A 144,179-nucleotide genomic window follows, 5' to 3' on the forward strand; every position below is an offset into this window, starting at 1 on the left:
TTCCAAGTCGTCTTCCACCATGCCGACTTAATTACAAAGGGAAGTAACTTATAATTTAAAGCAAATAAATATAAATTACGCATGTTACGCAAAATTTGATTGGTTGACTAACTCGTGGGAACGAGATGGCAATGTCGTGGTAACGACTTTCTATGTCGTGGAAACGAGATAGTTAGTCGTTCCAACGACATAGCTAAATCGTTCCCACGAGTTACTAAGCCGATCCCTCGACATAGCTAGCATGCACTACCCTTTTGTATTGCACTACTCTTTGTTTTATTACACTACTCTTTTTTTATTGCGCTACTCCTTTATTTTCAATGCAATACTTAGTACTTTGTTTTTAAAATTACACTTCTCTTTTTTTATGTCGTTCCCACGACTTAGTAACGTGTTACAACGACATACTAAGTCGTTCCCTCGAGTTAGTATCTCGTGGGAACGACATAGAAAAAGAGAAGTACTATTTAAAAAAAAAAGAGTAGTGCATGTCAACTCTGTGCCACCGCATAATTTTGTTATAAGTGATCGGATTCATATACAAGATACATCAATAGATAATAGAAAGATCTTTATATAACATCTAAAATAAAATCATATACATGTATGCAAAACTATGTTGTGTTCTATAATATAAGAGTGACTGGCCTTAGTTTGCCACTGTACAGCTGTGTTAATCACATGTATGTACACGGCTTTATTAAGGCGGTACTGTAGTGTCATATTTTGTAAATTTCGTTTACAAAATTAAAATACATGCACTGAAATTCGGTTATGCTTTATCTAAGATAAAATTCAGAATGCTTAGATGCTAACTTCCTGCACTACCACTAAACTGATATCACTTCACTTATTAAACCAGTTCCATGTTGATCAACAATAAACTGAATCAGAGTCAAACTTACAACACGTGTTATTCATTTTAATAATTCGGGTTAATGTAAAAAATAATTTAAGATTTGATTTTATGTGAATCATAACTTAAGAGTTTATTAATCTTAATAAAACACGTCAAGCGTGTGAACACAAATTACGCCAGAGATCAATTAATTAGATATTTTATCTGATACGTTAATCTGTCATTGTGAATGTACCGGCTATTATAACCAGGTGGTAATTTATATTTTAAAAGCTTTTTGAATTATTGGACATTTGCCGTGTATTCGATTGTACCCGGTTACATATCATAGACAGATATATCTGTTTATGATATGATTTTATAGATTAAATACTGACCTTTCTATTCATTAATCTTGCACATGATTGGATTATAAGACCCTTGCCTGTTACGACTGATGTGAATCCAGTCTCTAGAAAGAGCTTGGGCACCAAGAAAAGACGCCGACAAAGCAAGCACTCGTCTGAATATGACTTACCGCTTCCTAGAAAAAGAAGAAAGGTTGAAGGTGTTAAACGATCTACACAAACTAGTAGGTATTTCTGTTATATTAAATCACGATTTTAGGATGTAGAAATTTGCAAACTGGTGTAATGTTTTCTTTCTTAATTACAGTAATTATTTTACATTTCTTTGTCGATATATAATGAAAATGTTTGGTTTTATACTCTGATTGTATCCGATGTCAGGGTTATTCCAGGTAGAAACACTCTGGACTAAAATATTGTTTGACATGACAATTTGTTAGAGGACAGAACGTTTGAACAAACTCCTCTGCTCCGCATGATTCGTGTTCGGAAGTTGGCAAGTTCTTGTATATTAAACATGAAATTTGAGTAAGCCAACTGACTGTCGTTAAGTATGTTGAGGAATGACATTTTGATTGATTTACCATATTAAGCAAACATGCAACTATAACGTATTAATTCGGTAAAACTGCGTAATCGAGAAAGATAGATCATATTTTATTATTCTATCCAGCAAAACAAAGACAAGGAGAAGAACAAGACGAAACCAAACGCCAAATGCTTCTTACAACAGTTTATATTCAGCTGGAAAAACGCTGGAAGGTTGAAAAAAATTGTATCATCTCTAAGTCTTAAAACCCATGCTCATGTTAGCAAAACCCTTAAGTATCGAAGTACTTTTATTCTATGGACTTTACAAAAAGTAGATAAACTGACACACACATTTTATTAAGCACACAGCATGAGAGAGGTAAAGTTGCAACTCTAACCGTGGCCGAATGTTTAAGTTTGTTGACTTCAAACCACTTGTCCCTCACCGATGTTGGCTTAAACCTCGCTCCGGGCGTTGTAATCCTCATGTCAGGAAGCCATCCAGCTGGTAAGGGACGGAAAGTGATTCTACCGAGGTTCCTGTCCGTTAGGTAATAGTCTACGAAGGGGACCTGGATCTTTCGCCACCATCTAAAACAGGGAAGTCGCCATATGATAATTTCTATGCCGATGTGACGTTTAATCTAATTGTAACCACTTGGTTAATAAATTAATGCTCTGAAAGCCAGTTAGATCTAACACAGCAGTATAAACATACACTCATTAAAGTTCTTCTGGGAAAACATGAACGTGAAATAACGACGAAGTCAAAATTTAAGAAATAGTTGTTCAAGCGTTACAACGTTAGGCCAAAGTTATTTACTGATCTGTCAGTTTTTGATCTCTCATTGCATTCCAGACGTGTGTAATAATGAACTGACAACTAACAAGTGTAAAATAGAAGACGGAGACTTTTAACAACAAGACAAATACTGACTAAAAAGCTCAAACTTTCTTAAAAGAAGACATCTTCCTTTTTGTTTCGAAGACGACGGATTACCTAGGCTATGGGTTTGAAATGATCAAGTTCAGGCAAAGAATGTACCATGCAGACGATGAACTTACTGCAAGATTTAGCCAACAGCCAGACACCCGTGGGAAAGGAGAAGGGACAACAATGTACTTTGAAAATGACGCAGATTATTTGTTATTAGTAAAGCAGTTAATGTGTACCGACTATCCACAGGTTTTTATTTACATACTATTATACTAAATTAATCAATCATCGTCTTAACAAGGTTTCAACGTCTTGACGCATTGGAATCTTGTGACCAATATGTTCAGATGTAAGTTTGTAAATATAACACCAAATAGTTCGGTTCTGCATTTCACTGTACACGGTACAGCTTTAAATAATCGTTCACTTTTATTTTGCAAGAAATCGATGATCCGATATCATTCTTTCTCTAAAAATCATTTGTGATGAAAACATTCACATGTGTCTGACTATCTTTAAGCGTGCATATTACTTGTAAATGTGTTTACAGCATCAATAAGCCTTTGTATCAACGTAAAAATTAGATTCATCGTTTTGTAATGCTTTTTCAATCCGCTATGTTTAGTTCTGCATATGTATAAAGAGGTAAATTGTGAATATATGTAACTTATGTTAGTGCTGTAAATATGTTTAGCATTTGTACCTTTATCAAGAATGAAATATATAACCACTGATTCCGTTTTCAAAACGAGAACTTTGAATTTACAATTCAATATTGTTTACATGCATTTATTTCATATCTCCTTTTCGCTAAATTGCTCAAATAAATCCCGTCGCAGAGCAAAAAGAATACGGCAAAACTGTAGAAAGCAATGATACCCTATGATACCATGGGTTTTAGTTTTCTCGGATAGTGAAACTGTCAACATATTTTAGGAATTGTATATCTTTAAATTCTGCATTTCTTGAAGGAAAATTATGATTGAATATTATGCATTTGTGTCAAACGGTAAACACATTAACATAAATAGACATATAAAAACAACACTGACTGTGACTAAGTTACCGATCTTACCGAAACGAAACGTAAAAAGGGGTTACTTATACTGAACAGGAAAAGAAACTATCCAGATGTATAACCGATTTATTTTAGTAAAACACTTAAATTTGTAAATTTGACTTGTTTTTTCCATACCACATGCTAACACTTAAGAACATCATGTGTTAAACTAAAAAAAAATCGATCAACCGTGAAGGCAGCCGTTTTGTACGAAATTCTGGCTATATCTACTGCGCGTCAGTTCCATTGTAACATCCCAATTGAGCGCTCGCGCTGAATTTGATTCAGTCGTGCCATGCAACCAACAATATGGTTCAAATGACCTATATCGTTTCCAATTTGAATGTCCAATATCATTCTGGTTATAAATGTCCAATGTCTTTCTGGGCTTGAATGTCCAATGTCGTTTTGGATTCTAATGTCCAATGTCGTTTAGGATTCTACTGTCCTATATCGTTCTGGTTTTGAGTGTCCAATGTCATTCTCTTTTGGAATGTCCAATGTCGTTCTGGATTCGAGTGTACAGTGTTGTTTATGTTTCGAATGTTCAATGTCGTCCTGGGTTTGAATATCAAACGTCGTTCTTGTTTCGAATGTCCAAAGACGTTCTGGATTAGAATGTTCAATTCCGTTCCCTGTTCGAATATATTCGAATATGCCGTTCTGGATTCGAATGTCGAATTTTGTTCTGGGATTGAATGTCCCATGCTATTTTCAATTCAAATCACAATTTCATTCCTGTCTCGAATGTCCAATGTCGTTCTCGATTTGAATGTCCAATGTTGTTCTGGGTTTGAATGTCCAATGTCGTTATTGTTTAGAATGTCCATTAACGTTCCTTTTTCGAATATCCTGTTCCGTTCTGGATTCGAATGTCCAATGTCGTTATGGTTTTGAATGCCCAATGTTGTTCTGGGTTTGAATGTCCAATGTCATTCTGGATTCAAATATCTAGTATTATTCCGGTTTCAAATGTCTAATGTCGTCCGCTTTTGGTATGTCCGAAGTCGTTCTATATTCAAATGTTCAATGTTGTTCTGGGTTTGAATTCTAATGTCGTTCTTGTTTCAAATATCGAATGTATGTCCAACGTCGTTCTGTCTTTGAATGTCGGATGTCGTTCTGGGATTGAATGTCCGATGTCGTTCTTGGTTTGAATGTTTAATGTTGTTCTGGATTCGAATATACAAAGCCGTTCTTTTTATCGAGTATCCAATGTCGTTCAGGTTTCGGGTGTTCAATGTCGTTTCCTTCTGAAATGTACATTGACGTTCTGGATTCGAATGTCCAATGTCGTTCTGGTTTCGAGAGTCCAATGTCGTTCTCTTTTGGAATGTCCGATGTCGTTCTGGATTTAAATGTCAAATGTCGTTCTGGTTTCGAATGTCCAATGTCGTTCTCGGTTTGAATTCTAATGTCGTTATGGTTTCAAATTTCGAATCTCGTTCTTTTTTCGAATATCAAATGCCGTTCTGTATTCAGCTGTCCTGTTTTATTGCCCAATGTCCTTTTTGGTTTCAATGTTTAATCTCGCTCTGGAATCTTATGTAAAATGCCGTTCTTTGTTCGAATATCCAATGCCTTTCTGGATTTGAATGTCCATTGTCGTTCTGTGTTTGAATGTCTTATGTCGTTCTGGATTCGAATGTCAAATGTCGTTTTTGTCCGAGAGTCCGATGTCGTTCTCTTTTGGAATGTCTAATATCGTTTTTGATTCGAATGGGCAATACCGTTCTGGATTCGAATGTCCAAAGTCGTTTTTGGTTTGAATGTCCAATACCGTTCTAGGTTTGAATGTCCAATTTCATTCCATGTCATTTTCAATTATGTCATTTTCAATTCAAATGTCCAAATTCATTCTAGTTTCGAATGTTCAATTTCATTCTGGGTTCGAATGTCAAATGTCGTTCAGGGTTTGAATGTCACAAGTCGTTCTTAATTTGAATGTCCAATGTCGTTCTAGTTTCAAATGTCCAATGTCGTTCTGGGTTTGAATGTCCAATGTCGCTTGTGTTTCGAATGTCCAGTTTCGAACGTCTAACTTCTCGCCAACTTCGCGCTTTGAAAGTCCAATGTCGTTCTCTATATCAATGTCCAGAGTCGAATGTCAAACTTCACGTCAACTTCACACATTTAAAAAGAATTGTTCAAAAGGAAATGACGACAATAAAAAATAACAACAGTAGAAACATCCCCGCGCTTTACATGAAACTTTAATGACGTTAAGGACAAGTGCATTCATTTAATAGTATTTTGCATATTATGCCAGAATAACGTTAACGCATGTTCATTCCGTCTCATGACATCTTCAAACCCCTTTGGGGTACGTTGTTTATCTCGCCCTGCCGGGCTCTGCTGCCGGGCTCTGGCACCAACCACTCCCTCGGGATTCTGCAGATATTTAACACGGAAAAAACATTCGTTATCTCTAGATTCCATTTTATTTGCTCTATATGGCCCATAACTGGTTGATAAAATATATCCTGTTCTGTTCTATTCCTCGATATATTTATTATAATAACGGGTATAAATGTAATCTCGAAATGTGTGCTGAAATAGGAACGAAAAGCAACATCAGGGAAGTCTTGTTATCATGTCGTATATCGCAATATATTTCGCAGAGTGAACATCATATGCAATATTTTCACGAGTGGTGCAGTCACGAGTGGAAATGTAAATTATAATGTTCGCGAGTAAATATATTTCTACTTCACACGTGAAACAAACAAATTTTCATTTATTTTATTAGCTTCAATGCTTTTGACCAAATTATACCAAATCCACTCGCGCAACGTTTTGCGTAATGACGTCATATTTTCATGACGCCTCCATATCTCAGTTTAAAAACTGCAAAATAATTCAGCAATCTAGAAACTACCAGAATTCTTCTACATTTTATTAGGGTGGAGCTTACATTTTCACGTTCGTAGCGGTATTTATATACATCTTAGTCCTATTGATGTACATTTTGTTAAGAATGTCTGATTTGCAATCATTCATATTCTTTCGAATTTGGGTGTAGTTCCGTACCAGTGTAAAATAAAATTGATACTTTTATTACTTTGAAACAGTGGAACATCAAGTTTATTTCACTAGTATATTCCATTATTTCACTGAAAAGCATAAAATAAATGTCGTTTAAAAACATAGTAAAGAAACATGTTCTAGGACAATTTTCTACTAAGAGTTGAAAATCTCTTTTTTTGTGTTTTATAGCTAGGCCAACGTAAGTTTTCAATACAACACAGAATTGTATCATAAATTCTAGTATTCCAGTATTGGTCAATTGTTATTACCGATTATTGATGTTAAACAGCTTTTTCATACTTAGTCTTATGATCATTTATTTAAGAAATAGTAAGTTCCCAATCATGGTTTATCGTAGAACAACCCGTGTTTTTAGTTCTTATGCGTAAGAATATATCACGAAGGCCGTAGACGAAAATCTCGGGTTATTCTACGATAAATCACACTTCAAGTCTCGGGGACTTGTTATTTCGATTCTAACACGACATTTAAGAATTGAATGGTATTTTTCTGCGGTTCATCGATGTATGAACTATCAGGAAGTGTACACCTAATTTTTACATAAACACCTTCAAAAACTATCAAACCTTCACTATCAAAAACATATTCAACCTTTTTGACACGTGACCAAGCGAAAGCGACTGTCAGGTCATGTGACCGCGCTGATATTTTGAATGTCATATGAGGGCAAATAACTGCTTCAATCTTTTTAGCCAAATCATAAAATGATTACCTCCGTTGTACAAATATCAAATGACGTTACTATTCGGCGATTCAGATGACAGAAAAACAAAAGAATTAAAAGCATTTTTAACATTTTATGTACTTAATTTTGTTCCGTATAATAAAATAAATATCATACGACAGCGAGTGTGACATTGATATTGTCAACCCTCGAAGCAAAATGTCACCACTCGGCTTTCGCCTCGGTTGACATTCTGCCCTCGAGTTCACAATATCAATGTCACACACGCTGCCATATGATATTTATATAATCTGCTACCTTGCCATATATGTTATATTTATTACTTTGTATGTATATTGAAGATATGCTGATGGATGTTTGATTTATTGGATAATAAAGATTCTTCTTGTTCTCCTCCTTCTTATAACATCTATGTAATAAAGTGAACAGCATCCTTTCTTAGATATTTAGATGATGAAACTACACTGTATCACAACCAAAACCTGTATAGCAAACGTCTATTATCCACTTTATGTATATGGTTTCGACTTGAAGGTTTAAAAAATGTCAGGAAAAAATGCAACAAACACTTGTATTTTATTCATAATTGTAAAAGGAAAAGAGGGCATTAGTTATGTTGTTATAGAAATGTTTTTCATTCATTTCTAAAATACGAAAGAAACTGTATTAAAATGTACTGTTTTTTGTTTAGTTTAAAGTCACATATATAAGTCATATGGCGACGTATAGAAGAAGACTCCAGGTGCCTCTCCGTGCTCTATTTCATCACGGGCGGGCACCTGTGCAGAACCACCGACCTTCCTCACATGAAAAATTCTATGCCCCAAGGATGAACCCACATCGGTTAAGGGAAAATGATTTAAGTCTGCGACCTTAACCACTCGGCTACGCCGTCTCCCCCGTCCCCTCCCCACAAAAAGTTTTTATTGCTATACATCATACATATCATACCCTGTTTATAAAGTACCCGTTTCGTGACAAACACGTTCAAACTTACTTTACTTTTGTATTCTGAACACGTCCAAAGGTTCATTATATATATTCATGTACGTACTTATGCACGTACGTACGTACGTACCTGCGTGCATACATTTGCGCAGCTCTCACAGGCGAGAGATAATGTGCAGATAAATAGCGATGTCATCAGAGAAACTGGGTGAGACAAATTCCCCAGAAAGGATACAAAAATAATTTTAGATATATAGACATATCTGGGTATCTTAGCCTAGCACTTTGACAATATACAGTCTGGTTCTTTCATGTGCCTGGTGTAAAGTAAAGAGACATGCAGAGCCCTCATTGTTTGGGCGGACCAATGTTGGCCTCTTAATTAAGCAGATGATACACAAGGTCATCTTGAAATTTCCAATGCCTGGCTGGAATTCGAACCCCAGACCTCTTGATTGACAGTCAAACCTGTAAGTCCTAAATCACAGGACCTTTGTTGTTGTTGTTGTTAAAAGTTTTGATTGTCATCAATGTCATTTTTCAACAAAACGGTCTTTTTTATAATTATGTGTATTTGTATGAATTCATCTAAATGCATTATAAAAGAATTATATAAAAAAAGTGAATTATCCTGATGACCTTCAATTTTTGTATATAGCAATTTATCTCAACGTTTCGACGTTGATGAAATAAATTGCTATAATACACAAAAAGTTTAATGCATGTTGTTGTTGATATACCTACAGCATGAAACAAGATTTGAACATACTCTGTAAATTAATTGATTAGGTTAACAATATTCAAAAAAATATATTTACATAACTGCATGTGTTATGTAATACGGAGTCGTAAATGATAACGCATTTGCCCAGTCATTGGGAGGTCAAAAGTTCGAGCTCAAGAAGAGGCGTGTCTAGATATTGTCTAGAGACCGTTAGGTGAGCCAACAGCTAGTCCAATAATGAGTATCGATTCCTTCCTGCACGCAATCTGTCAGTCCGTGTTTATTTGTGAAATACAATTTTTTGTTTTACAGAATATTTGTTGGTGTCATAAATGATAGAGAAAGTAATTAGCGGTTAAATGATATGCGTCAGGAAAGCTTATGTCTATATGCTTTGAAATTGAGATCAGTATAAATGATCTGATTGCTGTTCTAACAAAACAGATAGCGGCAGTTTCATTACATTAATGACATTTATAACAATTATTGATCAACGAGACCTGCGAATTAGAATGACCACGACTATATGATATGCATGATTTATTTCATTTCTATATAGACATTAGAATAAATGTGGAATCTATATATACTCCATGCTTTCAGGGAAAATTGATGCTTCTGAGAAAAAAAGTGAAAATGTTTCTGAAAATACGTTGCTTTAAAATGAAGGTTTTGGAGAGCGTTATATTTCTGGTTATATTGCATTTAGTATTTTGCTATGGTCTTGGTAAGTGCTTTAATACATATGTACCAATTCATGTTAACTATGTTTGAAAATAATTGAAAATTGTTTGATTTGGTGCTAATTTTCGTTGTTTAAACCCTTATACACCTTTGTTTTGGCTCGCGTACAGACGCTTATTAGACGCCAAACAATTTTTAAGAATCGTTTGAATTGAACGTACATGTGCTTTATGTTTAGTTAAAAACAATCAGAAGCAATTTTTTTATATGAATTTTTGTTACATTTTATTGTGATAAAAATGCAAGTTATAACATGTAGTTGTTAAATTAATATAATTCTAGTTGTAGAATATGACTATTTTAACAGAAACACAAAACGTTTGACAGATGCTACGAAATTTGGTCGGTCTTGCATACACATGAAATATGGCCAGTTTTTCAGATGAAGTCTCTCTTATAGTTGAATAATCGCTTTACCTATTACTTGTTCATTATTACTTACTAAATACTATCTCACTTAAGGGCCACCCTGCGCGGGTTTGGCGTGTGAGAATGGAGGGACAGTTATATCTACTCCCGGCGGTGATAACTGCTATTGTCAGTGTCCGCCGGAAGTTACTGGTCTACTCTGTGAAAACGGTGAGTACTATATATATATAACAGTTTAAACATTTTTAATTTAATTAATAACATTTAAATAAAAAAGTGTAAATACTAGTATTTGACTGTGTCAAAATCTCATCCAAGTGGCACAGTAACTAGTTCGATCCCTGAAGTTTTGAACAACGATAATGACGGGATAAAGTAGATCTATTACTATTTTGATATTTCAATATCTACAAAATCCCGAGAGATTGGTTGGTGCCTGAGCCCAGTACGGCGAGTAACTCGAATGTATTCTGATGGATTCTGAGGATGTTATAATGGGCAAATAAGACGTCAACAATACTCTAGCAAGCTAAATTTGCTTTTATGCTGACTGAAAATCTTTTATTAATTCAAGATAAAGACGAAACGGGATAATATCATGGTTATGCTAGGTTAAAAACTTCTTTATTATCACCTTTGGAGTTCTTTAGAGTGATGTATTTATTTACATAAATGGTATCGTCTAATGTTCAAATACAAAAAAAAAAAAACAAGAGAAAACGTAACCTTTGGTTGGATCAAACGTACAGGACTACCTTAAAACGTAAGGCCAATGTTATTTACTGATCTGTCAATTTTTGCTCCCATCTCTCATTCCATTTTATACGAGTATAATAATGAACTGACAACTAACAGGTGTAAAATAGAAAGACGGAGACTTTTAACAACAACAAAAATACTGACTGATAACTCAAACTTTCTTAAAGGAAGACATCTTTTATTTGTTTCGAAGACGATGGATTACCTAGGCTATGGGTTTGAAATGATGAAGTTCAAGCAAAGAATGTACCATGCAGACGATGAACTTACTGCAAGATTTAGCCAACAGCAAGAAACCCGTAGGAAAGGAGAAGGGACAACGATGTACTTTGAAAATGACGGAGATTATTTGCTTGTAATAAAGCAGTTAATTAATATGTACCGAGTATTTACAGGTTTAAATTAACATATTATCATACTAAATTAATCAATCATCGTCATAACAAGGTTTCAACGTCTTGACGCATTGGAATCTTGTGACCAATATGTTCAGATGTAAGTTTGTAAATATAGTACCAAATAGTTCGGTTCTGCATTTCACTGTACACCGTACACCTTTAAATAACCGTTCACTTTTATTTTGCAAGAAATCGATGATCCGGTATCATTCTTTCTCTGAAAATCATTTGTGATGAAAACTTTCACATATGTATGACTATCTTTAAACGTGCATATTACTTGTAAATTTGTTTACATCATCAATAAGCCTTTTATCAACTTGAGATATACATGAAATTAGATTCATCGTTTTATAATGTTTTTTCAATCCGCTATGTTTTTGACTGCATATGTATAAACAGGTAAATTGTGAATATATGTAACTTACGTTAGTGCTGTGAATATGTTTAGCATTTTGGCACAAGTGAAGGGTGTCCAGAAGGTTAGTTCCAGTGATTTATACGATATGTAACAGAAAATTATACTCGTACTAATACCAATATATGGAAATGGAGTAAAGTTAAGGTAGAGACTGCGGACATTTGAATACATCTCAAGCGTGGTTTTCGGCTGTATCTTATCCGAGTCAAAAGCACTTTGCTTGTTTTATACATGAATGCCCTGTTGGCATCTATATTTTATAATACACAGAAGGCAAAGTATGAGGTATTTTTAGGAATATTTTTTATTGTAAGGAATCCAGTGTAACTAAATCAAGCAAGGGCGTATCAATTTACAAATGAGTAAAAATCAGTACGGATTAATTTTGTACCCGAAAACAGTTTACAAATACGACAGGATAATAAACAGGATATTAGGTTAATGTCTTTCTTAACTTTAGTTTATCCGCCTTGTCTCTGAACCGTTTCGGCAAGCCTCGGGGTGAATAAACTTTTCTCCAACTTGAAGGATATACTTAAGTTAAGAAAGACAGTAACCTAATATTCTCTATTTATTACCTTTTTGCATTTTTGTCTGCTGGTCTCAAAAACAATCAATTTTAGACAGGTCTCAACAAATGTTATTTACATTTTGCGTTTTTATTTACCATGGAGATAGTAAAACAGTTGTATGAGATCATTGGATGTTCAGTTTATTACCTCTTATGAACAGACTCAATCAAACCGAGTCTGCTATTATTTTGCTTGGCTGCATTCTGTGCTTCCAACGGATCTTTTTACAAATTTTGTTATTCTTTATGTTATTGTAACCAGTGGAATTATGACATGTATAATATACTTTACAGAGAACTTCCGATTATATCATTGATGAAACGAGCATATTTCTTTGCAACATTGCAATACACAAACCTGCTGTAGCCTCATTGCATAAAACGGAAATATACGTTTGTGAGAAGGTGCATTGCTCATAAGTCCCATTACATGAATATGGATCAATCACCAGTGTAACAAATCTTCCAAGCCGAGGTCTTTCAAAACGAAAAAAAAAAAGATTAATGAGTTTTGAAATTTATACGTCAATCAAACAGTTATCATTAATAGATAGAGGTTGGTATGAACCAAGTGTAGCCTCAGTACTAAATGTATTGAGCGAGTTGTTTAAAACTATCGGTGAGAAAATATATTTATTTTATTCAACGATTTAATTTGATTATTTTATTTGAAAGAAATAACTGGCACGGTGAGTAAAATCGAATACTTTTGGTTATTTTCTTTTTACATTAACAACTTTTAAGAAATCGGGGAATGCAGCGGGAATAGTTGTATCTTGCCGACACATCGATGCCCAGTTTGTGAAGAAATATGTAATATTGTTTTTATTGCGAGTGCTTTACATCGGGCACAGTAACGTGAACATTCTAAAAAGCATCGAATATTTCGAGTCATTTTACCTCCTGCTAAAAAAGGAATTAGTTGGATTAGTTTCTTTCTTCATTAGATAATAATAGTATACCTAACTGGCTTACTTGATACAAAAGTCAAACGCCATTCTATAGTTGATTACTCGTTTGTGTCTAAGCTCCGTCGTGTATAAAACCCCATCGTTGATTTGCAACATAGATATGCGAAAACTCAGCTGAAATATTGACATGAAAAATGCACGTTCAGTTCATGCGTATTTTACATGTCCACCATATATACGTCATACATTGTAATAGTGGCACTGCATCATTTTAAGGCCTCTGTACGGTTGTGTTATACATCAATAGCCTTCTACCGAAATGATAAATTATTTATATTACTTGGCAAAGCCTATGAGAGTTTAGTTACTCCGAAAATGTGGCTATTACATAATACGATATCACACACCTCTCAATACGTTTTAACTTAATGTCGAGTATTAGTTTTAAACTTCAAAATTTATTACCAAATTTTTCCAGATATTGTCCATTCGACATGCAAATCATCTTCACCATTGAAACAAGAAATGTTCTTCTTGCGTCAATCATAGGCCATGTCGGAATCATTTCACATGCAAAAGCTTGTGGTCCTGAAAAGTAAATAAAATAAATAATGAAAAAAACAAAGATATTTTTATGACTTCTTTGGTATGATCAAGAAGGCATTATCCTCTCTCACTGCATATATATTAGAACAAGAATTAATTTGAAGACAAATATCTGTCTAAGTTCAAATTCTGTAGGATTATGAACATATATTGACTTAAGAAATAAATATCACATTATTTTAGAAATCAAATCAGATTTTTGACTCCACATGCCGAAGATTTTTGACTTTAGCCCAGCAAACCTGTGTTGAAATTGTCACCATTCAATTGCAAAAACTATGGTCCGCCAATAATTAAAAGGAGTAACAATTTTGACCATTGACCAGTTATACATTCATGGCAGTCATGAGAAATAAACATCAAAGTTTATTTAGAAGTTCTGACATCGGCCAAACAGACCATCTTTTGCACTACGGATCGACGATTAACCAAATGAGTTTTGTATTAATTACTCATATTACACGACAAGAGGTTTATGATGACCATGTGTCGCTCACCTACCTTGACTATTTGACCTTGGATATATGACATGACAAACTGCACCATGGAAGGTAACAATTAAATCTACAGGTACAAGAAAAGTTTTATGAAAGTCCATTCAAAATACGATTTTTAACTTTTAGTGTTTCAGTCCTTAGTATTATTTGACATTGACCTAGGTTTAACGCCAAGGTGACCCAGTTTTGCGACTGCCATTGACTTAATAAGAAAAACATTCCGACCATATTTCATATAAATCCTGCAGACAATATGGCTTCTAGCATGATAAAATCTTTATCTGTGATATTCTTTCTTATGATCCTCTATGATCTGATCTTTTAACCTATTTTTGATCCCCAAAATGGCCCATTCAAAACTTAAACTAGATTTCATTTAGATAATCATTATGACAAAATTTAGAATAGATCGCATACAAAATATGGCCTCTTGAGTGTTAACAACGTTGTTCTATGACTTGACCAGATTACCTTCATCATTTATCCCAAATGACTCAGCTGAAATTTGACCTACATTAATTAGGTCTGTGATTTCATCTAGTAGCCTCAGTTTTATACCTAAGATGACCCAATTTCGAACGTGTCAAACATTTTATACAGACAAACGTTCTGCAATCATATAGATTAAATAGTAAAAAATTATTATAGCTTCTAGAGTGAAACCACGCTTTTTTCTATTTTTTGACTTAGCGACCTAGTTGTTGAACCATAGACAAAGTTTTGTTCCGAAATAAGTTTCAGACACATGACATAGATTTCATAAAGATCAACTCTTTCTGACCAGGTTTCATATAAATCCAGATAAAATGTCACTTATAGAGTGTAAACAAGGATTTTTTTTATGCTTTAAAATAATGACTTAGCTTTAAACCACAGATGATCCAGTATCGAACTCTCTGAGATTTTATTTAGGCAAATAGTCTGACAAAGTTTCATTTAGCGCCGGCACAGATTGTGACATTTATACCATTAACAGGACTGACATGCCGAGAGCGATAAATATGAATTAGTGTAGACCTTAAAAATCAATCTGAAATGAAAGTATGTTTTCACAGCAAGATTTAGTCTATTGACGATGGATAACGACGGACACAGGGATATCATAATAGCTTATTTTTCTCACATTTGGCTTAGTTGAGCTAAATGATCGACAATAAAATGTAAAAATCATGTAACAACCAAATATGTCAAAGTGAGTCGTTTTTGAAATTTTCATGCACTTACTGCTCGATAATATGTTTTACTGGTATTTTATAATTCTTACATATATTATATAACTGTGACAAATATTATTCATAATGTTTGTGTACCGACAGGGGGCTATTCATATATGTCACGGTGAGCATTTTTTCATATCACCCTGTCTTTAAATCAATATCTATTTAATACAATTTCAGAAAGCCGCATATGTCTGGTTAAGGGAATGAAAAAGTAAACGTTTTCAGCAAAGATGTTTAAATTCAATTTACTAAAAGTGATTTGGATCACGTTCTTTACATAAATTGAGGACGGAAGATATAGACACATGTATAGGAAGCAACGTTTGTGTACATAATGTTATATGCACCAAGTAGAGTCTAGATATCACTTTTTGTTACACTATTATACAGATCTTCGAAGAGAACTGTTACCTCAGTTTTGTTGTGTATGAAAAACATTAACCAAATTTAAAATAAATTCTACTAAATTCAACTCAGAAAAAAAATGGTACGCTTAGCAAAATTTATGTCACAATGAAGCTACACTAACGAGAAACGAGACAAATTGATAAGTATTGGAAACTTGCCTGTATATTTTGTCTGAAAGAATATTTTCGACTATGTAAGAATTGTATGTATATACCTTATAAAATTACTATCATGTTTTTATGTGTACTGAACCGCAACATTGTGTATATGTTGAAACCATTATATATGTTTATGCAAATAAACTATTTGACTTTGACTTGACCTTGGCTTTGTTTTTTCTATTTGGCGGTTCCAAAAAGCTGTTCTTTACTTATTTTGTTTGTTAATAAATAGCAGAATTACATTAGTTGCAAACATTTGCAACCTGATTCCTCACATTATTAAAAGATATATTAGAGTTTTCTTTTTCTTAAGAATCTACACATTTCTACTCATTAGTATTTCCGCTGCTTTACAATTTACGTAATAATCGCAGGATTCACCAGTAACTTGAATCCCTCAAATTGTCTTACACAGATCCGTGGTCCATATACGTTTCTGTAAAAAAATGTGAAGAGATAAATAAGCCTTCATGTTTTAAGTCACTGATGTGAAAAAAATGAGGACCACGAATAACATACACATTGGATTGCAGTCTGTGATGACGTTACAAAATACTCAAATATAGCATTTTAACGCTATAATGTCCACGGTGGCCAACACCTCTATTTTGTAACATGCTTGTACGTTGTTTCTTGTGCAGTTCAGATCAAGTGTCAGATACTTCAGACCCCATCTGCAACTCACTCCTACTCAGTGGAGTATTTTTCTGCTTTTTGTCATATCAGAGTGGCTAAATACAGACAGTATATTTATTCCTAAGCTACCCACTCAAGGTGGATGAATTATGAAATGCCAATGAAAAGATGAAAAGACTCAGTTAATAAAAATACTCGCAATAGTTTCCATAGATAAATCGCAAGATTCAGTCCATTTATTAGCACGACACAAATCTCTGAACTTAAAACCCGATTAAGTTTAAATAGCACAGATGTAAAATGATCCGACCTTTAATTGTTTTGATATATCAATATGAGTAATTTTATTTTTATATGTTCCATATTCATGGATTTTTTTTTTCAATTTCAAGTGCAACGAAAATGTACCTTCAATGCGATGTCAACTAATAAACATTTTGCTAATAAATGGAATTAGACTGTCTAAAGAGTAGTAAGTAACAAAACAAGGTCATCGTATCATGTTTACAAATTATGCTTAGCCTAATATAAAATGCTGCCGTTTCATGATTTAATGTCGCGCTAAATAAACACATATTTCTGGCATTAATGCCATTTTAAATTATATACTATATGTTAGACCCACAGTTATTATAAACACGAGGAACTGTTAGTTCTGAAAATGTATATCGATAATCTATGAGAAGTCGACCCTTGTCACGTAACGTTATATGTTATCGAGCGCAAAAAAGGTGTATTTAAATGTAAAACAATATGTTTATACCCGTATATTCCAAAGATAGTTTGCACGATAAAATACATTATACATGTTGTTAACATGGGGTAATAAATAAGGTAGATATCATATAATATGTCAGTTCAGTTTATAGGTTCACGCATATCAAGTAACAGTGTTTACAATGAATAGATAATTTGACATATCGTACTAATAGATTAGGTGGTAAAGCAAACAGTATTGCCGACAGAAATAACCTCATTTGTATCATACTGATATCTTTCTCCACTTGCACGATGTTTGAAGGAATATTTAAAACAAAAATTGCCGAAAGACGTTGTTGCAAAACATGAAACCATTTATTAAAAAGTTTTGTTAAAAATCTGAAATGGTATAAATTAATGCGGATGGTCAGAGTATTCTGACTTGATCTATATATATTTGAACATGTCCGGTTCAGACGTAAAAGCGACGGAGTCTTTGGCGCATAAATTCAAAATTCTAAACATTAAGGGACTAGGGCATTATCGGTGTTACACAAAGGTATGTATGACTTTACATATTATAATTTCCTCAGAAATTTGAAAACAATCGGCAGCACCTTATATTAACTACATTATACGTCTTTATACAGCCTTACTCGTCACACGAGTGCTGAAGTTTCGAGCCTCGATTGGCTCCTGAAATATTCATGTTTGAAAGTCATCCAGCTATCTTACGAAAAGCTGATGGCTCTGCTCGATGGCAGCCTCTGATATAATTTTGTCGGAGGGACACCTAGGGTCTTCGTCCACCATCAAAAGCTGAAAGGTCGCTTCATGGCCTAAAACCGTTTAACTCAACAAATAAAAAGCAATTGCAGTTAATCAGTTGCTGAGCTGTGACACTTCCTACTTTTTAGTAACAGACTCAATGTCAGAGTCGCGATATGTAGTGTTAACCTGTTCCACGAGACTGTTGGAGACAAAAAGAGGACTTGTTATATTTTCTGGTCCTTTGGGATCATGGAGTCCATTCAACATATTATGTAATAGAGTTCCGCTTAAGCAAGTACTAGGGGCGTGAGAGGTGTTGCACATTTGATAACCTCTTATGATTGCATTCTTTGGCTCCAAAGGATCTTTATACAGATTTTATTAAAATAATCATTCAGAACTAATATTGACTTCACGGAGACTAAGATGAGGTACCCCTTCCTAGGTAATACGCTCTGAAATTGGTAGACGTTGATTAAGCGAACGACATAGAGACATTAGTTTCATTGTATTACCACAGACATTTGATTATCAGTATTTCAAATGAAATGCGCTAGTTCATTTGACAGTTATTCATATATGTTTGCCATATAAAAGCTGCCACTGATAGTAAGCGTACAACCAAAATAAAAAAAAAATATATCATTAGTCTGTCCAACATTGTGCCAGTCTAGTCATAAAAAATGTTTTCCATATCAATACCTTGTTTTCCTTTATCAGGTATAATTATGTAAGACCAGTAATAGAAATGACTCGCTGAACATTTGGTACTCCTATTTCATCAAATATCAAATCAGTCAGTAGTACCCGAAAGATATTTGATAACATAGGACATACTAATGACTTCAAGGACTAAAACACTTAAGAAATAAAATAATATCAATGTATTTTTTTACATATTTATCATGATAATTACTTTATTGCAGTTTAAAAGACTGATATAATAATTGATTGTTTTGAAATACTCAAAGTTTAATCCTCATCATTTTATAAATAGAGTTAATCTGATATTACTGTTTTATGATCTAGGTATTGCATCAATACCTGAGTGGAAAGCCTGTAAATATTCAACCAGCTGAGCTCGCATACAGATCTGTTAATCACAGGATCTTCACTCGTCAGTCAAGCCAGCGTACAACTAAATGCTTCTCCGCCTTTCATAAATTGTCCGAAAATGAGCATTTCAATAAACATTCTTTGTGTCGAACTCAAAATGTGAAAAAGAGCAAGGAAGTCTCTGCTCAGAATATATTGGAATACAGGTAAATCGTTTTTGCAGTTAAGTCATATGGAATACATAACCGCGATATTCGTAACATTTGAGTACCGTTTCAATGATATGTTAAACTTGCCAAAACTATGGTATCTTGACAAATAATTATATAAGTCGTATGTCTTTGAAATCTGTTTAAAGGATGGTGATTTTGTCTAAACCTAATCCGTCTAACAAAAACAGTATAGATGGTTCCGGACTTCATCAGAATGTACGCCTAGCCTGATCAAGGAATTTAAATTAAAAAAAAAAAAAAGAATTATTTACTCCATGGCAGTGTCAGTTACTGTAGTAAACTTATTTTTTCTTTTATTTCAAGCTACATGTAAGATTTATCGGGCAGTACACTCTGAAATAAGTGACAGGTAATCAGTCATTTAAATCATCCGTTGTTGAAAACTCGAATGTCACACGTATACCTGTATACACATTTTGTAAAATGATCAATTAATCTTAAACCTTCCTGTTACAGAAAAAAATCAAGAAACTGAACAGTAGCGCTTTTGAAAGATTTTCAATTGATTCCTTGGGTAAATGGGATAATTAAATATCACTTGTTGTTTTGTTACATAATCTCGTGCTTTTCAAATGTGCTGGTATTTTACATTCTACAGAAGTTATTGTCCCACAGCACATTTAGTCTACTATTTAACCATAAATGTCATAAATAGTGACTTATTTTTATTGTTCGGATACAAGCAAATACTTTACGTACATTCATGTCAATACAAAGAGCGGTACTGTAATTGTGTATACAGTGATGATATGACGTCAAGAAATAAACTTTCTCCGACAAGCTTGCATTGGATAAAGATATAAATTGACCCAAAATATTAACTAGAGCTCGCATACTGATTTACAGTCACTTTTTAACTATCCCCACATCAACGGCAGGTTTTGACAACATAAAACTTCTATGTTGTAAACTTCTTTAGCCATGTTGGGGTCGTTGTAACAGCGGTCAGTGGTACAATCACTGCATACTCGGAACAATACAGTTTCTGAAGTTAAAATGAATCGCAGGATATGCATTCTATTTATATATAGTATGTCAAAATTTGAAATTCACTGTTGGCAGCGCTGTCGATTAGATGCGATCGATGACTTCGATTCACTAGTCTCTCACCACTGTGCTTACGAAGAGTCTGCGCTTATATTTACCCGCACATGCCGATAAAAAGAAAAAAAGGTGAGCTTGTCAAAATCTCACTGTCCTTGAGTCCGTCCGTGTAAGCTCTTATTCAGGCTGTAACTCTGCCATCCAAAAAGGTATTTTGAAATAACTTGGCATAAATGTACACCATAATAAAACAACGTGTGATGCGCAAGACCCAGACCCCTAGCTCCAAGGTCAAGGTCACACTTAGGGGTCAAATGTTAACAGGGTCTGTTCTGAGTCCGGTCCAACAACAAACTCTGCCATCCATGAAGGTATTTTGAAATACCTTGGCCTAAATATTTTCCATAATGAGGCAACTTGTCATGCGCAAGACCCAGACCCCTAGCTCTAAGGTAAAGGTCACACTTAGAAGTCAAAACATTACAAGAGTCTGGTTCATAACTCTGCCATCCATAAAGAAATTTTGAGATAACTTAGCAAAAATGTTTCCCATAATAAGACAACGTGTCCTGCGCAAGATCAAGGTCCATAGCTAAAATGTCAACGTCACATTTAGAGGTTAAAGGTCTGTTTTTGTTCGGTCCGTAACTCTGCCATCAATGAATTAAAATTGTTTGGCATAAATGTTTAGTATATAAAAAGATGGTCATGCGCAAGGCACAGACCAGTAGCTCCAATGTCAATGACACACTTAGAAGTCAAAGGTTAGCATGGACTTTTTCTTGTCTGGTCAATAACTGTGCCATATATCAAAGCATTTTAAAATAATTTAACGTACATGTTAACCATATTGAGAGGGTCTGTCATGCTTATCATCCGAGTATCTTAGGTCAAGGTCATGAAATAATTCATACCTGAACTATTCTGGCATATTTTATGCAGACAAATGCAGCATTCTTGGGCACGTTTCGTGGGCATTTTTCAACAATAGTGACAGCTCTTGTTTTCACAATTTAAAGCTAGAATGTTGCCATGTTACACATAATTATTTGGGTGGCATTATTGAAATCTATAAAAAGATCCCTTGTACGCATAGAATGCAACACAGAAAAATAATAGCACACTCGGTTTGCCCATGTCTTTGAATAAGAATAAATGAGATGACGTCAACCCAGCTACCCCTAGCATCGGTTTATTACAATATATGGAATTCTATTTACCTAGTAAAACTAAAAAAATGTTTACTACGCTTCTTTTCATAGAAAAGTATTAACAATGAAATATTGTACATTATGCCTTGCAGAATGTGCAAGAACCATGCTGTCTAAATGTGATACATTGTGGCTGTCATGGAATCACATAGCTTAATGAAAGAATATTTTAGTCATGATGATGTTCGTTATGCCGTATCATGACGTTTCAAGAGTAATTAAAGGGTCATGTCATTATCATATTTGGATTCATTTTGATATATAGGAACTAGAGTGTATGTAAATCAAATGGTGAACAAAGCTAAATCTTTTTAAAAAAATTATCCACATTTAATTATTTCATATTACCTGTCTGTATAGTGTGAACAAGGGTATGAGAAGACACTAAATTAGATTAATTCTTTCAAGTTCTTCATCGAAAGGATGATGAAAATAATTTAGGCAGAAAAGGAAATTGACCCATTTTACTTTTGAAACTCCTAAACCAACAAATTTAAAATTCTATTCTGAGGAATAAATCTAGTAAGCTAAGCCAAACATTTATCCTAAAATCAGAAAATATAATAAAATGTCTAATCATAGCAAAGTCAAATGATAATCAGTTTAAAATTTTTTGTTGTTTCGAAAGAGTTAAATTATTTCAAGACAAATGCTAAGTGACATATTTTATACAATTAATAGGAAATTGCATCTTTTATCATTTAGTTACAGCGGTGCAAATCGAAGCTGCCGCGAGTGTGGGCTCCAGGTATTTGAGCTGGACTTTGCATTCATCTGCAGTGACTGTGGACATTTAATTCATAAAGGATGCACGGACGTATGTAGACGCAGGCAAGAGATATTGAAATCTATCTTAATATTCAGTGCTTCTTTTAGCATGTTTAGGTCTAACGAACTTATGGGGGAAATTCGCACGCAGTTTTGTTCACAACTTAATATAGCTTAGTTTTGTACTTGTACTTAAATGACTAAGTAAATTCGAATAAAAATCCCTTACCTTCACTAAAGAAGATTTTAGGTGATCCAAACAGAATTATTTATTTCCGAAAATGCAGCTTACTTGCTTTTCTATTGAAGACATAAAATAATGTCATGTGTTTTGAATTTGTTCCAATTAATGATTTTTATTTATACATAAATTAAAATTAAACAAATTATGTACTTTACAATATTCATGAAATTAATATGATATTTGTAGCAAAGAGAAAGGAATATACCCATTTTGCCATATCAACGACTTGTCCGATCTAATCAACGGTTTTCAACCGCGCAAAGTGAGATATAAAGGTAGGTACCAATTTTCCAGTTTATATTTCCAAAACATTGCGAGGAAAGTTGAATTATTAAGTATGTAAGAAACAGATGTATTTGTTGAAGGTGCAATAACATGAAGTAAATTATTTCTTACATTCAGTCACATGTATTTCCGTAATTACAATATCAAACAGTCTTTTAGCATAATTTTCAGCGAAGACACATATTTCAAATACATGTATTCATTCAATCTTAAATATTTTTTGAATTCTTAAACGACAAAGGGCCTACCAAGGCGCATGCAGAGAAATGTTTGCCAATGATCAGACCCTTGCATGCCTTTGTCACGGTTGTGGTAAATTCTGGTTCTGAAAAAGTATTCGTAGACAAGAAAAGACGCCAACAGATGTCGTCTGGAAAAGACTTACCACAGCCAAGTAAAAGAAGAAAGGTTACACGTGTTAAAGCAACTACAAAAGGGTAACTCTATAGTTTGTTTCTATCTTACGATGTAAAAAGCAGCAAACTAATGTTGTGTTTTGTCTGTCTTATTTACAATAACGGTAAAACAATATATTCACATCAATTTGTAACCTGTCCGATATAATAATATATGAGCATAACGGTTCTCCAAATCCTGCAGTCAATGGGTAGGTTAATGTTCTCAATGGCGATTCGATAAGAAGACAAAGTTTAGTCGTACTTATCTAGCCCGTTGACAGTTACTTCATGAAAACATGCTTATTGTAAGGATATATATTAGATATGTCTACTGATAATCGTTACCAAACTGCTATAAAAGTCTTAAGTAATATAATATCAACCAAACAGGCAAAGGATATCATAGACTAGCTCCTAGACTATGATATATCTTTTTTACATTTTTTATGATTGAATGTAGTGAACTAAGCCAGTCTATATCCTATGTCCAATATCAATTTCAACATCAGTCCTGTATGAAAATCTCTAAAATAGACTGGCTTTTGTCTCTATGAAATTGAATTTATCAAAAAAGGGAAAATATAGAAATATAGTTATTATCAGTCTAGTGGCTAGTCTAAGGATATCATAAAACATTGTGTATTGGTAGAATTATGCTGGCGATGTATTTTAATGTGAATCTTTCTAGAAAGTAAATAGAACAACAAACATGAGCAATTGTCATGTATGGTTTATATATTTCTCTAGAAATACACAAATACGGCGAAGTACGAGACGAAACAAGATATGCAACACACTAAACGGTATGATTACTATTTAATTTGCGTTATTTAGTAAAGTGTTAAACTATATTGTCGTCTTTGAGTAATTCGCCGACTAACCATTCGCTCGTTTGGTCATTTACGCATTTGACTAAAGTAAATAAAATGCTTGAAGAAGAGTAAATATCTACTTAAAAATAATATGAAACCTTATCGAATGTTAGTAAAGATAATGAATTTTAACTGTGTTGTGTTTACTTATTATATTTCATCATAAATCACAAAATAACCCCATTGTACAAGAGTAAAAAGTTTAAGTAGCAATATATGGCGCATACAAACAAAAGTTATGATTTATCTCGAAAATAATGTAAAACAAATAATCATCAAAATATAACATTTCTCAAATTAATTTCATCCTCTGTCATTGATCAATAGAGATATCCTACTACAAACATCCATGTACTTTTCATAGTAAGTACAAAAGTCGTTGTAATTTTAACACTGTTTACTGAACATAACTGTTTGCTCTATAATTACCAATAAGTGTCGACAAAAGCGTATTTGTGATGCATGAAATAAAGATCATTTAATAAAATTATCCGGACCTTCTGAAAAGTCAAATACAGTGCCATATTTTATTGACTACTTTAAAAAAACAATGAAATGTTTTGTGCTCGCACTTCAATCCCAGTTTCATCTATGATTACAAATAAAGTACAAAGATGCATGTTTATCTTCATTGAAATCTGTAGGGTTCAGCCATGACATGTTTCTTTGATAGTATATTGAGATTGAACTGATGTAGTCTGATAAATTATAGTAATTTTTTGAAGAGAATGATACTTGAAATGAATAATCCATCACGCAAGATAAATTAATTTTGTGTCAACTGCTTTGTCTTTCTACATCTCCATGCTTTGGTCTTTCCCTGCTAGCTGCAAGTGGATTTGCCTTCGCGATCAGTGCTGACCAAGATAAGATTGTTAGCTATTCAGTCAGTAAATTTTCAGTAAAACCTCATCTTTCAATAATAAGTGACAATGTCAAAACTGAATGATTGACCAATCGATTTTAGAAATTAAGCTGGGTAAACGTTAATGCATTGTACATAAATATGAAACGCATCTGAAAGTCTGGACTAGTTTATTATGATGGTTTATTAGGTGAATGAGAGAAACAATAATCTAGTAACTTGTACCAAAATTAAAAACTCTTAATTTGTTTCTTATCCCATGTGTCTAAATTTAGGCAGTACTAAGCAAAAGGACTCGCTGAATCTAGGAAGTACCAAGTGAGAAGGACTTGGTAATCATTAATTTTTAAAAATGAATGGTGTAACCCTTGCTCTGCTAAATTTCTATAAAGAACTTGTCCATCTTTCAATCTGGATAGTATATGTACCATTAATTGTTAAAAGATGTGCTTGCCAAATAGAACAGTGCAGACCATGAATAGACTGTTCGAATGTGCAGGCTGATCATGACCTACACTGGTAACTAAGGCAAAATCAATCCTTTTCCGGCATGAAAAGTGTAATCAGATTGCAATAAAATGTCAGTGTGACAACATCAGACTGTCTAACAGATACTGTAGGACCTGCTTTATGAATCAGGTATTACATAGGTACAGATGGAATAAGTCCTTAGGATGGCTTCAAAGAGCTATAATACTTCAAATATTGACTTCTTATAAGTACTTAGGAGATATTTTGATTTCTCTTCAGATGCATCTCATAAACGACTAATAACTAAAAGATGCAAAACAGACAGATCGGGAAATTACAGCAAAGAAGAAACTAAACCATCTAACCGCACGGCAATAAAAGAAGGCATCTCTTTATTTGTGTCAAAGACATTGAATTTCTTAGGCTATAATTATGAAATGATCAAGTACAGACAAAGAATGTATCATGTAAATGATGAACTTACTGCACAGTTTGGCCACCAAACAGACGCTCGTGTTACCACAGGTGGAAAAGGAGAAGGCACGACAATGTATTTTGAAAGTGATATTGATTACCTTTTTGTATTACAGCAGTTAATTTGTACGGACCATCCAGAGCTTTTTGCTTCCATAAAGAACATAACTGTGCTCGAAACAAAGAGAAATATGACATCTCCAGGTTATACAAGATTAGAATTAGTAAGATTTTCAGGTCGATATCGTAGGTATGAGATCAGCGCATCTTTGATTGAATCCCAATCAGGCTCTTCGTACCTATCAAGTGACAGATTTATTGAATCACTGCATATATCTCAAGACAAAATATGTAATCGTAGCGGGCTTGACATGGGAGATAGAAGTGGTCCATCAACACCAGTCTTTGATAAATACACAAGCTATGACGATGTTATAGGGCTGCCATGTTACTGTCCAGATCTTCTTGGGAAATGGCTTGCACGTCCACGATATCACAATTGGCCCCCGCAGGAAGTGCTGTATAGCATATCTTTGCTTGACGCACATGCTGTTCCAACAGGATTCAAGGGTTCCCCTGATCAGTACCTAGAGTGGAGAATATGTTTCTCCCTCGCTGAGTTGCACCTGATGCAATCTTTAAATGAATGTCAGATACAGACATATATATTGCTTAAGAAGATAGCCAAAACATGCTTACAGCCAATAAGTAAAGACATCACTTCATATGTTGTAAAAAATACCATTTTATGGATCTGTGAGAAGACACCAATTTCGTTTTTCCAAACAAAACACATTCTGGATAGATTTCTTGATTCCATCGAATTTTTGAGGCAATGTATTAGGAAAAATTACTTACCTAGCTATATGATCTCAGAGAGAAATTTGTTTCCTGGTAGATTGGGCCGTGCTCAAAAACATCAATTGGAACGTATTCTTTTTGATTTAAGAAGAGAAGAGGGAGAACTGTTTCTCAGAATAGGAATGTTGCGAGAAGCCATGCTAATAATGTACAAAATACCAAATAGATTTAGAGAGTATGGGGAAAAAAGGGATATTTTGGAAAGGATTGTTTTGATGCGGAACTGGATACGCGAGTCGGTTTGGAAACCAGAAATGACAAAAACAGAAAAATATCAGTTGGCAGCTAAAAATAGAGCATATAACATATTAGAAAAAGAAATCGATGACATACTTCATGTTGATATGGAAAAGCTACTATTAAAAGGTTGGTTGGTACCAGAAATATTTAATTTGTGGCTGGAGATGATGCACCAGCTTTTGTCATAAACTTCGGGGAAGTCAGATGTATGTCTCAGGATATTCTACACTACAAAAATATACTTTTCCAATATGTATGTGTCTTATGAGGAGAGGTTATAAGATATATGTCTTATTAACTGTATAAAAATTAAAGAATACAAATAATTGAATATCTTCTTTATTGATGCTTTTACATATCCTTTCTATCACCAGCTTCTTTCATAAATGTTTGGTATATTTGTATATCGGGCAAGTCAGATATGCCTCAGGATATGTCTAAACTACAAAAATATCCAATTTTAGCCTTTATGTTTCTTAGGAGGAGGAAGTGATAAGAAATATTTAATTCAATGTATAAATCTTAAAGAAGAATACAAATAATTAAATATCTCCTTTTTGTAGCTTTTACATAATATCCTTTCCGTAGCCGTAGTATAATAAAATTAAAAAGCGTACTCTAACTGAAAAAGAGAACGGTTTCAGACAGTTCAACATTTCCGTAAGTGTTATATATGTAGTTGGGACCTAAGACATGCTATCTGTAATAGAAATAGTAGTGGTTCACGAGAATAACCTCAATATTACATTGCCCCCTACGCTTTCTGTTTTGTATCATGGCCCGCCAATATAAACAACGCATTCGGCTACTAATTTTGATTGACAAGTCAACATTCCATTTTAACCGTTGGTGATAAGCGTACTCTAACTGAAATAGAGAACGGTTTCAAAAGTTCAACATTTCCCTACAGTATTTTATATATATGCGGGACGAAAGACATGTTCTCTAACTTAGTTATAGTACGGCTTATAGCTACGCCTCGTCCTCAGTTGATGAGTATTACAGATTGAAATTACTAGTTATAATGACACTGCAGGGAAGCAAATCTATTTTATTTTAATTTGAATTAAAATTGGTTCACTGAATATTATATTTCTGCCTTTTCTGTATAATAAAAGTCTGCGCCTACTTCCCCCGATTTACATTCGGAACATTTTCACGCGTTTCAGGCTTTATCATATGCTTAACGCGAGACTCCTGAACCGTCCAAATACGGGAAAAAATGCAGTTTTTTTTTTTGTACGCACGTGCGTCATATACGGTAATATATTGTACAGTCATGTTGTTGTAAATACACGTTAACGACTGGATAAATAAAATAGATATAGAATAAATTGTACTTAATGAAGTGAAATGACTACTATAACGATTATGTCATGACACGAAATATTACAGAATGTAACATATACTCGTTATAAGCAGACCAAAAAGAGCAACGGAAAAGGAAAGAAGACCCTGTGCGATTCCAGTTGGATCTTCTTACATTTTTATACTTCTCCTCGGCTCTAAAATGTTGAACCGTATTTGGACACACTGTTGTTATATTTTCCGGTCCTTAAGATCACTGAATACATAGAGGATATTATATGAGTGCCGCTTCATATTGAATTTATGAAACGAGTTGAATTAAACAATAAAATGCTAGGCTCTGCCGAGCATTTTATTAATTCCATTCATGGCTTTTAATCAATTAAATGTGGAAAGTCACAAATATAATATTTTTTTTTATCACATGTTAATCTTTCTTGTCGAAACATCAAAAATTCTACATCCTTTTACTGTATAAACAAGTCAATTTAACCAACGTCTCCTACACTATAAACGACGTCGACATCAAAGCTCTATTACACTAGTGTATTATTCATTTTTACAGGTACATAATGGCTTCATTACACTCCTGCGACGTCAAACGTGTGATAAATAGAGGACATTCGTTTGTTTGCAGTGAGATATCGAAATATATCATCACCGATAAGGGTGACACTTGAATATTTTCACGAAGGTGGAGCCTGAGTGAAATATCAGAATTGTCTCTCTTATTGGTGATGATATATTTCGATATTTCTGCAAACAAACAAATTTTCTTTTAATTTTATGCTAACTTCAGAAGATCAACAAATGTTCTGTTAGAAAAATATTTCATGACGAAATTCGGATTCATTTAGGCTACCGTGTTATATATTATACGTCTGCTAAATAACCATGAACACTTAGGCACATTGATATCCAATATTTGTGATTAGGTTCATTGAATCAACACGACGCCATTCTGTTTTTGAAAACAAAATCTGCATTTAAATATTTTGTGTAAAAAGTACACAGTCCGCGGTTAACAGAGACAGAGACAATGCTGGTAGTTAAGTAGAAGCATATTTAAAACTTTTCGGGTCAATGCCGTCAGTTCGTTGAATATCTAGAAGCTTGCTTTGTTTACAAACGCACACGCTGAATGTCAAATTAAAAAACAACACTAAAATCTAAACAACTGAGGAATATCCGTAAGTCCTTGGAAAATCAAGCTGCAGAACTAAATATCATCATGGATTCAATTGCAGTAGCTATGAAATATTGTTCTAGGAGCTGCTTAGCATAACAAAATGGATGGAAGTTGGAACAAAACCGGCTGGGCTGGGAAAGTATACTTCGACAAAAATGCTGGCATATTACGTTAGGTTGAATTGATGTCTTGTGATAATTAACTAACACAACAACCAACTTAATGTAGTAAATTCTACCACACAATAGTGAGCCAGTGAAAAGTAGAGGAAACACACTAATACCTATAGCTGCATGAATGGCAAGGCCAAGCAACCAAGGTAACATTTTTTGAGCATTACTATCATTTCTTTTGCAAACTTAATTATAGCTAGCATGTTCCATATAGGATTTTCTAGCTGTACATGAGTCGTGTATGGCTCGAGTAGTATGATCCAGTAATTTTAAAGGCTGCAAAGGGAGGTAATTGAATAATATATTTCAAGGGACATAATTATCTGAAAAAAAAAGAAGTTTGGCACTGTGAGCGACTAAAAGAGACATCTCACTGATATTTTTCAGTATTTCACCAGTTAGTATAAAATAAATTCATTTTAACTGTAATAATATCCCGATGTAAAGCTTGTGCTAGATGCATGAAGGGTGTTTCCCATCTCATTGCCTCTCATGAACAATCTCGATCAAACTGAGTCTGCTATTATTTTGCTTGGTTGCTTCCTGTGCTTCCATAGGATCTTATATAGATTTTATTATAAATATTCATGTTCACAAAGTTTGCAGGTACGTGGAACTCCTATGTCTTACTTGTTTTGAATTTAGGCATAAGAATTTGAATAAGAAATACGATGAACCCCATACCTATGCTACTTTTGACGACGAATATAGCTGTTGGACCATTAAACTAGTGTGATTATGTCATTTGGAATCGGAGACGTCCCGTTAGAGCTCTTCATAACAAATGCGTTGAATAGCAAGAGTAAATTTTAAGTTATGTTTTTTAGCACGCAATACAATGACAATACGCACAGTTGCCTTGGGTGTATAGAAAAATTAAATTTGTTTGTTCTAACTTTTCTCTGGACACTGGACTATACCCTTTCCACACCCTGAAATGCAATTTGATCACCTTGGCTAACAACATTTTGCGGAGGGTATGGATATACTGAGTCTGATGTGTCACGATAGTTATAAAAACATATTTGGATTATATAATAGAACGACAAAATAATGGAGGTGGATTGAATTGTGTTTAACGTAGAGGTGGTTGTACATGACTGCATGTATAATTTCCGTTTAAGAAGTATGAATAATTGTCGCGGTACGTCACACTTATGGTACTAGGGAATACCAACACTATCATTCGTCAAGAGATAAGGACCGCCTGAATGCGTTAACTCCAGTCCTGTGTATAAATACTGAGACATAGAAAAGGTGGAAACTCCACAGGCTCGGTTTGATTGAGCCTGTTCATGGGCGGTAGATGAAATACATGCTACCGTCCACGCACTCTAGCCCCAGGTTGAGGAAAACTCAACATTTATACATGCTAAAAGTATAACAAAAACAATTTAGAGACATCCACAGTTGTGTTAATACGGCGGTTCCCATGGAACCTTCAGTGATACACTGGCGTGTAATTCCACGAAAATCCGCATATGGTCCCCAGATAAAAGAATGGGTTTGCCCTAAACGAGAAAACAATGGGCAGAACTAAACAAACTGGAAATTAGGCAGGGGATCCGAGGTTACGGAGCCTGCATTTCGCAGGAACTACCAAAGGACATAAATCAAAAAGCAGGCACCATATCCAAGGTGTGATTAAACAATACCCAAAGTTATGAAAGTGGGACTATTGGAACCACCCAGGCCAAAAAGGTCAAGAAGCTAAAAAGTACCAATAACACGACACAAAAGTCGTACTGAACCATCTAAGAAGATGGAAATATAAAAGCGCTAATTGAATGTACGGGGAGACCTTTTACGGCCACCAATCGGCACAAACAACGCTGCCAGTGATAATACATAGAAAAAGTGAAAACTCCACAAGTCGCTCAACACGACAAAAACAAAAATGTTGCAGGCTCGGTTGGATAGAGCCTGTTCATGGGAGGTAGATGAAATACATGCTACCGTCCACGCACTCTAGTCCCGGGTTAAGCAGAACTGAACATCTATACATGCTAAAAGTACAAAAACAATTTAAAGAATTCCGCAGATGTGTTAATACGGCGGTGCACATGGAATCTTCAATGATACACTGGCGTTTAATTCCATGAAAAGCGGTGTATGGCTCCCAGATAGAAGAATGGGTTTGTCCTAAATGAGAAAATAATGGGCAGAACTAAACACACTCGAAGTAGAACGGGGATCCGAGGTTACGGTGCATATCACAGGAACTACCAAAAGACAAAATTTAAAAGCAGGCACCATATCCGAGGGGTGTTTAACAATACCCAAATCTATGAAAGCGGGGGTATTGGAAGCACCAAACTTCTGTTAAATTTTGACAGGCTCGAAAAGGATATTTTCGATATCTAATACTTGTACAATAATCTTTAAAAGGATTTAAACAAGTGTACGAAAATTCTATTTTTCACCCCTTCAGAACATCAAACATGTTTAACATTTATCAAGTTTGCCTAGATGCTATAAAACAACACTGTTTAGCAAAGTTTTACAAACAGAAGTTACAAACAAATAACTTTTCAATATTTTTATGCAAAAAGTTTATTAAGGGGAGATAACATCACTTGCAACGAAACATTATCTTGGCTATCTTTAAAGTTTAAAACGTTGCACCAGCCGCCTCAAGATTCCTTTAGACTGATATATAAATTTCACTTAGGTCTTGCAAAAAGATGTCGAAATTCATGAAAATCCCATTTTTGGAGGATACAGTAATCATCTTATATTAGTAAAGAGAAGACTTTGTTCTCTGAACAGACATCAGAGGGCCTATTACGTTATATTTGGTAACTCTGTCATTGCCTCTAATTCATGGTAATCGGTGTGATCACAAGAGTCAGCGAGGTCCTGTCATCTAGTTGAACAAAATAGCTGAATATTAAGCAAAAAGCAAAAATAAATAAAAAAAAAAAAAAGAAAAAAAAATATGGATTACAAGATAACAGATGACAAAATCTTACAAAGTTCTTATCAGATTAATTGTGGTATTTGTCGTTATAAAACTAAAGACATTTATTCCAAACTGATCTATATATACAAGTCTACATGTCAAATAATTATTACTTTCACTGAAATTTGGTATGGAAAAAAAAAATGTTGTAAATCCTTGCTTGGAACACTAACCGATATATCCGCTCCGTATCGCACATGCAACAGTCCGTTAAAGCCAGGGACGGAAATCGATTTCATTCCTTTTTGCGATGTATTAAACCGTCCGCATATAAATAGCGATCGATATCTTTCTGAATATGGTCATAGCATTGTTAGTAGAACAGTTTTTGATATTATATACACAATATGCGATTAAAATTTTCTCGGGTGATATGTTAGGTAAGCAATATTCTTAGAGTTTTATTGTCGAAGAGAAAGATGAAATATACAACAATATTTCATTGTTTTTTAAAATTATGCAAATATTATTCTCATTAACATTTGAGACGCACCATGAGAAAACCAACATAGTGCGCAGACTGATCAGGATCCATATTGTTCGCTTTCAAAGCCTATTGAAATTGGAGAAACCGTTAGCGAACACCATGGATCCTGACCAGACTGCGATGATGCACATGCTGGTATGAATCCATGCTGGTCGCAAATGCACTATGTTGGTTTTCTCATGGTGCGGCTCGTTAATTAACATTTAAATAACATGCTATGAGTAACATTCTTGTATTGATTTCGGCTTATACAAAATAACCTTAGAAAAAAAATCCTTTGCTTAAGCTCAATTCAAGTCTGAATTTAAAATTCGCAAGGAATATTTAAAGTAAAATTTTGAAGATGTGCTACGCAGGTTCTGAATTGGCTTATTCAAGTTTTTATCATTATTCCGGGATTGATGTGGTTTCAATATTGTAGAGATAGTACCTAAGTTTTTCAAATCATAGGTATGAAGTGAAAAAGCTTTGAAATGAAGACAAATGTACATATATTTCTCCAAAAAAGATATATTAACAATATTTTAACCAGAAGAGTAGAGTTATGAGCATTTAATATTTTCATGTAAAAGAAAATTTTGTGATCAAGGAAATGTAACTCTTCTTGGACCTTGAGAGCAGAAACATCAAAGGGACATAATATAGCGAATATTTTCTACTTGGGTGCATTTGATTTAACATTCAACTGTGATCTGGATTTCTAAATAATGATCCATGATACTGTGTGCTAAAAATATAGAACAACTGGAACAGTCCTTTAACAGCAAAAGATGCTGTAGCAGAATGAAAATTGTTAAGCTCTAACTGGGACTCGAACCCAGGACCTCTCACACCTAAGGCAGACACTCTACCACTTCTCTATAACAGCAGTAGCTATAGCTAGGCAGTTTAAGTGCACCGATTACATTACGTGAACTGGAACAGTTTTGTGACAATAACACATAATCGGCCGACTCCGGATTATCGGCGTATTCGCTTGGTTACCTAACGGCAATTTTCGTGTAAAGAAAAAATATAATGTAATGCTGCAAACGTTTTAATCGGTCAAAACTGCCCAAATTTCTCTGACGTGTTTTTTAGAGTATGAAGTTACTAACTGGTAGTACCAGTGAAATATAACTTACACTGAATCTATATATTTGCCTTTTTAGCAGCTGGCGAATGGCAAAGACAGTGGGCTTTGTCCTAATATAAGCAATTATTTTACCAGTTTCGACAGGATATCAATTGATAGGAAATTACAGTTACAAATTAAATACCTTTTTCTGCAACACATTGAGTCATTAGCATTCACTGTCAATCAGTATTATGACTAAGATCGACGATCATTCATTCGTTCATTCAAATAATTTATAGAGTCGGTTGTTTACATTTTCATTCGTAACCGGTGCTCTTGTAAAAACCACTTTTTTTGAAAAATTGAAGAATACGAAGAGCTATGGTACGATCTCTAAATATTGTATTTCCGTTATTTAATTGAACAAAATATTTATTATCTGCCCCTATCACCATGGCTGTAGATAGTATAGGAACCAGTTGGCTGTAGATAGTATACTGGGAACCAGACAAAGCTTTGAAATTGAAATCGATTAAGAAATCTTCTCGATTATTGATTTAGGCACATATACAATAGACTTGTATAAAATATTGTATGGTTTACGCAGGTAAGTATCATATTTCGCGTTGATTTGGTTTAAAGATTGCTTTTTATAAATGAAACATCACACAAATTATTTTGTGTAAGGGAGTTATATATTCAACGGTAACAAATTTTAACTCATTTTGCTTAGTTGTAACATTATCATTTTTATTGCATGTTTTGGTTTAAAGTCACATCGTGACACAAATACATGTCATAAGGCGACTTTGCAGCTATTTATGGTGAATTATTTCAAGCCCGGGCTGGCATCTGTGTAGAAGTCACTAAACGTAATAAATACTGTTAAAAACATTATGATTTTACTTCAATTAATGGATCAAGTGATGTCCAAGCAGTGTTTATGAAAAGATGATAATGTGCTCAACAAAATATTCAACACTTTATCTGTCAAACTTTGGCAGATTGTTTTATCTATCAGCTGAATGCTAGTCAACATGTCTATATGCGAAAGCACGGAGTTACTGCCTAAGGTAAGACATATGTTGCTGCATATGACGTCGCTGACAGAGAAACTATAATTGAGCCGTGCCATGAGAAAACCAACATAGTGGGTATGCGACCAGCAAGGATCCAGACCAGCCTGCGTATCCGCGCAGTCTGGTCAGGATCCATGCTGTTCGCTTTCAAAGCCTATTACAATTAGAGAAACCGTTAGCGAACAGCATGGATCCTGACCAGACTGCGCGGATGCGCAGGCTGGTCTGGATCCTTGCTGGTCGCATACCCACTATGTTGGTTTTCTCATGGCGCGGCTCATATGTATGATAATTATATTGGTAGAAGTGTGTTCCTGTGAAACACATTTATGTAAAGAATATACGATTCAAAATATGTTTTGTTTTCTAAATCTATTTAATTGTCATTTTTCGCTTTCTCTAAGTAGAAAAAACATGTTATTTCCTAAGATGGTACACATTTAACCGATAGTGTTAGACAAAACCAACAGGCAAACGTTACAGTAGCTATAAATTTTGATTTGATTCGGTATTTACAACGTACCAACATAAAACAGGTTATATATCGAAAAACAGGGCGTAAAATTAACATTCAGCTTTTATATAAAAAAAAAAAACAAATAAAAATAAAATAAAAAAAAACAGAGACATGTTTTATGAAATCAAAACAAACATAGTGGTCCCAATTCTCGTCATACACAGATCGTTAAAGAACCACAATGGGCTTTAACTCTCGTCAAGATATTGAGGCGAAAAAAATAAATAAAAGTATTGCTTTAAACGTTTAAGTAAAAAAGCACTTCATGAGCTGTAAATTCAGTTTCTGTTTAAAGTGAGTTAGCTGTATCAAGTTTATAAGAAGATCTATCCTACAAAGCAGGTCTTCTCATAATAGTTGAGCTTTTAATAAACCCGTATCTCATAAAGGCGCGCTTTCCATCCAGGCAAAAGATCTGAAACTTATAAAAGGCGGTATGATTCCATTATTGGCGAGTTTTCACTTAATGCCCTAGTTTCACTTTCGTATCGGCAAGCGATGATAAATATCAGACAAACATTTGGCATCATAATACGTCCAATGTCATATAGTTTTGGAATAAAATCCTACATTGTAATGAAACCGATTTTATACTGCCTAAATCGTTTCTTGCTCAAATAATGCAAGTGTTGAAGCAATGGTTTTGCTGTGAATGGAAACTTCACATCAATTTGGTTGTCGGTGAGACATTTGGCACTGAATTTGTGGTGCTGTGACATTCCTGTTTTCATTAGGAGATTATATCATTCGTGTAAAGTTTGTATCAAAATATTACGATTATTTCGTGCTCTTAATTTGAATTAATGCAAAAAATAGGAAGCAGTGACATGAACTTTAAATGAGGACCTATCATTCTACAAATTTACGTGAACACAACTAATATATTGTCATAGCAAAATTGAATGCTAATTAATTTATATGAAAAACAAAAATGTGTTGTCCCTTTTAATGTCGCCTCTCAATAATCTAGTATTTGTAAATGCTTTATATAACTTCTAGTATTCACTCTCTACAACTTGAATCAAACATGAGGTTCAGTTAAATCAAGTATATCTTTTGTAAACAGGGTGGGTTAAATTTTACTTATGTCAATTGTGAATATTGTTTTATTCCTGTTAAAGTACTTCTTTCTTGTTCCCTTTTTTATTTTTTATTGCAAAAACTACTATTTACTTTTAACTTTGATGTTTCTACTGTAGAAAACTCGCCCGGGACACATGATATGGTGATAATGATGTCACATGGAAGAATATACTTTCCTTTACTGGCAATAAGCTTGTGCTACTATTTATCAGGTATATTACCTTTTTATATTGGTCAATAAACATTTCATTGGTGCTGACAATTTGATCGGTTTGTATGCTGATTTTTTTCATTTTCTTTATTTTTTTAAAACCAGGTTATCAACGAAAACCTGAGTTATTAGATTTGGGTATGTCGTTGGTCGGGCGGGCGGATGGGCGGCGGCGTCAAACTGGTGTTTCCGGTAAATAACTTTTGTTTCGGTAAAGATATTTGAATAAAACTTAGTATGTATGTAGCTTATATCAAGACAAAGGCTGGGATTGATTTTGGGGTTTCTGGGGTCAAGGTCAAGGTCATTGTTACTTAAAATAGAAAAATGGTTTCCGGTCAATACCTTAACTTAGGAATGAGCTATCATGATGAAACTTGGTGTATATAAAACTTAAATAAAGTTGTAGCTTGGAATTGATTTTGGGGTTTCTGGGATCAAGGTCAAGGTCACTGTTACTAAAAATAGGGTTAGGGTTAGGGTTTAGGGTTAGGGTTAGGGTTAGGGTTGTGCTTTAAAGTGGTGCACTGTGATTCAGTATACTTTTTTATGCCCCCAAAGGGAGGCATATTAGTTTTCAACTGTCCGTCCGTTAGTTTGTTCGTTCGTTCGTTCGTTAGTCACAACGTTAACTTTTTGCATGAAAGCACTTATCTCGCGAACCACTGCACCCAGAACCTTCAAACTTCACATGCTGATATTGCTTATTGAGTACTACATCTCCACTGGCTTTGGGGTCACCAGGTCAAAGGTCAGGGTCACAGGGGCCAACGTTAACTTTTTGCATGAAGGCACTTTACTCGCGAACCACAGCAATCAGGACCTTCAAACTTCACGTGCTGATAGTACTTATTGAGTACACCACCCGTACTGACTTTGGGGTCACCAGGTCAAAGGTCAAGGTCACAGGGTCCAATGTTAACTTTTTGCATGAAGGCACTTTACTCGCGAACCACTGCATTCAGGACCTTCAGACTTCACAGGCTGTTAGAACTTATTGAGTACACCACCCCTACTGACTTTGGGGTCACCAGGTCAAAAGTCAAGGTCACAGGGGTCAACGTTAGCTTTTTGCATGAAGGCACTTTACTCGCGAACCACTGCACCCAGGACCTTCAAACTTCACATGCTGATAGCACTTATTGAGTACACTACCCCTACTAACCTTGGGGTCACCAGGGCAAAGGTCAAGGTCATAGGGGCCAACGTTAATTTTTTTGCATGAAGGCACTTTTCTTGCGGACCACTTCATCCAGGACCTTCAATCTTTACATGCTGATAGTACTTTATAAGTACACCAACCCTACTGACTTTGGGGTCACCAGATCAAAGGTCAAGGTCACAGGGGCCAACGTTACGTTTTTGCATGAAGGCACTTTACATGCAAACCACTTCATTCAGGACCTTCAAACTTCACATGCTGTTAGTACTTATTGAGTACATAACCCCTACTGACTTTAATTTGGGGTCACCAGGTCAAAGGTCAAGATGCTGCGGGGGCATTTGTCACCATTAGTGACAGCTCTTGTTATTCTTATGAAAAGTGTTGAAAACCTGGTTTCGTGGCATTGCCGCGTTTCTTGTTTTTATTTTTGAAATTTTAAAAGTTTGACCTCACAATAACACAGTTAAAGCTGTGCTGAATCATTTCCTCAAAAAGCATTAAATCATATTAAAGATGAAACTTATTTAAACATGATTACGTGTTTACAATGACATATATAAGTTAGTGAACAAGTTAGCACTAGATTAACAGACTTTAAATTTGTTGTTTGTGTTGAATCATTTCGGAAAAAAAGAAATTAAATACAGTTTTTAAAATACATTTTTTACAGATGCGAGAATCGAACTCCGGACGAAAAAGTATCAGACGGATACCAATACCACTCGGCCATCAAGGATTTACTATTTGCAGCGCAAACGAGGTGTATTGACTTAAACTTATGCTGTTGTTTTGTTTGTTTACATTTCAAAGCGCCTTATTACTGTGCGATAACAATTACGGTTTACAATTGCTTTGAATAAATCTGAATCTTAGAAAATGCATATTGTATAACTTGCTACTTTTCATATAATGTAAAGTTAGCCATTGGAGACACAAAAAATATGAAAAAAATGTGTCAGAATTACATCATAAAAGTTAATACGTCATTTTAATTGTTTTACTCAGGGTATAAAAGTTTCAACGTGAACATTATATGAAATCTGAATTAATTAGTACTTAAAATATCTCACCGTTTCCTTACTAATATGAGGGACGTTCAATATGTAATGTTACTCCGTATGTTCTTCCGTAACCGCTTATTATTTTTAGATGCGGTTTTCAGCACATTATAGAGCAATTTATTGGTAACACAATGCAATATAAATTATAAAAATCGGTAGATTCAAAGTAAAAATATAATCATTTGAGTGAGGTGTACTCGAGTATACTGGACAATTTTATGTCCGAAATATTGAGATTGTAACATGCAATTCATTGATTCTTCTATTGAACAACTAGAACTACATGTATAGTTCAATTTTCAAGTTAAACAGATAAAACAAATCATGATCTTCACAAAAACATATGAAAACTAAAATAAAAAAGTTTATAACAGTTTTAAATTGAATGTGTATATTTTTACTCGGAAAATGATAAGGTGAGTGCAATAAGCCTCTGCAATTTTGTCAGGCGCGATAATCATCGTTTAAAAAATTCTTGTATTTTGAGTTGATACTAGTATCTTAATTCTCGATTGCGAAACTAGTTCTTACAACTTCGATTAATCGCTCTCAACACCCATTCCAGATGGAATCAACCTCGAGTTCAGATATTTTTAGTTGTGTTGTAAAATTAAAAATGCAATAAGTAGTTCAAAACAAACGAAAACTCACCACAAATTGCTGTACCTCGTAGAAGATTGATAGAATTTTGTGATTTTAAAAGTTATTCTATTTTTCTGGATGCCTAGGACAAACCTAAATTATAATTATGGTCCAGTATACCTGAGAACACCTCACTAAAATGATTATATTTTTACTTTGAACCTGCCAATTTTTATAATTTATATAGCATTCCCATAGTGTTCCCAATACATTGCACTATAATGGGCCGAAAACCGCTTCTAAAAATAACCAGCGGTTACGGAACTACCTACGGAGTAACATTAGATATTGAACGCCCCTCGTACAGTGCGCTATGTGAAACTTTTGAACATATTTAAACAAACTCGTATAAGATAGGACTACCATGTGGTTTTATTGAAATTAAGATTGCACGCTCTGTAAAAACCTCTCTACTCGCATCTTGCGCTTAAAACAAAAACAAAAAAGAAATAAACAAACAAAAAAAGTATAGATAAACAACACGAACAATAACGATTTCTCAAACATAAAAATAGATTTGCGGCAAAATTGTTAAATAGAAGTACCCAATGTCTAAAATAATAAAATGTAATCATAAGCTCCTTCAAGCTATCTTTCTTTCTTTTTTTTTTAAAAAAATGACTGAAGTAACTTATGTTGAAACTTTGACTTCATGGTCGAGTTTCGCTTCGTATCGTTTTTCTCGATATTGTAAAAAGGAAATAGTTCACTATAAGAATTATGAAGGTGATAGAGTGTCCAAAGGCTAAGAAGAAATTTCGCTTGTAACAAAGAAGCCATTGCAGAATAAGTCAACCAAACAGTAATGTTGTCATAAATTAGTTTTAAAGATCATCCTAAAGCATTTTCCTTCTCATAATAATTTTCTTACAGAATCTAATGAACATGACGATATCCCGCCCTATATTGCCGAGAAAGTAAGACAATCATTTCGTGACGGCGGTGTTCCTGACGTAAAGAAAAAGATATTTGATAATATCGATAACTGGAAAGATATAGAAATAAATATTGGTGTAACTGGAAATTCTGGCAAATCATCTTTTATAAACGCTTTACGGGGACTTTCAAGTGACGACGAAGGAGCAGCAGAGGTTGGTGTAATCGAAACAACGAAGACCGCTACACCTTATCCACATCCACAAAATGAAAAACTAATTCTCTGGGATCTACCTGGTCTCGGTACACCAATTTTCCCTCGAGGCACATACCTTTCAGATGTTGGTGCTGATAGGGTTGACTATTTTATCATAATATCTGCGGATAGGTTTACGGAAAATGATTTGTGGTTGGCGGACAATATGAAGCAAAAGAAGAAAATGTTTTGTTTTTTTTTGTTCGTAGTAAAATCGATATAGCTATAATTATGAACAACAAACGAAGTCATAAAACACACAGTGAAACGGACGTGCTTCACAGAATACGAGCGGACTGCAAGAAAAAATTGGAGGACGTAATGGGAAGTGATAAACTAGTACCACTCTTTCTTGTTGACAACTATGACACCAACAAATATGATTTTAGTTTATTGTCTGTCCGCCTTATTAATGATGTTCCTGAAATGAAAAGAGAAGCTCTGACCCTTTCTCTTACTCAACTTTCAGAGGATTTGATTTTCAATGAAAAGTTTTGTCTGAAAGAATCGTGTCAATATCACTACTTTCTGGAGTTGCTGGGATGGTTCCCTTACCCGGTCTCGATATTGTTGTGGATATTGCTGCACTTCTTGAAGAAGCAAAATTTTACAGAAAGCAATTTGGTCTTGACGAAGAGTCGTTGCTGAGATATGCCAAAATATTTGGAATGTCAGTCGATAAAATGACGCGCACATTAGCTTCAGACACCAGTAATTCAGTTTGCTACGAAAGGACTACTTGCATACTTCGCAAGAATAAGTATTGCTTAGACAGCAGCAGCTCAAACAGCTTCAATATTGAAATACATCTTACCAGGAATTGGACACTTTGCAAGTGCTGCCACTTCCTATACCTCTGCTAAGTACTGCTTGGAACATTCACTTAATTTGATGGTTGAAGACGCTTTAAAGATCAACAAACTGGAAGTGGCTTAGTAGATAAAAGACTCTGATAAATTGATATACTGACTGACCTGTGTTTTACGGCCTACCAGCACTGTGCAAGTAAAATGGTGACTAAAAATTGCGCTTACATCGAAATAAAGAATACATAAGGTATTGAATCAAAACTTGATATATGTTGGAATCACAAACATACATCAAAACCAAGTGATAAGACCCTATCAGTTTCAATGGCCGATGACACTGTTTCTAATTATTTTCAAAAAACACACGGGACTAAAGACTCAGCAGTAGAAGTTTTTGTTTTAATATATGATTAAGAAATATACGTTTTTAAGGGAAGAAATATTTGTTTGCTCTTTTTTTCTTCTTTTATTTTTTTGGAGGGGGGGGGGGAGGGTTAATGCCATTTCTCAATAGAATTTCAGTTATATAACGGCGGGCTGTTAACCTAACAAGTGTTCCTGGATTCTGTCCCAGTACAAGCCTGTTCTTCTCAAGTAACCGCCAACTTCCCAACATGAATCAGAGATGGAGGACGAATGATTTCAGACACAATGCCTTTATCAAATCGTCACGGAGAACATACGGCCCACTTGGGAATCGAACTCACGACCCAACAATCCGTAGATCTACCCTCTCCCTAAGGACAATTAGTCAATGAAAATAGAAGTTTTTCGATGGCAAAAAAAAACATGCTTTGCCGATGCTGAAACTGTATACAGTAAGACACGCGATGTGACGCCGTTGTTTGAAAAGTCAATGTTTTTGAAGATTTAACACGCGCCTTCGTTTTCATTTATATTTCTAATTGCTGAGGCATTTTTAAAATGCATCACGAGTAGAAACTATGTTTCTTTCATTGTCTTATTAGATGAGACACATAAGATGACCCAGAAATGCTACAGTTGAAAAAAGTTTACTTTTGCCTTAAAATGACATAAAAACAGAAATTGTCTAATGAAGTATTTTCCAAGTCTTCGTCTATCCAGAGGTATTGTTTAATCACACTGCATGAACTATTTTTACAATTAATTCATTACTGAAAATATCTGAAATAGATGAAAACACTTCTACGGTAACGGAAAACCTCTGTTTTTAACTGAATATTTAAACAAATCTTAAATAATCAGTACTGGAACTGCTGTCGAACACAACCTAATGTTGACCATTCAGAGTTGCCAAATATAACTAGGGCTTGTAATGTTGTATGTGGTTTAAATTTGTCCGGTAAATATTTCAATTTTTGTCCATTTTAGAACATTATGGACCAAGAACTGATCCATTTTCAAATATATATAACTAATCGGCATGGAACGCTACCTTAAGATAGTCTTCATATGTATTTATTCATGGCAAATAAATGTACCAGGTTAAAATCTGGTATCCCGTTCTTTAATACATCTGTAATAATGGCTGATCACTACCAAATAGAAAGTAAGCTTACGCAGGTCTAGTCACAAGTAGTCCAAATATAAATAGTACTAATCTTTTTTCCTTTCCTAGTGCCTTTTCTCAACAGCAACGTGTTTACTTTTACCCTACCGCGTTTCAGTATGTATCACTTTGCATTCTATCGAAATCGGCATGTTCCTATCGCATTCTATGAATTATACTAAAAATGGCGGCGTAAGAATCTAATGTTTTGAAAAGAGAAATTGAAAGAAGCGAAAAAGGAGTAAATTTAGCGGGTTGTATTTAGCGAACTGTAGTTTTCTTATATAAAAGTTAACACCCCATTTTCTTTCTGTTTTTCTAAAATAGCGATATAGTTCGTTATGGGAATATAAGTCTCTGAAAATCTGATATGCTAGAAAATGTCGAAAACCCGTTTTAAAGTGAGTGAATTTTATATAAAATAAAGAACAGCCGGATTTAGTTGTGTTCAGCCTTTAGTAAGCGCGCAGCTGGTCCGTCCTGATATCATCCTTTCCAGACGTTATTCATAGTTATCATTTTCCCTGATTTCTTATTGATATTCTTATAATCTTCTATTTATATATACCAGTACTTTGTTATAAAACTGACACTTTTTTAACTAGAAGAGGTCCAACGTTGGATCTAAATTGAGTCTGGGTCTTCGGCTTGCCATGCAGACTACCTAGGTTGGATTTTTGTATGGATGGTGTCATAATCATAAGATTGTCTCTAACCTAGATACAATGCACTTGCGTATATTTATAATAATAAGCGCACAGTACGTCTGTCGCAGTTTTTATGCATATAAGAGTAGAGCAGCAGTGTACTTAGATCTTTTTCGGATAAATTTATCTTCATGTTATATAATATAGCTTGTGTGGAACATTGTTAAAAGTATTCCAACATGCAAACATTTTAATTTACTATAATTTCCTTTTTGTGATATATGTACATGTATACGTATCAGGGGAGCACATACTCTCGTTTCGGGAGGGCCTTTATCGTCGGGCTGCCATTCTGCCTAGCAAGCCCATGTACACGTGTTATATCATAAGAATGAACATATTCCCAGATACAACTCGGTATCAATCACTAGCATATATCTGTAATAATAAGCTTGCAGTTTAGCCGTCCTTATATATACGTCTCTTCGCAGTAGTAATGCATATTTGCGCAGATGTCATGTTGATGTAGTTATTATCATCTCTGATATACTCTGATATTTTGTTTTAGAAAAAAGACAGCATTTGAATTTAGAAGAGGTCTCGGGCACTGAGATAAAGGAGACAAAACCAACGTGTTAAAGTTTCTGGATCTCAAATGAAATATCCAGTTGCTTACTCGCTTACTATTGTTTAAGGTTTCGATGGAAACATGAAAACATAGTTTTCAGCAATTGTTTATCTTTTTTTTCTTTACAAATGGCATTCATTTTCAAAGGGAGACAACTTTTTCTCAAAGATTACTTAAAATAATCGGAAAAAGTTGTTTCCCTTTGAAAATGAATGCCATTTGTACTTAAAATAATCGGGAACAGTTGTCTCCCTTTGAAAATGAATGCCATATGTAAAGAAATAAAGATAAACAATTGCTGAAAACTGTGTTCCACCTTGTTATGCGAAATTTCACCACTCGCACGCTATTGCAAATGCATCAAAACGAACATGTGTAACTGTTCTTTGAAAATGGTGAGTTTTTAAAGGCGTTTAACTGTCCGGAAGTGGAGCCCCTTTAGGCAGCCCTTTTCCGGAATTCAATGTTTATATCAGTATACTGAAACTTGTTTCGTAAAGTAATATACATGCTTTACATGCTGTTCAATTTTCATGTCAAACAACTCTTTCTTTCTATGATTTAGTGTTGTTTGATTTCTGTTTCTCAAGGCCTCCATCGAAACCTTAAACATTTCTAATTCTAATAAAGCGGTCCTAATCCATGCTGTTTGCTAACGGTTTCTCTAACTGCAATAGGCTTTGAAAGCGAACACCATGGATCCTGACCAGACTGCAAGGATGCGCAGGTCAATAATAAGTCATTTATAAATATGGAGATGTCAATTAAATACACCGACCGCTACCCCACGATCCACCCCCCCCCCACCCACCCCGCACACACACACACAAACACAAACACACACGCACACGCACACGCACACGCACACACACACACACACACACACACACACACACATCCGCGCCCCCTGAATTTAGCTTTTCCTGAAAAAAATGTTTCTTTCTTATTTCTTTTCCAATACTTTTACATTTCACTAAAATGTTATAATGAGACGTAATAAAATTTTAGTTCTCCATATATCCCATAAAATAAAAACACAGTTAAGTAAAGTTTTATATGAATAAAAAGGACGGATCAAGAAAGACAGTATATGTACATGGCCTTTTCGAAAAACAAATCACGGGGGAAAAGCAAGAAAAACCATAGATACTTCTATGTATAGGAAATAGGAAGCTCAACTGTTTCCTGACAGCCAGATATTTCCATCCGCATCTTCAACCAGTGATAGATTCTGTTTTCTTGTACGCGGTATCTTTCAGTTAATAGAATTAAAAACAAGTAAAACAGAAGCTTTGCTTTTAAGCACTATTTTGTTATAGTAGCGTATGAATTTACGCATTCATTCATAAATTACAGCACGTGAGTTAATACAAGTTTTTCGAGTGCACGGGAAAATCCTGTCCGGCGTGCATTGGTTCGGCTAAGCGAAATACACATCGAGTAAATCTGATACTGACCACGGAATGCACGGGCAATGCATTACCTAAAAAGCGACATCCCGTGCGTAATCAGTGTAAAGACTGTGCAGTCAATATATTCTTGAGCTGTGGAAGATATTCAAAACATACAGGTATTTATCAGATTGCACAGTCATATATTTTACCATCACGTGTTTAATGAGACTACGTATTATTTTTTCTGCGAAACATGTAGATTTGTTTTCGACTGTGAAATTACAGATGATATGATTATGTGAATGTTGAGACATATACTGTTATATCATTTTAGATCAGTCACGCTAGTAGTTGTAAAATGTTGGTGTTTGTATAAGTTATAGTTATTTTCGAAAATAACAACCCGTGTGTTTTGGTATTAGAAGACACCTTTTTTCCTTGGTTGCAAAATTGTTCTTTTTAACGTGAACAAGCAAATAATGTTTACTGGTATTGAAAGGAATCATGATTACAGTCCATAAACAAACGTGTTTGTAAACATGGACGGATCCAAACGGAAGGGGAAGAAGCATTTTATGAAATATTTCGATGGCAAGAAACAATACATAACCTTAGCCCTGAAGAACCTATAAACCGGGCCAGTCTATTGTATAAGTGCAAGAACACTGTTGACGAGTTGTACTTGTTTTTGAATTAATATTATACAATATGTGTTTGTGTATCTGTATGAAATGCGTATACGAAATGATAACTTTCTGCTTTGAACGTCCTCATATTTTCAAGTAAATCGTTAAAATTAAAGAATATTGACGATCATCACGTTTATTCAGATCACACTTTAATATAAACTTTTTAGAGAAACGTTAGAAAACTACAGTAGATGTGTTTATAATGGCATTTGAAATAAATCACTGGGAATATTAATAAAAATTTGCGTAGACAAATTACATATGGAGTAAGCAATAAATGAGAAGCTACTTTATAAACATTTCATAGAAATACAGCGGTAAGGTAATTTCCCCGCAATGTAACTACTTACAAAGTAATCCATAATTTTACGGTATATGTTAAGGTTGTTCTAATCCGTGTGTGATTACCTCCCCTGACGGTCCATGTGAGTTGGACTAAGATTAAGTGTACACCGTTATAGAAAACATTGTTGGTCTTTTGATCTGGTAAAACATTGGTTCCCATTTTTTTTGAGAGGATGAATAAATACGGCTGTAATCCGTGAGCATGACGTGTAATTCCTATTCTGATGTTAGTGTTCTGACATGAGAAGTTCAAATCGAACACATGTCAACATGTAGAGCTAGGCTAAAAACAAATTTTGGCCCGGGTACGCTGACCCCTAAAATTAATAGTTTTAACTGGTTGTATTTTAAAAGAGGATTTTATATCGAGATTCCTCTTTTTCAGCCAAAACCTTAAAAAAAAGCGTGCTTTTTTTCCAAATTCTGTTTGTCTTTCTTCGTAAATTTTTTAGCGAAGAAAAAATCAACACGCTTTTCTTCACACATTTAACCTCATCACCTAAAACTTTACGTGCTTTTTTCCCAATTTACAACATACTTTCTTCGTAAATTTTTCAACGGAAGTAAAAATCAACACATAAAATGACATGTCATGATACATTTATTTCATATATATATAATACATATAATACATAATAAAAATGTTATTTGGAAATTTTCAAATATAATAAAGTTCGTAAATTTACGAACAACCGTTTAATGGCATTTCATAAGAAACAAAAACATACTTAAGTTTTAGCGCTAAGATATTATTAATTAAGACAAGTTCGTAAATTTACGAATGGAATAAGTCGTAAAAATTTCATAATACATAAATTGGATTTTAAAAGTCTTCAAAAGAAGTAGTTCGTAAATTTACGAAGTTTGCCAAAAGCGATGTTATTTGGAAATTTTCAAATATAATAAAGTTCGTAAATTTACAAACAACCATTAAATGGCATTTCATAAGAAATAAAAACATACTTAAGTTTTAGCACTAAGATATTATTAATTAAGACATGTTCGTAAATTTACGAATGGAATAAGTCGTAAAAATTTCATATAAACTAATACATTAATTGGATTTTAAAAGTCTTCAAAAGAAGTAGTTCGTAAATTTACGAAGTTTGCCAAGGCTTGGCATGAAATAAGGTAACAAATAAAAATGGAACAATCAGCTTTGCATATGTATAAAAAAGAAATGTGCATTGAAAAAAAAAAAAATACAAATGCGAAGAAATGTAAATCTGACATAATTTGTTAATTTATGTACAAGTATCAGCTTCGTAAATTTAGGAAGTAGCTTAAAGTAATACTAATTTCTTTTTTTGCAAAAACCTGAGACACTTCCACTTCGTAAATTTACGAACAAGATGAAAACTGTGAAAAATTTACAAATGCGAAGAAATGTAAATCTGACATAATTCATTATTTTATGTACAAGTAACAGCTTCGTAAATTTACGAAGTAGCTGGAAGTTACTAAAATTTCTATTTCGCCAATATCTGAGAAACTTCAAAAGTTCCACTTCGTAAATTTACGAACAAGAGGAAAATTGTGAAAAAATTATAAAAGTGAAAAAATGTAAATCTGACATAATTTCTTAATTTATGTACAAGTAACAGCTTCGTAAATTTACGTAGTTGCTTGAAGTGATTAAAATTTCTATTTTGCAAATACTGAGAAACTTAAAAGTTCCACTTTGAAAATTTACGAGAGAGATGAAAACTGTGAAAATTTACAAATGCGAAGAATTGTAAATCTGACATAATTCGTAATTTACGAAGTAGCTGAAAGTGATTTACTTGTTTATCATTCTTAAAAATTTGAGAAACTTAATAAATTTACAAACAAGATGAAAAGGTGAAAAATTAACAAATTGTAAGAAATGTAAATCTAACAAAGCAAAAAAGTTGTTACTTGTCTGTAAATTCATATACAAGATGAAAACTGTGAAAAATTAACAAATGGGAAGAAATGTATTTGGCACAGTTCGTAAATTTACGAACAAGTAATAACTTGGTTATTAAATTTATGACGTAGCTTAAACTGATCATTAAAATTAGCCATTATTGCATAACTCTAAAGAACTTAAATGTCAACTTCTAACTTTCAAATTTTAAGAAATGTAAATTTACAAACAATTTAAGTAACAACATAAATTTACAAAGTAGCTTAAACTGATTACAATTAAAATGAAAAAATAGGCTTTGTGTATTTGTTTATGAATTTTCTAAATTTACGAACTGTTACAATGTACAACACTTAATATTTCAATTATAAAAATATACCCTGATATCAGAAATTAAGTTTTAAACCAATCACATTGGTAGACAAAATACAAGTATATCTACTTATACATGTTCTTCCACTGACAAAGAGATTCATTATTGACAACCTTATTAATGTACAAAAAAGTAATGGTATGAAACAAGAAATTTAATGAAGGTATACTACAACCATTTGTATGTTAGTGAAAACTGAATCAAACTTAAGAACAAAAAGTTTGAAATACTGAGACATGTACATACTGACCAAGCAATTTAGCTCCATCAATAATCAGTTACACAATCTTGATGCGAAACGAAATATCAAGAATGTTACATGAAATTACTCAGGTGCTGAATAGATCAATATGTCAGTCTAATAAGAAGTAAAATTATCTTTAGAAAAATTAATTAATGAATAGAATTCATACATTCGTATGTATGTGTATATATAACCAGGGCCTCCGCTGTCGATCGCCAATGTCGCCATTTGCGATAATTTTAAGAATTTGGCGCTAAATTTTGCGAACTGGCGAAAATAAGTGGCGCATAGTTTTTTTCCTCGGCATTTGTTTTTTTCCGTAGTGATATAAGCGGCCCAAGAATTGGTTCCCGATATACGTGTTTACCTAGATGCTGGTACTGAATAAAATCGATAACCAGTCTAGGCGGTGTATTTGACAATTCGACTGTTGAAGTTGTTGACACTTTGAGAAGATAATTGCGTAATAATGTGTGAATTGATGATTAATCAGTAATCAAAACATCTGCCAGCTTGTAAGTTTGACCTCTGCCGAGAATTCACCAAAATTAACGCCGATTAAGGTGTACTTTATGTGTTGTGATTTAAAAAAAAAAAAAAAAAAAAAGATCGATATGTTTTGTGTTTGTGGCATGCAGCTGTATGACTGACAAATTTTAAATAAGTACGAAAGATACATTTAATTTGTTACTTTTTGCAAGATAATTTTGTAATTCCTCAGTTTTCATAAAACATTTTAACGATGGATCCGAAAATTAAAACACATCGGCCTCAATTTGTATCCTTGACCTGGTTAATTTCTTTGAAATTTTCAGAAACCGGAAGATATCACTTGCTACCATGGCTTCTTAAAAATCATTAGAAGAGTGTTCAACTCGACCTTTTAGAATAGAAAAATTGAATTTATTATTAAACTAATACACCTTCAAAAGTTGTTATTATTCCTAATGAAATTATTTACAATATTTTATTCCTCTATGCAAACTATGACAGCCAACTAGGTTACATTCTACCAATTCAATTCCTTATTTATTTCATATTAATAACAAAACAATCAGACCTCATTTTCAGCACTTTAGAGCATTTCAATGACATGAAAACCATATATGGTCATTTAGTATAACATGTCTTCTTATCAAAAATAGAAAAATATTGACATGTTATGTTGTATATAAGAAAAATAATCAGTTCTGAGAAACATCACCCTCTAAAAATGCCCCCATGAAAACAGTCGTTTAGCAATTACGCGTAGGTAGACATTTTTCGCAAAGAATAAAACTTATTCCAAGAAATTTACAATGAAAATGGTTTAGATCTATTCTCAATACAATAAGCAATAAACATAAGCCAAATATTTAACTGTCACCTCCTCAAGTCACTCATTATACCAGATTTCATCCATAGCATGGAACTACATTTTGGACTACTTCACATGTAACACTGAGTAGTCACTTCCGGTTTGGTGTAATCCATCCACTAAGAGAAATAAAAGTGGCTCAGAACTTTGGCTCCAAAATGGCTCTAAAGTGGCTCCAACTTTTTCAAATTGGCGAAAAGGTTGGCGACAAGTATGAAAAACCCAGAGGAGGCCCTGATAACATATATTTCTAATTCAAATACAAACAAGGAATCAGTTAAACTGAATGATACTCTCTGCAGCAAGTGCTTGACACTGCACTTCCACTCAATTGCTTTAATCATTCTGTGAAGTTTCAATTAGGTACCTTTAACATTTTTCATAGTATGCTCTGAAGAAGAATTATAAAGGGAGATTATTATAAATTTAGGTAAGGTAGAGTTTAGTTCTTGGACATTTCACTTCCACCCTTAAATTATTTATCATTATGTCAAGTTTCAATCAAATGCCATTAATACATTTCAAGTTATACTCCAGACAAGCATTATTTTGTGTAATAAAGGGAGATAATAAATTAGATGCCCACAGGCAACATGTCTAGCCCGCCAGCTGTCAAAAGGACTAGAGTTGCACATGACACCATGTCTATTTGAGGCAAACATGTATGCCAAATAAAAATCATTGCAAGTTACAAAATAAGTTACTTATGGTGACAACATAGGGAAGTAAATTTTTTTAAAAAATTCTAAGTCCACACAAAATCCTTAGCAGTAGAGATAGGTTTGAAATACACCTCAAAACTGGATGTGTCATGCATATTGTACCTCAGAAAAGTGGTCTTGATTTTTCCCTACAACCAGTTATAAAATACAATATAAGCTATTTATAGTAACAACAAAGGAAAGTAATCCTTGTTTCTTCCCACATGACACTCTGTTGTATGATGGTGAACAATTGTGCCAATTACATCAAAATCCCTCCATGTATGAAAAAGAAATGCTACGACAAAGTCATTCTTGTATCTGTCCTCTGACCTCCAATGTGACCTTGACCTTAGATCTAGGATCCTTATTCTTCCGCATGACACTATATCACATGGTTGTGAACAGTTGTGCCAAGTTTCATCAAAATCCCTCTATGCACGAAGACAAAATGCTCAAGGCAGTCATTATTGAATTTAACCTTTGACTTCCAAGAGTGACCTTGACCTTTGAGATAGGAACCTGCGGTTGGGCATGAAAACTCTGTCTAACTGAGGTTAACATTCATGGCAATCCAAATATAAATGTGATTGCTCCATGCAAGTCAAAGTTATGGTCCGGACAAACCAACTTGGACGGTACCGAACAGCCATTTGGACAACTATGTCTTCGATTCCTTGAGCGGGCTTGACAAAAATATGGTTGAAATTGGTTATTCCTGACTGCACTTCTGCTCAATAACTTTTTATCATTATATTATGTTTCAGTCAAATGCTGTTTGTACTTTGACAAGCATTATTTTGTATAAGGGGTGATTGAAAAACTAGGCAAGAAGAGTTATTGTTCTTTGACACTGCACCTACTTTCAATGGCCTCTCACTAAATTAATATTCAATCAAATTCTCTAATTCTTTTCCAGTTATACACCAGACAAGCAACATATGATAAAGGGAGATTACTCGAAAATTAGGCAAGTCAGAGTTTAGTTCTTTGGCATATCAATTCCTATCAAAGAACCTGACTGTTGAAGCCCAACAGGAAGACAAAGCAAAGAAATAACTAAAAAAAATCTAAGTCAACAGAAAAATAAGTGTACAAAATTCAGATATGTCAAAATTACCTAAAATTGAATGTATCATTAATGTTGTACCGCAGAAAATTTATACTTGGCTTTTACCCAAGGCAAATAACATAATTACAAATAAACTATTTTTAGCAACATTAAGGGAATAATTCTATGAAAATTATAGTAAGCGAACAAATATGGTATCTGCCAAATAAAAACAAAAGCACCGCAATGCAGAGCAATATATATATGAAACAAAGACATATGGCGTTTGACCCCTGTGTGACACTGAAGGGAGCCATTCGAAACATGCACGCTGCACATCATCTTAATGTGGTGAACATTTGTGCCAAGTGTCGTTGAAATCCTTCAAGGCTTCAAGAGTTAAACAGCAGACACGAAAAATCTATCGGATGTACGGACATCAGCATTTTGTACAAAACATCAATAATAAGTATTGAAAGAAATAAAAACTTACTAGTAAAAAATGAAAAAAAAATGGTCCAGTAGGGCTTGAACCTACACCCCCCTAAAAATTGCTGTAAAAGTAGGTTGATGGTACTAGGAATTTTCTTAAAAAAAGGGAGGTTCTCTATTAGTGATCCAATACCATAACACTTAAAAATTTCTAGAGTGTTCACAAGGTTTATCTGTAATTTGATCTAGTGAACTACTTTTTAAACCTACATGATCCACTGTCGAACTTGGTCGAGATTTTATGAAGACAAACAGTCTGACCAAGCCTTATATAACTAAATGTGAACAGACGTACAGATTGACAACGGACAAAAAGGAGATCACAATGATACCTTTGAGTGCTTTGTCTTCCAGTGATATTTAAAATGTGCTGATCTGTTTATTGCGTAATACTAAGTGAATGCCTGGAAGGATACGAAACCAATAAACTGCACGGAAATGACTTTTTAACATTACAAAACACAAAACAAAAGTGTTCCAAGTATGTGTTTACTGTAAGAACACACAGAAATTGACCCAAGTGTGCTAACAAAATAGCTTTCCAAACTCTGTCCATCATAACAAAAAGTTCTTTGATACATCTGGTCATTATTAAAACATAGATAATGTACAGTAGTAAATGTCCCAGAAGTTCGAAGATGATTATCAACCCTATGTGTCTTTTCTTCTCATCATCGGTGAGTATGGTGATCCATCTTGAGCTATTCCATCTCATGATTCGCCTTCCTGAAGACAAATAACAGTTACCATGTTATAATTAAAAGAAAAATTAAGTAACAACCCCTGAATGTCTCAACTTTGTGGCTACTGGTGGCAAAGGTTTATGCCTTTGCCACCAGAGCAGATCAAGATCAGCCTGCACATCTGTGCAGTCTTATCACAATCTGCACTGTTCACTTTTATGTAAGTATTTTTTCTATTAACTCCTCTACAAACTTATACATGGTACTGTCTGAAAGATGGAGCAGTACAGTTTTGAATTTTAACAGAACAGGGAGGCAGATTAAATCAGGAAGAGTTAATTATCATTATGAATAAACAATTAAACTAATGTTACAGGTCCAGTATTTTGGAAGACATTTGAGCCATGCCATGAGAAAACCAACATAGTGGGTTTTCAAACAGCATGAATCCAGACCAGCCTGCGCATCCGCAGTCTGGTCAGGATTCATGCTGTTCGCTTTTAAAGCCTATTGGAATTAGAGAAACTGTTAGCGAACAGCATGGATCCTGACCTGACTGTACGGATGCGCAGGCTGGTCTAAATCCATGCTGGTTGCAAACCCACTATGTTGGTTTTCTCATGGCGCGGCTCATTTATATTAATATACATGTGTGCCAAGTTATAGAGACATTCTTCTAGTAAGTTATTGATCACTGAATGTTATGGCTAACTCTGAATAATGTTTGCTTTTTGGTCAGTTTTGATGTTATTAAATGGTCGCAATTAAAGGCTCACACTTTTGGTTCACCCAATTAATCATTTAAACAGAAACAAATTAATACCTTTATTATTCTAAAAACATTGATATAAAATGCACACTGTTTTTCCTTTACCTGTTTGTCTGTTTCTCTTTGGCACTGCTGGTGTTGTTGATTTAGTTTTTTTTCTATTGACCTGTACTACAGTGCTTTGACGGTTAACACCACTTCTTCCTGAAATACACAATACAGGAACATAAACAAAACGAAGCAACAAATATATTTATATTTTTTTTAAGATTCAATTGAAACGAAAGGAAATTTTTTTAAATTGGCACTATGCTCTAAAATGCTTGAAACAACACAACCACAGTACATTATATCCTTGTAAACTTGGTGTTATTTTTCAGAACCAAATATTTTTTCAGATTTTTTTCATGATATAGATCTGTGTTATTGCCTTTTCTATGGCAGTAGCCATTTTCTCATCATGAAAGTCAGCTTTAATTCTTTATCTGCACTAAATTAAGGCTAAAACAGTTTGGCTGAAGAAACACTCACATTTTAACACCTTCTACAAACATGACAAACTAATTTTTAGGTTGTTGCCAGTCCATCATTGTTAAAAGATTCTTTTGAGTTACTCCAAACCCAAGGTGTACTAGTATATTATTTCTAGTACTTATAATATACAATGATTCTTTGCATGAAAAAGTAGGCAGTTGCTTACAGACTATGGGGTGCCATGGAAGGATGGTTAGGTGAACTGTTCGATATAACTACGGTATATAACTGAATTATTTTTGAAAATAAATGTAAAGCCGAACAAATACCTCCGTGGATACGCTCTGTTTTTTTCGACTTCTGCTTCCCACGGCTAGTTTTTAAATTTCGTCTTTTTTCACAGGATAACTGTAAATGTGTTCAGAGAAATTAAAATTAATGTTTGGAAAATATCATTTCTCATGTTAATAAAATCTTCTGATATGATGTCTTAATCTTAAATTTTAACAGTAGCTATTTCATACATGACTGGACCTTTGATCTTCAAATGTGACCTTGACCTTCCATGTATATGTCCAAACCATTCAATATGCTCTAAACAAGGTGAAATTATTTGGTAAAATTGGCTCTTACATTGGTCAGTCAGATGCATAAAAATATATATGAGCCGTGCCATGGGAAAACCAACATAGTGGGTGTGCGACCAGCATGGATCCAGACCAGCCTGCGCATCTGCGCAGTCTGGTCAGGATCCTTGCTGTTCGCTAACAGTTTCTCCAACTCCAATAGGCTTTAAAAGCGAACAGCATGGAGCCTGACCAGACTGCGCGGATGCGCAGGCTGGTCTGGATCCATGCTGGTCGCACACCCACTATGTTGGTTTTCCCATGGCACGGCTCATATTATATTTCACTCGTAACTCACCAATTAACACATTACAAATACATAATAAATTATAAATAATACATAGTATTTATATAATTACCACAGGTCTACTTTTAGTGTTTCCTTTTCCAACATCTTTCTAAGTATTGGATCCAGGTTGTCTTTAATGTTTCTTTGTTGTTTTTTTTGCTGTTTTGGTAGTTGGGTAATCCATATAATGTCCTCTTTTGTTCTCATTGGCATCACTGTATTTTTTTTCTCCAAAAATGCTTTCCACTAAAGATGATTTTCACTGCTTTCAAACATGTAACTAATTGCACTGATTTGTTTTTTAACTGTCTCAATTTTTTCTAGAATGTTTTTATAGTTTGGTTTTAACTGTTTTATTTTTGAAGTTGGTAGATTTCTGAGAAAAGTACCTCTGCCATCTAACACAGTCCATAACTGATGCTGTTGCCCTTTATAAACAACCTTTATTTTTCCAGATGTTTTCGTAATTTTAAAATGTAACGGTTCACTGACGCCTTTTACTTTTGTTAGTGAAGATTCTAGCCATGACTTAACATCCCAGTGTTTCAGTGTACTTAAATCTTCAATGTTTCTTACTAGATTCAGTAATTGGGGAACTGTTTCTGCATCTGTCGTTCTAAGTTTTTCTGAGATCTTACTGAATGAGGCATCAATGTCTTCGTGCGTATGTCCTACATATAGAAACGACATGTGGACCTGAAAAAGAATTTCAGTTTCTACTTTAAAAAGCTATTTATTTCTATATTTGATGTTATTTTTGGAACGAATGCTATTTAGACAGGTTGTTACCAATATCCTAATAGAATACCCACCTACTTAATGTACTATGTACGTAAAGTATGTATTTAGTATGATTTAGCTTGTCACTGGACTTGTCTGAGATGACATGCCCATAAATATTTTATTAAGTTTGGTGACAACTGGATGAAAAGTGTTTGAAAGACCTGACAAGAAATGAATGGTGGGAAGTGATGGATGGATAAATGAAAAATAAGACGCCTTCATTCCAGATCATAAAAATAATGAATGAAGACTTCAGATCACAAGCATTTCTATATAATCATTTAGAGGAAAAGAAAACATAGGGCCATAATCCAGAGTTTCCAGTCAGGAGACCCCAGTACAGAGACTCCTGTCAGAAGACCACAGTCTGAAGACTCCTGTTTGAGACCCCAGTCTGAAGGCACCTGTCAGAAGACCCCAGTATGAAGGCTCCAGTCTGGAGACCCCAATCCAGAGACCCAAGCTCCAATGACTTTGCTCCGTGGACTCCATCCCCAATGACTTCTGTCTGGATACTCCAGTCTGCCTACTCAATCTTGACCTGCACTAATGAATACATACCTGTGTATCAAAAAATAAATTCAATCTAATTATCTATCCATTTTATAAGAATGGGTGGCCAAGTTTCTAATTGATAACTGACCAGCAATTGCTATTACCTTACTACAGTGGGCATTTAAAAATTTAAAGTACATTTCATACCATATCTGAATCAGTGAAAGAACTTTCAACAGGGTCTGTTGTAACAACTTCTGCAGAAAGAAAACAGCTCAACAGGGTATCACCATTTGGATGCTGAAATAAGTAAATAGAAGTATTAGCCTAATATGTGTTTTGGGGGGAGAGGGGCATCTGTCTCCAAATAAGACAAGACTTTTAGTACTTGTTGCACTTCCAGAAGTTTGCCAAAATAATTAAATCCTAAAATTGGAGTCATCTATATTATAAATGCTCAATAAGGCGTAAAGAAAAATTGTTTGTTTCTGGTATCCCGGCCTACCCTAAATTTTTGGCCCGACCCTAAATGTTTTTATGGCCTAGGATAATATTTTTTTTCAACTTTTTAACAAAAAGATGCAAATCTATACTTTTTATGCTTTAAACATGCCCAGTGTTGTTAGAAATCAACTTACTGTTATGCTCTAAAGGCATAATCCCCTTATTTGTAATCATTTTTTGACAAAAAAAAAAAATTTCCAAAAAGTCTCCCTTAAAAAAAATCAAAAAAAAAAAAAAAAAAAAAAAAATTCCGACCTACCCACCCTAATTCTTTTTAGTATATTACCGGAAACAAAGATTTTTTTTAGGCCTAATGATATGTTTAGGTATTCAACATCTTTGAGAACATTTCAAACATTAAATTTAGAATTATGTTATTCTGAAATGGGGAGGGAATTTGTCAGAAATTGTTTAAGGTATTCAGTTAAATTAAATTAAAAATTTGTACAATGATATTTGTTAGGGCAATTACAACGGCAAGAGTTTCCCAAATAGTACAGTGTATTCTTTCAGTTGTTACATATAAATTCACAGCATAACCCTTACCCTGCTGTATTTCTATAATGGACTGGTCCATCTTTCAATTTGGACCATACCATTTATTATTCAAAGGGGTTTGCACTGAAAATTTACTGACTGAATAGCAAACAGTGCAGACCATGATCAGACTGCACGGACGTGCAGGCTGATCTTGGTCTGCACTGGTCGCAAAGGCAGAATCATCTGCCGCCAGCAGGCTAAGGGTTAAATTAAGTTACTGAAATCGAAAAAAATTAAAACACAGTTTTTTCCCCCAGTTTTTATCAATAAATGACAATTTTCAGCTGTATGTGATTTTTCTCTGCAAATCATGAGAAAATATACAACATCTCTTAATTTTCCATCCCATGAAAGTAAACACTATATTTCAATAGAAAACATGGAAAACTAGAAATGTGTCCATGGGACACAGATGCCCCCACTACATGACATTAGTCAGGGGGCCCGAACTCCTACAATACTGAATGAATCCGGATGCGAAACCCAGGTGCACAACTACACATGCTGACCAACATTCCTGTAAACTTTGGTGATTCTAGGTCAAATACTTATGGGGCTATGCGCGACCCCAACATTAAAATGACCAATTTTTTACTAAGTCAGGGGCCATAACCCTACATGACTGGATGAATCCGGACGCGAAACCCCAGGTGCACAACTACACATGCTGACCAACATGCCTGTAAATTTTGTGACTCTAGGTCATATACTTTTGGAGCTAGGCACGACACAACATTAAAATGACCAATTTTTACAAAGTCAGGGGGCCCTAACTTCTACCTGACTGCATGAATCCGGACGTGAAACCCCAGGTGCACAACTACACATGCTGACCAACCATTCCTGTAAACTTTGGTGATTCTAGTCAAATACTTTGGAGCTATGCGCGACACAACATTAAAATAACCAATTTTTTACTAAGTCAGGGGCCATAACTCCTACATGTCTGGATGAATCCGGACGCGAAACCCCAGGTGCACAACTACACATGCTGACCAACATGCCTGTAAAGTTTTGTGACTCTAGGTCATATACATTTGGAGCTAGGCACGACACAACATTAAAATGACCAATTTTTACAAAGTCAGGGGCCATAACTTCTACATGACTGAATAAATCGGGACGCGAAACCCCAGGTGCACAACTACACATGCTGACCAACATTCCTGCAAAGTTTTGTGACTCTACGTCAAATACTTTCAGAGCTACGCGCGACACAACATTTTCGGAAGGACGGACAGACGGACGGACGGACGAACAAGAGCAAATCTATATGCCCCCCCCCCCCACCCCCACCCCGAAAGTGGGGGCATAAAAATGATACTTATCATGCAAACCATTATTCTGCAGACAAACCGAATTTTAAGTATGAATTAAATAGTAGCTTTCAAGTTGCTAAAATGCCCTCAGGTCAAAGATATTTCCTGAGAAAGTTACTTATAATACCAATTCCTGTGAGGGGTATATACTTATTAAAACTGACATGTTGCAAATTAGACGTAAAAGTTAGTTTACTTCTGATAATTTAATTCTTTTTTAGCAAGAGATGACTTTAAACAGCTTGTTTTGTGAAAATCTGAAATCTTATGTATACAAGTACAGCCTCCATAATCCAAAAATATAATGAACCAGGACATGTACCGAATAGTAATTATATGATTACATGAAATAACAGAAACAAATTTCTACCTGAAAATTATTAGAAAAAAGACAAGTATTGCATAAGAGCAAAAACACTCTGGTACTCTTTTTTTCTACTAGGTAATCAAGTATTTGAAGTAGGCTGCCAACATGCATCATATGCATTTAAGAATCTATAATTCATATCTATTTTGAATAATTGAATGTAGTTCTGTAATGAAACAGTTATACTCTAGGTAATATTGGTATGATGAAAAATGAATATTTTTGAATAAAATTACAATTATTGATTGTAGATCTATAGAACTTTTAAACACACCCTGGTACCGGCGCTCCCAAGTACAGGTGGCACTCACACATACAGCGCTCGATAAGCGATTTTGGAGGAGCGGTGGTTTAAGTATTTTTTAATTGTATCTCCGGAAATTCAAAACTTTTCTTAAAATGAAAGATATCTGCGCCCTGATGAATAATTGGTGACTATGTTTTGTGAGTGTCACAACATTCCATCTTGAAATAAACAAAATACGGCGAGGTAAACGTGAACGTTTGACTCAAAAATGTCAAATGTCAAAAAAAGCACGTAAAATACTCAGTAAATACTCCAAATGTATTCATTTTTGATACAGTATCGTATAGTCATGTCTTCCTACAATAACCAGTTCAAATTTCAAGACTTAATTTGTTATATTTAAAGAATGACTCGTGTTTAAAGATGGTATGGGGTTTCAAAACGGCACTCACATGGCACAGGTGTTAATTTTTTTGGCGCTCAACAAGTACAGCTAGAGAAAAGTCTTCAGAAATGTAGGCCTTGTTGTTGTGTCTGTATATATGATCATAAATCTTTATACCGTTAAAAAACTGACTCTAGAAGTCGACCTTTTTATGTTAAAACTTACGGCGACAATATTTTAACATTATTTTTTATGAAAAAGCTTGTTGAAAACTGATAAATGCTGAAATTTTATATGTCCTAGGATTTCGTTGAAAAATGAAAAACGTGCTTCAAAACATTCTCAGTGGGATCAGTGGACGGTAAGGTTTGCAAGAAGATATGTGTGTGCTTGCGTGCGTTTGTGCGTGCGTATGCGTTTGGTTAAACGCCGTTACTAAACAATATTTCAGGTCAATCTCAACGTTTCTGAGTACCAGTATAATGCTATGAGCATCCGTATGAAATATATATATAGAGAGAGAGAGCCAGATCGATACTTTTTGTTGGGGTGTGGAATAAATGTTTGATTACAGAGTTAGTAAAACTCATCTATAACGGACTGACAAGTTTTCTATTCTTTTCTTTATTTTAATTTTAACAACTTACCATACGCCTACATTGAATGTATAATAAATGTTGAACTTCTTACGAACAATATTTTACTTGTATTATTAGATTTAAGATTCAGTAAACACTCATAACAGAGAAATGGAAGATTTGTACGGTACCGTGGCTGATTTATACCATTTCATCAATTCGCCACGCGACTCCGTCGAGCGAAAACACGAGAATTAAAAAAAATTTAAACGCGGAGTGTTTAGCGAGCAAAAATTCGATAACATGTGCGGAGCGAAAACATGATTATGGGGATGGAGGGAGGTGGGGGGGGGGGGGGCGAGGGTGCTGGCGTTGAGTGAGATTCAAGATGTAAAGCGGCTGGGTGCCCGGGTGCCCACCAATGTTATGCCTTTCAAACCTCAACTCCTTGCTCGGAGCCCACTGATGTGCCAGTTTTAGCTCGACTCCCCCCAACGATTTACATATTAAATCTAAACTTTTGGTCTGCGATTCTCCATAGAGAAAATACTAGGAATAAGACAGGGCGGGAGCGTGGATTGAAAACATGATAATTAGTGGGGGCGCTGAGCGAAAAGTCGATATTTACGTTATAAATCGGCGCCCAAAATTAGCGGAAAGACGGAATGGCATATATCAGCCACTAAAGAATTTTGTTAAAATGTCTGTTAGGTTTAAAAGACGCTCATAATTTAATATCTTATTAATTCAAGGAATTTATCAATTAACGAGTTCTTGTTTGGCTTTCTCATGAATTGATGTGAGTCATTCCGATTTAATAGCAGACATGAGACGTGATGACTAGTTCCATTAACTACTGTTTAATCCAACATCAGACTGTTCTTGGTGGTGTTATCTCTACCACACATAACCAACCAGTCCGATTCATCTCTTTTCCGTTGTAGTTGCCTTAGAGCTGACGATTTCTCCACATTTCTGAAGACCTTTCTCTAGCTGTACTTGGTGAGCGCCAAAAAAATACACACCTGTGCCATGTGAGTGCCGTTTTGAAACCCCTTACCATCTTTAAACACGAGTAATTCTTTAAATATAACAAATTAAGTCTTGGAATTGGAACTGGTTATTGTAGGAAGATATGACTGTACGATACTGTATCAAAAATGAATACATTTGGTGTATTTACTGAGTATTTTACGTGTTTTTTTGACATTTGACATTTTTGAGTCAAACGTTCACGTTTAACTCGCCGTAGTTTGTTTATTTCAAGATGAAATGTTGTGACACTCACAGAGCATAGTCATCAATTATTCACCAGGGCGCAGATATCTTTCATTTTACAAAAAAATTTGAATTACCGGAGATACAATAAAAAATACTTACACCACCGCTCCTCCAAAATCGCTTATCGAGCGCTGTATGTGTGAGTGCCACCTGTACTTGGGAGCGCCGGTACCAGGGTGTGTTAAAGTAGCCGTAAATATATTTATTTACTTACCTCTTCCTGTGGAAAATAAGCAAGACAGAAGGTCGAACAAATCAGCAAAACAAGCACACGTCTGATCTCCATGATGATTTCTAAGTTAAATGATAATAATTCATTAGCGGCGCCTAATTGCCAATAATTGGTCCTTCGATATACTATTCGTCACCCGTGTCGGTGGACAATATCAAGGTCACCTTTGATGTTTCAGCGATACTTCCTGTCATCAAGCGCGTGCCGATAAGCAGCGCGTGCCACCCGCTGTGACGTGCAAATTCAGCATCATGGACGGTTTCATTCCATTTTAAAAATAGGTAAATCAAGTTTAAATACTTATTTTATTTACTAACGTTTTTATACAAAAAAGTTTATGATATTTATTATGAAATTATTAAAATGATGTAAAACTAATTATGCAGTTACCATTAACATTGATTATAGATCTATTAAAATAAAAATTAAATCAAACAAATATTAACAGATTTGCAGTATGCCGTGTTACCATATATTCGTGCCCCTAAGTGGGTAATTACATGCTACTTGTGTAAAAAATGGACGTAAACTTAACATATTTCTATTTTCTGCAACAACTGAACTTCTATTTTTGTCTAAACAACAAAAAACAGAACGATTTTTAACCGTTTCTAAAAATAAACATACCTGTAATAGCCAACCTTGACAGTCTGGATCGCTGAAACGCTTATCATCAAATTCGTGCCCTTTGGTTCCCAGCTTTCTACAACAGTTTATATGATCAGGGAAACCAGTTCTATACTACACAACAAAAGTTTCTTCATATCACTGTGGATTAATGTCACTTTCATGAATTTTTGAAAGGCATTGTGGTAATTAATGCAAATAATTAAAGTACACTACCCAAGTATTTACAACATTTTAAAGGTAAAGTTTTAAAAAAGAACTGTAAACATTAACATTTTTTTGTTTTTTTCATACTTTTTGGTAAACATATTTACTACTTTGAAACTTTGATGTAGTATGACATTATTGCTGGTCACAGTGTGGGCATAAGAACACACTATGCCTTCTAACAACTGTAACTTTAGTGCAAAAGGCCAGATGTACCCAGTGGCTGCACTTTTCACACATTGCCCAATTTACAATTTTAGATATGGAAGCTTATGTAAGTTGGGTGGTGATAATTTATGGCACACACAGCACAGATCAGCTTCAGAAACATCCTCTTCCATATCTTCAGTGTCTGTCAGGCTCTGAGGGGTTGGAGATTTGGTCTTGGCATCCGAGTTTTAAGCCACTTGTGGAGGGTTTGGGGCTGTAATGCATTTCCAGGTTAATTTTGCATTTTTTGTTTTGCCTTTTCTTTTAGTTGATGGGTTCTGTGTTTCTTTTTCTGCTCTTTCTACTTCATAATCGTTTAGTTGTTTGTTGAAGCTATCCTCAGTTATAGCAACACCACCTGGTTTTGGCTTCTTTAATTTCTTGGCTTTACATGCACTGCATACTATGACATTTGAATCACAGTCTGAGTTATTTTTCTTTTCAAGTTCTTTCCTTTCAGTTTTCAGTTTAAGGAATTCTTCTACTGCTACCTTGCCAGACTTAATGGCTTTTACCTTTCTAAAGGGCTCTCTTCTCTGAAGCCTTCTGCTGGGAAAAGCTTCTCTTTAGGGACAGCATCTGCACAGAAAGGGTATATCCCTGTTTTCTTAAAACCAGCCTGTATATTGACTGGAGTGAAGGCCTTCAAATATGCTTTACATGCAATATTACAAATGTCAAAACTTTGTTATAACTGTTCCCATGTTCTGCTCATGAACAAAGCACATTCAGAATAATAAAAAGACTTGAATGGCCCAAATATAGAAACATCAAGTGGCTGCAAGAGATGGGAAGTATGGGCTGGCAAGACAAATAATATAATGTTGTGCTCCTTGGCCCATTTTATCAAACTGGATGATATGTGAGATGCATGCCCATCAAACGTAAGTAGTACTGGCTGACTGCTGCCTTCACCATTTGATACATAAGGTAAGAAATGTTCCTCAAGATACTGCCGGAATATATGTGAATTAGACCAGCCGGACTCTGACATGGCTGCACTTGCTCCAGCACAGGCTCCCTTCAGCAAATCCGGGTTGAAACGTTACCCTTAAAAACAAAAAAAGGTGGAAGAGAGTTTCCAATTGCATTTACACAACTAATAAGAGTGTTGTTGTGGATCTGGGTGACGTAACTGCCTGGGTTTGGTGTTAACACTTGCCAGTATACTTGGTGGTCTATGTTCTGGTTGGAGACCTGTTTCATCTATGTTATAAATCAAATGTGGTTTATCCTGAAGATTATACTTAGTTATGATATCTTGCAAGTTTTTATAATATGAAGATACAGTTTCAGGGTTGATGACTTGGCCCTCTGACTGTCAAGTTTCCTTGGATTACTCTGGTTAGTCTATGCTCCCAGCGTTTTAAAAATCCACAAATCCAGTTATAACTGAGAGGCTTATTCTTTGACCTTTTCCCCATATCATGTGCCAGTTCTCCAGCCAACTGCTGCAGCTGAACGTTTGAAAATCCATAACCTAGTTCAGCCATTGCCTCCACATGATCAACAAGGGTCTCCTCCTCTTCCCTACTTAATATAGTCTCACCACCAGACTGAAAGTTATTAGGGTCTATACGCCCTTTTACCCTATCCCTTAATGTCTGCACAGGTACTGCAAACTGTTTTGCAGCTCTTTTGACTGGAGTCCCTCTCATTACTGCTTCGTAAGCTTGCAGCATAGATTCAGGCGTGTACTTTCTGTATTTGTCCTTTATTTTCTTTGGCTTATCCTACAAAAAAATTTTTTTTTCATACTTGTTTTGGTTAATTTAGAACAATGAAAGAATTATCAATAATTAAATTTATCATATTGGCAATCAATAAGCAAAGATATAAAACATATAGATCTGTAGTCAAGCCTGGCCTTTATTTATCATCATATGGGGTTAGAACAATCTTTTTTTTTTATAATCTGAGGGCATGCAACTTTCCCTCATAATTTAATGAAAGAAAATCTCAGAGCAGGTAAGAATTTTCATTGAAGAGACTTCAATCCATAATTGGATTTTAATTGGCTTTTTGTATCATAAAATGCGTAGCGCAACTTTTCGACGTAAGTGTAACTAAATGATAAATATCACGTGACTTGAGTGTGTCAAGCGTCTCCGTGTTGTCAAAATGCAGAAGAATGTAAATTTTATGCAAAATTAAGATTTATGGGCTGTTATTAGACAGAATTAAACAGATTAAAGGGTTCAGGTACTAGGATATTGTTGTAATAGTAGTATTTTACCTGTTTCTTGCGCATTTTGATGGTTGAAGTGACGAGCAAAAAAACTTGTTGCGAAACTTGATAAGTACTCGGACACGCGCAGCGGTCTCGCGAGGCACCATTCCTTCCGTTTGTTTGGGCACGAATTTGATGTTAAGGCACGAATCAATGGTAACTGGCCATAATTTAAAACGGACTCGCCTTAAGTGTAAATAAGGCAGCCATTGAACATTCGAGATCCATCTGTTTCAGCAGTGCGAATTGTCTATATCTAAGATATTTCAAACTTACGTTATAAATTATTTTCAACAACATTAAATATTAATTATTTAATATCGAGAAGGATGGCTTGGTGCTTCAGTGAAGAAGATTCTTTCCTGCGAGTATTTGATCTCGGGTCCAAGGAGAAATCCATGATAGTAACAGGTTTAAAGAAGGGACCGGCCAAACATTTGCTTACGGTAAGACATGTTTTCACTTGTTCAGATCTTTAAATGTTAGAATTTATATATTTATATCGATCTCGGGTACTGCAGATTGTAATAAGTGTAGATCTATTTATCTTGCAGGTAGATCTAGGCCTTCTGCCTTTTTTAAACAAAGTTCAAACTGTCAAAAACATATAATATAGATCTTTGTATATATATTAGGGGATTCTGTATTTTAACTTTCACAAATTGATATTTTATTTTATAACTTTGAAAGTACATAGATCCTCGGGTAAGAAATGAGGTATAGATCTTAAAAATATTCCCATTAGTTTTTGAGATACATGCTTCTGAAAACTGGAGATGTGATGCAATTTGGTGAAAATATCATCAAGTAAAAATGGCAACAAAATGGTTAAAATCACAAGGGTTCAAATTTAAACAAGCATTCAAGCTAATGCTAGTGGATTTTCAGGGTTTTTTTTCCAGCCATTTATATAGCTGTTATTCGGCTATATTCCCAGTGCCAAAAAGTATGTATTTTTCCAAAATTTAATGCAAAAATTTCCAATCTAGATCTAGTTTCTGAAAAAAAATTCATCAAAATTGCATAAAAAATGACCAAGTTATGGAAGTATGTTAAAGACTATGGGACTAAATATTTCTCAATTTGGAACATTTACATGGGTGGTTTTCAAAATAATGAAGCTTTTTCTTCTCTCTCACCTTACTTTAATTCAGTTTAGTTTTAGAATGTGTTTTGGAGCAAATTATATCCAAATCAATGTAGTCAATAAATGTGTGCAATTTTATCTTGATGGCTCAAGCAGTTTAAAAGTTATATTAAATTATATAGCTAATTTTGTCCCCTGTGCACCCAAAAAAGTGTGACATTTTACATGAAGTATAGTTTTCAACTGTGGCTTACTTTTTAAAACCATGCTTTATTGTTACAGCTTCGGCCTTTTTATGTAACTTAAACTCTGCACATTTAAATAAAATACTTCTTTTCATTTACCTACATCTTACTGTTACCAATATTTCATATCTTGTGAAGGAACCCCCTTCACAAAAATAGTGAAAAAAATACTAAATTTAAATGTTGAACACTACAATTTCATAACCCTATTACTTTTCTAAAGTCTTAATGTTTTTCTAAGATCTTTATCCTTTCAGCTGTGAAGACCCAGTATGATTTTTTTTCTTTAATAAATCAACTTTCTCAGAAACTTGATGGGTGTCTATACACCTAAAATTGTCCCCTGTGCACCTTTTCAGTTGTTAAGTGTCAGATTTCTTTTATTCTTTAAATAAAATGGGATTTTACTTTATTTTCCTTGGAAGGGAGTTTCAACAGATACAAACGCAGTGTTCAACTTCACATATTACTGACTGTTAAACATTCACAGAGCCAAAAGTGATGTCCCCTGTGCACCCTTTTTTGACATATATCAATTATCATAGCATTACTGTAATTTGTGGTGGCAGTTCTATATTCTTAGCAGTGTGAATGCAAAATTTAGACATTACTTGATAATTTAGCATTATATAAGAAACCCTGGACAATTTAAAATTCTTTGTTTGCATTTTTTTCTGAAGTTGCCAATTTTCAAGTTTAAAAGTGGAAACATCAATTTTATTGCTTCTTAAGCTCTTAAGTTTACCTAAATATGTAGTGTTCACTAGTAAATATTGTGTAGTTCAAAGAATTTTACTTACCATGAACATATTCTATGAATAAATATTTTGATACAATTTGTCCCCTGTGCACCATTTTTAGTAACATTATAAAGTATGTATAAATTTTACTATTCCATTTTATCATGAATGACATTTTGTCATTTTTCTACTATGAATAAGCATTGCATGTAAACTAAATGATTTCAATGTGTTAGTTATGTATAAAGTCACTTTTTTTTCATTTAAAGCATTACATTCTGTTGAATTTTCATGTTTTTGTAGTGAAAATTTTGAATTTTGTAGTTATTTTGTGGAATAAACTAATTTTTTAATAGTATTTGTCTAAAGTTGATTACCATTAGTCTTTTTATGAATAGAAAACTAATAATGGAGGAATATTACACTGATCTTCAGTATGTGTCCCCTGTGCATCTGTAAAATAACTCAATTTTGAGTTGGCAATTCTACAAATTAGAATTACTGGACATTCTTGAAATTTGGCATGTGGTTTATAAACATGCAAAGTGTGAGAAAAAAATAGGTTTTATAATTATATGTTAGTTATTTTGCATTCAGCAATAACTTTTCTAGGTAAAGTTTTATTTTAATGTCAGATTTGTGCAGAAATGGTGATTTTAAAAACCAATGTCCACAGACATATGATTAAATAAGTTTCAAACCATAAACATACACCCATTACTTATCATTTATGTTGAAAAAATTACTGTTATACATATTTCCTTGTCATAAAACCATGCAACATTTATCACCCATCTTACTGGAAATTCACTGAACTTTCGAATTAAAGGCTGAAATATTTTTTGATTGGGATTTCTCAACACTTTCCTAAAGTTATTTCCTTCAAATATGAAGTATTTGCTATCATAAAAAATAGGTGACCACCAGAAGAAATAAGTTTGAATTTTCCACCCCTATGTCACACTTTTGCTTCATTATTTTGAAAACCACCCACATGTCAATATTCCCAATTCTGGGGGTATAGGCTATGTTCCCAAATTAGCTAGAAAAAACCCTGATTTTTTAAAATAGCTAGTGGGTTTGGAATGTACTAGCTAATCTCAGCTATTCATTAATATTATATAACAAGCAAATGTCTTCAGAGTTTAATTGTTTTGAAGGTACACATTTTTCTTCATGAAAGGAATGTAATATCATTATTTTATGTGTATGATATTTTATTGTTAAATAGTATGCAGTGAAATGCAAGTAAACTGAAGTCAGCTGCCTGGGTACCCTCATATATACTTACAGGACTTATTTGAAATTTCATTATTGTTATTAGTTGGACTGAGACAATCCGGGTCACAGATAACTATGGACTGATTTTATGTCAAATTACCTCCCTTTATTTCAAATTAAAATGGGTATATCTCCATAACTAATGAAGATACTGATCTGAAATTTCATTTATGTCAACAGATTTATTTGGCAGATCCTTTTGTCCATTTACAATATTTTTTTTTTTTAATTACTTCCCTTTTACGTTACTATATATATAGCTTATTTTTAGTAACTTTTTTATTATTGGCCGTAGGGAAAACACGAGACTAGTTTTCTGTGGTTGGTATGGATGGTACCTCCAATTTTTTTTTCTTTTTGGTTAAATTTTTTCCCTTTGTTGTTCCTGTCCTTAGATATTTTTTCTGAGGACTTTCTTGTCCCCAAGTGCAATGATAACAGGTGAGCGATATAGGGCCATCATGGCCCTCTTGTTTTTAGTTTCCTTTTGGAGCACACTACTTGTACAGGTTGTGCTGCATTTTTTTTCAAACCACTGAAGTGTTCGTCATAATTAGGCACAGGGCATGCTTTAAAATTTTGTCAGTCGGACGGCCAACAGGAAAATAGCTGTCTTGCTTTCATTTAGTCTGTTCACAAACAGCAGTGTACACCCAAACAGTATACACCCTAACAAAACCATAGGCACTTCTTATTTACATAGAGGATATTGCATATGTGTCTTTTCATATTGAATTTATCAAACAAGTTGAATATAATAATAAAATGCGAGGCTCTGCCGAAAATAGCTGTATTGCTTTCATTTAGTCTTTTTACAAACAGCAGTGTACACCCAAACAGTATACACCCTAACAAAACCATAGGCACTTCTTATTTACATAGAGGATATTGCATATGTGTCTTTTCATATTGAATTTATCAAACAAGTTGAATATAATAATAAAATGCGAGGCTCTGCCGAGCATTTTATCAATTTTATTCATCAGGTTTAATAAATTCAATGTGAAAAGTCACAAATGTAATATTCTTTTTAGCTCACCTGTCACGTAGTGATCTCGGTTTTTCCCTAAGGCCAATAATAATAAAGTTACTTAATAATATAAGGTAGGGTTTTATGATTTACTTAATAATTTGTAAAAAGGGTGTTTGTTTTATGTATATTCCCCTGTATCCTTTGGATTGGTGGCATATTTTATGTCAGTCTGTCCATCCTTATGTACGTACATACGTACACAAAAACTGGTACTTCAGTGTGAGCAATGTAAGGTCAAACATCATATTTTGGACATAATTGCTTTAAATATATGGATTTTTTTAAGCTCACAAACATTACTCATTGACACAGTACCTTCACATTGATAATAGATATATGACTTTACCTTCAAGGTGACCTCCAAGGTCAAAAACTTTTCCTCTTTAGCTCATCTGAGCACTTTTTTATAAGGGTTAGCTATTGTGATCGGTCAATGTCTGTTATATGTGGATGCATTTGTCAGTACATCCGTGTGTGTATTTGTCAACCATCTCTGGACATTTCCTCCTAAACCACGGATTGATTTTGATAAAACTTCACAGGAATAATCCTTCGGGAGTCCTCTTTCAAAGGTGTTTGAATGGTTCAGGTCCATTGCACAACTAGGTCACGGGAGCTAAAAATAGATGTTTTAGCTGAGAAATTCAAAAATATTTTGGCTGAAACCACAAGCACTAGGCTTTTGATATTTGGTGTTTAGAATTGCCTATTGGTCCTGTACCAAGATTTTTCAAATTATACTCCTGGGGTGAAAGTTTAACAAATGCCTGCTGCACAGTAAATGGGCCAATTTTTTCAAAAAACATGTAACTGCATTTTATTTATAGAGGAACATCTGTTTCAAGTTTTGTTAAAACTGTTTTCAATGTGTCTTATTAGTATTCAATGCTGCAGTAAAAAAAAAATCACATAATCAACCAAAAAAAAATTTGAAAGCCATTTTATGGCTGAAAATAGGCCGTTTTTTCATGTAATGCGTTAGCATTGGATTTTTACACTTTTCAAAAAATGCTACAGTATTTTCAAATAACAAAATATAAGTTTGATTTGAATACCTTTAAACAGATAATTTTATTAGCTTTAAAATGATGTATAACATTGATGATCACTGAAGTCTTCACATTTTTATGAATATGATAATAAAGAGTGACTCGTGTAACACCACTGTTTTTAACAAAAATGCTAAATTTTGAATTGAACACAAAATGTCTTAATTTTACATATTCAAAATAATTTTCTTGCTCACTGTCTTACTGTGTATTTGTAGAATATGAAAAAAATGCTTGCAGCACTTATCAATGGACATTTTAGTAAAAAAAAAATCCTTTTAAGCACCCAAAAAACCATTTTTCGTGAAAAAAAGTGTAACGTCCGTCCCCCACTATTATTTTATAATTGAATATGAATATATTATTATTAATTACTTTCATATATGCTTAATGACATACCTATCATGAAGAAATGAAAAATAAATAGATCTGCAGCCTTGCTGGGAAAAAAATGACGAAATATCAAAAGTTATGTGTAACGTCCGTACCTGTAACGTCCGTCCCCCTATATATGCTTTTCTTAATCATGTACAAAATGTAGTGTTTTCATGTTTTGATGGTAATATCTGATACTATTATTTCACAAGAGTATGTAAAAAGTATGAAATTATCAAAAACAATGTTGAAAAAAAATTTTTTTCATACTTTTGAGGATTTTAAATTGAAAACTAGAAAAAAAACTGAAAATTAGAGCAAAAATCTTTGTTTTTTATGCTATGTGAGGAAATTTAAATGAAATTAACTTCTGTTTGATAGGACATGCATCAATAAGTAATAAATATATAAAAAGATTAATTTAGATTTATATGATGTTGTATCATCTTCATCTGAAACATAGGGGGACGGACGTTACAGAAAAGGGACGGATGTTACAAAAATTGTGATAATTGAATACTTCATATGTTCTGATTTTGTTATCCATCAATAACTTTTTGAAGGTTACATTTTGATAAATAAAGATGCTGTGTGTTAAATCATTCCCAATGAAGCATTTATTTACAAATATGAGGCCATTATTCAAAAGAATAATATGTCACATGTAACGAGACCCCTGCTGGAACAACAGTTGGCTATAAAAACAACATGAGAAAAATATACAAAACTGATAAAATGGACCCACTTAACTGGGCCTAGTTTATACATGTATATATCTCTGGATCCTTGTAAGATTCTAAAAACAACACTTACCCTCTTAACAGTCTTGTATAAACACATACTTTGGGAAAACTTAAGCCTTATACAAGGTGCCATAAAACTGGACCCTGTATATACATTTCTGGATCCATACCTTGTCCTTGTAAAAACACTGACTCGTTAATAACCTTGTATATACCGAGTGATTTCTTTTGAAAAACTGAGAAAGGGGAGGAGCTTGCTGTCATATGCAGATTAGGAGTGGGACTAAATGTGTGAAATTCTTTTAAGTTGAACTAATTTTATGATCCAGGCTCATGCCAGTGATGATGGCCATATGGTTGTGTAGACCTTTAAATTGAATAAAAATTTTTTTCTAAATTATGATCATTTCATAAACAAAATCTGATGTGTCATGGCAATGAACCACAGATATTTTAAGTAAATGTACCAACTGTTGTACAGGGTCCAGGGTATTTTTTTTTCAAACTCAAATTAAGGACCCAAATAGTATTTGTCATTACAACATATTTTCCCCTCCTAATGGATCCTTCCTTCAATCCCCAAAACTGGGGAATAGAAAATACTGTCTATCTAAATGTATTTTCAGCATTACTTTCAGATTACATACTTAAGGGATTTTTCTTAATCTATGTATATCAGTATGATTTATAGTGGTATCTGTGAAATTCAAAGTGAAACAAAATGATCCTCCTCACCTCGGTTAAAAAAGTGTTTGATGTCAGAGCTCTTATCCCATTCTTGTGCTGAGATGATGATTGCTGTCACTTTCTTAAAAGTGTATGACAGTATATGTTTCATATCATTTACATGTTCATGAAAAGAAATACATTGATTTTGTATTTTAATACGTTTTCTCATTTTGTTCTGTTTCGTTTTGTTTTATTCTTCAACATAGTTTTTGCACACAAAAAATGTTAGAAATTATGGTGAATTTGTAACGTCCATCCTAATTTACTTAACTATAGCAGTAAGATGTACCATTACCACACACATATGTTTTATTGAATGACATTAGCATAATAATGAAAATTTAGAAACACTTCTCATTAAGTCAGTGAATACATAAGACGAACACTATCAATTTCCTGATTAAAAAATATTACTATTTGCTTTTTCCCTCCATATTTTAAGACTCTAATTCAGCATATTTCTTTTTATTTTGTTACTTTGTATCATTTTTCATTCATCTAGATAGGTTTAACATTAACAGAATCTGTTTTATTCAGTAGAGCCACATTAAAGCTTGAAAAACAAATGTATATAATTAGTGTAACATCCGTCCCCTCATAATGTAACGTCCGTCCCCCTTTGCCATCAGTTTCTCTTTACTAGTTTTGAAGCCTAAATAAAAAAGAAATATACAAAAAACTTAAATGTTTAATAACTTATGTTCTTGTGTTTTCATTTAAAAGGTTGTTATCCAATTAAGTATAATATTATAAATGGTAACAGGAAAAATATGAGTATGGCTGTTTTTTTCCTTCTCTGCTTCGACAGGTAAAATAACAAAAAAAAAATTTTTTTCCAATTTTTGGCAATTTTATTATAAGTTTCTTGTAAAGATGTACTGGTTTATTGATTTGGTGAATTTTCTCATCTTAATGACGGTAAACAGCTTCAGAAACAAGCTTTTTACATTCCCATGTAACGTCCGTCCCCTTGCCCAACCACTGATAGAAAATGATGTATAAAAACAAAATTTAGCAAAAAGTTATCTATTATTTTACTTTTTCATAAAGTTAAAACATATAACTTCATGAAAAAGGCTTAACAGGTAAGAAATCTTTAACTTTAATTTTTGACTTTGATGCTAACACATTTGGCCCATTTACTGTGCAGCAGGCACAAAGACTTACAATAAAAAATCTTTTTTCCGTCTGAAACCACAAAGAATAGGCCTTTGATATTTGGTATGTTGCATTGCCTAGTGGTCCTCTATTAAGATAGTTGAAATTATGTCAAAGGTCAAGGTCGCTGTGACCTTTAGCACTAGAGAAGCTAATAACTCCACAGTGCTTAGGAATATGTCATGTCTGAATTTCTTTTAATATTCAGCTGTGCTTTAAAACTGTTTTTAAATTTCTTTTAATTGTTTAATATCAATTTTCTGATTCACATGTCAGATTTGTAGTTGAATTGAGAGTTAATTAGTCCCTTTGACTTTTATCCAATTCTCAATACATATATGTCCGTGTTCCCGAGTAAACCTTCTATATTTAAAAAAATCATGAGAAAATTGTTATCGCAAGAATCAGTTTTTCCTATTTCATTGAAATGATCAAAGATTTTTCCACACACTGTAAGGCAAACTATATATCAAATTTTCAAAAATACATCATCTAAAAATGCATCATTTTTTAGGACTGAATAAATCAATTTACATGTTAAACCTTGAAATGAAAAGTTGGGTCTCAACATATCTATTTAACTTTTTTTTTTATACATGTGTTTATATATGTATATTTTTGTGTTATATTTACTTCCAGAATGGAGGTTTTTAGTGTTTAGAATGCTAATTAATATTTCAGTCAAATGCTGAGGCAAGAGCTAAACTAAGGACTATGGCTGCCGTGGCTGACCTCGATGAGGTAATGTGGGCATGAATAGAGGCACTTGCCAGCCAGTGGACAGACGTGAAGCCGATGAAGCAGACTGCCTTCACACACTTCGTTACCTTGGATGACAACAATAAGGGGAGGTTGCTGACGGTATGGGAGGAATTAGGAGTCAAAAGTTATCAGAAAGAGCTGTAAGTTATGGTTTGTTCTTTAGAAATGTTTTGAATGATTGTTTGGTTAGGAACTCTTTTAAACTAAACGAAGCTCAAAGTAGTTTTGACGGAAGATTATGACACTTTAAATCCAGCATGATTTAGATTGGGAATTTATCAGTTAACCTTATAACATGGGTTATTGCTGGTTGAAATCCACCATGACATTGTATCAGTTATTAATTCCCTATCCCGATGGTGTCTGGTCCAAGGTTATCATATGGAGGATGCTAATGGAAAAAGGTGCCTTACAGGTTTCATTTCCAGCCCTACCTGGAGACACAACAACCCATGATGTGTCTCTGTTTTAAAATTCAACTTCATGAGTCTACCATTTAAAATTAAGAAATCGGCATATTCCTCACTTGTTTTGGTTTGATATAAAACTCAACAAAACAGTGAATCAGAGCCAAGTTCTTGAAAACAATCTAATTTTGTACAATTATATTACAATTACAATTTTACGCCACACCGATATAGTAACAGAGAATATTGTAAGTTTCTAGCTTTAACTGTAGAGGCAGGCCCCAGATGATCCTCCTTGCATTACTTCAGAAATGGATGGCCGCCTGGTAGAACCATTGACCTTCTGCAAACCAACTAGATGGCTCATCTGCCGACCTAGGCAGGGCTCGAACCTACAGCTCAATGTGTATGGTTATGTTATTTTATACCTACAATCACAGTGGTACCTTGTTAAGTGTACTACATGACCAGTTAAATTGCCAGACAAAAACATCACTGAAAAATAGTTTGACGATTGAACTTTTATATTCTTTAGCAATGTAATATTATATTATTTTATACAGTCCCTGGCTCGCGGATTTTTCAAAGTCCGCGCTTCCCCGCGATTGAACCCTAGCGCGGACAACTTCTTGAGCCGCGGGGATGCGCGTTTTTTCATGCATCTCCGCAATACATTTAACAGCGTCCGCCGCGACCAAATGCAATAAAATCGATTGCGGTGTCCCGCGATGATGGTCGCGGCGCATCGCGGTGAAGTGCCGGTGGCTCGCGGTGAATTGCGATGAATCGCTGCGATTTACAGGTAAATGCAGAGGCTTGTTGTTATGTATACAGTTAATTTAAAATTTCAATACTATGATGGGATAAGAAAATTTAATGAAGAAATTAAACAATGTTTTATATTTTTGAATCATTTATTTCTTCTTACTTTTCTATTTCAGGTGTTATTTCCATTAACTCATATAATTTAATAAATGCAAGGATTATATTTTTAAAACATCAGGGTTATGAAATTTAATATCATTATGTCTTTGAACCTGTATAATACATGTATATATGCATGTACTAGTGTATAATTTGTTAATTCATGAATTTAATTATAGTTGATTACTTACTTGACTGTTTCATGCCATGTTCTAAATTTTCCACTGATCAGTTCGTCAACCAATAAAAATGTTACTAGTCAAGCATTAAGTACACGTGAAAATTAAAGACTTGAAAATAGTCATTGTTCAACATAAATGTGATATTGTGTTCAACTTAGAAGTTATAAAATTACGCTGGAATTAAAAAGTAACCTATAATGGCACTTCGTCAACGGACGAATTAAATTTCGCATTTTCTTGTAAAATACTTGTGTGACGACAAGAAATGATTAGGAATTAAAGGACCTATTAGAACTGACGATGAGGTAATTGAAGATTTCACTTACGTTATCTTATAGTAGGTTATGAAAGCGAACAGCTTGGATCATGTCTAGACTGCGCGGCCACAAAGCCACTATGTTGATTTTCTCATGGCGCGGCTCAATTATATAGTGAATTTATTTATTTTTTTCAGATATTATCAGATTATGAGTTTAAAAACCATATATTTACAGCTTTCTGTAATATTTAAGTGATCAAGTCTGCTACATGTAAATAAGGCGTTGAAGGTGTTAAATAGTGAAATTTAAAAAAAATGTCGAAAATTATTTTATAATGTATATGAAGTATCTGCATTTAAAACGGAAAATTGATTTTCCACCCGATAATGTTCATGAAACATTTGCAATAATAATGATTGATTTAATAAAAACTAGAAATATATATCATGATAACAGATAAATTTTCCATGGATGCAAAAAAAATATCATAAAAATATTTTTAAGTCAGTGCTTTAAACTCCAACAGAAATACGTATGTTTTCATTTATTTATATAAACTAACTTTTTATGAAATTAGAAAAAAGCGATCCATCTATCCATTTTATTGGCCCCGAATTGCCACTAAATAAGATATACAACACTGATAAGCTAAAGATGCGCTTTGAATATAATTATAATGCCATTTTACTTTTTTGCATCATTGTTTCGTTATATTTATTTTGGAAACAGTTTGGTGAAATTTGTTACGTTACGCAAGAAAATGACTGCCACTGCTCATGAACTTAAGTCTATGCACTACTACTTTATTTACTAACTTTAAAACATTTGAAATATATTATAACTTTAAAACACATTTATAACAACAATGCATTTACGTCCGATACCTTCCATTCACAGGTTTATTTTTAGATTACACGCCACGCCTACTAATAAACTTTGATAATGTGGCAGTTGAGTCCAATAAGCCCAGGGGTGTTCAAAGATAATTCGTCATAGATCTATTGTAAAGCAAATATTGGATTTACCTGTATTGGAAAATAAACAGTGTCGATTGTATTGAGGTCAACTGCCACATTATCATAGTTTATTAATATGTCATATCGATAAATATGTTACTCCATGTACTTTACTATTCGCATTATGGTTAACAATTTCGCTTTACTGTATGTTTTTAAATTGACGGCATTTTTTTATTATTAAAGATTTTTTAATTCTGTTTTTTGCCTTTTCTAGTCGAAAGTCCAAATTTATTATCCGCATTGATTTCAGTTTATTTACTTTTTAGACATAATAGCTATTTACGACCGCGCTGTATGAAATTTTACCGGTAATTTTACTGAAAATCGACCGTTTTTATGTAATTTTGTTTAGTTTAATGTTTATATCTTGATGAAAATGCCCTTACAATCTAGCTGTATCTATCTTTAAACGATGTGGAAAGTTTGAAGCAAATCTATTGGATAATAAAAGCTCTACACGCATTTTCTGTGTACGGGACACCTAAATTTCGTGGTATAATTCTTAGCTAAAAATTACCTGTTTACCTGTTGCCTGCTTTCGGTTGCCTGTCGTCGTCTGCTTGTTTACTGTACTTCCTCACTACTGGATTTTCCTATGGTGACTTCTTTCTTATACCTATTTCCCCCTGCTCTGTATGTTGTTTATGCCACCATAGGTCCCTAACATCTATCAACAAATGCTGGCCTAACTTTACTTTAAATAATATTTACTGCCTGTGATTCCTACTGAATTTCTTCAAGTTATTTCTTATTAAAGTTTTATTACCTTTGTTTCTATTCTATGTAAAACATGTAAAAATTGTGTAAAATTTGGTCTAAACTATTAAAACTAGCTATAATTGGATAAAATAAAAGTCGGCTTTTGCCGAAAACGAAAACACAAAGACTCTTATTTCTGATTTTTATTGTAGCTAAAGATTTAATAAAATTTAAAACTAATTTGGTAAAAACAGGTGACCATCCTTGCCGAAATGTAAAGTGGTTTACTTAGAAAGTACTTAAACAACGATTTCTTTATATATTTTATATAATATTCTATAAAAAAATGCCTGATATAATGTCTGTTGATAATACATATCACATTGTGCAACTGTTTCTTTACAAAAATAGAAAAGTGTCAAGTGTCAAGTACATGTACCATACAGTATTTGACTATGCTTAAAATATTGATGACAATAAACAGTATGAAAAGTGACACTTCCTGCAAGTGTGAAACGGGTCAAATTTTGTTTCTCCAACCTCGGTACTCCACAATGACATGAGACAGTTTTTGTGAAAAGCTATATATTACTTATACTTTTGTTTTATTTTGCGAATGAATATAGACATTTATCCTCTACAGAAAATCATTAAATATCAACTTAAAACTACAAAATTGCGACGCCAAGCCCTACGTGTAAATTTTGAAATTTATCCAAAAGGAAAGATAGGAATAAATTTTAATTAGTTAAATACTATAGATAAATTATTAAACTAATGGAATGATTACATATCAACATTAATTTTCTTTATTTGTTCTTAAACCCTATTATTTGTCCATTTTAACAGAAAAATCTAATGCAATTATACATGTAACAACAGTAGAGAGTTTATATGTATTTAACCTACAAATTTACCTGGATTTCGCGGTGATTGCCGGTGGTTCACCGCGATCCATCGCGATTCACCGCGACCCGCTGAGATTATTCCTCGTGACTCGCCGCGGGCATTTAATGATACTTTTATTGCGGTGTATTATATAACCATCGCGATTTTTCGCTCTTGTCAACAGCCGTTCAATGTGAAAAAATCATCGCAATTTTCCACTCAAGGCAAATATTTGTGCCGGGGGTAACGCGGAAAAAGCAAAATCCGCGAGCCAGGGACTGTATTAGTAACATAGTCATAAATAGGGTTCTATCAGTCTGAGAGTAGAATGATATTTCCCTTGCTATTCTTGCGTTAATAATTTTCAGCTCATAATAGTAAATTATTTACATTCAACCATTTATACCTAAAATGACTCTGGCTAAGCATTACAGAGTCTTACTTTGGTAATTCAACATATTGTTCAAAGTTCGCCGCCAAAGTAAAAGATATCCTAATCGCAAGAATTACACAAAATACTGAAGGGTCTTTTCATCGCTTACCATTTCTTGCCACAAGAAGTCATGGCTGTCGTGACACTTCAGTTGTGTTCTTCAGCATTTTCTTTTTTATATTTAATTTTTGTCCACCCAGTAAGTCGATATGTCAAAAAATTGTTTTATTGGAACCAAACTGCCATACACAATAAAAAAAGAAGTAGTCTTCAAGACCATTCTTCTACTAAATAAGTCAAAATGTAAGGTGTCGCAAGTTATTCAGGTAGTCATAGCTCCTGCTATTTCTTAAAACATGATATCACTTGATCAAATTAAATGATTTTAATTATTTTTACGTCTTTTTTCAGCATAATTATCAACTAAATAACAAGATACAAAGAAGATCAACTTTACATAGCGCGAAAGAGAAACATTTCGGGGATAATATCTGTACCTTAGAACATTTGGACAACTGCAAAAGTCCAGCTGATAGAAGATAGGGAATACATACACGAAGTCTTGACATATTGTAGGAACAAACTATGGAAAAAATGGAACCGATAATGAGATCACCTACAGGTAAAGAATATTATTATATCAGTTTTACTGAGTCGCAGCAATCGCATGTAGATCATATATAATTAGCTTTAGTCGGTTTTACAGAGTCGCAGCAGTCTAGTGTATATCATATAAAATTAGCTTTAGTCAGTTTTACAGAGTCGCAGCAGTCACATGTAGATCATATATCATTAGCTTTAGTCAGTTTTACAGAGTCGCAGCAGTCACGTGTATATCATATATAATTAGCTTTAGTCAGTTTTACAGAGTCGCAGCAGTCACATGTAGATCATATATCATTAGCTTTAGTCAGTTTTACAGAGTCGCAGCAGTCACGTGTATATCACATATCATTAGCTTTAGTCAGTTTTACAGAATCGCAGCAGTCACATGTAGATCATATATCATTAGCTTTAGTCAGTTTTACAGAGTAGCAGCAGACACATGTATATCATATATCATTAGCTTCAGTCAGTTTTATAGAGTCGCAGCAGTCATATGTATATCATATATCATTAGCTTCAGTCAGTTTAAGAGTCGCAGAAGTCGCATGTATATCATATATCATTAGCTTTAGTCAGTTTTACAGAGTCGCAGTAGTCGCATGTATATCATATATAGTTCATTAGCTTTAGGCAGTTTAAATAAGTCACAGCAGTCGCATGTATATCATATGTCACTAGCTTTAGTCAGTTTTAGAGAGTCGCTGCAGTCACATGTATATCATATGTCATTAGCTTTAGTCAGTTTTACAGAGTCGCAGCAGTCACATGTATATCATATATCATTAGCTTCAGTCAGTTTTGCAGAGTCGCAGCAGTCACATGTATATCATATATCATTAGCTTCAGTCAGTTTTACACAGTCTCAGCAGTCACTTGTATATCATATATAATTAACTTCAGTCAGTTTAACAGAGCCGCAGCAGTCACATGTATATCATATATCATTCATCAGCTTTAGTCAGTTTTACAGAGCCGCAGCAGCCACATATATATCATATATCATTCATTAGCTTAAGTCAGTTTTACAGAGTCGCAGAAGCCACATGTATATCATATATCATTCATCAGCTTTAGTCAGTTTTACGGAGTCGCAGCAGCCACATGTATATCATATATCATTCATTAGCTTTAGTCAGTTTTACAGAGTCGCAGCTGCCACATGTATATCATATATCATGAGCTTCAGTCAGTTTCACAGAGTCGCGGCAGTCACATGTAGATCATATATCATTAGCTTTAGTCAGTTTTACAGAGTAGCAGCAGACGCATGTATATCATATATTATTAGCTTTAGTCAGTTTTATAGAGTCGCAGCAGTCATATGTATATCATATATCATTAGCTTAGTCAGTTTAAGAGTCGCAGAAGTCGCATGTATATCATATATCATTAGCTTTAGTCAGTTTTACAGAGTCGCAGCAGTCGCATGTATATAATATATAGTTCATTAGCTTTAGGCAGTTTAAATGAGTCGTAGCAGTCGCATGTATATCATATGTCATTAGCTTTAGTCAGTTTTAGAGAGTCGCTGCAGTCACATGTATATCATATGTCATTAGCTTTAGTCAGTTTTACAGAGTCGCAGCAGTCACATGTATATCATATATCATTAGCTTCAGTCAGTTTTACAGAGTCGCAGCAGTCACATGTATATCATATATCATTAGCTTCAGTCAGTTTTACAGAGTCTCAGCAGTCACATGTATATCATATATAATTAGCTTCAGTCAGTTTAACAGAGCCGCAGCAGTCACATGTATATCATATATCATTCATCAGCTTTAGTCAGTTTTACAGAGCCGCATCAGCCACATATATGTCATATATCATTCATTAGCTTAAGCCAGTTTTACAGAGTCGCAGAAGCCACATGTATATCATATATCATTCATCAGCTTTAGTCAGTTTTACAGAGTCGCAGCAGCCACATGTATATCATATATCATTCATTAGCTTTAGTCAGTTTTACAGAGTCGCAGCAGCCACATGTATATCATATATCATGAGCTTCAGTCAGTTTCACAGAGTCGCGGCAGTCACATGTATATCATATATCATTCATTAGCTTTAGTCAGTTTTACAGAGTCGCAGCAGCCACATGTATATCATATATCATTCATTAGCTTTATTTAGATTTACAGAGTTGCAGCAGCCACATGTATATCATATATCATTCATTAGCTTCAGTCAGTTTTACAGAGTCGCAGCAGCTACATGTATATCATATATAATTATCTTTAGTCAGTTATACAGAGTCGCAGCAGCCACAGGTATATCATATATCATTAGCCTCAGTCAGTTTTACAGAGTCGCAGCAGTCACATGTATATCATATATCATTAGCTTTAGTCAGTTTTACAGAGTCGCAGCAGTCGCATGTATATCACATATCATTAGCTTTAGTCAGTTTTACAGAGTCGCAGCAGTCCCGTGTATATCATATATCATTAGCTTTAGTCGGTTTTACAGAGTCGCAGCAGTCGCATGTATATCATATATCATTAGCTTTAGTCAGTTTTGCAGAGTCGCAGCAGTCGCATGTCTATCATATATCATTAGTTTTAGTCAGTTTTACAGAGTCGCAGCAGTCGCATGTATATCATATATCATGAGCTTTAGTCAGTTTTACAGAGTCGCAGCAGTCACATGTATATCATGTTATATGATTCTTTCACTGATGGTAGGTACAGATGTGAATATCCGACTCGAGGGTAACTGTTTAAGCGGTAACGAGGTTTCTGCCAAGTTACCGCCTAAACAGTTACCCGAGAGCCGGATATGTCATCTGCACCTACCACCAGTGATTGAATCTTTTTCTTGCATGCCATATTCAACAAATGATAGTAAAAATAATTGAAACAAATGATTTTCTTATAGCACTTTTTTCTTAAAGTGGCATATCAACAAAGCGCGGGAACTTTGCTTCCATAAACAGGAAGTACGTCATGACGTTACAAAGACTGAAACAACGTAATAGTTCCGGTTTTGTTTTATCATCTGCAGTGAAACGTTATGTTTTTTTTTCCGTAAAATGACGTTTTTTGAATCGAGAAATATGTTATACGTAACAAAGAGAAACTATCAAGGTATCTGATTTTTATTCCGTTTTACGTAAAACATTTTTATTACTACACAAATCTACTGAACAGATGTAGTTCGTTATACGTCATTTACGGCACGAGAGTCATCTTACACCCCGGGGTATAAGATGGAGTTCTCCAGCACCGGTGAAATCACCAGAAATCCCAGTCTGGTATGCAAGAAATCATTAGCTTCAGTCAGTTTTACAGAGTCGCAGCAGTCAAATGTATATCATATATCATTAGCTTTAGTCAATTTTACAGAATCGCAGCAGCCACATGTATATCATATATCATTCATTAGCTTTAGTCAGTTTTACAGAGTCGCAGCAGCCACATGTATATCATATATCATTCATTAGCTTTAGTCAGTTTTACAGAGTCGCAGCAGCCACATGTATATCATATATTATTCATTAGCTTTAGTCAGTTATACAGAGTCGCAGCAGCCACATGTATTTCATACTAGTATATCATTAGCTTTATAAAAGTTTATAATACTGTAGTACTTTTCGTCTTTTGCTTCCTGAACTCCGTGTAAATGAAACGAAAAGTCGTTGATTTCAGATGTTCTAAGATTATGAATTTATTCACTTTGGTTGCAATTGACAATTTATTCATTTTGGTTGACAAACACTATAACATGCATTTATAGAATCAAGAGTGTTGGTGGTTTTGTTTTTAAATGAACCGATTCAAAGTAAAACGTCGTCTTATAATAATTTAAAATTCAATTATGAATGACTTGCTTTTTTATGATTTTCTAACAGTTATGCATATTTTCTGTTCTACAGTTGTGTTATGTCTTAAATGGTGCAATAATTTTAGGGTAAACACACGGTCGTGTTAAATAAAGAGCTACGATAGGACGAGTGCACGAATAGAATACTGGACGAAGCGAGTTCCATACGATTTTTAGCTGTGTCTTGTAAAATATATCTCCGCACTGTAGTGTAAAAAGTTAAATTAACGTTTTATTAAATAGTCTATTTTTTATTTACAATTTGTGTAACAACAAAAAAGTACAAAAACAATCAATCCATAGAAACAACTTTTAACGTTATCGTAGACTAAAAGAAGATCGAGTGCGGATGGTCGTTTGTTCGTTCTCTGGCCGCATCATATCAAAGACGTGAAAAATGATAATAGTATCTTCCTTATTGGCGCTCAGCATTAAGAGGATAGTGCCAGGACTGGTCAGCCTAGTGTCAGTATAATGTGACTGGGTGGGGTATTATGTAGTGTGTCTACGGCGTGATATTCCAATGAGGCAGAAATTTAAAGTTTGTCATTGCGCTCACTGCCACACGTATACACGCGTTTATATGACTTAATATTTGTAAATCACACCCACACACATCAACATATGTACGCTGAATTGATCTTTTTTTCAGCTACTGTGCCGAGAGTTGTACCACATGAGCTTATTTCTACAAGAAAACAGGTACTATTTTAATTTATTCACGTGTCTTCATCATGGCTAAAACATAAAAATAAATTTTGTAGTTCAATTGCTTTTGGTATATATGTACAGTTGTCTGGCATACCAAAGGCCTTCCATTTTTCTTTTGTAATATATATTATCATTTATATATATATAAAGCCGGCGACTGGATTTAAGTGAAAGCTGCTTTTAACTATTGTCGTAGTTTAACCATTGAACGTTTTAATTCGTTATTGAGAAGGAAGAACCTGTTTACAGAGATTGATGTAGTTTGGTGAGAGTAATATTATTGTCACCGTGGTGCTTCGTTGGTACCCCCGTATTTAACCGTGTATAGCGTAGTTTTTAAAAAGTAAGGGTCAAAGTGCACAACTTGGATGGCTTAATGTTTGTATATCAGACTTATGGTAGAAATATTGTTTTGTGTTAATTGTTCGGGCAAAGGAAATGAATTACGAGGGGCGTTCAATACATAATGATACTCCGTGTGTAGTTCGTAAACAGTGAGTATTTTTAAATGCGGTTTCAGGACATTATCTATTTATTGGAAACAAAATGCCATAAGAATGATAAAAATAAAGTAAAAATATAATCATTTGAGTGAGGTTTACTCAGGTATACTGGACCATGTATATGTCCAAAATACTGAGATTTAATATGCTATTCCTTGATTGTACTATTCAACAACTAGAACTGTAGTTCAATATTCAGTATAAACAGTTAAAACAAATCATCATCTTAAAATAAACATTTGAAAACTAAAATTAAAAAAAATGATAACAGTATTAAATGGAGTGTGTATATTTTTACTCGAAAAATGATAAGTTGAGTGCAATAAGCCTTTGCAATTTTATAATGTGTGGTGTTCATCGTTGAAAAAGTTCTTGTATTTAAAATTGATACTAATTTCTTAATTCTCGATTGCCAAACAAGTTCTTACAAAATAGATTTATTGCTCTCGAGACTTATTCCAGATGGAATCAACCACGAGTTTAGATGTTTTAGTTGTGTTATAAAATGAAAAACGCATCACAAATTGCTGTACCCCGTAGAAAAATGATTGAATGTTTTGATTTTACAAGTTATTCTAATATTCTGAGACCCTGGATGCCCAGGACAAACCTAAGTTATAATTATTTTTGCTATGGTCCAGTATACCTGAGTACAACTCAAATGATTATATTTTTTACTTTGAATCTACCTAATTTTATCATTTATATTGCAATTTGTTCCCAATAAATTTTTCTATAATGTGCTAAAACCGCATTCAACAATAACCACCGGTTACGGAACTACACACGGAGTATCATTATTTATTGAACGCCCCTCGTATTCTCTTCGATTGATGATAGTAAGAATACAAAACTGATCAAAACACAAACACATTGAAAATATAAAAGCCACTGTCTTGAAGCCGCAACGGTACAACGAAACCCATACACTATCCTTGCTTTAGTGTTACTTAACGTTCTGTGCAGTCTTGATGACCTGTTTAATAATGTATGTTTCATTTCATACTATATAATATGACTTGTGCATAAGCGACCTTTAAAACATAGATAACGTATGTCTGATTCTTAGATTTCCTCATATTCGGTCTTTTTTATGGCAATTTTCAGGCATTCGCACGTAGTGTACCACATCTATAGTTAATTATCAATATGTTACATTTTTCTGAAGTAGAAACCACAAACAAGTGCTAAGCTAACCTATGATATTTTCAGTGATTCTGAAAGATGTATCATTGTTTTACTGTACTTTATCGACATCCGGTAATTCAATATAGTAGCATAGTTAAGCACACATTATAACGATCATGCGTGCATGTCCAGTAAGTTAACATGGTTTATTACATTTGTAGGCACGCTGTTTTATATATACACTGATTGCAAAATATTATATTTCTCAAGAAAATACATAAAATTAAATATCTTAAAACAATTGTTTCACGTTGGAGAGAATTACGCATTTTGTCATACGTCAATTTACTAAAACAAGTATAAATTTTGTTTGACATGCGGTAGGAAGCGACATTCGGTCTAAAACGGTCCCGAAATGGATGTATTTAAGGCTGGTGTAGATGAACATTTGCCAAATTTCGGGGTTAATTAATCGAAAAACTAGCTGACTCACAGAAACCGAACAAATTAGAAAAGACAGTGTAATAAAATAGTTCCCCGCTGAGAAAGGCTAGGGACGTTTGTGACAGATTAACAGATTATATATTTAAACATATGAAAAGGGTCAATCTAAAGTATAATTACAACAATGCATTCAACAACTACTCTAAGGTCAGAACATCAAAAACCATACTTTTAAGAGGACGGCTAGGCAAGTTGCAATTCTACTCTATATCTCTAATTGCCAAAAAGGTGTAAATGTGTGTCTACTATTAAAGACATGTTTTCCTTACATTTAGGAATCAAAAAGAGCTGACGAAGCAGAAGACGAAGATGGCTCGGTTCAGAAGAGCAAACATATGAAATATGGTAGGATTATACTACACCTTAAGACCAGAAATGTCAAAGTAACCTTCTGATTTGCTCATCAACCTTTTTAGGACTAAAATACAAACTTATTCGAACATTAGAAAGAGTGAAGCTAGTTAGTTGAAGCTAGGATACTATTTTATTAATCATTTAGTCATTTAGGGGTTAGACTAAGATCTTAGTCATGTCAGCATCAATTCATTTGTTAAAGTACGGCTCCAATACTCATTATAAAATCTTATTATTGGAGAGAGAGAAAGGAGATTCTTTCTTTAAATAGTTAGAACTTTTATTTTACATTTTGATCCTTTCAAGTAAGTCGTGTGTAATTTTCTCATTTTATCTTATGTTACTCCTGCTAAAGACACCACATATATTGTAGAATATTAATAGATACGTGTTGAATACGCTTCAGTATATATAATCGCTATGATTCAACATTTAAATGTATGATTCAACTTTTAAATGTATACTGGTTTACAAAACAAAATTGATTATGTGCATTATTATATGCGTAACAATCAACGTGTGAATTTACTAGAATGTAGACTAGTGTCAAATGACTGACTTGGCCGATATGCTTTCTTTTGGTTTACTGTAATATCTGAGAAAGTTGTCACACTTAACAAGCTTGTACCACACTGTATTATCTGAGGGAATTTTCTTTGTACACAAGACGTCCCTTAGTACTCTTTCTAGAATTCTACGATTCAGGAGAATCAATGACGAAAGTCTCTATTAAGGATGAAATTCTCTAAACACGGTGCTGTCTGAGAAATCCAGCATAATTGTCAGCTTATGCAATCGCACAAGTTTTTTTTGTGATGTAGTAAACCTTTTATATTAATTCCAGCGTAGACATTGTATCATGCAATATCCAATTGTTGATCGGCTTGCTACCTTAAGTGGCGTCTAGATTGGTCTCAATTTGATGACAGAATGTTTTCCATAATGTCCGCTCACAATTTTGTTTAGAACAAGGGTCCAGTTGATATTTTGGTATAAATTGTCAAAAATATGTTTAGTAAATATGGTTACTTCATGGGCTTTCATCCTAAACAATAGTATATCTAGCTCGGTTTTCAAAGATGTCCTTATACAATAAATTACCTCCAATTCAAACTGACAGGCAAAACTGCTAGTCCCACAAATAGTAGAAGAGGAACGCTATTTACATATACACTATACAGCACTTTTGAAAATTGTATGACTTAAGTCGTAGAAGATGTTATCTATCTTTATTTTTTGTTATATCTTACCACACCTATTATAACATTTTTAATTTTGCAAGCATCTTCAGCAAACGATACAAAATTGAATTTGGACACAATACAGATCCATAAAGATGAGATACGGAATCAGGTATATATTCTTATCTATCAACTTGTTTTGAAATTTCAGCAAAATTAAATCTTAAATCATAGTTAAATACCAGTACTTTTCTATGTAATTTTTGAACACATCTAAGGCCTCGTTTATTGATTACGTTCATTGAAATTCCATCATTACTACACGCTCTGTTAAAGAGAAGTACTGATAAATATGTATTCCATAAGATGTTGCCTGCAGTACAACCCCATCCATACTTCGGATATATACAATACTAAAATCACAATCACCCATTTTTTCATGAATTTTAGTATGTGTGATATTGTCATAGATAGAGATATATAAACCTAAAATGAAGCAGCAGTACCCTATCATATTTCTTCCCGAGAATAAAAAGTATCCAACAATTTAGCAAATAGGCAATATCCATAATTAGAATATTATCCACTCAAAATTCGATATACATTGTAGTATATTATTTAACAGTGCAACTAATAAAAACCTTTAATGAAAGTACATGCGAGAAATTTAGCATTCTACCTGACAGAAGACGTTTTAATAAGGGCAGTTAGTTTAACATTAATTAAACTACGCTATATGTGAAAGTAATGTTCATTGTATAAATCATATGTACTGACTGAAGACCTGTAACTTTTGACTTAACTCTGTAACTCATGAAACTTCCATTAAGAAGCGGAAATCAGTTTACTGATGTCATGCTAACACAACGAATAAATTTAACACTGGGTGTAAAATAAGCATTGACATTTATTAGGAACGAACTAGACTAGCCACTAGACTGATAATAATTAAGAATTTGTCACAAAATTTCAACTTTTGTAATTTTTCTTTTATTGTATGTCATAAAATTTGTCACAAAATTTCAACTTTTGTCATTTTTCTTTTATTGTATGTCATAAAATTTGTCACAAAATTTCAACTTTTGTCATTTTTCTTTTATTTTATGTCATAGTGACAAGTGCCAGTCAATCGTAGAGATTTTTGCAGAGAACTGATTGCAGTATTACATGATATTAGACATAGGATATAGACTGGCTATATTCACATTTTTACAAATAAAGAATATAATGTGTCACAGTTTCGAATCTAGTCTAGGAAAGAACAAACCAAGTGTTTTTTTCATTAATTAGCAATTGTGATATTGATTTAAATGTCAGCACAATGTTTCTTATATTTTAAGCTCCAATCCATTTTGTTTTCAAGAAGAGATAAAAACATAACTACATAATATGTTTGGTTGTAAAATTTTCAATATTTACTTTTTCATGTGAAATTTCGATTTTTTTTAATGAAATAAGGAATAAAACCCCAAATGAATGTCCAACTACTTTGCGATGGATTTATTTTTGTTGTTTGTTATACCGTCGACATTATAACATCCTCGCAAGTAGCATTTAGGGGTTTTGTACATAAAGGATGTCTCACGAAAATCTTCTAGGAGTTTTTGTAAAATCTGACAAAAATAAAAGCTGCATTAGATCGACACTCAAGTAGTATACACATTAGCGTGTCAGTGTATCAAGTCATTTCTCAAGAATCAATTCTAACAAATTGTAGTTGATGGTTGCACCTGAGACAATCTTTCTGTTATCTCCAGTGTTTAATCAGGTCCTGCCATTGAACTCTGTCTCTTTCTAGACTATATGAATGACCTCTCTGGTTCCATCAAAAGTAAGGCGAATCTATGAGCAGATGGCACCATTGTCTTTCGGATAGTTCAATACTCCCTTGACCTACAAACCGTAAAAGACAGCCTTTATCCCCTAATAGCTTTCGGAAACTGATTTGTAAAAGGAGTTATGTGTGGGTTGGAGGAATACTCGAAATAGAAATACAATAATTCAAAACACTTATATGCCCAAAACAGCCGAAGCTGCTAAACACCTGGGCGTCGCTATACATAAAGATCTCACTTGGTGCAAATAAATTAATAATATAGCAACAGAAACTTAAAGGTCCATTACTAAGGGAAAGTGAGTTGGCAATATTTTTCATAGCCAGTGCACAGACTTCTGCAAGACACCAAATAATGAAGATTGGCAGGTCAAAATTTACAGAAGGTCTTTAGAACTCAAAGAAATGTACGTGTATTATGTTGAAATTTCAATGAATCGACAGAATGACCCCCCAGGTCTTTTTAACTTTCTTCATACTTCATAGAAAAATAATTGTACATATACTGCGATTTATTTCGAATTTCTACATACCAACTTTCATTTTCCAATAAAATGAAATAGTTTCTGTGCTTTTTAAAAGAAATTAAAATGTTCACTTTCCTTAGTATTGGACCTTTAACGGTATTTCAAATGACAGATCGAATGGCATTTGTTTTACTATTTTGTACCAGTAGCACTTTCTTAAGCAACAAAAACTATACGGGAGCAAGACCAGCAGTTCGGTACTTGTGCAACGCATATGGTCAATCAAGTGGTGTTATCCAAATGCTTTAAAGACTGAACCTGCAATCTTGAATAACCCATGTTTAAGCCTGCCTTATTTCGTATATTCCTTAACTATATCCACGATACGCTCCTATCATTTCACTGAGTGAAATCTAGCAAAAAGTAAAAAGCATCTGATTAAATTAAATAACGCGTTATACTAAAATAGCGTCAAACTATGTAAAAAAGTTCCGTTGCTAAATTTATAAAAAAAGTACGAAATGTTTGATTTGTCTGAATTACTACTAGTAGCCTTACGATAATATACAACTTTTCCCTTTTTACCCAAATAAATTGATGCTTGTGCGAAATTCTAACGATAAACTATCTATATCATTAAAGGACAAAGGATTATACAACTTGGGCGGATCTGATGGCAACGACGCTACAGGTAATATTTTGATATTTTCCTCAGAAGAGCAATATCAGAAAATTAAACTTACCAGAAGGTATCTTACAGTTTGACTGGGTTTTTAGGCTGGCGAATTTATTCGCCAGACTATTATAACTATAAATCGAAATTCTGCGAAGTTCAACAAAAGTTCAAAGGTGCTGAGACTGACAACACAAAACCATTTCATGCGCAATTCAAATAGTTCGCCACGTTTATCAGTTTTGCCACAGAGTTGTATAAAGATTGTTAAACTTACCTGTTTCAGTAAATCTATTTGCTTTAACATGTTATATTAATGTTTTATTTTTCTAACGGTAAATACTAGAAAGATAATATTAGAATATATTACATAATGACGGTAAATTAATTCGCCCCTATGAATGAAATGTCTGTATGAATGGAACTTTTTCATAACTCAACACTGTTGACCGTTTCGTTATAGATTATGATTGTTTAATAGCTAATTAAACAAACGCTGGTTCCAAGAAACAATTGTCGATTTGAGTTACACTGCGCATTATTCGACGACCTGACATAACACGGAAAATGAGAAATATGAAATATCAATATAAATGAACTTATAGTGATACGAGTTATGTCAGGTCTTATATTTAGGGCTAAAGTTGTAAGAATCTATTCTTTCAGATCATTTGCTATAGGTACTAAGGGACGTAATCGCTGCGTGGAATTGCCACAGTAACGTGAGAAGAAACAAATGACCACTTTCTACGAGTTGTATGTCTAAAGAGTGACCATGCTATATATTCTTTTTTCTTTCTTTCTTTTTTTCGTTTTTGCTATTTCTATATTAAATTCAGTTTAGAAACATTCTGGCGAATGCTGAAAGATATATTGCAAAAAGTGCCTTGTCACCATTTTGTTTAAAGGGCGTAGATGTAAGCGATTTTTGTTTAAACACACGTGTTCAGCTGTATTTCAGGTTATTTTAAGATAGTGGACCCGTAACGGTAATGTTTAACAAATGCATTAATTGATACAGTCCTGAAGTTAACACTATCATCTTTAAACGACTTTTACTGTGTCGTTGTTGTTTGATTGTTTTTTTTTTATTTGTAAATCTTGTATAAATTATGTTTTTTCCTCCAGCTGAAACAGAGACAAGTTTCAGAGTGATAGGCTTTGTGCAAAACGATCGCAGAGAAGTCATTTTACCTCATATTTTTTCTAAAAGAAACCTCATAGTATTGCGTAACAATTATAAAACACAAAATAAAATTGTCGATAACAATTTTTCTTGGGAGCCTCGAGTAAGAGAATTTAATCGGACAGAAATTAAGCTCCAACTCTTAAGAATTATAGCCTTGCTCTCTACATTCAAAAAGAACCATAGGGCAGAAGTAAGACCTACCTACATTTCTTCCAAACTTTGTAAACTAAAGAATAGATGCAAAATCAAGAACTTATGCAAAATGTAACGAAGTATTTTCAAAGATGTCTAAACATTCACCCTTCAGGTTAAATTCAATTTAAACAGCAAGAAATGGCTAATCAAATGAAAAATGTCCGCTTTTGTACGACAAATCAATGATAATAAGTATTGTAAAAAAACAGTTTTTCTTACTAGAAAGAAGAAATATAATGAACAAAGATTGGTCCTAGTGGGGCTTGAACCTACGCCTTCCTGGAAAATTAGTTAAAGCAGTCTATGGTAGGAATGGAATACTTTTCAAAAAAAGGGGGTACACTATTACGGGTCCGGCAATTTTCCTAATTATCGTATTAGGGAAGGAACAGGACTAGACCATAATCATTAACAGTCCGGTTTATAGTGGTATTCCCTCATACTGACAAGAAAATCACCCCATCTGATCAGTGTTCATACATTCATAAATATGTTTATGTATGTGTGTGGGTGGGGAGGGGGTTGCATATTGAAGTATAGATGTTGTGTTTGCTACCTTTATACTTTATCTGATATTATGTCCCTCAATGTTTATTATTGCTTCTTTATAAACATATATAAACGGTTATGGCACGCCAATTGCCCAATTATAACGTGAACCCAGATTCATGATGGAATCAAAGTACTGAAAGTACAGCAAGGCTGGCTACCACAAAACATTGAATGAAAATTGTGCGGGAAAGATGTTTGCAAAATCTAAGATATTATGGGTTTTCCATATCAAACTAAGGCGAGCATAGTGTATTGTTGTGATGAACCATCTTGATTAACTTGTGCATCAAAGTAAAAGTTCAATCTAGAAACCTAGTTTATCGGACGTAAACATGGGTTTAAGAGAGTAAACTATAGTTTACGCCCGTTATCCTGTGTGTTCGCTCGAAACTTTATGTTAGTATTCGATAATCCTAGTTTTTCGACTAAGAATGTAATTATTTGATAATTTGATTGCCGAGAACCATTGTTTACGGACGTGAACCTATGTTTACGAGCATGAACTTGGGTTTACGAGCGTGAACCATAGCTTACGAACTTGAACCTAGGTTTACGTTCGAAAAACATGGTTTCTCGAACAAAACTATGATTTTTGGTCATTATCCTATGTTCACGAGCGTAAACCTATGTTTACGGTCGTAAACCCATGTTCACGGTCGTAAACGTAAGTTCTCGATCATTAACATATGTTCACGTTCGTAAACTATGGTTTACACTCGTGAACCCTGGTTTACTCTCTTAAACATAGGTCAACGCTCGTGAACTTAGAATAACGGGCGAAATTTAAAGTTCAATTGAAAAACCTAGTTGAAACATGGGTTCACGGGCGTGTTTTTGCTCGAAAATATGGGTATGTGTTAGTAGAAAAACCTAGTTTTACATTCGAAAACCCTAGTTTATCTATTGTTAATCCTAGTTTTTCAACCGTGAACCTGTGTTCACGTTATTATTGAACAATTGCCGTGCCATAACCGTTTATATATGTTTTTAAGAAGCGATAATAAACTTTGAGGGACATTATATCAGATAAAATATAAAGGTAACAAACTCCGCATCTATATTTCGATATGCAATCCCAACCACACACACACACATCATGTATGAATGTATTAACACTGATCAGATGCGGCGATTTTCTTGTCGGTATGAGGGAAATTTTGGGCTCGAACCCGGCTATAAACCGGACTGTTCATGATTACTGTTTAGTCACGTTCCTTCCCTATACGATGGTTAGGAAAATTGACGTACCCGTAACAATGTACCAGTGTTTTGTGGTAACCAGCCTTTCTGTACTTTCAGTACTTTGATTTGTTATCCAGTCATTCTGTAAAGGATTAGATATTGATGTCGAAGTTCATGGTTTGCATGTGTTCAGTCTTTAGATCTTGGTGCTGATGGGAATGACTTTGAAATCAAGTTATCTGAGATGGAGGATTTAGAGGTTTATATAAACCCCCAACGATCGGCAATTTTCTATTTATTTATCTTCCACTTATTGCTGTATAGGGATCACAAAGACATTTTAGATTTTTGTTTAAAACCAGAGTGTAAATTATAAATATAGATGTTAAAAAACTAAACAATACCCCGGCACTTTCCCAAGTGTGTATAAAAAACCCGGGGATAATAAAAGTTTTTTATAAAAACAGTGTACTTTTAATTTGGGAAAATTTTAAAACCCTTTAATAAAAATGTGCTAAAATTCAATTTTCCTTAAACAAATTATTTTTAAATTTTACTTAAGCTAAATTACCCAATCTTTTTTGGGGAAAACCGGTTTAAAAGAACCCAAATTTTTAAAAATAGTTCCAAGAAAATCTGAGTAAATAACTCAGTAAAAACCCCAATTCGCTAAATGTTCATTTAAAGGGAGGTTTTAAACAAATCAGTTGTTAGCCCAAATTGTTTAAAACCCCCCCCTTTTTAAAAAGTTTTTTTTTTAAGATATTACTCCAAATCCCCCCCCCAAAAAAAATAAATGTTTGGGCATACAAACAGATTTTGTGAAAGAACAAAAAGGTTTAGGTTCATTTTTTAAATTTGGGTTTTTTTTCCCAAAGTCTTAAAAAATGAACAAAAAAAGTATTTATAGTAACATTAAAGGGAATTTAAAATCCTAAAAAAATTACTCATCCGCCCTAACATTGCGGGGGACTGTTTTAGAAAGAAAGCAAATTTTGTGGGCCAAAGATGATTTGCAAATCAAAAACAATTTTTAAATAAAATTCCCCGTGCCAAGCACAAATTTTGTGACCAGCGAAAATACGCCGTTGCACTTTAAGCAAAAAGTTTTAAAAAAACTCCTTTTCTTACCAGCACGGTAGTTTGTTTTTAAAAGAGGAAGGCGTTCGTCCTAATTTCAGGGAAATTTCATGGGGAATTAACAAAGTTTGGGGGAAACCAAAAATGTTACCTAAAACCCCAGCCGATTTGTTCCCCAAAAAAAAAAATTCGGGCCCCCTTTCCCTTAAAATTTTCCTTTCGGCAACGGGGGGTTCCCCTCGTGTTCACAAAAAATTTGAAAACTGAAAACAAATATTTTTCTTCCGTAGAAAAAAAAATTTTTAATTTTTCCCTTTTTACTGTCATTTTTTTCAAAAAAAACACAAACATAAAAATCAGAAATCCCCAAAAAAATACCAACTTTTCAAAAATAAGTCCTTTTCAATATTTAAAAGTCTAAACTCCCCAGAGTAAACTTTTCCAGGCCAAAAATGACAAAATGTTGCATTTATTTTTATATATAAAAAAATTAACATTACATATTTGAAAATTTGGTAATGTTTTCAATAAAATAGTCTTTACTGATAAATTTCTTTTATATAAAATAAAAAGCTAAAAAAAAAATAGGGGTCTAATGAAAAAACTATGTCTGCCCATAAAATAATGAATCCATTAAAATTTTAAAATTGTCACTAGATTATTTAAAAATTTATTTAAAAAGGCTACAAACAGATTCGGGGATCTTCCCCTTGATAAAAACCCTTTTATAAACTTTTTCTCAAAACTCCCTGCCCCGTGATTTGATACTGTGAACAATAATTTAAACATTAATACATGCATGAAAAATAGAAGTTCAAAGTTTTTATGTTTGGCCGCCTTTGGGGAACAAAAAAATTGCACAAAAAATTTTATAAAAAAATAATTTTTCAGCCATTGCAAAGTTACCCCAAACTCTGTGGTAAATCCCTTTAACTGAAATTTACAAATAAAGAGATAAAAAAAGGGGGGGCTGACTAAACATTTGTGACACAAGGTTAAGCATGTCTTTTTCCTCAAAAAAAAACCCCCTGGGAAAATAAAATCATACCTTCCGAAAATTTATGTGCCACAAATAAAATCAAAGTTTTCCCAAGCCCAAAAAACCCCAAAAGTATAAACAATGAAAAATCAGCAATGAGAAAAGTTTTTAACAACTCCCAAATGCCCGGGAAAAATAAGATTTCCTGCAAAATTCCGCCCCAATAGAAAATGACGTCTCGTCTTTAGCAGTAACCCAAAAACAAATATAGCGACAACAAATTTAAATGTTTATTCTCAACAAATATTAAAAATAACTTTCAAAACATACATATACCAATGATTACGGCATAAAGTACACCTGCTATCTCTGAAATTACAACATATTTTACTTCCCTTTTTTAAAAGTGGGCCCTATATTTAAAAACAACATGCAGAATGTTCTATTCAAATAAAAACATCCAAAGAAATTTTAAAAAATACAATACAATGTAAAACAAAATTTTTTATGCAGTCACAAAGGGTTTCAATTTTTATGGTTTTTCCCCATATGAAAGCGGGTTTCAAAATTTTTTTCACTTTTGGGTTTTTTGAATTTCAACATTTTTGCCCGGGGTTTTTTTTATTTGAGTAAAAACACACCTTTTCAGAGTCCGGGAAAAAAAATTTTAAAAAAAAATCTGTTTCTCTCTGAAAGTTTAATTCAGATACCCTTTTTAAAAACAATTTCTAGGCCTCTTCAATTTTTTTTTCCTTTTTAGTTTTAATATTCAGTTTCCTTGAGCACTACAGTTACATTCTAAAATTTTTAATATTGTTCATTCGTTAATCAAAATTTCAATATCTTTTTAAAAACAGAATAAAATTACATTTCGTTTTTGGGTTCAAATCAATCTGCACGAAATGTCTGCATTCCTTTTCCCCAAAAAATTCCTGATTTTAAAACTTTTTATGTAAAGCTTGAAACTTATTCCACTGTCTCGGGAAAAAGGTGTAGACATAAAAAAATTTTTTTCCCCTTGCTGGACTTTTTTTTTCCCCTTTACAAAATTTCCCCTTTGACTTTTTTTTGGGTTATCGTCTTTTTTTGGTTTGTTTTCTTTTTTTCCAATTTTGGTTTTTTCCCTTTTCTTTTTTCTGTGGGGTTTTTTTTCCTTGTGTTTTTATCTGTTTATCGTTTTTTAGTGCTATAATAAAATTTTCCCGGCGGGTTTTAAATCTCCTTTTCGGGGGGGCCATTACGGGTTGTTAGACTGTTGTAAGACTGCCTTTCTTTCACCAGTATTTTCACTAAAACTTCAGCTAAGTGGACCCAAATTCTACGATTCTTCCGACCATCTTCTTTTTTTTCTACTGAAATTTGCGCCCGAACGTCACTAGGAATTATTTTGTATTACTAAGTTTTCATCCCCCAGCTTAGCCTTTCGTTTCTTATCTGTGACGTCCCATTTCTTCTGATTTTTTATATCTTTCATATTCTAGTTTTAAATTAGCAGCCTGCTGCCTCTTTATCAGCCCTTTACTTATCTTCTTTTTTTTTAGGAAAGGGTTTCTCCCCAACTTTCACCACAAGTTTGTCTTTTCTTTTCAGTTTATTTTGGATGAATCCAGGGGGAAAAAGAGGGTTTTTTTTGTGTAGGGTTTTTGTTTCTCTTTTGGGTTTTTAATGATGAACCCCAGGTAACCCTTTGGGTTTGGTTGACCCTTACTTCAAATGCTTTTTCCCTCAAAAAGAAATTTTATACTTTCCATCAAAATGCGAAAATTTTTTAAACTAATACTCTTTTGCTATCTTGATTTCGAGCCCTTTTTCCCTTTTAGTCAAAAAACCGGGTTTTCTGCTTCACTTTCCCCCTTTTCCCTAGTTTTTTTTTAAAACTATTTCCCGGTAACTTTTTTCCCTTTTTGGGGGTTTTTATTTATTCTACATGGGTTTTTTGGAGTTCCTTCATTGTTGGCCCTTGTCTCAAAGCCCGGTGTCTACGGGAAAAAAATTGGTTTACGCCCCCAAACATAATTTCAAAGGGAAAAAATATTTTGTAAACCTTTCATGTTTTGGGAACATTTGGGGGGGCTTTTTTGATTTTTAGGGAGTTAATTTTTCCCAAATAAAGGGTTTTCTTTTCTGGATAAAACAGGGCAAAAATTTTCGGTAACAGCGTTTCCGGGGTCCATTTCCCTGGCGTGATATGGTGTAGTTTTCGAATTTTTTACTGAATAATTTGCAAAGTTCTTTTACGTTTCGGATAAAAAATTCTTTCACTGATTGAACTAATCTTTGTAGGTAACCGAAATTTCAGGGAATAGATGCCCAGGTAATGTTCGGGTGGGTTGTTTTCGCATTCTGATTTTTTTATTGAAATGTCCAAAGCATTTTTTTTTTTGGATTTAACGTCGCACCCGAACTGATAGGTCATATGGGATTTTCCCAAAGTTTTAAATTTATGGGGGAAAAACCCCCGAGGGGGCCCCTCCGGGGCATTACCCCCATCACGAGCGGGCCCTGGGTAAACCCCCGGGAACCTTCCAAAACCCAGGGGAAATGGCTTTCCCTGAAAAAATTCAACGCCCCGAGGGAGGCTCGAACCCACATCGTGGGGGCAAGTGTTTTTAAAGTCACGCCCTTTAAAACCAACCCCGGCCAGGGAGGCCCCCCCAAAGAAAATTTTTAGAAAAATTAATCTGTTATCACTAAGTATTTTCCCAACCGATTTGTGAGGGGTTCTACTGAAAGAAATTTTTACACACTTACCCGGGAGGGTATGAACTCACCATAATTTATTGGGGAAAGCAAGTATGTTTTTTGAAGTGCAAGGGGTCACATGCACAAAACCCGGTGCTCTTTTTTCTGCCGCCCTCCCTGGCCGGGAAAAAATATCTCACATAAAAGGGAACATAGCCTGCCCTTTTCCCAGGACGGCCCCCCATCTTTTGTGAAGCCCTCAAAGGGACGTTTTCCTGTACACCCCGGGAAAAATTGTTGTAATATGTTTTCCCTTTTCCCAAAAATTTTTTCGGGAATAAAATCCCTCTTATCATTTTTAACTTTTTAAATTTTCCCTTTTTGAAAAATAATTTCTCGCGCGATAAAAAATTCTTTCCGGGTGGGCGTTTAAAAATTTTTTGGCTCTAACCCCCATTTTCCAAAATTATCCATCTTCCGTTGGTTTTTCTAAATGTCTCTACTTTCAGTTTGAAAAAACGGCTGCCCCAAGTGTATCTTTAGTTTACAATTTTTAATGAAGCACAGCATGTTTTTCCCAATAAAAGTTGACATTTGACATAATGAACAAAAATTTTTTGGCAAATTTTTGCCCCTCTTTTCTTGTTTAAACGAAATTTGACCCCCTTAGTTGGTCATAAGGGAAACATGTTTCATCCACATTTTTGGGATGTTTTTTTTCAAAAAGGTTATCTAGGTAAATAATACAGATTATCAAGTTAAAGTAAACCTAAGCACTCTTCCATAAGTCTTTTAAAAGTAGCAAAATAGAGTAAAAAAAAACCTGAATGCCCATTTTAATAAAAAAAAAAAAACAAAAAAACAAGAAAAAAAGATAAAACAAAAAAACCCGGTTAGGGACAGTAAACGTTGCCCCTTTTCCCTTATAAGTGTCTTCCATTTCGGCCTGATGGTAGCCGCGTTTCATTTTTTTTCATATCTATAGTTAAAAAACATTTTTTGATTCTTGAAGTACATAAAAAACTTCTTCAATTTTGGGGAGTGCGTACGCGTTTTTGACTTTTTTTGATTAAAAATTCTAAAAACGACGGGACTTTCTTAATTCCCTTTCCCTTCCTTCGAACTATACCACATTAAAAGGCCAAGGAAATTTAGACTTCCCTATAAAAACCACTAATTTTTTTTAAATTGACGTCTCCCCCTTTCATCAATCTTTGGCGGGGGAAATGCGTCGATGTCTCTTTTTAAAAAAAAGGTTTTTTTTTAAAAGTTTCCATCCTTTGTTTGATTTTGTTTGCAAAGGGGTCCAATATCTTTTCTGAAAGACTATCTTTTTTTTTTTGGGTTTTTCAGGAGGGCTCTTTTATTTGTCTATAAATGTGTACATCATCGACGTTTTGATGAGAAAAAAGTATTCTCAAAGTTTTTTGAATACAGTTTCTTTCCCCCCGTGTCGGGTTTGCAACTTCATAGGTTGGCTTTGGCGATTTTTTTTACAGTGTTCAGGGTAAAATTTGCAATTTTGACTGTGATAACCCAAATCTTTCGGGTAAGAAATTTTGAAAAACAAAATGGGGGGTTTGAAAAAATGAAAATCTACCCCAATTTGGGATGTTTCTGTATCGTTTTTAGAATTGAAAATGTAGGATTGTACTTTATTCTTTTCCTTTAAAGCCTTTAATATTCAAAAATGAAAAGGACCAAGTGAAATTTGAGATGTTTCGGCATTTAAAGGTATTAAATTTTTGTCTTTTATTTTTGGAGCCCTTTTTTCGCCGGGGGTGATGCAACGAAATGAAATATCCCCAAAGTGTTTTTATTTGGCTTTTCTTTTAAAATTTTTGGTCTCAAAATTTTTCCCTGAAGTTTTAAATTTTTCCATTCGGGAATGTAAGTAAAAATTAAGTTTTGGGTGCCCTTTTTAAATTGTAAGTTGTTTCTGGAAAAATGAAAAAATAAACTTGCGGTTTTTTGCAGTTTAAAATTTCCCCTGTGAAGATAATTTTGTTTCAATGTATCCATGGTATATTAAGGGGTTTAAAACCGTCGCACATTCAATTTTTTTAAAATTTTTTTTACGGGGCGAAGGGGGAAAATTGATGCCCCCCTCGTAGAAAATTTTGGGGTAATAGAAACAAATAAAACTGTCGTATCTATAAGTGCTGTATTTGAGGTTTTGGATAAAAAAGGGTCAATTAAATTGGTCCCTACTAAATCAGGACTCGGTTTCCATAAGTGAGCTGGCTGGCCTGTCGCCCCAAAATTCATTTTTAAATTCTCTTCACAGTTTTTTTTTTGGCAGGGCCCCCTCCTTTTTGCATCAAATAACAGGTAACTGCCCCGGGGATTAATATCAAAATTTGCTGGTCTGAAAAAAATTAGCCCCTAAGGGCGAGAAGGCCAATTTTTCCATCCCCCTTGCCCTGGTAAAAAATTTACCCTCATATTCTCCCCCCTCTGTGGGCCTTTTGTTCTATTCGTTTTAAAGGGGTTTGTTTCCTTTCAAATTTCAGTTTTTATTTTCCCAATTTCATTTTTTTTTAAAAAGATTTTTCACTTTTTCTGATTCAGTCTTTGTACTTTTTTTTGGATTGACTGAACCCCCCCCACTTCCCCAGTTGTATCCTTCTGAAAGGGATTCAATTTCACTTTCTTTTTCCCAAACTAAATACCTTGAACTTGTCAAAATGGGAAATTTTCCCAAAATTTTTTAATTACATATTTGTTTAAAATGGTGCCTTATTCCGAATAAAAAAAACTTCAAAAGGGTTTCCCCTTTGTCTTGGATCTGGCGCCCCAAATTTTTTCCCCACCTGTGCAAAAGGCTTCGGGCCAACTTGACAAAAATCAAAGGGAACAGTTCAATTCTGTTTTTTTTGGGGGGGGCATATAACGTTTTAAATTTGGGGTTCATGCGTTCGAAAACCCCATACGTTCTTTCAAATTTGCACTTAAAAATTGTCACTTTTAGCCCAAAAATTTTTCAACATATTTGTTTGCCTCTCCTTTCACGCTTCGTCAAAATTCCCGAAGAAAAATCTGACCTTTGTGTAAGTTTTTTCTTCTGGGCAGCCAGTAGATCTCATTTTTCTAGAAAAGGGAAAAGAAATTTCCCCTTTTTCTGATTCTCCAAAAAAACAATGCTTTTCCGGGGGAAGCTTGCTACTATTGCTTCCTTAAATATTTGTCTCATTCTCACCTCGGCTCCCTGCACCCACCGGGTTTAAAAAAAACTGGTCCTTCTCAACCAAAATGTTCCAAAAAAGAACTTAATTCACCCAAATTGTTTTTCATTTTGGGGGGATCTTTCAATTTTGTGCATCAAATACAAAAAGTTTCAAGTCCCCCCTTTTGTTACTTTTGAGGAATCAATTTTTCACTCTTTTAAACAATAAAATTTATTTTCCACAGGGGACACTTTCTTTATTTCTTATAATTTTTTTCTCACCCGTCCAATAAATATCTTCAAAAGGTCTCTTAAATTCTCTATCGTGAAAAAAAGTTCATTTAGCTTCACAATTTCTGTATTTCCCAGTTTTTTTCCCCCTTTAAATCACCAATAAAATTTTACGCCCAGAGTATTATGTAAAATTTAGTTTGACCCTTTTCCATGAACAATTTAAAAGGGATTTTATCTCATTAGTTTTTTTAGTTTTCCCAATTCTATAGGTAAATTCAGAACTACTGTAAAACATTAAAATTAATAACAAGGTCCCACTAATGCGTGGAAAAATAAAACCCTTTTTTAAAAATTTCAGAAAATGCCAATGTTCCTTTTTAAATTGTTACACAATGGGGGCTAAGGGTTTCACATGCCGGGGTTTTTTTATCATTTTTTTTAAAGGTTTACTTTTTTTCAATTCAAGTTTATTAAATCAAACTTCATGAAACACATCACTTCAATCTCTCAACCTGTTTTCAAAAATATGCATTCAATTTAATTTTAAAACTGTAATTTTCAACAATGTCAGCATGTTTCAAATCAAAAAGTCTCTTCAAGTAAAATTGAAATACCCCTTTCCCCAACCCAAAGTAGCTAAAATTTGTCTGTTAATTACTTAATTTTCCCTTTCCCCTATTTTCGAAATTACTTAAATTTAAAATAAATTTTCCTTTTCATTTAAAAATTCTTTTTTTCCCCTTTAAATTTTTAAAGGGCCCCCAAGGGTTTTTCCTTAAGGGAAGCGTAATTTAAATAAATTTGTTTTTTTTTTTTTTTTTTCTCTTCCCTTAAAAACTTTTTGATTCATTGATTAACTTAAGTATTTTTTATGTCCAAAACAATTAAAAATTTAAATTTTTAAAAAATTTTTGAGTAGTGATGAATAAAAAAACTATTTCTGAAAACCCTTGTTTTAATTATTTATTAAAAAACCCTTTTAAATATAAACATTTTTCCCTTTAGACACCTCTCTTTCACCCTATAACAAATTTTTGTATATAAGAATTTTCATATGCCCACAGATTTTTTGGGATACCCATTTTTTCCCCTTTATTAACTAATTGTTAAAATTTTAAATTAATTTAATATAAAAAAAAAAAATTTTTTAAAAAACCTTGCCCCAAAAACTGGGGCCCGGGGTTGCTTTGTTTTTTTTTGGGGGGGGAAAGCATCATTCGATGGGTCCTCGCTAAGTTTTTCCTTTTCTAAATTTATCCCCCTAGGGTCAAAAAAGGGCCCACCCGGGGTGAAAAGGTAAATATAGCCCTTTACATGGGAAAATATTTTAAAATCTTTTGTATCAAAATCAGGGGGTTAGGGGCTTGACATTTTGAAATGTGGTTTTATCTAGTGGTTCTCTCCAAAAATTTTTCAAAATATCCCCCAAGGGTAAAAAATTTCCCCCCTGGGCCCCGGGGGCCCCCAAGGGGGAAAATAGACTTTTTTGGAGAAACTTTAAAATTTTTCTTGTTAAAATGGAAACCCCCGGGGGGCTTTTGTTTTTTGGAGGTAATTTACCAAAGGGGGCCTCTATAAATTTTTATTCGAAATTAAAATGCCCCTTATTTTTAAAAAAAGACCCCATCCAGGGGGACCCCAATTTTTAAAAATAACATGGGGATTATATGGGATTTCAAATTAGAAATCTTCCTTTCAAAAATTTCCATGCCTGGGCTTTGTTTTTTGGAAAAGAATCATTGCCAAAATGATTTTTAAACCCAATTGTTGGGATAAGCCTCGGGGGGGAAAAGGAGGCCCTGTTTGGGGGTCACTTGTTTTTTTTAAATTTTATTTAGGAAAAAACTCTTAAAAATATCAAATCATTTTTCCCTTGGCCTGTGTAATTTTTGATCCCAAAGAAAAGGGGGTCACACCCCCCTTGACCAAAAGATTTTTTTTTCTCTATTTTCAAGATCCCGGGCCTTGAAATTTTGGGATGACTTTGAAACATTTTTAGCACACTGATTTTAAAATTCGGGATTTTTCATGATCATAAAATTTGACCAACAGCCTCCGTTCTTTTTGTCTAAAATGGGCCTTTAAAAAATTCGGAGACATGTACATTTTTCCCCCACTATCTTTAATTTGTTTTTAATTTACCCAAATGGACCTACTGCCCAATTTTTTGGTTTTTGAAAAGATACACCCTTGAATTTTGGGGGACAAGAATATTTTTTGCACACATATATTGAAACTAAACTTTCATTTGACCATGATTTGTGAGCTACTGACCTACTTCTTGTTTTTGAAGCTTTTAGAAGAAATTTGTTCAAGCAAGAAATTAAAAACTAGATAAGGGAAAAAAGGGTCATCATCACCCTCTTGTTTATATTTTTCGGGATTTCCCGATGGAAGCTGTGAAATCAAACGACCCGGGAATAAAAAAAAAGCGTCAAATATTGCAAAACCTTTTAAATTTCAAAATGGTACAATCCCTAAAGCGCATCTTTAAATTTGGTTTTATTAAAAAATTTTAAAAACGAACCCTGTTTACTTCAGAAAAAAAATTTAAAAGGGGCTTCAAAACAATTTGACGAATAGCGGTGTGGTTGAAACGAAATTCGGTTTTTTTGCTGGCGATCGGGAAACCCTTTAACTTTTTTTCGGGTTTTTTTAAAAAATAAAAGAGTAGAAACCAAGGCGTTAAAAAGGGATTCACTGTTAATACAGATATAAAAAAAAAGGCAATAAAAAAAAACAAAATTCAGAAAAAAAAAGGAAAATCGTATAAATTTTAAAGACAAATCCATTGATATATCCCAAAACCAAAAGGGAAATGAAACGGGGAAAATTTAAAAAGAAAACCCACAGCAACTTTTTGGGAATTTTTCTGAAAAGCAGTACAATTTCAAAGCATTAAAAGGGGGAAAAAAGGGGGACCATTTTTTGCAAAAAAAAAACTGAAAAACCCTTTCATTTTAAAAGGGAAAAAGGGGTTTCGCCCCCTTTCTCGAAGAGTTTTTTAACCAAAACGATTGGGGAATTTTTAAAAACAAAAGTAAAGATGCAAAAAAAAGTTAGAAAGTCGGCGGAGGGAAAAACCGACTTCCATGTGTTAAAATGGGTTTTCCAGATAAGAAATTCCCTTCAGTAATATCCATGTGGGAAACCCATTGGCTTTTTTGTCGAAACCAAAGAGGGAAAATTAATGGCGGGCACTTGTGCCACGCCCTTTTTTAGGGGAAAGCCAATTACAAAACTTGAGCGCCACCCCAAAAACCTGTTTTCCCCACAATAAAATGTTTCCCAAACCCCCAAACCCCAACAAAAGAAATTATGTGATCGGAACACTACAAAAGCGAAATATAATGAACGGGGAGTGTACCCAATTTGTAAAAGTTTTTTTCGACCAAGATTCCCGAAAAAGGGGCTTTTTCCCCCAACTTAAAAAACACAGGGGGGCCAGGTCCTTGCAGCACTGCTATGGAAACATTCTCATTTTGATTAAAAAGAAATGAAAAATTTTTTCACAACAAAAAGGTTAAAAAATAAGGTAGCGGGTTTTTTTAAAAAGGAAAAAATGAAGTAATTTCCCATTCAATTTTTAACTAAGAGTTTGACTCCCAAGTATTCTTGAGCTCCCACCCCACGAAATATCTCAAAAATTAAATCATTTTCGGGTTTGGTCCAGATGTTACTCAAAAAAGGGGGAAAAATTGCCAATTTTTCAAATATCAAATTTGCTAAAAAAGAAAAAATTAAATATAAAATTAGAAAAAAAATTGGGATTTTAGTTTAATTTAAATCAGGAAATTTCAAATTTTTTAAAAGGAATAGAAAAGCTTTGTGTTACAAAACGGGTGGGGAATTACGTCCAGAAGAAATGAAAAAAAGCCCAGGTCATAGTTAAATAGGGGGGCCGTTTAAAGGGTTTTCACAAGGGGAGCTTAGCCAATATAAAAACTTTCGCGGGAATTTACAAAAAAATCCCACGATGAGAGAACAAATCGAAGTTGTTTCTGATGACATCTTTCCCTTCAGTGAAGCGGGGACCCCGGACCCTCTAATTTAGTTTAGATGGGAAAAGAGAGATGAAAGCAATTGGTAATTTTTTTAGGTGGTACTGGAAAAAAAAAGAATTTTGTTACCCCAATAACGGAAGAAATTTAGAAGTTTTGTTTGGGGAAAAAACCAAAATTTTCTTAAAACCCTTTCCCCCCAAAATCAGTTCAAGAGTAATTTGGGGTTTAGGAAACCTTATTAAAAGGGTTTAATTTTTATTTAAAACTACAACATCAAAATATTTCTAAACTTCTTTTAAGTTAAATACCAAAATGAAATTGTTTTTGTTTTTCACCCAGTAAAAAGCGATGTTTCCTTTTTCTTTAAAAAAGGGTAAACCTGGGTCAAATTGCTTCTTAATTGTCAAAAATAAGCCCTTTTTTTGAAAATAAAAAATATTATAAAATTAAATTTTTCTGTGAAATTTTAAAACCCGGGAAAAACTCCCGGGATATCCCCAAAAATTTCGGCATAATTTCCCCCTTGTGGTTAAATTTTTATTTTTAAACAAAGGTTTCAAAACAGTTTTTTAAAAAAATAAATTTCCCCAGTTTTAAAATTTTTACCGGCTGGGAAGGTCATTTGTAATTTTTAACTGAAGTATACCCCGCTTAATGATTCTTTACCCCAAACTGAAAAACATGCATGTTTTAAGGGGATTTTACTTAACAGATTTTGTTAAATTTTGAAATAACTGTATTTTTTGGGCCGTCTGTGAATCAATTATTGTGCCTTTTAAATTTTATAGTGGTGTAGTGCCCCTAAAAAAGATGTACTATTTTAATTTTTTGTTTTCTTTTCATTACTTTTTGGGGGCCTGATTTCACCCCTTTTTTTGTTTGAGGGTTTTTTACTGACACAAAAGCGTAAAATAGCATGTAGAAAAAAATTAAAATTTTATTAATAATTTTTCTTTGTAAATTTTTATATGTGAAAAAAAAAGTATGTCCCAAAGCTAGGGGAGATATAAAAAGTCGGGTTTCACGTAAAAAAAAAGGGTTTTAATACCCTTTTTCAAAAAGGCTTTCGTTTAACCTGGCCCTAATTGACCCCCTGTAAAAAAATTTTAACCCAAATAGTGTGTTTTTGGCAGGAATAAACTGGCTTTTGGGAAAAGTTCCCCCTTTTGGGGGTATTTATTTTAAAATTTATGATTAAATTTTAGAAATGACGTTTTTTTACTTGTTTTAAATTTAATGTTTGACACCCGAACTCAATTTTCTATTATAAAATTTTGGGTTTTCACTAAAATGGCTTTAAATAAAAGTATGGGAAAGGTAATGGAATTGCCCGTATACTATATGATTGGGAAAAAATAAAACAGAAATTTTTTTTCTTGGGACGGGAGTTTTTGAAATTTTCTGTAAATTTTGAAGCTTTAAAATGTTGTTTCTTTTTAAATTTGGGTTTAGATTCTTAAAAATTTTGTTATATTTATATATATATTTAAAAAACTCTAACCCTATTTATTCCGATTAATACGGGGTGGGATTTTTTCCCTTTTAAACGTTTATAAACATCTATTTCCCGATATATTAAAAACTATCGCTTGAGTTGATATCCAAAAGGGGTCTAAAAAAAAATGTACTTGGGGTATTAGAAATCTATTGAAAACAGTTTAAATTTAATGTTAAAGTTATGAGGAAAAAATACATTATCATGTATAAAGTACAACTTTTTGCCTGTTATTTCCTTACCAGATAAAGATACTTGCTTTTTTGTTTTTAAACGGTTTTGTCTTCCCCCTTTCCCCCGTTGGTCAACCTTACTATAAAACTGTTAACACTTTTTCACCACAAAAAAGCCCCCCGAATTTAAAGATGTCATTTTTAAACGAATTTAATATATTTAGGTTTGTGTTTTTTTTGTTTTTCTTTTTAAAAAATCTCAAAAATGTCACCCCAAAAACTATTCTGTTATTTTAATTTGATTTCTTCAGGAATCCCCCATAAAGGGAAAACAAATTTTTTTACGTTAATTTAGTTAACTTTTTCCCTTTCGAATTTCTAAAAATTTATCGGTCCATCCAAAAAATTTTAAAAAGTACCAATTTTTTATTTGAAGAAAAGTTCCCTGGGAAAATTTTCGGGCTTTAAAACCCCAACAGTGTAACCCTGATCGCTTGCCCCCGGGTGCCTGCATCTGTGCAGGCAAATTGTTGCAAAAGGGAGAATTTTTCCCCCCAGGAATTAAAGGTTTAAATAAAAAAAAAAGTTTAAAAAAAGGAACAATTTTTTAAATCTTTTTTTTACAGTCACTGTCATTTAAAAAATAAGTTTCGGAAAAAAAAAGAAATACTTAATCAAGGGAAAAAGGAATTTAAATATGAAAAAGATTTAAACCGTCGAAAAACTGAAAATCAAACGACCGAAAATATTTTGTAATTTAAAAAAATACATGTCACGTTTAAAAAAAAAACAACTCAGAAATTTTACACTATTCTGAAATGCATTTCAACAAAATCTGTCCTGCAGTTAGAAAGTGCTAAATTAAATTTTTTTATTTCTCCTTCACGCAATTAAATTTTTTTTTTTTTCTAAGCACATAAATTTGCCCGATTACTTAAAACTGCAAATAGAAATTTGTTTTGGTTTTGTTAAAGCCTGTTTCTTTTGTTTTAATATTGTAATATTACACTGTTTTTCAAAAAGCTTTTTTTTAATTGAAAGTCACTTTTGCAAATTAAAAGGGCAGATAGCAAATGTATGTGTTAAAAGGGTTTGTGCAGGAAATTAAAAACTTTCGAGAAAAAGCTATGTTTTTATGATGCAGATGTTTTAAAATAAAAGTTTTATGTTTTTATACCTTTTTTTTTATGGGAAATTTTTTAATTTTTGAACCCTTAAGATTTTACAAAAAATTAAAAACGCGTACTTTTGCAGCACAATTTGAATTTAAAAAATAAAAATCTTTTGGCATTTGAAAGTGTATGTTATAAAAAAGTTATAAATTATGGGTAAAAAAAACTTTTAATATCCAAATCAATCACCTTTTTTTAAGTAATTTTTTTCACCCTGGAAACTTGTCCCTTTTAAAAAAAAAATCCCCTTTTTTTTTACCCACTATTAAAAATAAATTAAAGTGCAGGCTTAAAAGTACTATTTTGTTGAAGGGAAAAAAATTATTAATCGTTGTGTTTTAAAAGTTTTTAATTTTATAATTTTTTTATTATATTACCCGATGGCAAATTTTTTTTTTGTGCTGTATTTCTATTGCTCAGTTTCCCTTTCCAGTAAAAAAGTCAATTTCCAAAAGGGATTTAAAATATTGTACAGTTTCCCCCCCTAAAATTTTTTTAGTTAATTAACCCTGAAATGGACAAAGTTTATGCCATTATATTTTTTTTTGAGGCGGCCAAAAATTTTTCTCTTTTTTTTTGGTGGACGAGTGGGGGGCGGGGATTTAGAACATTAAAAAATACACAAGTTGTTTGTTTTTCACCAAAATCCCCTTTAAAAAAAACAGTTTTCTTTTTTACACAAATTTAAAAATTTTTATTTCGTTACCAAACCCTAAAATTTTCGCCATATTTTTTTGAACTTAAAAAACCTTTATTTTTTTTGAGCAAGGCACCCGTTTTTTAAAACCCTGTAATTAAATGCTTTCTAAATTTCCCAAACCAAATTTAATTTAATCGGGTTATAAATCCTTGCCTGAACAGGACATGTACATATTGTCAGAACTTTCATGTTCGTTTTAAGTAAAAGTTTTTTCCTTTGCATAAAATTTTACATGCGTAAAAATTTTTGGGAAAGTTTTGTAGTATTTTTTAAAAAGGGTTAAATTTTTTAAACATTTTCAGGGGGCTTGTGACATTATTTTGTGAAATTTATTCTGGGTTTTTTTTCATGCCCCTTTTATGCAAAAAAGGGAAAGAAAAACATGGTTTTTCCCATTTCTTTTATGATTTAAATTTTTAAACGAAAACGTGTTTTAATATTTTTCATCGTTTTTTTAAATGCTTATACTGTAGATAGATTTACTAAATTTAAAAGCATAATTTTTTAAATTTGCTTTTATTTTTGGGCTTAAAAGATTAAAAATCTTAAAAAGTTTTAAAAAATTTTTTCATGCATTTTTAAAATTTCACGTTTTCAGTAAACAATAATAAAATTTAATTGGAATAAATTTTTTAGTTGCCAGAAGCCATTTCACATAATAATTTATTTACAATGGAGGAACATATCATAAATTTAGTGGAAAAGGAAATTTTGAATCAGACTTTTTAAATTTTAAATACTTTTTTTCCTTTTTTAAATTAGTTATTCTGTATCACTGGGATCTAAGCAATTTAAAACTAAACTTTTTTTAAAATTCAACGTTTTTTCCTTTTAACCCAAACCCTTTTTTAAAGTACGTTCAATTCGCTTTTTTTGCTATAAAGTATTTTTAAATTTTTTTGTATAGGGCTCCCCCCCCTCCCCCCCTAAAAATCCAGAAACGGGGCGAACGTTTGTTTTTAAAAAAGCTTTGAAGAGTTTAAAAAAATTTTTTTTGTATCATAAAATTTTAAAAAGGAAGTTTACTTTTTGCAAAATTTAAAGGGAAACGCACTATCGTCAATTTTATAAAGGGAAAGGCCCCGAATTTCCCGTACCCCAAAACCCCCTACTTGCCTATTAGAAAAATAAATTTGTTGCTTTTCGTACATTTAAGGTACCTAAATGTTTTTTTTAAAAATTTTTAACTTATAACTATTTAAATTTTTTTAAAATGTCTATTAAGGAAAAGGACAGTAAAAGTTTTAACCCCCTTTAGAAAATCTAAAATTTCCAAACTTTAACCCTTTCTTGGGCATTTTTTTTTAGGAGGGCGTAGGTTCAAAACCGCACTAGGAATAAACAAATTTTTTTTAAAAAAATTTGTTTTCTGGGAAGTTGAACTAATTTTTGAGAATTTTTATTGATTTTAAAATTTTAAAAAATGCGAAAATTTTACATTTGAATACATGTAAGTCATTTTGGGCTGTTTAAATTTTAATTTAAAACCCTTTTGAAAATACTAAGTTACATTCAGTAAAATTTTTTTCGCCCTTTTCTCTTTAGTTTTCAAATTTTGAAAAAAGTGTTGGGGGGTTTTGTTTAAATTTTGCCCCCTAGTTATTTTTTTAATGTAAGACCAAAATTTTTAAAATGGCTACAGGATTTTCAAAAAATTTTTAGAGTTTTTAAAACAAAAATTTTTGTACATTAGGTTCCCGTTACTAAGCCCCTAGAAAAATATTCTTTGGGGAGTTTTATTTATTTTTCCTTAATTTTTTGGTTTTTTAAATTTTTAACCGATAATTCGGGGTTTCTTATATCAAAATTACTGGTCTAATAAAATTTTCCCGCGAACTTTTTGTACAGTGTTATCACTAAAGATTTTTCCTAATTGAGGGTCGAGGAAAAAATCATAAAAATTTTAAAAAAATTGAACAAAAAAAGGGCAAAGGCAAAAGGGTGTTTAAAAAATTTCAGCACAATGAAAATAATTTTAACTTTAAGGGCTGAAAAAAAATAAAGAATTTTTTTTAAAATTTCTATAATTGTTCGGGTCCCCTAAACCCGAATTTCCTTGACTCAAGTAATTTTAGGGCCCCCAAAAAGAAAAAAAAGTTTTTTACCGCATCAAAAAATTTTAAACAAAGGGGTTACAGTTTCAATAAACCAAAATTTTAAAAAATAAAGCTTTCAAAAAATTTTTTTAAAAAATATTCCCCCCGTTTGAGGGAACTTTTTCACTGATAAATTTAAAAAAAAATTTATTCCCTTTTTATGGACTTTATTGTTTTTAAACAAGTACCGCTTTCCCCAACTTGGAATTAATTTGAGGCAATTCCAAATTATGCTCAAGCAGGCAAAAATTTTGTATAAAATTCAATAAAACATTTGGGGGAAAAGGGGCTCAACTAGAAAGTAAATTTTTTTTTTTCAAACTTTATGAAAAGTAAGCCCTTTGACCTTTTTTCCCTTTTGTAGTTGTAATTTTTAAAAAAAATATTTTTAGGGTTTTTTTTTACCTTTTTAGAGAAATTTTTCCCAAAATTTTGTAGGTATAAATTTTCCTTGAACTTGGAAAAATGTACCAATATGAATAAATTTTTGTTGGGAAAATACATGAAACAATACAATATTAAAAATTGGTTTTTCAAAAAATTTCTTCAGGTTTTCAAATGAGCATCCCTTTCAGGAAAATTCAGGGAAAAAAAATCAAAAGGGGAAAAAGGGAAAATAAAATTGCAAAAAAAAATTGAAACCTTGTTAAATTCTTTTGTGAATAAATTTGTGTTGTGGTTTTTTTTTTTTCCTTTTTTAGTTGTTTTCTTGACTCAGACAAATTGCCCTATATTTTGCATTTGTGTTTTAAAAATACGTATCATTGTCCTCCCGGGTTGACTTTAGTGCTTGAGAGCTTTCAATTTAAAAGGGGGGGGCCCTTTTAGTCAGTTGTGACTGCTTGCCATTACTGGAGAAGAAAACGGGCGAAGAAGGGATACCTCACCAGTATTAGGGTTTCCCCTAAAAAATAACAATATTTTTTCAGTAAAAAGAAATTTAAAAATTTTTCTGATAATTTTGACCATTTTAATCGCATATTTTTTTGTGCCCGTTTAAATTTAAAAAAGCTTAAAATTTCTGAAGCATTGGAAAAAAAGTTCGCTTTTGCAAAACTGAATAGGAAGGGAAAAAATGATTCCTAATTTTTTGTACAGCAATGTTTCAGGCCCCAAACATTACGGAAAAGCCAAAGGGACAATTTTGTCAAAAAATTTTGTTTCTTTTCATGTGGGGGGCCCTTTTAAAGAGCCGTCCAAACCCCGGGAGCCCGGGGTTTCTAACTCAAATAACCCAAAATTTTGGGGAAAATTCCCAATTGCCCCTTTAATTTCCCACCTATCCTTTTTCCCTTAACAATTGCTCTAGGTTTCAAATTTTTAAGCACCCTGTTCTTAGATTTTGCTAAAGTTTTAAGAAATTTTATTTTGTTTTGTTTTAAAATAATTTGGGGAAACAAATGGCGGGGTTTTCTGTTTTTTCATTCGTAATTTTGAGGGATGTTTTAAAGGGGCATTTTTTATCAAAAAAATTTAAATTTTTGTGTGGAAGTTGTTTACAAACCTCTTCAATTTCCAAACCTTTGCAATTAAATTTAAATGTATTTTGGTTTTAAATTTAAAAAGGGGGGTCAAGATGACTGGATCGCTAACCCTGAGTAAAATGATTTACATAGACAACCCCTAAAAATTTTTTCCAATTTAGAATTATTTTAAAGGGCAAATTGGTGCTAAAATATTAAAAAAGAAGGGCGTAGGTCACTGCACTTCCCCCAAAAATCAGTTTTAAGTTTGTGTCAAAAAATGTATATTCCCAAACCCCAAATTTCAAGGCTGCATCTTTTTTGAGGGGTATGGGGGGGGGGGGGGGGGGCCCTATAACATCCCCCTAAAATTTGGTTTTCTTGCATGAAAAATTTCCCACATGTATGGGTAAAGCTTTAATAACCCCAAAAAAACAAGGGGAGTAGGTTCAAGGAAAGATTCCCTTTAAGAAAAAATACAGAAATTGTTCAAAAAAATTAAATTTTGGGGGTTTCCCAAAACTCTTTGCTCTACTTCAAAAAAATAAAGTTTTTCAGTTTGGTTTAATTTTAACAATATATAAGATTAAAAAACGACTTTCAACCAAACCCTTTTGTAGATGTGGTCCAAATGTTTATGCTGTAAACCCCAAAAAAGGAGATAAAGGGGCCCTAAGTAAAAAAATTTAGCTAAACCCGGGAAGGGGATTGAAATATGTTTTATCAAGAAAGTAGTTAAGTAAAGGGCATATTCTTGGTTCCCCGAAATCAGTTTAAAAAATCGATGTAAAAAACTGAAAAATGCCATTCGAAATTTTAAAGGGGAAAAATTTTAAAAAACAAAAGTAGGTTAGAAGGGGCAATTCAATTTACCTTGAAAACCAGTTTTTAAAATTGGGGTGCAAAACTGTAAAATGTCCCTTCAAAAATTTTTAAAGGCTGGAAACTTCAAAAACCAAAAAAGTAGGGCAGGGTTCCCAAACATGGGCCTAAAAGCCCCAATTTTTTAAAATCGTTGTGCAAAACTGTACAAGACCCCCCAAAATTTTCAAGGCGTTTTATAAAAAAAAAGAAAAAATAGGTTTGAGGTAAAAATCATGGGCATGAAAATCCGTGTTAGGACCCCAAGTGCAAAAAATGTTAAAATGTCATTTAATTTCAAGGGGCCCTGTCTTTAAAAAAACAAGAAAGTGGGGTCAATTTGGGCATTTCCATGGGCACATAGCCCCCTTTTAAAAACTGAAGTGCAAAACTGAAAGTCACCCAAAAATTTTTAAAGCTGATCTAAATTTTAAAAAAGAAAAAAGGTCAGTGGGGGAATTCATGGGCTGAAGGCCAGTCCAAAAAAACAAATGTCAAAACGGTATCCAAATTACAAGGGTGTAATTTTTAAAAAACCCAAAATATTTGGTCCCGTAGGTAAAAATTTTACGGGCATGAAAATCCCGTGTCGGACCGAATTTCCAAAAAGTAAAAAGTCATCCCAAATTTTAAGGGCCCCCATCTTTAAAAAAAAAGGTTTAGTAGGTGACACCATGGTCACTGAAAAATCAGTTTTAAGTTCCGGGGTGAAAAAAAAAGTTCTGTCTTCCCCAAAATTTCCCCGGCTGTAACTTTAAAAAACAGAAAGGGAGTCAGAAGGTCAAAGGGCCCAGTTGGGTATCCCCTTAAACACTTTTGGGGGATAGGGAAATTTTAAAATTTAAAAAACCCCAGAAAATTTTGATCTAATAAATTTTGAAGTACTTTTCCCCATATAACCCCACATACAAATGGGCCCTTCGGGGGTTTAAACCCTTTTCACCTCGGGGCCCAATTCCCAACAAACGGGTTTAAAAACAACGGCAAGGGCACAAAATAAACAAAACCAACCTTTTCTGTTCCCGACCAAAAAAAAAACCCGGGAAAATTTTTAAAAAAACTTGGGAATGGGGAAAATTAACGATGCAAAAAAAACCAAAAATCAAAAAACCAGACCTGAGGTTTTTAGGGCAAGAAACTTTAAAAAGGGTTTTCCATATAAAAAATCTATATAATTTTGGACCATTGGGCGGGGGGCCCAAAAAGCCCCGCCCAAATAATTTGAAAAAATCTTTTGAGGGGACCAAATAATGAAGTTCCAAATTTTAAAAAAATTCCCCAAACCCTAGCTACTGTTGTAAAGGGACAAAAAGTTTTTCCCAATAAAGTCTCTTTTAAAACCTTTCGACCCCGAAGGGGGGGCCAAAATTTTTGGGCCCCAGGGGTAATTTAAAAAAATCTTGGAAAACCCTGGATGAGGGGGTTTTTAAAAAACATAGCCCTAGGCTTTGGTTTTTTGGGGCAAGAAGATTCTCAAAGTTTAAAACCCTAAATAAGTCTATGTAAAAAATTTTCGACCCCCGGGGAACGGCCAAATTTGACCCAGGGGATAATTCGGCATTCTTAGTAGAGAACTAAAAGATGATGTAAATACAAAAAAGGGAAAGCACCAAACCTTGCCGTTTGGACCCAAAAAAATTTCAAAGTTTTCCGTTCATAAGTCTATATAAAAACAAAGTTAAACCCCGGGGGGGGGTATATTTGCCATGGGAAAATAATTTGGACAATTTGGTTAAAAAAGATGTTTCGAAATAAAAATCAAAGCTTTGGCCCTGGGTTTTTAAAAAGATTTTCAAAAAATTTTCCCCCATAAAAATCTATGTTAAACCCTTTTGGTCCCCGGGCGGGGGCCATATTTGGGCCCCATGAGGGTAAAAATTTTTAACAGTCTTGGTTGTGGCCCTAAGGTGATGCCCTTTGGTTTTTGGGAAAAAATGTTTTTAAAGTTTTTTCTTTCTGTTGGGCTTTGGGAACCAGGTTCTGTATTTAACTCAATTTTTTTAATTATTTTTAAAGATGAAATGCAAGAAACTTTTCCCGTGAAGTTTTTCAAAATTTTGGGCGGTTGTTTTTTGGGTGGTGTAAGGGCGACGGGGCCGCGGTCGAAAAAGGAAGTCGGCAATCACGAACCCCAAAAAACTCACTCTTTTGCATTTTTTTCCTAGGTGAGCTAAAAAAGAAAACCTTAAAATAGACAGTAGACAAGGGCAAAATCCCCGTGATCGCTTTTTACTTGGGGCACAGGTATTTATGTTAAAATTTTTGGAAATAGGGTTTAAATAATTTTTTTAAGTTTTTTTCCTGTATAACTTTATACAAAATGACCCGGAGCTTTCCCCCCAGGGGGGGAGTATTTGAAAAATCTTGTTAGAGAACCACTAGGGAATTTCAGACAAAATTTTCAAAGGGCTACGCCTCGAAATCTCAGATAAGAAGATTTTTTAAAATTTTTTTCCTAGGGAAATAATGTTTTTTGATTGGGACCCCCAAAGGGGAGCGCCACTTTTACCCCCGGGACAAAATTTAAAAATTTTTTTGGGAGATAACCACAAGGGAATGCAACAAAACTAAATACGAAAACCTAGGCCCTTTCGTTTCAGGCTAGATGATTTTTAATTTTTTTTCTTAAAGTCTTAAAAGTAAAAATAAAGGGGGTCCGCCCTGGTGGGGCCCTTTTCCCGTGAAGGGCATCATTAAATTTTTAAAATCTTGGTAGAAGACCCCCCCCTAGGCAACTTTAAAGTATACAAAACCTTGGCATTGCAGTTTTAAACCAAAAATATTTCTTTTTACAATAAAAGTCTATGTTTAAAATTGTGACCCCCCGGACTGGCCCTCTTTTTATCCCAGGATTTAGTTTTTAAAAAATTTTTGGTTTTAAAATCAAACGGTAATGCTTCCCAAAAAAAAAGGTTTTAATTATTTTGGTTTAGACAAAAAGCGGTATAAGTTTTTTCCCCAAATTAAATTTCTTATATGTAAAAATTGGGCCCCGGGGGGGGGCATCTTTTCGCCAAGGGCTAATCTGAACAATCTTTATAGCCAAAAAAATAATTTGATAAAAACCCCATGCCAAATATCTAGTCCTGAGGAAATTTATTTTTCAACATTTTTAAAAAGGGGGAACCCAAGGATTTTTCCCGGAAGCTTGGGGTAAACTTTCCGGGCGGTTTTTAAGGGGAAAAAATCTTTTTTGAAATTTAAAGGACGGGGATGGGTTTTTTTTACAATTTTCCCGTTTTCAATGTAACATATTTTTGTTTGCCCTTTCAAACAGTTTAGATTTAAAATACGTTAGTAGAGATGATTCTTGTTTCTCCAGTGAGCGTTATAAGGTCAATTAAATTTCAAATGCCAAATAAAGTTTTTATTTGAAAACTTCCTGTGTTCCTATATGTACAATAAACGTTCTGATGATAAAAATTGCGATATAAATGTTCTTAATAGAATATTGGAACATTCTTACTTGAATTCGACTAAAAGTGGAGAAATAATGACAAATAGAAATAAATTCTGCAGACCCGCGGACAGAATGTCGAGACCGCCAGCTATCTCAAATTGTAACATTTATTATACTTTTTGGCGGTTTCAGAACTAATTTACACTAGCATCTGAAATTTGCAATTGGATCTATTTTAAAAATTATAAAAAAAATTATAAAATATAAGTCCAAAATAAACTTCTTACCAGGTAGAGATAGGTCAAAATACACCTAAAATTGAATGCAACATGCATGTTGTACAACAGAAAAGTGGTCTTAATATTTCCCTATGGCCAGTAATAAAAATGTATATTATCAGCTATTTATAGTAACAACAAGTGGAAGTAATTATAAAAAATATGGTTGCCTTATGGTGTTGAACATATGTGCCAAGTAACATCAAAATCCCCTATTGCATGAAGAAGACATACTCCAGACAATGTCATTCTTGTATCTGACTTTTGGACTCTTAGTATGACATTTGAACTGGGGACCTGATCCTTGCGCACGACCGTTTGCCTCAAAAAAGGTGAACATTCACGCTAAGTTACATCAAAATCCCACAATGTACAAAGAAGAAATGCTCTGGGCAAGCTTCAATTCGACAATTGACCTCCAACTGTGACCTTGACCTTTGAGATAGGAACAAGGAGTTTGTGTATGACACTCCTTCTCATTGAGGTATGTATAATTATGCAGTATATATACACACTTGATCCATGCATGTAAAATTTATGGTCCGGACAAAGTTCAATTTGACCTCTGACCTCCAGATGTGACCTTGACCTGTGAGATAGGAACATATCGTTTGCGAATGATACGCCTTCTCATTGAGGTATAAATTCATGCTGAATATAAACAAGATTGGTCGATGCATGTAAAAGTTATTGTCAGGACAATATCGGACGGACGCACACACGCAAATACACCAACCAACCAAAAGTATATCAAGCGGGCTCGACAAAATTGGTATTACCAAAATGGCTTAAAATCAAACGGAAAAGATAAAATTATTGTAAAGTATAAGATATTTACTGGTTTCTTGTTATAATTTATCATTTAGATATGTTTACGTGATCTATATGCACTCTCACGCCATCTTTTGCATGAACATATAGTTACCTCTAAACAATTTTAACATTACTTGCAACTCAAAGCATTGACCACACCGTTTCTTATGCGTTACTATGCATTTGGTTACCCTAAGTAAAAATGACTTTCATTTTGATGGAACTTCTGGAGAATATTTAAAGTATCCAATCGCAAATAAAGATATAGGACGATTAAATGTTTGGTAAAGATGTTGCACGTTTACAAATTATTTCTGTCGTTCGGTGATATAATGCATTATAAAACGTATATTTTATTGGCACTTGCATGCGGAAAGCGTGTGTTGTGCTGCGACATCATGTTTGTTTATTAGTATTCACCTGCCACTTATAAATCTTCGCCAGTGTGTTCGAGTGTGTCGTTTATTAATGCAATTGTTTGACCATGAAAACATATATTTCTAACATAACCTATATAGCTAACTGATGCCATGGTGCTACAAGTGTAAGCTGTCAGACATCTACGAATATTGCTATTACAATGTATTTCATTGGTTCAGATTTACTTTGAACCAAGCATTTCTATTATTTATCTCATTTTATCGTCTGCTGATGCAAGGCGTTTGAATGAATGAACAATTTTACTGTCCAGCTTTTCCTGAACATACTTGAAAATGCTGCTGACAAGAAATTTGGTGTAACTCTGACATGTTTTAAAGATTTTCTGCAACGGCAGCGGTTTACCAACACGCACATACAAGTTTGTTAATCGACATTCTAGTGTATTACTTCATTGAACCATAGAAAAAGAATGAAACATGTGACAGTTTTACTGTCCGTTACGTTTGAAAGAAAAAGATATTTGATATGACCAGATACAAGACTGTTCTATCCAGGTCCCTGTCCATGCCTGAAACAAGTGCTTAAGATGTGGCATCTTCCTTCGCTAACAACATTCGAAAAATCCCAATTTTGACCTAAACGTTTGTATGGTCAATGGTAATGTTGCTTTATTACGTGTCCGTATATGTTGTAACAATACTCTTCAGTTAACCGGAATCGAGAAAATGATATTCTTCCCAGAATATAGATCATAACAATAGCAAACACGCTATAAGGTAAACGAAACATTGAATATGAATATAAAATATACTAAAAGAAGAATGGAAATACAGAACTATAATAACAAGCTTCATATATATAATTTAGCAACGCTTGTCATTCCATAGTCGTTGGTATTAAAACTGTCTTTGGATGTACAAATCATCTGAAACTTCACACGCAACATCCAGTTGTCGTATGGAAGTTAGGTTATTCTACCCGTGTGCCCTATCACCGAGGGACACCTAGGATCTTCCTCCAACCATTAAAGCTTAAAAGGCACATGATGACCTAGCATTGTTTCAGTATGACATAAAACTAAAACAAAAAACGAATCAACACAAAACAACAGCCGGCAGACCTTTTGAAGTAGAATAAAATAATGAGGGAAACGGCTGTATTAAAATTCTAAGTTTTCAATAAACACATTTAGAAACAAAAATAAATATACAGATTGAAAATGACAGGTTTTCGTTTTTCATTTGTAGCCGCCTGGTTACTCTGCGCATGCCCGTTTTTGAACAAACTTTGTGGTGAACGTTTTTTAGACTACAAGAGAGTCTAGAAATATGCAGAATATGATATGAAGATAAAACTCTCCGTGTGGTGCATTTTTGTATCAAATGCGGAAGGGAATGGACTGTTTCAATGCGCATGCCCGTTTGTCAGACATACATCGGCATAATAATGTCCAACAGGATGCACACAGCCACCCAATATGCGTAATACATACAAAAGAAATATGCAAAACACTACATGATTACATTTGAAAAAGGTGAACATACGACAAACACTAACAATGAGCGAAGAAAGGAGTAACACTTTGGAACAGACACTGGCAAATAGAACTATGAATAGGCAACAGGTCAAAACTTTGTCGTGAGTGTTTGAAAATTAGAACCACTCGTAACGTTTTTTTTTTTTTTTGTTTTTATTTTTTTGTTTTTGTTTTTTTGTTCTTCAATGCACCAGTACCGATATAGGTAATAATATTTAACGAAACGGAACGGAAAATGATAAATTTATTTTTAAGTAGCATGATGAATTGGTATTTTAATAAGACTAGATCTACTAAAATAATCATATTATAATATAATAAATGGATTTATGATGTTAATGGACTCCGTAACAAAGTTTTTATTCATTACATGTTGTTTGGTAATTTTCAAGCCATTCTTTGTAACGTTGCAGCTAGGGTAAGGGCGAACTCTAAGGCGATTTGCAGTGTGAAAATATGCATAAATCGATAGGCATATTCAGGGGCAACGACCAGTCATTGTTACGAGGTCGCGGATGAACGTGCTATATAAGTTGGTTTAGTTCAAGAAGCTATATAAAGGGTGTGTAAAAAGTTCCTTCCTATTTTCACCATAGGCTTCAGGAGGCAAGTGTCGCTGTAATTTAAATATTCAAACAAGAACGCATATCCGTTTCAGAAAATTGAACACAAAATGTATAATTTCCGGATAAACTGGATTCTTTGTCTATAAAACACACACACACACACACACACACACACACACACACACACACACACACATATATATATATATATATATATATATATATATATATATATATATATATTGAAATCACTCAATTTCGAAAATGCAAATATTTTCACTGCCCCCATCCACTTAATTATACAGTTTACATGTACTGGTCACTTAAATAAATTCATGGTTCTGGCTAAGGTACCTTATAGGTATGTTCATCAGGAAATGAAAACGTTCAATAAATATTAGTCACGAAATAGAAAAGCTAGCATGTAAAATATTCAACAGCTTGATTTTATCCGAAATGGCATGATCCGAACTTGGCACATTTTTTAAATGTAAAATCTAGCTTACGACCGACATGCCAAATTGCATTTGATGACATTCTTGTATACTTAAAAGGTTTTACAGTAACAATGCAAGACGTGCAACAAACTCCATTCGACACTAAACAGTTTATTAGGGTAACAAAAACAAATAAGAACGAATTTACTACACACCCTTTAGATACTGGTGTGTAACAGAATCAGGAAGGTCTAATACGGGGAGTAGACACTCCACATCAGTCAGTACAATTATCTGTGTTATCCTGTCGTCCATACCAGTAAATATCGATCAGCCATTAGCGATTGATATTTTGATCCAGTTAGTCTTATCACTAGCGCAAATTACATGATAATTAGCTATGCGCTCAGCCTCCCTGCATTCTGTTCCTAATGTGGGTAATAAATCACAAAATGATCTGTCAGGTGCTTGATAGAAACAACTGATAGAGAAATAAGGGTTACGCGTTTTATGAATATACCTGCTGAGTGTTAATGGTCAGTTTATTGCCACTGCCCTATTATCAAATACATGCTAGATCAGAGGCAAAGATCAGATTCAGCTCAGATTTTACCCAATGTCCTATAACTGATAATTTAACGTATGTAGCTCACATAAATATTTCACCATGTGACTTCAAAAATTAAAATGTCAGCAAAAAGTGTAGTTTATAATCCTAGCAGTAATTATAGTAATTATTGTTCAGAAACATTATTTTTGTTTCCATTACATTTCGTTCATTGAAACTCAATAGTCAAATATGTTACTTAAATTGCGGCAATATTTCTTGAAAGATATTTTTTTAATTCATGTAGTGTAGTTCTTGAGCAACTAAATAGCAGTCGACGATTAAAAAAGCATTACATCTATTCTGAATCAATGTCTTATATTTTCAAGAATTTTAGTGTAAATCAAAGTTCTAAAGGGGTTAACGTATAGGTTATATTTTGTGTATCAAATTTTGTGTAAAAGTTATAACTTGTTTATAGTCGAAGTTTTTGGAAAAATGCAAAATTATGTTTCAAAAGAAGTAAGTAGTCGCAGACGCTTTTAACATCATTGGATAGTAACATACTTCTTGATTCTTTACACATACCTTACACTGGATTCCAATTTTATTTCTCAATGTAAGATTCCGCAATCGTTATCAAGCTGTGTTCTACTTTTTTGCCCTGCTTGCCAACTTTACATATCAGTATTTTAACATTTTAATTTACATTTATAATAATGATGATGTGCGCATGCGTAGCAAGACGGCGGTTCAAATTTTCAGTGCTGTGATTTTTTAACAATAAAATGGATATATCTAGTAATTTTGGATAGTAAGACAGTCAAAGTGGACTTAAAATGTAAGCCGTATTTTTTGTAATGACTGTGACTATTTTAGAAAACGTTTAGATGGGTAGGAAACGTAAAAATGAAACTGTATCACCAACTGTGTCGCCGACCGAACCACAACAAGAATTGACTCAGACAAAGAAAAAATCTAAGAAAAACGCAAAAATGGCTCAAAACGTTACTTCGCCTGACTCTACGGGTAATGTACAGACTCCTCAGCCATACTTAATGCCTACACCATTCCAGTATCCACCATTTGTACAAGGAGTAAACAATTTGGTTAGCTCAGGATCACAATTTTCGACCCAGCAAAACAACACAAACATAGACCCCTTGCAGGCAATTATGCAAAAATTAAAGCATATTGACATGAAATTAGGACAACTTGATAAAATTCAATTAATAGTGAACGATCTAACGGTACGAATCGATCAAATGGACAAAAAAGTATGTAAAATTGAGCGTAGCCAGAAATTTACTTGTGATCAGTACGAAACATTATCACAATGCACAAACAGTAATAAAAAGAGTGTACAAATTGTAGAAAAAGAGGTGAAAAGGTTACAATTGGAGAACTCGGAGTTGAAATCAGCGAGTGATTCTATGGCCGAGTCCATTATTGACCTCAAATGTAGGTCAATGAGGGACAATCTTTTATTTTTCGGTATCCCAGAGGGACCTGTGTCGGAATATAAGATTTCACATAGACCTTACTCGGAGGATATACACATATCAACATCTGACAGAAACAGTGCTCCAGACACTCACAAGTCCCCGCTAGTGCCCCCAAAAGATACCCCACTAATTGAGGAAAGTACTGCTATAAGTATTGATACGGATGATTGTGTCGCAAAAGTCAATTTGTTTTGTAAACAAGTGTTAAATATAAAAAAAAATCCAGACACTTCACTTCATATTGACAGAGCACATAGGGTAGGTGCACAAAACCCAAATAAAATCCGCCCTATCGTTGTTAAATGTAATACAGAATCAAAATTGATTGTGAAAAACGCATTAAAGGGTACCAATTTATATCCTACACCGTACAATGTGAGCGAGCAGTTTCCTTCCGAAATCCAGCAACGCAGACGTGAATTGGTTCCTAAGCAGGAAAAAAAGGCCGTACTAGTCAGGGACAAACTCTTCATCAATAATGTATTGTATAAACCTGACCCCACAACAATCGATACCAGTTAGGAAAATTCAGAAAAGTGTGACTTAAGTGTTTTATCCTGGAACATCGAAGGATTATCCACCTGTTTTGACGATGAAGACTTTCTAGATTTTGTTTACAACTATGACATAATTTTTCTAAGTGAAACTTGGGAACGTCGCAATGATAATTTTTCCTTAGATGGTTATGAATGTTTCTCAATACCGAGAACAGAATCGTATTCAAATCAAAATAAAAGGGGTCACGGAGTAGTGTGCCTGTTTTACAGAGATTTTCTAAAAAATGGTATCGAAATAGTGGAAACTGACAGATACGGTATATTCTGGGTTAAACTGAGCAAGGACTTTTTTCACAACGATTATGATGTATTTCTTTGTTTTTTATATATACCTCCTAGCAATTCTATTTATTTTAATATGCATGAAAGTGTTTTTTTCGAAACACTTGAAAATGGTGTGCGAAAGTATTCTCAATATGGTAAAATATCCGTTTTTGGAGACTTGAATGCAAGATGCGGCGACAAATCCGATATGTTAGAAGAAAATGATCATTTAGACCGTTATATTCACTCAATAGAAAATAGTGTTTTAAATGATATTAGTAATATTTTGCCTGAAAGAAAATCGATGGATAATATTGTTAATTCATCAGGAAATAAGCTTTTAGATTTGTGTCTTAGTACTGATCTTAAAATTGCCAATGGGAGATTAGGTAGTGACGCAGGTATCGGAAATTTTACCTTTATGTCCAATACAGGTAAACGTTTAATAGATTATGTACTCTTGCAATACGAGTTGTTTCCCTTAGTTAGTAATTTTACTATACATGATCTGTACACTTTTTCACACCATAAACCTGTACAGGTTGACTTTAGTTTTAGATGTATACCATTAATCAATGAAAGTGAATGCATTAATGTTGATGTTTTGAAATGGGACAGTGAAAATAACGTAAAGATGCGTAACTATAGAGAAATGATTGTAAATGAAATTTTTAATATTGATATGATTGTAAATAGTGTAATTACAAATGTAATTACAAATGATGTAGCCCGCCCGCTTAGCTCAGTAGGTAGAGCGTCGGTCTACGGATCGCGGGGTCGTGAGTTCGATCCTCGGGCGGGGCGTATGTTCTCCGTGACTATTTGATAAACGACATTGTGTCTGAAATCATTAGTCCTCCACCTCAGATTCATGTGGGGAAGTTGGCAGTTACTTGCGGAGAACAGGTTTGTACTGGTACAGAATCCAGGAACACTGGTTAAGTTAACTGCCCGCCGTTACATGACTGAAATACTGTTGAAAAACGGCGTTAAACCCAAAACAAACAAACAAACAAAACAAATGATGTTGAGCTTGATATAGGTATACAGAGAATATCTGACATATTGTACGAAAAATCGTTTAGTGTTTTTGGAGAAACTAAAACAATAGGAAATACGAGAAATAATAGAAAAAGAAAACATAAAAGCTCTTGGTTTAACCAGGAATGCGAGGACGCTAGAAGAGACTTTAAACGTGCAAACAAGAATTATTCTAAGAATAGATCTAATCAAAATATAGAAATACTTAATACTAAAAGGCGCCTTTACAGAATAGCTAAAAGGCGTGCACGTACAAAATTTCATTTGAATCAGAAAAAGAAAATGTCATCTTTAGCTGGTAAACATCCGCAAAAGTTTTGGAAAGAAATTAAAAAATTGAGAAAAAAAACTACTAAAAATGATTGTCATCTGATGAATTTTATAAGCATTTTAAAAACTTGTTTTCAAATGAAGAAATATTTAAGAACGATTTTGTTGAGGAACAGCTGAATAGTAGTGATATTGCTTTTAGTAATGTTGATCAACTTGACATTGATTTCACGACCGAAGATGTTATTACTGCTATTTTTTCCCTTAAAAGTGGTAAAAGTGCTGGAGTAGACCAACTTATTCCTGAAATATTTATTGAATGTAAAACCATTTTAGCACCAGTGTTATGTAAACTGTTTAATCATATTTTTGATACAGGTGCGTACCCCGAATCATGTTGCAAGGGTGTCATTGTACCTGTGCCCAAAAAAGGTGATCCAAATGATGTGGATAACTAAAGAGGCATCACTCTCACTAGTATTTTTTCAAAACTGTTTTCAATAATGTTAGACATGAGATTGCGCAAATGGGCCGAAAGTAAAGAAATGTTGAACGATTTTCAATTTGGTTTCAGAAAAGACAAAAGTACTTTTGATTGCATATTTGTTTTAAGTTCGATTATCAATAAAATAATAAAACATGAAAAGAAAAAACTGTATGCATCCTTTATAGATTTCCGAAAGTGCTTTGATTTATTGTATAGAAATGGAATATGGCTTAAATTAATAGAGTCAGGTGTGGCTTTAAAAGTAATTAGAATTTTGCGTAGTATGTATAGCTGTGTAAAGTCTTGCTTTAGAGCAAATGGCTCCCTGACAGACTATTTCGACAGTTTTATGGGCTTAAAACAAGGTGAACCACTTTCACCTTTATTGTTTATTTTCTTCGTAAATGATATGTATGAAAATTTGCAGACAGATAATATTGATACATTTACATTAGAAGAGATACAGATATTTCTATTGTTGTTTGCTGATGATACAGTATTATTTTCCTATTCCAAGGAAGGATTACAAACCCTTCTTAACAAACTGCACGATTATTGTACAAAATGGGGTAGTGTTGTGAATGTGGATAAAACTGTTGCTATTGTTTTTAAATCCGGAAATAGAAATGAAAATTTTGAAGTACATTATAACAATATATTACTTAAAGTTGTTAAGACGTTCACTTATCTTGGTGTAACATAAACGTTCAATGGTAATTTTTACCAAGCCCAAAAATCTTTGTCTAATCAAGCATTAAAGGCACTTTACTCTTTGAATTCTTTATTTGATGCTATTGCTTTGAATATCACAGAAAAGACAAAATTATTTGATAGTATGATTTTACGGATCCTTACATATGTATCAGAGATATGGGGTTTTCATAAAGCACCAGACATTGAAAATGTTCATTTAAAGTTTTTGAAACAAATTCTTGGTGTACGCCAACAGACTACAACATCTGCAGTTCTCGGCGAATTTGGAAGATTCCTATTATCAGTATTAAGAAAAGTCAAAATCATTAGATACTGGTACCGTATTTTGAAATCCCCTAACTCCCTATTGTACAGACTGATGTTTTTAAAAGATGCAAATGGAAATCTGTTAAGTGATTGGTCATAAAATGTAAAAAAATTATTGTCAGACTTAGGATTTTTATATTTGTGGGATGCTGAAACTGTTACAAATACACATATCTTAAATATTGGACAAAGAATATATGATCAACAATTACAACAATGGTGTGCAGAACTTAGTACCTTCTCTAAATTGGAGAGTTACAATTTATTTAAACAGGAGTTTTCTCATGAAAATTATCTAGATTGTGTTAATAAAGTGAAACATCGTATAGCATTATCAAGGTTTAGGTGTTCTTCACATAAATAAGCGAATGGAGAGGGTAGAATTAGAAATATTGAAAGAAACAAACGTCTTTGTACTAAATTTAATATGAAACAAGTTGAAACAGAGTACCATTTTTTATTAGTGTGTCCATTTTATAATAATTTGAGAAAAACATGTTTACCTAGATATTATTGTTCTTGGCCTAATATAAATAAATTTAAAACAATAATGAAATCTACACCGAGAAATGTGATTGTTAATTTAGCAAAGTTCATATACATGGCGACTCAAAAAAGAAATGAAATAAGTTAACTTTATATTTGATTTTCTGTTTATGTGTGTTAAATTTATGTCGTAGAGATACGATATCATGAAAATTGTATATACTACACTTTTCTGTTCTTATAATATTGTACATAAATATATAAACCGCCACACAGTAATTTGGCGATGGACATATGTATGTTAATGCCAATAAAATATTTGACTTGACTTGAAATAATCTTTCTTATTATTGATAGCAGTTTGCCTGGGCCTTTGCAGAATAAACAAATCATATTTTTAAACTATGTATGAGGAATAAGCAGATGACTTTAAGGTACACTGAATTTTTCCTACAAAAATATAATTTTAAAAGAATGATAATGACCAAAATATGTTTTATATGAATATTTCAGCATGATAGATTATCATCTTTAAATATGTAAATGCTTTTTCCTGTGATCTAAAGCAGTCTTACAAAGGGAAACAACTCTGCCAGAAAGTCAGTATCATTAGCTACAACTTTTATCTCCCTATAAATATTTGTTTTGTTTACAAGCTAGAAAGTCCGTAATATTAATTCTACCTTCAAATTGTTAACTCGTTTCTGATTTATTTATGATAGATGCATTTGGTGTGAGAAATATTCAAGTTTTATCAATAAAACAAATCATTAATAAAAACAATCACTGCCGGACAGAGGGTTACCGGCTTCCAGAATAAAGGAGAGCCCAAAATTGATGGTCAACAGGTATATTTCTTGTTGTTTTCTGGCAAGTCTTGGGTAGTTTTTTCATCCTAGGTAGAAGAATCAAAAGTTTAAAGGTTAGTAAAGGGTCATGATCAAAAACAATACAATGTAGCCCTATGGATAAAGAAATTATTTTGTTATCTATCATTGTAAGGTACACATTTTGTTTTCAACTGTGTTCAAACATTCCACTTCAACTGTGCCCGAGTAGTTTTGATATCAGTTCAGTTCTAACTGATATGAAATGATCGTGTGATTCCTTTTATTTACATCATATTTCTTATGGGTGACTAACGCTTTTCGGAACCTGTTTTACATATAAAACTCACAGGATGTTTAAGAATCTAACACTTTAGAAAAATTAATAATGATATAAATGAATACATCAATAACAAAAAGAATAATCTAAATAAAAATAATAAAAAAAAATCTTAAAGCACATGTTCTATTTTCCGTCAAAAGTCTGCCTTTTTACAATTGAACATACAATGTGTACATAGTTTTGTCTCCGGGAAAGTACATGTAACATAAGCTCGATTTACTTTGATGAGGCATTGTGTATTGTTGAGACTTTTGTGTAATTCCATAGCGAAATGGTGTTGTTCTGGTTATGGCTATAGTTATATATTTCCTTGTTCTTATGCTGGTAGAATTATTTTGTACTTATAGGATATACTTAAACGACAAATCTAAGATACATGTCTCTATTTATATGTTTGCAAGCTACTGGTTAATTATCGGTAGGCGAAATAGAAAAATGTCAACCGTGTTGTCGAGACCAACAGATGTTTCGACCATGTCATTTAATTTGACACCGATACTAGTTTTCCACGAAGCGGACTCGAGAATGTAAGTTTTCATTACAGTCTAGCTAAAATAAATTAATATGTATCTTTGAACGTCAAAACAGGTGGATCAGTATTTTCACATTATTGTAGTTTATTGTAATTATATAGAGGATTGGTCAAGACATACTGTTCACTCCACTTGTTGAAATGTATAAATTATCTTACTACCCGCCGACATGTCGACCTATGTGTTTGTCTATATGCCGACATACAGTTTTGCAAACCTAATTTAAAAAACAAACAAACGAACATTAGCCGAATTATCATTATTCGTACATGGCTAAACTATTTAGGTCTTAATTTTGATCAAAGCATATTTAAAAACCACGTTTCATATAACTTTTAGTATTTTAATCATGACTCAGATTTAACTATGCCATTGCATGCCATTACTTGTAATAGTTTGATAATTTGACAAGACGCGTTGTCCAAATAAATACTGACATTATTGAAGAACTCTGTTAACGAAAATAAAGTAGAGGAATAGAGTTCAAGGTTACATAGATGGATTGGATTATTCTAATATTAAAGACTGATGTGTCCAACATGCTTCAATGGACTGTAATAACAGCTTATTAAATGAGATTATCATTTCAGTGACTGAAGCGAAGTTACAAATATGGAATTGTGTTCTTATAAAGAAGCATCTACATGTTCGATGCATTTATAATACATTTTTTGTGATACATATCTAACTGGTGACAGTACGTTCCATAATATGAAGACATGATAAGTGGTTCCAACGTCATTTGAACGATGAATTTACGCAAAACAAATAGAGAAATATGGCCGATTGCATAAATTTCCGGTCTTGTAAGTATGATATAAAGGACTTTTTACCCGTTGTATAACAAATTGAATGAAAACGACGACTGCACCTGGAGCGCAAATGTCTCCGTTTCTTAGCGCATGTCCATTTTGCTGATATTTGTGCCGTTTTATCAAACACTTCTGTACAGTCCGGAGGGTGAAATAATTTTTTTCGGGAGCATGTAATTATTGAAACACTTCCTTTAAACAAAACATATGCATTTTCATAGAATTATTAGAATTTGTTTTAGAAATATCGGACAAAAACCTAACCTTACGAAACGCAGTCAAGTGGATACCGTTCTGTGTCTTACTTGCTGAATTGTCGGGCATTGTTTGTCATATATAATTTGATAAAATAAAATAAAATAAAAAAGAAAAAAAGGGTTATAAATTCATGAACGAACGGGTTTTCATTTTCCTTGGCATACTTCTTCTTATTAATGCCAAATTGAATTATATAAGACTATTTCACTATTCGTAGGTGCAGATGGAAATATCCGGCTCTGGGGTAACTGTTTAGATGGTAACGATGCTCTGTAGTTAACGAAAACAACTACCAGAGTGTCGGATATTGCAATCAATACCAACAGCCAGTGATTAATTCCTTTTTTATGCCGTACTCATCAGATATCCTAACGGAATGATGTGTTTCTCTTAGATACTACTTTACTAAAGTATATAGCATATTTTCATGTATACACGAGTCATCTTACACGTCTCGTGAAAGACGAGTTTTTCCAGCATAAACGTAAACATTGGAACATTCATTCTTTAGTTTTAAGTCATTTAGTTGAAACATACATAAACCTGGTAAAAAGAGTAAATCATCAAAAGTATAAAAAGATGATACTGGTGAACGATTTCGGTAGACTGTTACCGATGCGCAAATCCGTCACATATTCTGGAAGCATACTGATAATTTTCCGCTTTGTTTATTAGCGACCATTGCGAGAGCTAAAACTAAACTTTATTTGTACCTAGATCTGGTACTATTTGGTTTGCATAATTTTGATTACTAAACTTTTTCTCTTGCTGCCGTAATAAGGATATGAATATGTTGGATTTTTAAAGAAGCATCACGTACAGTCATGGCTCTTCTGTGTTTGTTAAAGTAATATGCCTGCTGATTTTGTTAATTAAACAAAGTAGGTGTTCGTTGTGCAATGAAAGCGTGTAAGCTCGAAATTGTGTGTGGAAAATAACTGTTTATATCACAGCCACAATTCTACACATGTACAGTCTTACTCTGGACTGCAGTTTACTTGCGGGCATCGCATTACAACAATATAAGTACACTATTATGCGATACATATAATATGAATACATATTATTGTAAACACAGTCTTACCATGCTAATGACGTAGTAACGTTGCACACAAACTACAAGTGCCTTATATTAAAATCGACAACTGGAGAGAAAAAAATCTAGCTTATTACATACCTAAAGTTATTTTCCATTGAGTTTCCATGATCGTGCAATATTTTTTTTCATATTGACGTGGAACGCTTTCATATCGGACATGGAATGTTTTCTTAACGTTGTAATGGAAAGAATCGCGTGACGTCCGTGGTGTAATAAAAAGGTTATCAACTTTGTATGTGGATATACTCGTTCTTTCGCGGATAATATTGCGCTCCTAAAGACGCGCAATATTACCGCTGCAGAACTCGTGCATATATCCACATACAAAGTCAAAAACCTATAATTATTGTTCCGTAGACATAGGGGCCGGGTGGGTAAAGTAAAGAATTTTCCCCTCTCCCACTCCAACATTTCAAAATTTCAGACATAACTTGCATGCTTATAAAACAGAAACTAAATCATTATGCTTCATCTTTCAGTCTGTTGTCACATTTGCACCTGGCTGTTCTCATATTAGTCCACTCTCTTCCGAGAGCGATTATTTTTAACCCAGGAAACGCCGAAGATTGTTCGATTAAGCCCTGTTGAGCTGACCTATCAACGAGGTCAGTCAAACGTTTACCATATGGGCGTCTGCAGAAACGATATAGTTATTTTGCACTTTTACGTATGGAACTTCTTTAGTAGTAATTTTGTTGTTTACTTGAGGGAAGTGTTGATTAAACAATGGCATATCTTTATAAGACAAATGCAATGATTGTTGGAGTATATGTATGGTAAATGATTTCCCGAGGACAATAATAAAATGGTACGTTTAATTAGTAAAATAGAGCAAATCTGTACCGACTAAATAACGGCCGGTGTAATGAAGTATTTCGACCCCCATAGAATAATGACCCCCCGGTCATTATTCTATAGAAAAAGTGACCCCCCGGTCATAGTATTATGACCTCCAGATCATAGTACTATGACTCCCCCACGTGAAGTAAACTGAACCTCACGAAGAATATTGACTCCCATAAAAAAACGACCCCCGGTCATTTGGTCAAATTTAGTGATAACTCATGTAGCTCTATCTAAGGCCTAATTGCTGCATTTTATGCCCCCACTCGAGGGGGGGGGATATAGATTTGCCCTTGTCCGTCTGTCCGTCCTTCCGTTTGACCATTAGCCCCAGATACCATCACTTGACACAGAAATCAGAGCATTCCGCAACGGGAAAAGGGATTCTTTTCTAGACGCTGTATCTTGGTGTATACATTTTTTCAGGAAAATAACAATTCACAATACGTTCACAAAACACACCAGTGTCAATAATCCCTGCAAATTCGGTATGAAGTAATTCTTCAGAAGAAAACTTACAAGAAACTGCTAGCATAGAACTTAGTATTAATAGAAGTTGCAATACTTAGCAGTGGCAGTAAAGTACGGTAGCGGCAACAATAAAAAGTAGTAGTAGTAGTAGTAGTAGTAGTAGTAGTAGCAGTAGCAACAGTAGTGGCAGTGGTAGTGGCAGTTGCAGTAGCAGCAGCAGCAGCAGAGGAAAAGGTGACAGCAACAACAGCAGCAAGAGAAGAAGAGGTAGATGTACAAGACGTATTAGTGGAAGCAGGTGTAGCAGTATCAGTAGTAGCAGTTGTAGTAGTAGTAGTAGTAGTAGAAGAAGAAGTACATGTAGTAACAGCAATAGAAGTAGCGGCACCAGAAGTAGTAGTACAATCAAAATGTTAACTATTGGCAATGGAGGGTATTAGAGTTGTAGATCTAGTAAAATTGTCCGTTAGGTTTGGTGGGGATCACTTTTTATCGGTATTATCGTCTAAAGTCTTTTTAGGAGCCGGTGTTTTACACGGAAAGAGTAACGTTTTTAAATAGAATAATGTCCGGGAATCGATATTGTACGAGAGTTCAAATGTAGTAATTTCGGCAGTGAGTATTTTACATGGAAGGAGTCGCTTTTCCGGGGTCATTATTCTATGAGATTCGAAGGGAGTCATCTTTAGGGAGTCAGTATTTTACTTGGAGGGGTCAGTTTTTCTATAGAATAATGACCGGGGGTCCTTATTCTATAGAGTTTTCAAAGGGAGTCAGTTTTTTATAAGGGGAGTCAATATTTTACAGGAAAGGAGTCACATTTTCTATAGAATAATGACCGGGGATCGTTATTCTATGGGGGTCGAAATACTTCATTACACCGGCATTAAATTTCCCGCATTCAGTGTACGTACGCATTGAATATACACTATCAAACCTTTTGTTAAACCTAACCCTAACCTTTAGACAGTATATTGTATACTCAATACGAGCTAGTCCGTTTATTATAGTTTTTCAATGGTGAACATACAAGCTTATTTAGACGTTGTTTTTTTTCATTGACGACAAGTAAAATCTTATGTTTTCTCGTCATTTTCAACGTTTTGTTTCTCTGTGATTTATCTCTCAATACTTTTTACCATAGATCATAGATTTGATTTATTTTGTACGAAAAACGTAACTGCACAATATATCAGTAATGAAATTGCAATGCATCGTTTTATGGGAGTAAAAATGATAAAAATGTAACCATACTGATTAAAAGAGTTAACCCGTTTGTGACTGTTTTACTACGTTGTTCAGTACCATGCGTGGTGGAGTTAATCCGGTAATTGGTTCTTGCTTTTGCTTTAATACTAATATTTAGTTGATGATATTTTTATTATTATTATCACTTTACCAGATCTATATAGCGCCCTTTTCATGATGCGAAATTCATCCTCTACTAGTACAGACACAGAGCGATCTGACCAGAGGGAAAGAGTGAGATAAAGCCCCCAAAACAGATAGAGGGAAATCCTTTTTAGATATAAGCCTGTCCGGCTAACTTAGCCTATCTCTTTGCGGAAAGAAGTCTGGTTCTTTAACGTGCCTGGTGTATAGCACCGTCTTTTCTTGAAAGAACTAGTTCATGCCTCTTAATCGATATTCAATATTCCTTAAAGTTTTTTTTTGACAATGTCCGCAAAATTCGTCTAATGTTAAGCGGACATAAAAATCTAAAAGTGCAATTTATTAGAAATGGCAGGATCAATATACTAATGACTTTTTATGACGGATAAGACTTTTCAAGTAAGATATAGAACGATATCCACGTGATTGCGTTGCGTAGCGACCCACTCGAAACTGCGTCGGTTTGTTTTAAGAGGTAGCTCTTTAGATAAGAAGTGTTGTAATAATTACTTTTTTCCCGAGAAGCACTATATATAATGCGATATTGTCAAAACCTGACAAAAAATCCCCCCTCTCCTAACCCCTACTCCACCCGCCACCGCCGGACTGTACATAAGTGTTTGAATAAACGGCACAAGATGGACCCAACTGCGGACCAGATTGACGGCTATGTTGTCTTTTTTTGGCGACATTGAGTACAATTTACATTATCTCGGGCACGATTTGTTCGTTGGGACTTAATTTCGTGGTTGGGCTGAACCACGAAATCCACGAAAATTAATCCCCCACGAATAATAATGATTTCACAGGATAAGATATTGTTAAATTACCGTAGGGATATGATATCAGCTGAACCTTTAAAGCAAATCTACAATTGGTAGGTTTTTAATAAATTAGATGTTTTATATAAAACATCACAATCAGTTTAAGTTGGTTGTTTGATCAATATATTTTAAGAATCATTTAGTTTTAATGTAAGCATCATATAAGTTAAGATTTGAAGCGATCAAAATAATAAGTCCCGTGCTTAAAACATTATGTCGTGCGCTAGAAATAATAATTCGAGTGCTCCTGATAATTTAAGCTTAAAACAAGAATGCCATGATGGTTCTAGATAGATCGCCTGAGGTTTAAGCGAAATGAGTTATAAAATCGCATATGAAAAATAATCTGCACAATATCAGGAATTATGCCTAATATCGAGAATAATGTGATAGGTTAAGTTAGTTCCGCACGTTTGATAAACCGGAAGTGATAGCGTAACGTCGAATACGTAGAATAAAGTCTACATTCGGCGTACGGAAATGAAAATCAGTTTATGAATTAATGGCAACCTGTGATTAAATTTATTACAATGGCACTCTTACTATCTTTTTGAAGTTAAAATATGACGTTAAAACATTTGACAAGTAAGATAATTTAAAATATGTCTTAAAATAAGCTTGTGCTGGTCGCTTTAATCATTGTCAAATATCTCAAAAATAAGCACACGGACCTTTACATTTTATTTCACCAAAATGTGAGAAGTTTCATTAAATCTACATTGTAGAAAATTCTATTCACGAATAAGTAATGAAAGCTGTGATTTTCCCACAAACTCTCATTATGAAAACTTGCGTGAGGTCCATTTTTATTTTCAAATCAGTCTTCTAAAAAATCAAGCACATGACCCTATCTTTTTTAATTTGCTGAATTTTCTAAGTATATTCTGAAGCTTTAAAAAATCAGAGTTTTATCAAATTCTACATTGTAGAAACATTTTCGATCTAAACGTGCAGAACTACCTTAAGTGTCCATATTAAACATTACAAAACTTTCATACGTCATGTATGCTGTATTTGCTAGGTAAGAAAAATGTTTGGTTTGAATAAATATATATGTCATCGTCTATATAAATATTTGCATTTTACATTGATTTATACTTTTGATCATACTTGAATCTTAGTAGTATGATAGGTTTGATAGACTGGTCACTTACTTAGTTCTTTCATAGTTGAAACTTTTTTCAAATCACAGAAAGGTACCTAACGATTGTTTACAGACAGGGTTTATCATAATTAAGAGTATGTAACATCCCCAAAGGTGTGTGGTGGTAGTACAAGGTAGCCTCTTGCCCAGTGTTATTATTCCTAGCCCTTAGAAATCATAGGGCGGCAGGAATGCGATGACTTGTACATATTATTTTATTTGATGAACAAATTCGATCAAACAAGTAAAACATATATAATTTGTTAAAAAAGAGTCCAATAATCTTTCAAAAGATTACATCACTTCTCAGTTTAAATGTTTTATCCAGATATATGTGTGTTTTATTTGATGCAATGCTTTTAGCGCTGGCATCTATATCTTAACTTCATACTGTACTTGATTCTTTCCAACTGTTTTTTCAATGATATTTTCCTGTTTCTTAGCTTTGCTATGTACATCAGCTGGCACCAAACATCTTTTTTGTCGGCGACTATCTTTAATTCAAAGCATCAATGCCTTCACAAACCTCTATCTCAGCCGCTTGTTCCGAGACATTCTCCTCTGTGCTACCGGCGAGCGTTGACTCTGGTCTGAAAGGAAAGAAAAATGTAAAACAAAAGTCTCTTAACTTTAACTAGCATATTTAACGATATCATCTCTGTTCTATTTTATTTCATGTGTGTTGTAGCTTTTCTATTTTAAAGGTTATCAAAGACCCGATATCAACAACATGGTATACGCTAAATTGTTGGTGAAAAGGACCACACTGATCTATATGACAGCACATATTTGACAAAATAGTATTTTTCATTCGATATGTTACAAACATGAAGTACAATAATTTAATCTACATTGTTTTCTATAGAAATATTCTCTGTGCCAATGAACAGTTCATAGACCTCGTACGTTGCCAAAATACGATCAAGTGCATGACTGTTATCATTACATGTATTTCTTATTGTGGATGGTTAAGTCCCTTCAATATATCTATAGAGTACCACTTAAGCTGAAGCTAAAGTCTTGAAGAGTATCTACCCCTCAGTATTGTTATATTTTTTGGTCTTTTGAGTCAATGAAATCCATTCAATGCATCTGTATAATAGATTTTCGCATAATCCGTTGCATGTGAGCTTGAGGTGCATTTCACATTTTATAACCTCTCATAAACAGTCTTAATCAAATCAAATCTACTGCTAATATTTGTTTTGGTGCTTGCAAAGATCTTCATGTTGCTTATATCAATGTTAACAGAGTGTATTTATGCTTCATTTGTCTGTGAGTATCCCTATTTGATTTAATTTAAAACTACGATTGCTTCTGTGTTTTAAATATGTAATCTCACATTTTTGACAATTTTGTGTTACTCTGTTTCTATGAGAACTTCTAAGATTTAACATCAAAGGCAAATGTGCAGGTTGTCAATCGAATTTAACACTTTAACACAGTCATATTTCGTAACGTTTGCTTTAGAGCAAAAACTGACCAAAGAAGGATGTTTAAAAAAAGAGCTGTCCGTATGAAAGCCAATGCTCGACTATTTGAGTTGTCCCTGAAGCAGGAATATTACCCAAAATGTTAAAATATCTACAGAGTTTAGATCCAGTATCTGCATTAGTTGTAGAGATAGTAACTTACACGCAAAACTTTAACCAGAAAAGTACAAAAAAGGGGCATAATTTGGCTAAAATGCATGTCAGAGTTATGGAACCGGATGCTATTGCTTATTTTTGCAACCCCGAAGACACATGTGAAGTTTCGATTTAATATCTGCATTAGTCTTTGAGACAGTAATTTGCATGCAAAACCTTAACCAGGATTTTCCAAAAAGGGCATAATTTGGCCAAAATAGAAGTCAGAGTTATGGGGCTTTACCCAGTGAGGTTATAAATGGACATAGAAAAAGAAAGAATAAGTCTCAAAGCTATATGCCTTTAAGTTATGTACTTGCATGTGAAACTTTAACCAGGATTTTCCAAGTCCATAAGGGGGCATAATTTGACCAAACTACATGCCTGAGTTATCGGACATGACCAAGTGGGGTTGGTAATTGACCTAGAAAAATAAAAATAATAAGTTTCAAAGCTATATGCCTTTAGATTGTAACCATATGTACATGTACTTGCATGAAAACACTTTAACCAAGGTTAAAGGGTGCCAGGGTGAGTAGAATAGCTAGACTGTTTTTCGAATGTCGAGCTAAAAATAGCTGTTTCAGTTTGATACTTTTCTTTCTATTGTATTTGTTTTATACCAACTACAAAAATAAAATAAATGGAAAACCACAGGCCGCCCAACATGACATAAATGAAAATGTTGCAAGCTCTGTTTCATTAAGCTTGTTCAGGGACGGTAGCTTCGATCTCCGCCCTTTAGCTAAGTGCTGAGCAGAATGCAATATGAACACATCTTTCAAGTACTAGTATACATACGGTGGTGTACATGGAACTTTCAATGATAAACAGAATGCAATGAAATGAAAAGCGCCGTATTAGCTCTATAGTCATTGTGATTAAATGGCTTATTGTTTCATGTAGTGTTTTATGTCTCTCGGTAGAGTAGCTGCAGGTCATGTAATGTGTCTGATTTTGTTTCCTTCAACATTTTATTAATAAGTTTATTTTGTTTAGTGCTGGATATATTAAAGGAACATTCTAAAGTGTTGAATCGTTTACACAAAATTTATTTATTATGATTTGTTTCTTTAGTAGACGATTCGGGTTAAAACTCTACAATTAAAGATTTATATTGAGATTAATATGTCTTTTATGATCTACCTGAAAATAATTTTAACCGAGGACTTTAAGAGTAGGCGATTATCATAACCGGGAAGCTTAACCCTAAGCCATAAAAGAACAAATTCGATGACATGTTCTCTTTTTTTGAGAAATTCGCAAAATAACACATCTGATATAATGCTAATTGATAAACTTTAACATCTTTAAATTGACTAAAATCACCTAGTTGTGTTTATCCAATTTTGATCTTTCCTGTCAGAAATTTAAATTAGTTTGATCAATAATTGAATACTTTTTTGAAATTTTTGTTTCCGATTGTTTTTTAATGACGTCAAATTTTGATCCCCCGGAAAGGAGTCTATTTATAGCATTGAACAAATTTTGTTTATACGAAAATTAACGTTTTCTTTCTTTAAGAAAATACATAGTGAATGTAAATACATATATTTTACTACCTTTCTACGAACTCTAAAATTTCTTCGTCAGTCTTGCTGCTGAAGTCGTCGAAAAATCCAAATGGATTTGTCTCTCTTATCATTGGAAAAATGTGTTTCCTACAGAAATTGATTAAATCTTCGCCTGTCTTTATTTTGAATAACTGTAGCATAATTTCTAAACCCTTTAAAGGTGGGAGTGAAAACAAAGAAATAATCGCCTGCTCCGCGTTTTCGTTCTTGTCAATCATCCTTGATCTTATCTGAGCGACTTGACCAAGAAGATGTTTGATCTCTGGACATTGTAATAGTACGCTTTCACCGTCTGAGAGGAAATTATCCAAGTCCTGTAATACTTTGACTTTTTCATTTTCTGATATCTTGTGTATCAACAAGTTTCTTCCTGGGATCATGTAATTTGGAAGGTTTCTGTCATACACACACTTACGCAAATATTTCAGCCCGTCTATGACCCGATGTAAGAATTGATTTCTCTCAAAATTGTGAATGTCTGTACTCTCTGATATCCAAAATATAACATTTTTTCATCACATACGATGACAGGTTTTCACTTGATTTCTTCAAAACGGCCTTTGCAAGCATTTTTAATGCACCATATACTTTTAATTGTGTGTCATTAAAAGAACGTACTAGTGCGAGTTCTCCAAGCACTAAGCTGATTCTCCGTTGCATTACGTCATCTTCTGTCTCTCCGACCGGTACAGCAAGAACATCTAAACGTCTCACCTCTTCGATCACATCTGAACTTGGCCAACCGTGATGTCTTTGACGATCACACCACTCATTCACTATCGAGGGATAAGAGCATTGTAAAGCCAATACATCGTCAAAGTTTAATGAAAACTTTGTGTAAGGTAGTTTGCATTCATACGGTTGTGCAGGCCCTTTAGCAACATCATATACAAAGCTCCTTTCCAGCCATCCTTCCTGTTTTAAATGACTCATTGCAGATGTCAGCATTCGATCATTTCGTAGATACTTATGTCCATTTTGCTCATTGAGGGAGTTTTCTATATTTTGTAGAAAACTTGCGTTTCTTGAATCGGGATCTATTTTTTCTTGTATTGACATTAATCTTAATTGACAATATCCGCTTGGTGCATGGTCAAAGTCAAGTTCAAATTCCGCATCAAAACGCTTACGGTCCGAGGTTACTGGGTATGAGTGAAAACCCATAGCTGAACGCTGAATGAAGAGTCTGTCAATATCGCAGTCGAAATGTAATCCGATTCCTTCCCCACGGCTCCCAGCAATTACAAGATCAATATCCTCGTTTGATTTTTGTCTATAGAACAAGCTTCCGATTTCATTACAATTCTTATAGATCTCTACCCGTTTGTCTGCCGATAAACGAGAGTATCCATATTTTTCAAAAATATCCCAAACACAATTTAAGGCAGCCATTATTGTTGAGCTTACGCTATCTATGTCGATACCTAATGTAGTGTTATCGCTGAATGAACAATGCAGTAGTCATGCAATAACAAATATCTGTGGTATGCATTTTGACTTTTGTTATTATGATTGGTCTACAAAGAAAATGTAAATCTTAATAAAACTGCCAAAAATAAAGGTTAATAAATTATGTATATAATATATAGAGGATATTATACGAGTGTCTTTTAATACTGAATTTATTAAATGAGCTGAATAAAATAATGTAATACGAGGCTCTGTCGAGCATTTTATCGAGTTTGTTTAACGAGTGTGGAAAGTCACAAATGTAATATTCTTTTTATCACATGTTAGCTTTTCATGTCGAAACTTCAAACATATTAATTTCTTTTGCAATATAAACAGGTCAATTCGACCAACGTCTCCTATACTATAAACGACGCCGACGTCAAAGCTTTATTGCACTTAAGTCTGTACCATCCCATCGGTTAACATCAACTTAGATGCACGGTGACAAAACTGGTGCAGCTATCGGTAAAGTAAGTAGCGTTAATTAAACAACAAAAAAGTCACCCTCGAGAATTTCAAGGATTTTTCTCTAAGTACTCGAATTGCTAAATGAATGCCACATATATTTTTCCATCGGCAGCTCACTGTCGCCATTGGCGCTTACTCTCTAAAAAGGAAGAGAACATGAAAGTTCACGTGAATTACTTAGGGAGCAACTCAAAATGAATTTAAAAATGAATAATCGTCGTTTTTGTACTGAAATACCTCGAAAGATCAACAGGTTGAACAGTTCATATATTCAAAAACAAATTTCACATGCAAGGAAGATAAATTTACTCACATGCAACTTGCAAATCCAAGTTAACTGTATGCTGTATCCCAAAGTCCGATTTACAAATTAATCACTTTCCCATTTATTTTTCCACCGTCCAATCGGAATAAAACTTCATTTCTGTTCTATGTCGAGCAACCACGCTCAGTCAATGGCACTCTAGATGATATTCAGGCACCAATTGCACCATACATATGAAACAATGCGTTGATTACACCATTTTTCATACGCATGGTTTAAAAAGTAACCCGTATTCTACGATTTAAAATCCTTCCTTCCCACTGAATGTATTTCAAAGAAAATCCTCGATACATCACCCTTTCAAAAATTAATTTCCATAAAATTCTCTACTGCTTTGAAAACACACTACACTTTTCTATCGCGTCCGATTTGAAAGTGACATCACAAATGACATAACACTGAATGACGTCACAGTAGGCTTGCCTTACTGTTGATCCGGCTTTAAATCCGTAAATCGCGGATCAAATGCTATAGAGCCAGATCAATTTAGAAGGGAGATCTAGATCTACATCATTTAAAGATCTCTAAGGGTTTTGAAAGTTTGATAGAATTTATAATTTTATAGTTTTAATATTGTCAAATTATTTTTTCCTGTGTAAAAATCTCTCTAAAATATCAGTTTCGAAAATTGTTAATTTTACCAAAAAAGATAAGCTTAAAAAAGGTTCTCCTTGCTGTTATATCACAATGGTCACTGTTTTGTCAGGACAATATGATCATTTCTATATGTCCAATTGGGATAGTTTTGATTTGTTGAAAGTTGCATGAGACTATGTAATGAGCCTTTGAAAACAATTCGAGCCGTGCCACGAGAAAACCAACATAGTGGGTTTGCGACCAGCATGGATCCAGACCAGCCTGCGCATCCATGCTGTTTGCTAACGGTTTCTCTAATTGCAATTTAGGCTTTGAAAGCGAACTACATGGATCCTGACCAGACTGCGCGGATGCGAAGGCTGGTCTAGATTCATGCTGGTCGCAAAGCCACTATGCTGGTTTTCTAATGGCACGGCTCATTTATAGATGGTACGCCCATGCGCCGATCCAGAGGGGGAGGGTCCGAGAGTCCGGACCCCCCCCCCCCCACCTCCCCGCTTGGAAAATCCTAAAAAAGAAAAGAAGAGAAGAAGGAAAGAAAATGTTTTTTCGAAAATGCAACATTAGGGACCGCATTCAAAGTG

The 144,179-nt window shown here is 33.7% G+C and overlaps 3 protein-coding genes and 1 long non-coding RNA gene across 6 annotated transcripts; 2 read left to right on the plus strand and 2 right to left on the minus strand.

Moving 5' to 3' along the window:
• Positions 1-17,802: 17,802 nt before the first annotated feature.
• Positions 17,803-27,830, plus strand: LOC123531072 (uncharacterized). Its single transcript, XM_053517624.1, has 7 exons — positions 17,803-18,098; positions 19,340-19,572; positions 22,560-22,685; positions 23,053-23,141; positions 23,393-23,588; positions 24,297-24,352; positions 26,037-27,830. Exons 1-7 carry the CDS (start codon positions 18,003-18,005, stop codon positions 27,518-27,520), a joined length of 2,280 nt encoding a protein of 759 aa, XP_053373599.1. The 5' UTR covers positions 17,803-18,002; the 3' UTR covers positions 27,521-27,830.
• A 9,472-nt stretch (positions 27,831-37,302) lies between these two features.
• Positions 37,303-42,631, plus strand: LOC123532588 (interferon-inducible GTPase 1-like). Of its 2 annotated transcripts, none has more exons than XR_008366111.1 (2): positions 37,303-37,399; positions 39,234-39,602. XR_008366111.1 is itself a non-coding variant. In XM_053517629.1 (2 exons), exons 1-2 carry the CDS (start codon positions 37,327-37,329, stop codon positions 41,619-41,621), a joined length of 555 nt encoding a protein of 184 aa, XP_053373604.1. In that variant the 5' UTR covers positions 37,309-37,326; the 3' UTR covers positions 41,622-42,631. The 2 variants fall into 2 exon arrangements, 1 of the variants encoding a protein (XP_053373604.1); XM_053517629.1 differs by lacking the exon at positions 39,234-39,602 and adding an exon at positions 41,140-42,631 and having other exon boundaries at positions 37,309-37,399.
• An 11,290-nt stretch (positions 42,632-53,921) lies between these two features.
• LOC123538549 (uncharacterized) lies at positions 53,922-63,573 on the minus strand. 2 transcript variants are annotated; one of them, XR_008366114.1, is made up of 6 exons: positions 63,105-63,573; positions 57,877-57,969; positions 56,462-57,062; positions 55,806-55,884; positions 55,108-55,206; positions 53,922-54,276 (listed from the first exon to the last, which is right to left on the minus strand). It is a non-coding gene; the product is annotated as an uncharacterized LOC123538549 (long non-coding RNA). The 2 variants fall into 2 exon arrangements; XR_008366113.1 differs by having other exon boundaries at positions 56,462-57,087.
• A 74,208-nt stretch (positions 63,574-137,781) lies between these two features.
• Positions 137,782-142,181, minus strand: LOC128546628 (uncharacterized). Its single transcript, XM_053517628.1, has 2 exons — positions 140,742-142,181; positions 137,782-138,141 (listed from the first exon to the last, which is right to left on the minus strand). The coding sequence occupies exon 1, from the start codon at positions 142,143-142,145 to the stop codon at positions 141,216-141,218; it is 930 nt and encodes a 309-aa protein (XP_053373603.1). The 5' UTR covers positions 142,146-142,181; the 3' UTR covers positions 137,782-138,141; positions 140,742-141,215.
• Between the last annotated feature and the right edge of the window lie 1,998 nt (positions 142,182-144,179).

Source organism: Mercenaria mercenaria, chromosome 11, assembly GCF_021730395.1.
Source record: "Mercenaria mercenaria strain notata chromosome 11, MADL_Memer_1, whole genome shotgun sequence".
NCBI classification, from domain to species: domain Eukaryota; kingdom Metazoa; phylum Mollusca; class Bivalvia; order Venerida; family Veneridae; genus Mercenaria; species Mercenaria mercenaria.

What these genes read in the sequence shown, in the direction of transcription:
- LOC123531072 (XM_053517624.1), top strand. Translation starts at nt 18,003, where the DNA reads ATGTCCGGTTCAGACGTAAAAGCGACGGAGTCTTTGGCGCATAAATTC. An exon ending in ATTATCGGTGTTACACAAAG is followed by an intron (nt 18,099 to 19,339) that starts GTATGTATGACT and finishes TTTATGATCTAG; the next exon opens with GTATTGCATCAATACCTGAG. An exon ending in GCGCAAAGTGAGATATAAAG is followed by an intron (nt 23,142 to 23,392) that starts GTAGGTACCAAT and finishes TAAACGACAAAG; the next exon opens with GGCCTACCAAGGCGCATGCA.
- LOC123532588 (XM_053517629.1), top strand. Translation starts at nt 37,327, where the DNA reads ATGGTGATAATGATGTCACATGGAAGAATATACTTTCCTTTACTGGCA. An exon ending in CTTGTGCTACTATTTATCAG is followed by an intron (nt 37,400 to 41,139) that starts GTATATTACCTT and finishes ATTTTCTTACAG; the next exon opens with AATCTAATGAACATGACGAT.
- LOC128546628 (XM_053517628.1), bottom strand. Translation starts at nt 142,145, where the DNA reads ATGGCTGCCTTAAATTGTGTTTGGGATATTTTTGAAAAATATGGATAC.